At 40.7% G+C, this 144,179-nt stretch overlaps 3 protein-coding genes across 9 annotated transcripts; 1 reads left to right on the top strand and 2 right to left on the bottom strand.

Moving 5' to 3' along the window:
* Window positions 1–9,907: 9,907 nt before the first annotated feature.
* Window positions 9,908–72,644, bottom strand: pot1 (protection of telomeres 1 homolog). Of its 4 annotated transcripts, none has more exons than XM_010864424.5 (20): window positions 72,570–72,644; window positions 47,546–47,679; window positions 46,591–46,663; window positions 40,638–40,735; window positions 39,208–39,315; window positions 38,743–38,811; window positions 38,282–38,408; window positions 32,337–32,467; window positions 31,919–32,212; window positions 31,039–31,194; window positions 13,393–13,577; window positions 13,214–13,293; window positions 13,081–13,107; window positions 12,771–12,927; window positions 12,011–12,213; window positions 11,610–11,745; window positions 11,390–11,472; window positions 10,820–10,914; window positions 10,587–10,692; window positions 9,908–10,179 (listed from the first exon to the last, which is right to left on the bottom strand). In XM_010864424.5, the coding sequence occupies exons 2-20, from the start codon at window positions 47,663–47,665 to the stop codon at window positions 10,022–10,024; spliced, it is 2,406 nt and encodes an 801-aa protein (XP_010862726.4). In that variant the 5' UTR covers window positions 47,666–47,679; window positions 72,570–72,644; the 3' UTR covers window positions 9,908–10,021. The 4 variants fall into 4 exon arrangements, with proteins under 4 accessions (XP_010862726.4, XP_010862727.4, XP_010862723.4 ...); XM_010864425.5 differs by having other exon boundaries at window positions 9,908–10,176; window positions 40,638–40,738; XM_010864421.5 differs by having other exon boundaries at window positions 40,638–40,738.
* A 41,442-nt stretch (window positions 72,645–114,086) lies between these two features.
* Window positions 114,087–118,032, bottom strand: LOC114840876. The gene is made up of 4 exons (XM_029125269.2): window positions 117,932–118,032; window positions 117,483–117,542; window positions 117,339–117,396; window positions 114,087–117,023 (listed from the first exon to the last, which is right to left on the bottom strand). The coding sequence occupies exons 1-4, from the start codon at window positions 118,012–118,014 to the stop codon at window positions 115,803–115,805; spliced, it is 1,422 nt and encodes a 473-aa protein (XP_028981102.2). The 5' UTR covers window positions 118,015–118,032; the 3' UTR covers window positions 114,087–115,802.
* Window positions 118,033–118,145: 113 nt separating this feature from the next.
* LOC109614693 (cancer-related regulator of actin dynamics homolog) lies at window positions 118,146–126,359 on the top strand. Of its 4 annotated transcripts, none has more exons than XM_034288483.1 (13): window positions 118,146–118,375; window positions 118,637–118,765; window positions 118,970–119,074; window positions 119,232–119,297; window positions 119,574–119,721; window positions 120,258–120,301; window positions 120,453–120,518; window positions 120,741–120,827; window positions 124,200–124,235; window positions 124,623–124,767; window positions 124,992–125,063; window positions 125,281–125,308; window positions 126,199–126,359. In XM_034288483.1, exons 1-13 carry the CDS (start codon window positions 118,166–118,168, stop codon window positions 126,347–126,349), a joined length of 1,287 nt encoding a protein of 428 aa, XP_034144374.1. In that variant the 5' UTR covers window positions 118,146–118,165; the 3' UTR covers window positions 126,350–126,359. The 4 variants fall into 4 exon arrangements, with proteins under 4 accessions (XP_034144374.1, XP_034144375.1, XP_034144376.1 ...); XM_034288484.1 differs by having other exon boundaries at window positions 120,456–120,518; XM_034288485.1 differs by lacking the exon at window positions 125,281–125,308.
* The last annotated feature ends 17,820 nt before the right edge of the window (window positions 126,360–144,179 follow it).

Below are 144,179 nucleotides of genomic sequence, written 5' to 3' on the forward strand. Positions count from 1 at the left end.
TTTAACGAGTTGCATTTGGTAAATGGCTATCACTAACTTTAGCAAGGTAGTGCATTTGTAGCTACTGCTATAGCTGTTTAGCTAACTTGCTCAACCAATTTCTCAAAAGCAATAAGCACTTCCTGTAAGACAATAAGCTAGTCATTGATTAATAATGATCAGTAGCAATCTATCAACAGGGCCAGCTTTTTTATTCTATTCCTGTCCAAAACATACAATGATTTGTCAACAGGGCTTATGTTCAGAGAAAGTGTCCCTGTTGTTATGCCCATCTGTTTTAACTAACATAACATTCTTATTAGCATCTTTTAACACACACGGCTGAAATGTGCCACTTCAAACATTTTAATCACTTACATGTCATTTTCTTATATTCAACACCCATTTGTATACAACTATAAAATATTGTGTATTTTTGTCTCAATATGTTGTCTGGTGAGAATTTATAAATTCACTAAACAAATAAAGGTGACTATTACTTTGTTGACAACCTCCTGCCAGTTCTGTGCAGGCTACATCACCAGCTATGCCTGTCTGTTATTTTTAAATAGTGCAAGGGTGTGAATATTTGACCACAACTGAATGTTTGTCTATGACTGTCTTTTACCTGGCTGATCACATGTACATGGCTAGGCCTGTACTGTACCTATTCTTGAGGCCTATGCTTAGCCTACATGACTTGTGCTAGGCATTCAAATTGAGCAAGTCTTTTTTACCTTTTTGTTATTATTGGTAACCGGTTTATAATGTTGGCTTTTTTATTTAACCTTAATGTAACCAGGTTAGCCACATTGAGGTTAATAATCTCTTTTTCAAGAGGGACCTGGCCAAAACTAGCAACAGAGAAGTTACAGTACATAAAATCACAACATAAATTACCATAGTTCCAATTAAGATCAAGATTCAAAACATTTACAGCAATCCATTTCAATATGTATCATGGATTGGACTTAAAATCAATCGTAGTCAATAAACAATTTAGTTTTTAAATCTTTTGTAGCTCATTCCAGGTGGAAGGTGCACAGCACTGGAACGCTTTTCCCCCTACTTCAGTATGTGTCCCAGGAACCGTCAACAAAACACAGTTATGAGAGTGCAAGCAATATTTCTCATTAGTCTGCTGGACAATGTAAAAGCATAAATGAACTGGGAGCTTTCCTAGAATGGCCTTGTAAATAAACATTTACCAATGGGATAATATGTGTGAAGTTGGTGATGGTCAGCCCACTCTTGCATATAGGGTGAAGTGATGGGTGAGAGATTTAGAGTTTGTAAAAAAAAAACTAAAACCCCTGTGGTATACAGTATCAAGCATATGTAATGAGGACATAGAGGCATGCATGTACAAGACAACAGGACCTATTTCTGAAATAAAAACCCAACTTTAAACAATTCTTCTTTTTTACCAAGTGTAAAATGTGTTAAAGGAGAGTAGAAGAAATGGAAGATCTATAAATGTTTTCTTTGTGCTTGAAAACAACATGTAAAAGACAGTAACTGCTCACAGAGAGGAACAGAGTTTTTTTTTTTTACATTTTGTTTATTGCCCAGCCAACAGTTGTAGTTAGATCAACAAAGATGCGGCCATAAGTTCTCTTAATATTAGGCTATTTTTAGTTTAGTTAGTCTTGACACTGACCTCTGAAGTGACCTTTACCCTCGACAGCAAATAGCACCTGTTTGCTTGGTACACCCACTGGAATGTTTGCATGACATGTTTTCAGTTTTATGGTTGTTCCTGAAAATAATAATACTTCAAAGCAAATGTACAGTTTTTTTACTTGGTAAGGCAGAAAAGGGCATTTCCTGGATTTGTGGTGTATTGCAGATGTACCAAAGCAAAATTCTGTATCCAGGTACTCCAAGTGATGACAAACTGCAAGTGATAATAAACAATCACTTGACATTGTAGGGAACATAATCATAATAACTCATATTACACATTACATATTATTACATTTACAATCACTTGATTGAAGTGAAAACATTTTTTTTCACATGCTATAATTATTGATTTAACAAATCCCGCCAAATTACTAAACAATATAGGGCCGGTTTCGCAGACATGGATGAAGAAAACTCCTTTGAGCTTGTCTTTTTAGTTCTAGACTAGGCTTAATCTGTGTCTGTGAAACCGGCTCATAGCCTCATCCAAAATATAAAAATAGTCAATACACACATTATTTGGAGCTGGTACAATAAATTAAATCAGAAACAATTGGCATTATAACACCTAAAACTTCAATATTATCAACATTTCTATGAAGGCCAAATACAGTGCTGATTGAACGTTTGTGAACCCTACAGAAAAGGTAAATAATTTTTTGGGTAAAATATTAAAATAAAGTCCTAACATCCTTATCTAAACCCCAATTTGTAGTAAAAACATTCCAAATAAAGGACACAAAAACCCAAATGATATGTTTTCATTGAAGAAAAACTTTTTTTTGTGAACCTCTTTATCCAATTGATTGGGGCATGTCTATTAGCAGCAATAACTTATATCTCCTGAAGCCACAAATCACTCTCCAAAATCTTTTTGGAGGGATTTTTGCCCATTCCTCCTAACAGAACTCAGGCAATTGAGTGACATTTGAGGGGTATCTGGCATGTATTGCCCACTTAATGTTCTTCTGCAGCATCTCGATTGGATTATGGTTAGGACTTTGATTTGGCCAATCCAAAACATTATTATTTATCCTGGGCCATTGTTTGGTAGATTTACTTTAATGCTTTGCGTCATTGTCTGGGTGGAAGACCTATTTTTGGCCTTGCTTTAGCTCCTGGACTGATGGCCTAAAATTCTGTCCAAGGTATCTTCTGGAATACTTCAGAAATCATGGTTCTCTTAATAGTGTGTAGTCAACCAGGTCCAGTGGAGGAAAGGCATCCCCAGATCTTGACATTCCCACCACCATGCATGACTGTTGCGATAAGATCGTTTTAGTGGTAGTGGCAGTGTTGGGTTTAGGCCAACCATGCTGCTTTGTAATCAAAAGAGTAAATTCTGTGGACACATCTGTACACTGAATGGACATCCATCCTTCAGGTTTGTTCAGGTGGTCTCTGGAAAAATTAAGATGGGTAGTATGGCTCTTTTTTGACAGCAAAGGCTTCAGTCTAGAAACACACCAATGTACACCTTTTCAATTCGGTGTTCTTCTTGTTCAAAGCATGCACAGTAACCTGAGACGCAGCAAAAGAGGTCTGCAAATCTCCAAATGTTATGGCTGAAGTTATTTTCCACTTTAATTTTTATTTAATCCACTATACTGTTTAAAGAGCAGGTGTTGTTGGTGTAGAGTGGTGTGTAGAGATGTGGTGTCTGTTTACATCCTGCATTGTCAAACCAATTAGTCAAAACGCTAAGGTTCTTGAAACTAGTTCCCTACATTACCTATCAACATCCAAACCAACAACGGGTATAACATGATCGCAACACTAGATTCAACACAATAAATTAGAAAGAAAAACAATCACTCCAATCCCTTCCATGGCTGGTTTGTTGATTACTGTAGATTTCTAGCTATAATGAAACCAATGACTCTGAAATGGTCCTGGTTGATGCAGTTTGTCCATCGCAATATAACCATAAACAGTTTTACTTTAAGCTTACAGTAATGTAGCTACTGAAGCTGGTAGTTTTAGTCTATCCTGAACAAATCCTAATGCCTACTTTGTTTGGTCCGTGGCGAGGATCGAACCCCGGTCCCCTACGTGGTAGTCCGTGTGTATAGATGTGAATGTGTAGATGTGCAATTAAGGCAACCACAGTACAAATGGCAGTACAATGTGCAATTAAGGTAAATAGAGGAGGGCAGAAAATGTAGAAATATTAAGTATAGTGTATGTTACAAGTGGGATAATACTTGTGCTGGTACAAAGGGCAATTATAAATGGCATTCTAGATGCAGTCGAGGCAAATTGAAGGAGTAATGTAGCATGTGCAACAGTGATGCAGAGATAGCCGCAATGCGGTCCCCAAGGTAGACATGCATTCATAACAACTGTAAAAACGCAAGCACGATGGCAATTCTAGGTGTGCAAAGAGGCCAATTGAATGTGCAAGGTGCATGTGCAACTGAAATGCAGGGATAGCAGCACTGAGGTTCCCGAGCTAGACACGTACCTGTAACAGCAGAAAATTCCATTATCAGATTTTGCAAGGCAGTGTCAGAGTAGTACAAAGAAAGTAGTGCAACAAGGATCCTGAGAGGCAGGGGGATATGGTTAATGATGGGTAACAGAGTTCACAGAGTTCTCTGAGTCACATAGTTCAGCAGAGTAACAGAAGATGGAAAGAAACTCTTGCACAGCCTGCTGGTTCAGGAACGAAGAGACCTGTACCACCTGCCTGATGGTAGAAGAGCAAACAATTTGTGGGATGGATGTGAAGGGTTCCTGATGATCCTGCACAAACTCTGCTTGCGCTGGAGGTCTACGATTGGCTGGAAGCTGGGCACCATTGATGTGCTGGGTGGTTTTCACCACCCGCTGCAGGGCCTTCCGATCGGCTACAGAGCAACCGCTAAACCCCACAGTTTGTAAGAAAGCTCTTGATAGTGCAACAGTAAAACTTCACAAGGATCTTGAAGGACAGGCAGGCGTTCTTCAGGCTCCTCAAAACATACAGGCACTGCTGTGCCTTTTTGACCAGGGCTGAGGTGTTGAGGATCCAGGAGAAGTCCTCGGAGACGTGCCATCAATTATGCAGCCTTTAGACTTCCTGAAATCCACAATGAGCTCCTTGGTTTTCTTTGTGTTGAGGGACAGGTTGTTGTCAGCGCATCATGCCACCAGGCGTTTGACCTCCTCCCTGTAGGTTGACTCATTATTTTCACTGATCAGACCTACCACGGTTGTGACATCTGCAAACTTGATGATGGTGTTGGAACTGTGCACAGAAAGCAATCGTGGGTGAATAGGGAGTACAAAAGAGGGCTCAGCACACAGCCTTGTGGTACACCAGTGTTCAGGATCAGGGTGAAGTTGTCAAACCTGACAGACTGGGGTCTGTTGGTTAGAAAGTTCAAAGTCCAGTTGCAGAGAGAGAGGCTGATCCCCAGGTCAAGGAGTTTGTTGACCAGCCTAGAGAGGATGACCATGTTGAATGCTGAGCTAAAGTCTATGAATAGCATTCTCACATTGGTATTGGTTTTGTCCATGTGGGTCAGGGCATAAAGCTGTGGAGATGGCGTCCTCTGTAGAACTGTTCGACCGGAAGGCAAACTGGTAGGGATCCAGTGTTGGGGGTAGGCAGGACATGTGGTGGGCGAGAGGGGAATGGCTTTGTAAGCCCCTGGAATGTTTGTGTACACATGGTCTAGTGTATATTCGCCTCTGGTGGGCAGGAGACATTTTGATGGAATTTGGGAAAAACTGATTTCAGATTGGAATGGTTGAAATCCCCAATAATAATTTATGATTCTCAGCTGTATTTCGTCCATTTTGTTGTTGTTTTTTGATGTGAAAAGCTTCTCCCGGGATGTCTTCGAAATCTCCAGTGGGAGTTGGAAAAACTCTTTCTGCGCATTGTGCTCCAATGTCCAGGAGTTCTTGTAGGCTGTATAGTATGTGGGCTAGGCTGTAGAGAATAAGCTAAGAACTATTAAGTAAATTACAGCTAATTTGAAAAAAGAAAAAAAACTGTGTAGATGCTGAGATTTGCGATGTACACACGCTGCCATCTGTGTAGCAGATCAAGTAGCTGACGACACCTGACAATTCTAGCTGCCACTCCGCTGAACCCCGTACCGTAGTTTTGTGACTAACCAGTGACCTAAATTGATATTTTTTTCCCTCTCCCTTTTTATTGTACTAGTAGTTAAATATGAACTTCCTTTACCTGGTAATTTAGGTCTTAATAACAAACTTCCCTAAAGTGGTGAACACAGCAGTATCCAGCTGTGTACTACTTCTTTGTAAACCTCTTAGTTTTACCTATTGCTTTGTAAAATCATACACAAACAAGCTGTCTGTAAAAAAAAGCTGTCTGGTCCTGTACTTGGGGATTGCTATTCAAAATGTAAACACTGATTTAAAATTAATTTGAATAAATCAATGTACTGTAATCAACTTTTTATTACTGCTGTGCTGATTTACAGTCACAATTGCTTCATACGAAAATCGATGGAATTTGCAGGGTGTTAGAGCACATATTAGAACACTTGTAGCATAATAATATATGTTATTCATACCAACTGCATGTCATACTGATTTATAATAGTATTTATGAAAATACATTTATGGCTATAAATGTAAAAAAACTATTGTAAACATCTTGTTGGCCTCATCCACACAAACTGCTAACATAGCACATGGCACATCAAATTACTCATAACTTCACTATCACAATGAGAAATATAAACACAAACATGGAGGATTGGTCCGACGTTTAATAAGCTGAAATAAAATCTCAGATATGTGAAATGTTTCTTTCTCTTGGAATACTTTGAGATTATTTTGTACATTAACTGCAATGCATTTCCAAAAATATATATACTTTGTCATTTCTTATTAAGGGCAATGCATGGAAAAATAATATGAAATGTTTCTCATTGACCTCAACATTTTTATTTCTCATTGACTGTGATTCATTGACAAAAATGTCAAACATGACTAATTTCTCATTTACTCTAGTGTATTGATACAAAAGCAATAAATTGTCTGTAAGGCATTTATAAAACATCATATTTTTTGTAGTTTTCCCCTTAATTATGTTCTTTTGTGTGCAAAAACACCACAGGATGGGCTGGAAATGGAGCTGCCGGTCATATTGGAGCTTGTGGTTCATAGACGAAAGCCTTGTATTGTCCTTTTTTTGTTAACCTAAAAAGTGTCTGTCTTACAGCAATTGCAGAAACAGCAGTTGGGTATTGACATTTTACAGCCACTACACTTGGACAGTTTTACTGTATCTAAGATGCCTTCCAGGGTCTGTCATGCAGATGTGATATCAAGAGTGCAAATAAAAATGTGTTTGAAATTTCAAAAGTGATTCTTCAGAGCCAGAACATGTGGGTAATACAGCCTTTAAAAGTGTCAATGGCTTTACTACTCTGACTGGTTAAAGAATTGATGTGGGCTAGGCTGTAGAGCGCCAATTGTTGATTACTTTATTATATATAACACCCTTAATACTGAAATCACTGCAATAGAAGGAATCTCAGTCTGAAAGATGTACAGTGCAGTTTGAGTCAACAGGAAAATGCACTGCTACCCTCATAGGATGAACAATACCTACCAAGACAGAAACAATTTAATTTCACAGGCCATTACATTCTCTCTATCCTTTTGTCAGATCTGGGGTTCCAGTCTCTGCTTAGCATAACTAATGTTTCACTGTCACCAAATCTTCTCTGATAAAAACTAAATTCAGTTTTTATTTCTCACTGGAGAGTGGTGCTCCTTCTGACAAGCCGCCATGTCCTGTCAAGTTTAAGCAGGGCACCGCAATCTTATAGCACAAGACTAACTCATCCACATTTTCTCGTCACAATCTCATTCAGAACCATTTATCAATGAATATGAGTTATTAGGGGAATACATTTTATACAGAAAGCGTATTCTTGAACTATTACATAAAAAGGAGGTTGTGAAAAATATATCAGATTCAGTACTATATGCTATGCTATGCAAATTCAAATGATTATGATATTCGAGACTAATACACACACATTCAGACAGAGCAACCACTAGGCCACCAGCCCATGTTCTCTTTCTACAGTAGCCCCTACAAGCCACGGAGTAAGTGCACGCATTTCATCATTTTACACATTTTTAAGTTTTGGATGTGAGAAAGGTAATCCTGTGGGTGTGGGTTCTGACCTGCTTTGCTCACAGAGATGTTGATTCACTGAAGTTACAGAACAGGCGCTGATGTGCGGAGATTTTCCCAAAATGAACATTGTGTACTCATGGAACAGATGATGCATACAGGCCAAAACCAGGGCTCAGGAAAGCCGACACATGAAATGTCCTTTTGCCAAATGCATTAACCAACCTCACATCAGACTCTTAAAGGCACTACAGAGTCAATTTTATTTTATTTTTTAAAACAGAGTGAGTCACATTTAAAAAACAGAATGCTAATCATTTTGATCAGTGTGTCCTTGACTTAACAGCCAGTGGTCTATATGTTAGGCACAGTACCTGCCTGATTGATTTACCTTCTATGAAGGACAAAAGTATAGCAATGCATCCGGTAATTAGAACATTTGTTCTAATTTAGACAGGAGCTCCAGTGAGCTTAGTCTAGCTATCATTTGGTTTTGAGCCAAACCCTTTAGTAATGCATTGCCATTTGTACATGTAACATTTTCTAGACTTGTATTTAACATGGCCAGATTTCTCAGTCTCTTCTTTAAATCTCTTCTCTTATGGTTAAATTAAACTGAATGAGGCATTTTAATATATACATATTTAGAAATACATGGATAATGAATTGATTCGGCTGAGGAACATGAACATTGATATTCTATAATGTATTTATTATGGATCCACCACTGATTAGTCACTCAGTTACAGACTTGTTATGACTCAAGAAATGTAGAATCCGGGTACCCAAGCACAGGTTTTTGTACCCGACAAAGACTTAAATTGAGACACTTCTATTGTCAGGAATAAATCAGTTGTGAGACAATTTCAATATTTTGTTTATGCTGAACAAACACGGTGAGCAGTAAGTGCTTTTGAAGTTGGTTCGGTTTTGGTTACATTATTAAAAGAGCCCTGGTTTTCAACTGACAATCAAGTTTCAAATTCAATCATCTAATAATGGTTAGTAGTAAATTTGTATTGACCAGAATGTGAAATTAGGTCTTCCAAGTTGTCATTCATAATCTTGGTAAGAACCCTGTAATTAGTTTGGCGAGCTAACAGCCAGGTAAATTGCATTGTTGAAGTCTAAGATTGAACTTTCCTTATAGTTAATTATGCATCCTCACTTTAAAATCCAATGGCTGGATTAACCTCATAGCCTCAACACTAACAATATCATGCTAATAATCAAACTTAATTAAGTACCAAACAAACATCTCAGTGACAACCCACTAGATGGTGCTCTAGAGCTACCTTAATATATAAAAGATAGTGAAGGGATAACTTAATACCCAGGGAGCGGTAACAATTTAAGCCACATTGCTTTGGGCCATAAACCATCATTACCAAATGAATCACATACAAACAAACTCTATTAAGAGTGATATGAAAGTGCTTTTAGAACCCAGTTCGGCTGTGAAGGAACTAGATTTTGACCCATTTTAGATTAATTCCAAATAGTCAATGAATGAATGTAACCAATTAATTTAATATACAAAGAGTGTAGTACAATTACAGTACAAGTATCAAAGATAGAAAGTCCTCCGGAGATAGAACATGCACGCAGGAGTAAGGAAAATGCAAGAACTCTTTCTCAAACTCCACTCTGGTTTATATCCCCTGTGGGGGTTGGTTTACTGACCAAAGGATAACAAAACGAATCCTGAAGAATAGTCCCCTTATCAATTAGGGACACATTCCAATCTGTTCTGGGGCCATCGCATATGACAGAGTGGTGTTATCTCAAGAAACAAGCCAGCTAGGCAATAACAAGCAAACCTTTTCTCCCTGCATTCACACCTTAAAGAAACATCTGTTTACCGCTAACTTTCCAATGACTGCCTACTAGGATAGAAACTAAGTACATAGGAAATAATGAACAATCATTGAATATGTAAATAAACACAGAATTTAAATTTTTCGGTTCCATCAGGTACCAGTGAAAGTTGAAAACATGGAAGAACTTTCAGTAGGCATTTTCACCAAAGAAATAGTGATTTTCTTCACCATTATCCATTGTAATGATATTCATCAACAGTGAAAATGATGTCATGGCTATTATGATTACATTAAAAAAAGACAACTCAAATAATTTACATGTCTGATTTATTTCTAATAAGACAATGAGTTTGTTCGTTTTTTGATTTTGTAGGGAAACATATTAAATATTGTTCCTGTAAATTGAACATAGTTACTATGAGAGCTACGTGTCACTAGGGGTAGTGTGTGTGTGAGGAAGTATGTGTGTGTGTGGGTTAGGGCCTCTTGCATCTGTGTGGCAAATCTGGTAGCAAGTCCTTCTCTGGCCGTCCTCCTCCACTGAGTAAGAAGAGAGACACAGATCCAGCCAGGGCCTATCTGCTGGATACACATGAAGGACACCGACAGACATGAAACCAAATGTCACATAGGCATGCGCACACACACACAAGGACACACACACAAGGACCATGTCAATGCTAATTGCTTTCCTCAGTCACTTGCATTAGTGCTGAATTCCGGCTGTGAGGGGTCATCTGACTGGAAGCTCATCCAGTCTCATTGCTCACTAATGGGAAACCTCCAAGGTGTTCGTCAATCCTTCATTAGTGGCCAATGCTGATGTGGGTTTAAATACTCTGCCCTACATATATTGATAGAATGTTTTCCTCACACAGGCCTATTTATGTGATGTTAATACATCAATGCGCTTTACAACACTGCCCGCTACCATGAGGGTAATAGGGCTGTTTATTAGAACAGGCCAATTAGTCGTTTGATTGCCTCACCCATGCTACTCCCTGGTGGACAGAGTCTGTCCATGGTGTCCTGGACCCTGTCTTGAGCCTCCTGGTCGGCTGCTGCGTCCACAGCTGACACGTGAAAAAATGACTCCTGCCATGGGGTTAATGGAGAGTTACCAGTTTGACAACTGGATCGCTGACCCATGAAGACCTATAGGTTCTGAGTTAAAGACTCTTCATTAATGTGAATGTGCTCTCTGATTAGTCTTTCAACATACTGAATCTCTCCAGAGCAGGGCCTCCAAGGAGCCAGTCCCATCCTGCAGCTCCAGCTTCATCAGGAGGCCATACTGTAGCAGCTGCACCCCCATTGCTGAGAAAGAGGGCAGAGCCATAACCTTAAAACCAAATGATTAAAGAGAGACCTGGAACATTACAACCTGAGCAGAGCCAAGAGTGGACTTGTGGAGGAACTTTACAACCTGAAGTGCTGCTGAATCGTGGGAAAGCCACGACATAAAACTAAGCAGTGCTGGTGTAAAGAGACAGCAGACCAAACATTAAGAGTGAGTGCAGCAGGGAAAGCGACATAACATCAACAACAGAGGGATCAGGAAAGGGTTGGGAGTGTAATAACCCCTGAAAACAGAAACTGACTGATGTAATGAAATGAAACCCTGTGTTTATGAAGTCCAAGGTTGTGTTCAGTACAGACGAAATGTGTCAGAGGAGCAACACAAACTGGTCTAAACCAATCTTCCTACCACTGCAAATGGTTTTGGTACAGTTTTGCTACTGAACAAGACCCAGGTGAAAGCTTAACGGGTTGATGGGGTGGAATGTCATACCTTCTGCCACACTTTTCTCATCAAACATCTCCACTTCTTCACCCAATGACTCTCTTAATTTTACATTCGAGCACTGTTTGCACCTGAAAAGACATAATGGCATAAAAATCCACAACACATTCAATACATTTAAATACATAGACTGAAAACGGGACCTGTGTCAGAAATGGCTAACACAGTGATTATGTGGTCACGCCCAGAGCAAGTCTAAGATACAGACCCATAGTATCTTCTGGAACCCCGGAACAGGAAGGGAGCGGAGAGATCCAGTAAAGTCATGGATCCTTGTGGTGACATCACTGGGACAACGTTACTGTAAGCTGATGCAATCCGACAAGTCTCCTCCAAGGTAGCCCCTATTGGAGAGAAGACAAAAACACGAATAACACGTTTTTTTTTTTTAACAAGGTATAAAGCTGAAGAACAAAAATATACAGCGTTGTAATACGACAGCATAGGTTTAAGTGAAAACATGTCAACTGCACTGCCGAATGAGAGAGACATGTCATTGAGTTTCAACAGGAATGGATTGCCTTATACAGCTGCTGTGGCCATGAATGGCAAAAAGACACGGGTAGCACCCAGCATGTCGCCATAGTAACAGGGCAGTTTTGTTCTCACCCTTTAGGAATATAAGCTCCTTAGCCTTGCCACTCCCCACTAGTTGGCTGGACATGTGAAGAGTCAGGGTCCGGCTGGGCAGTTCAGAAGGAGGCTCTCTAGGGAGATGCAGCTCAAGTTTCCAGTACCCATCACATGGCCCATCGTCCTTCTGGGCCTCCAAGAACATGCCCCCCACTGTTCCATCATCAGGGACGTCCCGTCTGAAAGGTACAGGACAGTTTCTCAATACACTCTTGATGAATCTATGCATGGGACGTTAGTAGTCTTTCAAGCCAGACGGCTACCTCCATCATCTCTGAATGGCTACAGGACAGACATCTGTAGAACTTTGTAGGGAAATGTGCACGTGGGAGGTATCGGAAATTAAACAACCAGAAGAAACGGATGTCACTGCATTTACGCTAGCGCTCCAATTTGCACGAGCACACTACCCCCCCCCCCCCCCGAAAGTTCAGCCCTGCCTACCCAAAATCGGGATTTGTTGAATGTCAGGAATGTCCATTTCTGAATGTCAGAAAACAGCTAGCATTGTTACAACACCTGGTGTTGTTACCCAAGGTCTGGCAACATAAGACTAGGTGTTTAGTTGAATCATGAGTATTTGTGGTGGACTAGAGAATCGTGCAACCCTGGGATGACAGTATATGTAAAGAGAACACATTTTCATCTTCCTGGAGAACTTCTTGTAGTCAATAGAATCATGTTAATGTACTGTTGAGTGTTTTTGTTTGGTTGAAAGGGTAAAGAAGTAACTCACATGGATTTACACTTGTGACAGTACAGTTTCAAGGACTGGTAAAGTTTCTGAGGCAGGTAAGACATAAGCTGAGCCTTAACATGGTAAACCTGAGGGGGCCCTCTGGTCTTCACTTCAGCCAATGTAACCGGGTCCATTGTGTGGTCACAGGTCCGCTCTGCACAAACACATTGTTAGACAGGACTAGAAAATCGCATAACATGCACCTCTCTGACAGAACACCAGTATGTTTAGTAACAGTAGTTAAAATATGTGCTAATACATTCCCCCCAGATGTCGCAAATACCCGACAGTACTTCTTATTTCCTACCAGTAGCCATCTCAACTGGAACAGTCTCTAAAACAAGAACAGACACTTATGTGGTGCTGTATCTTTCCTCCAGATGACAGCTTAAAAAACCATTGTGACTGGAATATTCACACAAACATGAAATGGCACCTACCAATAGACTCTGGCGGCGTATTCCAGACATCCAACAGAGAGGAGTCATTCACGTCAGAATCCGAAATTTTTTCCAAGATCCTGAAACAATTTGAATATTAGCACCTCAAGAGATCATTTCCGATCTTTTAGGCCTTGTCGGGTGACAGGTAAAAATGGTAGGCCACCGCCCCCTCTTACCTTTTGAGGTCCTGTATATCTGGGCTGTCGTCAGGCAGGACGCACAAACCTCTTCCATATGAAGTGCCCCCATGCAGGTGGAAACCCAGGTGTCCCGTTTGATCTGACTGTTCAGAGTCGTTGCCAGGCAACCGACTGGCCCCAGGAACTGCATGTAGGTTGTATATTCGAAGGTATGTCCCAGGCTAATTGGAAAAGAGTCAAAGACATTAACTTACATTAAGTTGCCCCTTGAAGCTATGTAACTACAGCAATAGAAATAGCAACAAAGTAATGACATGAGTAATACTACAATTACATGGTCATAGGTTATGCACGATATTAAGAGGTAAATAAAAAAATTTAAAATAATATTTCCAATGTGTAACTACTGGAAAGAAACTACATAAATGTCCAGTAACTTACCATGTTAACCTTTACTAAAACGTGACCTTGTTGTCCCACTAACAATAAAAAGTAATACTACAGTTCAATACGTTTACTTCGGTTTTATTACCTGCTTTCAAGGTTATTCAGAACATAGGGAAAAAACAGTAGTAAGTTAGATGATGTGTATTGTTACAATTATTGTCTCAGGTCCTGAGGTGAGTTGATGTGTTGCAAGACCTTTTGATAAGATAAAGGTCTTCCTTTTGGAGTGATTGTAAAAAAAAAACTAAATAAATTGCAGTTGCCTTATTCCGATGGCAATCAGCACCACACATCTGCGAAAGGGACTACTGCTCCCAAGGTGGTCACTGAATGATTTCTCTGTTGCTGAATAACAAGTAGCATGACACATTACAATAACTTCACACTTTCAGCCAGAAGAGGGCGATATGGTAGCAAATCTGAACCTTTCCTTGGGATGCTGATACAAACCAGTTTAAGCTGGTACAACGTATCGCTCTCAGTGTTTTAACAGATGAGCTATACTGTCATGACCAGCTTCAGGGTGACAGGAACCTGACTTTCCGCTCCACCGGTAAGAGCACAAAAGTGGGCAGTATGGTTGACTAGGCACGCAGTTTAACTCCACCGATTATAAGGGCTGGAATTCAGCTTCCAGCCACAGCGTGAGCTAGCATCTTGTACTGCACACAAAAAAGGCATTCCAAAAAATATTTATGGCATCGTAAGAGACTTTGGGAAGTAGCAGAGCTACTCTACAGCCCAAAGACCTACCCTTACTGGATGTGGAGATTGAGGCAAGCAAAGTTTGCCTTATCTCTTCCATAAATCCTTCTTTCTTGTGCAACACTTAGCAGACAAAGGGAGGATGTCCGTCCTGAGGATTCCAGCAGTCAGGGCTGACTGGAGCGCAGGGTGTTGATAATGGGCCCGGGGGGGGGCTCAGCAGCAGCAGGACCACAAAGAGAGTGAGGAATAAAACATCCATCTGTACCAAGACCGTCTTAAAGCACTGGTGCACAACCACAAGCCCTTAAATGGCACCAAGATAGCTACACATTGAAGGCATATCACATAAACCACTGTCACAATATTCTAGGACTCCTAAAAGGAAAAGTGATCCGCAACTCCTCTTGAAAGAGGGGGGTGTAAAAGAAATGTGCCAGACGATGACAGTTAATTTGGAGGTACACAACAGCTCTGTGAGTCGGCCCCGGTTTTATTTGTTTAAATGCCAAACATAGAAACAGGTGTTAGAGACACAGAGTAAATGATTAATGCTCAGAGACTGGTAATGGAACAAAGGGAGATATGGGCTCTGGTTGAAAGCTAGCCAATCCAATCCCAAGGCTGTTCCTACCTCGCTACGGCTATTAAACCTACCATCCCCTGCCCAGTGGCCAGGTGTGCTTATAATGAGACCACTAACACCGAGCCAAGAGATGGAGGTTCTTTTTCGGCTGGTGTCAGCCTTGTTTCCTGATATAGATCAAGGTGTGTTAATGCGTCAGGGTGAGGTTTCCTATCTGCTTAACAGTCACCCACAAAACCAAAAAAATCTCATGTGACCAAACATCCTAAGCCCACCCACTGCCGCATGAGAGAGAGCGAGAGAGAAGCAAATTTTACAGCACCATTTTCATAATAGAAGGAAACAAGCTCAAAAGAGATGGGTATTGAATTACTCAGATGGCAGCATCCAGATCTCGGCTGGGGAGTAGGGAAATTCCAAGGAGGAGAAAAAAGTAGCCCAATAAGGGTGGCTCATTGAGATTAAGCACCTAGATTAAAGTACAATGCTTGGGCTCTTCGCAATTTGTAACTTTAATGAAAGGTAAACACAGAACAATTGCTCTCTAAACTACAAGATGATGTCAACATTTTAAAAAGAGTAAAGCAGTGAATCAACACCTATAACAGCAGCTATAGTAATGAGGGTGGTGTCAAACCAAGCACACATGACAAGATACCTTGTCTGAGACCTGTTGACTTGTGTGGACCCTAAGAATGAATGCCTAGGCTTCAGCTCAGTAGCCTAACACCTTCTGTGGCATGCCCGACACTTGGGTTTGAATATATGAACAAACATGTTAGGCACCGGTTGCTTGGAGAGAGCATGGTCATGGGAGCACAAGTGTGTTCAGGCAGCACAGGTGCTCTGTCTCTCTCATATTTCTCCCTCACCTCATGAATAATTGATCGTAAGACGTGTGGCTAGCCAAAAGGTCCCTACCATCCGCAGAAGGAGATGTCTCTGATAAATATGCACGGATGCACACACGTCCATGAATGCTGAAGCGGTGGGATATTTACAAAGAGGTGACGGTGTACAGCCACCGTAGAGCTGACAACAGAGGCATTCGCCATTGACTCGGAGACCCCGACTGGTTAAAGACCATCCAAACACCTATGAATGTTTTCTAAAAAACATTACAAATGGCAAACTCAAAATGAAACATAAAACGAATGACGGACTGGAATAATTCGGTTGGCATTGTCAGGCAAGGCCGCATGTCTGCGTTTGAAAACAGTGTCAAATATGTGACTCAGCTAGAGGAAATGTGACCCATGGGTCAAGAAAGGAGTGACTACTAGGACAGTTGGATCAGACCTATAGACGGTCAGCCAGTATCCAGTTCTACTCTTCCAGCTGCATATTTAACGAGAAGGTAAATGACTCTCAAAACAAACCACTGAGGGAAATCTAGAGTCACTGACACTGTGACCTCTCCTCGTCCAGATAACAGTAGTGATTTCCTGAGAAGCTCGAGGAGAAAAACAAACACCCAAAAGAAATCAAAGAATGGACATGGTTAGATTTTAGTTTTTTTTACTGAAAAAATTTATTTGTCTGCCCCTTAAAAAAAAAGATACAGAAACTGTGCACAGAGCATTACAAATGTAGTAGTTGAAAGTTAAATGTTAATATCATGGATGGTCAGTCAATGCATCCACAGCTAGGTCAATACATTTCTGAGTGGGTACATGACCCAAGCCCAATCCTTAAGCTTTTTACAGAAACAGGGGCAGTGGGGGCTTACTGTTTCAACAGCTGACTGTCACTTGAAACCACACTCTAAAAATGATCTGGTGGTAAAAATGGCTTCATCCCGCGGAGGAAAAGCATGCCTGATCATGGTGTTGTTTGCAGGCGAAGATGGAGAGCAGAGCAATGACGGAGAAGCAGGACCATTTTCCCTTCTCAAAGCCCTGCCACTTTTTAAACCATGAGGACGAACGGTGACTGACAGTCCTGTACTTTTAGAGGGAGAGTTTTGCCCACAGAGATCATCTGATTTTCCTCATACACAGTGTTCAATAAACAGGGAGCCAGAGCATACAGCCACATACAGTTGGTGCAGGGCAATAACTGAAAAAACACTCTGGGTTCATCACTACAGCGCGAGTGCAAGCCAACATGGAAGGTCACTTAAGGAACTCAAGACAACGCATCACTAAAAGCAATCGAAAGTAACAAAAGACCTACATCAGTGAAGCTCCTCTGTTTCATTTAAAATCTTAAATAATGAGGAGTTTTGACCCTGTGGAAAAATCAGGCAGAAATGAAAAACAAAAGGCATGGGATTTCCATCAAGGGGCAGGTGGTACTGTTGGACGGGGTAAAAAAAAAGCCAATGCTGCGGCAGTACACGTGCACCTGAGGCAGCGGTTTACACCACAGGATCACCCTAAGACAGCATGGATGAGTGTCGGTTTTTGACTCTGTGGCCGATGTTATTGGACCCTTAAAGACAGATTAATGAGGCACGGGACCTACTGTAATCATCCGTGCATTTCAGACACAGCACAAAATGCATACATGCATAGCTCAATGAACCATACAGTTAACAAGTAAGCGACACATGAAATCAGATAATCCACATGCGTACGATCTACAATGCATAAGTTCTGACTGACCGGTGTTATTTTTACTATAATGAACCTGCATGAAGTGGGAGGTGTCAGTGCAAGTGTGTGTAAACACTGCGAGTGAAAGTTACAGTTCCCATACTGTCTCACTGTGTGGTGACGTGTGTTAGTGTTTGGAAAATAGAACACATTCAGGAGGCACTGTGCTGTATTAGTAGTGGCAGGTGTGTGTACGTTTGTCAGAGACAACATGCTGTGTGGGTGACCAGAGGAAAACAAGATAAAGATGTATTGATTGGGAACTCTCATTCTCCTCCTCACCCAATTTCCCCTCTCTTTCTCATTTTCTGGTATCCTAATAACCCCCCTTTCTTCACTAACTAGCCCGGCTCACAGCATAGCCGGCTCTGCCAATGTCACACTGATGATTCGCCAGAGGAGATTGATGAATGGGGAAATATTTCTTTTCACACTCATCTGCTGTGAAAAGGCTTTATATAAGAGAGTGAATGGATGATAAGCATTAAACGATTCCTGTCAAAAATATAATTTTGTTTAAGAGGCCATGATTTTATAGAGTATTCCAACTAACCATTCTGAGCAAAATTATGATTTTGTAAAGAAAAACATCTTAAAGGCAAAAATGCTTTGGAGAAAGAACTGTTGATGATGTCATTCAGTTTAGAATTTTAAGTTATAATGTTAAAATATCAACATAAAACAGTGGAACCACTAAAATATTCACAAAGGAACTAATAGCTTAAACTATCGAAATATCTGCTTTTTCTTAAATTAAATAGTTATTTAAAAAAAAGATTTCAAAACAATATTGCAGACATGGACTACAGCTCAAATAATTCATGAGGACTACAGAATAAATATTAACTGGATGTATGCAATTATTATAATTTCATATGTTTTAACCCTAGGGTTGCAAGACTGAATTATGAATTAAATTGTAGTATTGACATAATGCCAATATCCAGATCAAAACATTTCATGATTTTCAGCTCCAAACAAAAAGGTGAATGGGACACCTGTCGTACGAGCTGAAGGGCGAGTGAAATCTGAAAAAGAAATGTAGTCATGTCATGTTTGGTTTCAATTCACTGTCCCTTCATGTTATTCCCATTGTGCTACAAGTCAATCATGAGTACTCGCAGTTGTCCATGATTGATAGAGCCATTGGATGTCTTTCGGTGCAGCTCCTATCAGCAGATATATTGATAAATGCACAAGGTGTCAACATTTTTCCTCTTTCTATAAGAAAACAATTCTAAAGTAAATTAGTTCCCTCCACAAGTTTGTTTAAACACCATCTGGGTAGACTGGATATTACAAGCAGCCTAACTTTATAATATGCAACACAATGGCTATCATGATTTGAAGGAATCATTTGTGGAAGTGACCTTACATAATGACATTGAACCATTCCTATTGAGATCGTCCTGCCTGGTGATACTAGGTGACATACAGATTGAGAATACATTCACGAATCGCATCGCAGTGTAATTGAACCAAAGCCACATACAACTAAGCTAATTCTATTGATATGTTGCTAAACCAACTGGCTGAGGGAATGTACTTGCTGATTATTCGGGCCAGGTTAAGAAGCTAATTACTGATATATGCTGCTGGCATTCTACTGTCAAATATAAAGCCTACTCCTTTTAGATATGGATAACTAACTACTATTGTCCAAATGGCAATACATTTTATCCTAGCTTATTGAAAACCATGCTTGTGGAAATTAAGTACCGAGATCTGTACCTAGTAACCTACCATAAAATGTATAGCCTACTCTATAATGCAGAAGTATAGCCTATTTTAGATTTGGCTAGTTAAAAACCAGTTGATTGGAGTATCGCTTATTGAAAACCGTGTCTGTGGAAATTACCTACTGAGATCCCTCACTAGCAAATCCACTGTAAAATGCCTACTATTTTTAGACATGGAAACTTTGCTGTTATTCTGGGAACAAATGGTTGAGTCCTTCATTTAATGACCAGGTTTTGTGGAGAGTTGAGAAAACATGAACTGTTATTTCTATTGGTAAATGGGTATTAATGACATTGTTTTTGTCAAGTAACCGCAGAGGTATAGCCCACTTGTCATACACAAAACACCTGTGCTCACAGTACAGTTTACTATATTTCCCTAGTGGTGAAAGACCATGAATTTGCCTCTCAAAAGGAAATTATCAATGGAAACAGAAAATTCACTGGTAAACGTGTGCTAAGGTTATTGTTTCTTGGTGTGTAATACAGGTGTGCTCAAAAGTTGGCATACCCTTGGAGAATTGGTAATGTATGTACCATTTGTAAAAAAACAAACAAAAAAAAAACATGAATGAGCAGGCAAAACACGTCTTTTTTTTACTTATGGAAAAAGAGTTGACCTACATTCACCGGCAGGTCATAAAATAAAACATGGCAACAAAGAAAAAAAATTAACTGACCCCTGTTCAAAAGTCTGCAACCCTTATTTCTTAATACCGTGTATTGCCCCCTTGAGCATCAAATGACAGTGTCTTTTGTCATAGTTGTCTATGAGTCCCCGGATTCTTGCAGGTGGTTTAGCTGCCCATTCGTCTTGGCAAAACGCCTCCAGGTCATTCAAAGTCTTTGTTGGTCTTGCATGTACTGCACATTTGAGATCTCCCCAGAGTGGCTCGATTATATTAAGGTCAGGAGACTGTGATGGCCACTCCAGAACCTTCACCTGTTTCTGCTGTAACCACAGGAGGTTCAACTTGGCCTTGTTCTTAGGGTTCATTGTCATGCTGGAAAGTCCAAGAGCGTCCATTGCGCAGCTTTCGTGCAGAAGAATGCAAATTGTCTGCCAGCATTTTCTGATAACATGCTGCTTTAATTTTGCAATACATTTTCCCAAGATTCCCCGTGCCTTTAGAGCTCCCACACCCAAAAACCATCAGTGGGCCACCACCATGCTTCATAGTGGGGATGGAATTCTGTACACTGTAGGCCTTGTTGAAGCCTCTCCAATCACAGCACTTATGGTTGTGAACATAAAGCTCTATTTTGGTTCCATCACTCCAAATTAGTGTGCCAGAAGCTGTGCGGCATGTCAAGGTGTTGTCGGGCATATTGTAACCGGGTTTTTTTGTGGCATTGGAGCAGTAAAGGCTTCTTTACGGCAACTCGACGATGCAGATAATTTTTCGCTTTATTATGCTCCTTGAAACAACCACACTGTGTTTTTACAGAGCAGCCTATATTTCTCCTGAGGTTACCTGTGGGATTTTCTTTGTATCCCGAACAATTCTTCTGGCCGTTTTGGCTGAAATCTTTCTTGGTCTACTTGACCTTGGCTTGAATTTTCCACTTCTTAATAAGTGATTGAACAGTACCGACTGGCATTTGCAAGGCTTTGGATATCCTTTTATATCCTTTTCCATCTTTATAAGGTTCCATTACCTTGCTATGCAGGTCTTTCAACAGTTATTTTCTTTTCCCCATGGCTCAGTATCTAGCCTGCTTAGTGCATCCACATGAGAGCTAACAAACTAATTCGCTGTTTATACACAGACACTAATTGCAATTTAAAAAGCAATTAGTGTCTGGGGTAAATTCACCTTTAATTGCCATTTTCACGTGTGTGTCACCTTGTGTGTCTGTAACAAGACCAAACATTCAAGGGTATTTATAATATTCAACATTTGATCAGGGCCATTTGGGTGATTTCTGTCATCATTATGATTTAAAAAGGAGCCAAACAACTATGTGATAATACAGCTCCGGACCACTGCACCTTTTTCTTTCCTTTCCAAAAAAGTCGAAAAGGAAGGTTTTGAGTGAGGAACAGAAGGGTTAAATTTAAGAGACCACTGCAAATAGAATGCATCTCTTCTCACTCAAAACCTCCATGGCCCCCCCAGACCTGGATCTGGGCATCAGTGAGCTCCTGGACAGACCGTGGTGCTACTTGGCAGCATCGGATGCACCAATACAAGTCCCAGAGTTTCTCAATTGGATCCAGGTGGGGAATGTAATGGCCAGTCAGTGGCATTAATGCCTTCGTCATCCAGAAACTGCCTACACACTCTTATACTGTAATGACTATGTGATCCATTAGATTTTTTGAGCAGAGTATACAATCTGCAATATTTCTGACACATTTGTGTTTTTGTATTTTGTCATAAAAATGTCTATACATATAAACAATGCTACAGCTGACATTCATAATATCAACTATAACGATAAAGTTATTCTTCTGTTGTAGTTCCTTGCGACCACGAAAGTAACAATGAATACTGGGAACGAAACACCTGCATACCGCCAATAAACACATTTCCCAGACCTCCCAAGTACGCTAATAGAACTTCCAATAAGGTTGGTACTTACTTTTCGTTTTGCCTTGTTAGGTTCAGAATTGCACTTAAAAATTGACAGTTGACTTCTGTGCTTGTTATATGCTCAAGAAGGAACAAAAGTATGAATTATGAAACACAGCCCTTCTGTTTTTACAGTTCACAAAACATAATCAAAAAATTTGGCCAAGCAAAATTAATGGAGTTCTATGGGAATAGCTAGCATGCTAGCCGGTAAAGGGGTTTAATTACTCAACACTTTCATTTTAAGACATGTGCCAGCACTCATAGATTGTGTGTGTGTGTGGCATCAGGTTAAAATTGAGATGGAGAGGTTATATCTCCCATGTCAAACAAGCAATGTTTTTTGATGACGGGCAGTACACATGGATGGGCGTCCACAAACTAACAAACGCATAACCTTTCATCTAATTAACATATTAAAAATGCACACATGTACAATAAGCACACACATTTAGATGAATGCGTAAGATGATGCATTGTTCTTATTATAATTGCTGTAACATGTGAACAAATAGATCTTCATAAAAAAAAAAACTGTTCATATTGAAGGAGAGAAGGTGAGACAAATGCTGATAGAGAATAAAAAATAACACAAGAAAGCTGTATAAGAAATTTGAATGAGAAAAGACGGTAAAATGATAAAAAACACAAAATGACAGCTGATGTGGAAAAAGACCTCAATAGTGAGAGTGAAGTCCCAAAACAAAAAGCAGTAAAAAGGGCAAATAAATGGTGACGAGCAAAGGAAGATTAGTATGAAGGAATGCACTGATAGTGTACCTGACGTTAGGGAGGAAATCAACCAAAAGGATGACGAGTAAGAGAATGATAAAAAATAAAGATGACCGCCAGAGTGACTGGGAGAAAGACCAGTGAAGAAAAACAGACAGATACTGATGAGAATAAGGGATATGAAACCAATGAAGAAGAGAGGCAAGAAAAGGGAACCGGCGAAGAGCAGGATGACATTCAGACTGAGGAGGAAAAACCTGACAATGCAACAGCCCCAATGTGATGTTCAGGTAAGACAATTTGGGACACCAAACTCACAATGTGGAGATAGCACTGGAGACCATAACGGGACAAAACACCAAATGTGAGTCAACAGCATGAGCATGATCTTATTTTAATATCAGGTATGAATAAAAGAAAGTATACCCAAACACACTTCTACATAATCTGGCTAGTATCAGTTATGATCCTTGACTTTATTCTGAAAAGGCTGTTGCTGTGCCACAAGAAGCGTGGAAAATAAAGATTCTGTGCCCTGAGACTAAGGTGGCACACTGGTTGGATATTCCCATTTAAAATAAATAAATACAATTCACTGTATTTTGTTTCACAACGAAACACACTTTGATACAACACTAATGTGTCACTAACCAGCTTCCTGTTTAAGAACAGTTGCCCAACTATAAACATTTCCACATTGTATTGATTTACAAAATGAAAGTTTTTGCCACCACTAAACACAAAAAAATTAAAAATTAAAAGTGAAAGATTTAATCTGCTAATTGTTTTGAATTATTTACAAATATAAAACTGCTGAAAATAGTGGATTTCTATGAAACACGGTCTCTGAGAGGTCACAGTTGGTTAGAACAATTTCTTACCAAAACTACATCATGAGGGAATATTTATCTGGAATAAGGTTCTTCAAAAGCACCAATCAGGGATATGATATAAAAACCATCTCCCCTTTGACAATCACTAAGGTGGCAAATAAATGAATTAGTTTGTTAGCTCTCATGTGGATGCACTAAGCAGGCTAGATACTGAGCCATGGGGAGCAGAAAATAACTGTTGAAAGACCTGCATAACAAGGTAATGGAACCTTATAAAGATGGAAAAGGTTATAAAAGGATATCCAAAGCCTTGCAAATGCCAGTCACTGTTGAAATAAACAACATTATGGAGACACTTAGACCTACAAGATGTTTCAGTGGTCTGGTGAGACTTTTAGCCCTCAACACCATCCTGAATGTGAATTATGGTGGCGGCAGCATCATGCTATGGGTATGATTCACTGGGTCCGGGTCTGGAAAGCTTGCAAAGAACATATAAATCACGGAAGAAAACTTGCTGAAGACCACAAGAGGCCTGGGACAGGATAATGACCCCAAACATACAGCCAAAGTCGCACCTGAGTGGCTTGTAAATAAAAATGCATCAGTGTGGCCCAGCCAATGCCCAGATCTCAATCCAGTTGTCAAGAAGAAAGAGTTGAACATTTTTGTTCATAAAGGGTACCCATCCAACTATTGTATAGAAGGGACAAAAATCACTATCTGGTAGAAACTCATCCAAATAGACACATGGATGAAACTGCTGCCAAAAGTGCCGGCACCACATTTTGATATATACTTGAAATCAATCATTTCTGTTTTGTAAATAATTTAGAACAATTTGTATATTTTACTTTTCACTTAGATCAAACTCAAACACAATGATTATGTTGTAACATAATACAATGTGGTAGAGTATAGACCAATGGGAGCCAATGTATGCAACACAACACTTCAATAACCCTGAAGCTTCTTGAAACCCTGTGGTCTGATGAAGAAAGGACTTAACTAATTGGCCACAATCACCAAAGCTACGACTGGAGAAAAAATGTATTGTAAAAGTGGGGGTGGATCTATTAGGCTTTGGAGTTCCGTGGCAACCAGTGTCAAAGGAAGTATTGTGTAGGGTAAAGGTAAAAATTGATTTCACTAAGGCCGGACAAAACTGATTCCCTGTTTGACAGATTTTTTTCCCCCAGAAAGGGAGGCGAATAAAACAAGAAACCAGGCAAGCCTAGTTCAGCCGGCCTGCAATAGAAAGTGTTGCCATTTTGACATTCGATACCAGGTCGCCCACGTGAAAGGCTGTGTCATTAACCACTACAACACGGAGCTGTACATTTGCTGGGTGTCAGTATAGCCTCTTGTCCATACTGACACCCGGCATCTGTATATCCTGAACAAATCCTCTTTTGCTACGTTTCTACTAAGTTTAACTCCACCACAAATAGCGTTTATGTAGGCTGTTTGCCACTGGCCGTTTAAACAGCGTATTAGCCAGAAATAAGCTTTACTGTTATCTACTATCTTACTGGAATAGTCATAAGACTTAAGCAATTGCTAGCGAGTCTGCCAAAGCCATTTCATTTCATGGCATAAGAACGTATTTAATTTTTTTCATGGAAAAACAACATACTTTTTTCTTTCATTTGTGAATGACATTTATACTATCAATAAAGGCGACGATAACTAACTTTTTCATCAAGTGAAAAGACAAAAGAATCATGGAATCTACAGGAAATAATTAATAAATGTTGTTGCTCTCAATAGATTCAAACTTAGATCTTCCACATGAGGCACTGTCTTTAAACACTACGCCACGGCATTACATGTTTCAGCAGTCGCTAGACTCTATTGAGGATTGTGTTAAACTGACTAACGTTTCTTATTAAGTTTACCTCTACCATAGCGTCTATGAACGGTATTGCTTTTGCCACTGGCCGTTTTAACAGCTTATTAGCCAGTAATAGGCTTACTAGTATCGACTAACTTCCTAGGAATAATCATAAAAATTGAGCAATTGCTAGCGAGACTGAAGATAAACTTTTCCATGCCAGAAACAGTCGCAATATAACTGTATACAGTTTGAGTTAAGGCTTACTATAACGTAACTACTGTATGTTAAGCCGGAAATTTGTTTGTCTATCCTGACCCAAAACACATGCACAGACACGTACGAAAATCCACCAGAAACAGTCGCAATATAACCGTAAACAGTTTTATTTGAGGCTTACTATAATGTAGATGCACTAACGGTTTATACGGAATAATTCATAATCCGTACATTGCTTCGCCTGCGAGGAGATACGAACTCGGGACCTTTAGTTCACAAGTCTACCACTACGCTATTTAGCTAGGGGTTGTCAGTCAGTCAGTCACTCAGTAAGAGACATTCGCTCTTCTTAATATAAAAAGTTTTAATATTTTGAAATTTTCAAAACCTGAATACTGGAGGATTAAAGGAGAACTTTACTACATTGTCCTGGAAACATGTAGGCAAAATGTATTATTCAAGAGTTATATTACTCCATGCAAAAAGCTACACTAGAGAATCCTTCTTGATTCTTTTTTTGTAAAGAATACAAATGAAATTTTAATGTTGTTATAATCATGAGAAAGGAAACAATAGGAACTATAACTTGTGACAGTATCTTATTATGAAAATACTGTCTCTAATACCAAGAACAGCTTCACAAGACATCATAACGACTGGGTGTCAACAAACAATGCCGATTGAACATGTACAGTAGAATTGTCTGGAAAAAAGAAATGATGGCATATGTTTTGTGGTCAGTGGCAATAGCATAATCACTTGCTAATTTCAAATGTTCAATAGCAGTCTGTTTAGTCCTTAATCAGTTTTTGTTCTGGTCTTAATGGTGTTAACGGCTTTCCTTCTTGCTTACACACTGGGCACATGGACCAGATGTGTTGGAATTGCTGTTTGAGCATCACCATCACTTCCCCTTCAAGGACATCTGGACATCCACAATGGACACACTGGGAATTACACTGTGATTGCTGAGTAATACAGTCTCCACAGGTTAGCCCCTGGAAAGCCACTATCTGCTTGTGGTATGGGCGGTCTCTGCTCTGAACCACATGTAAACATTTTGTCATCCCGAATTAGTTAAACCACATTCTGTCCTTCTCTAGACAGCTTGCTTTTGGCATACAAGCATCTTGGTTTATTACATTCAAAACATTTCATGTTCGCTCTCACCTTTGCAATGACCATGACAGCACACCTCTTTACATTTTCCACGTCTGGTGTCAGAGAAGGCCTATCTTTATCAGTGGCGTCCAAGTTGTAAAGATCATAGCATTTCTGGTACACGTCTGTTGGCTGTCAATGTTGGACATTTCTTTTCCCAGTGTTTAGATGACAGAAGCTTGCCAGGTCCACATGAATGCCATCTGAGGATACCTTCCAATTAAATGTCAAGGTGCCCAGGTAGCTACCCCAGGCATAGTGAACGTTTTAAAGTTGCCTATCCATTCCCTTCTCTGGAATCAATCTTCAGCAGCCCAATAGAAAGGGGGGTAGTATTGAGGCATTTTCTTCAAAGCTTAACAGAGTTCTGTACTGGGGGCTGACCGGCCGCCATAATTCACTAACAGTGTGCATAGGGGAGTGGGCTTGACACAGGATGATTGTTTAACTACCTTTCTACAAGTGACATGCATAAGTAGCTATGGACTCTTAGATGCACCACATCCTGTCTGAGACCTAATGTCAACTAGAAAAAGGGAACAAAGATACAAGGAGTTTTAGTTTAGAGGTTTAAAAGCTTTGACTTACAGGCAGTTACAATATAGAGGTTCTAAAGATTGCACTTACTTTTAGAAATATGTAGAACACTTCCTGAATAAATGGTGCCATTTTAAAATATCAAACACAGCATGTTTGATATAAATCTACAATGAGTCCTAGTTTGCCATAAACTTAATTGATAGAGAAAATGTCGACTAATTAAAATACTTGTGAAGAGATTCCAGTGTGCCCAGGGCAGGGATATTGAGATAGAGAGCTGTCTGCATTGATGCTGAATGTAAACTTGACTTAGTTTTGGTGCAGTGTCATATTTCCTAGTATTTGTTATATTATCCAAGGCCTAATTACAGGAATCTTTCTGGTAAGCCTCTCTCTGAACAATAGATGTTCATCCATATACCAGAGTGCTTTTAATATTAAAATAGGGAAATGAATAGCCAGCCTATTTGGATGTGAAAATTAGGATAAATATTTCAGTCTGATTATCATATTATCATTTTTAAATGCATTAACATTAATGAACATTATTAACATAGGATGGATAATTGAAAGCTATTTCCTATCATATTCAAACATTGATGACAAAAAGTAACGTATGAATGTATAATCAGTTCATTAACCTACTTAAGTGTAAAGCTTTAATAGGCTTTAACAAAATAATAAAATAAGAATATAAATGACTATCATAGACTACACTTTCAAAGAAAAATACGCTATTGTTAATAAAGGCCTATCATTCAAATTAGGTCTATCAAATAAATGTAGCCCTGGAGAAATGGCAATTCAATTCTGTAACTGAACGTGATGTATAGGGTAATAGCGTAGACAACTTAATTATAATTTTTTTGAATTTAAGAATGATGATGGAATCAAATTAAATGTTAATGTCTAATAATTAGTTTATTACTGGAATGCAGCCTATAGCCATTAAACACATATTGACTCAAGATTAAGGCTCTCAGACGAGGCCTTATACAAAGAGGGTAAGTCAAGATAGGCCCATCTCCCATGGCCCATCTTCTTCCGCTTATCCGGGGCCGGGTCGCGGGGGCAGCAGTCTAAGCAGGGATGCCCAGACTTCCCTCTCCCCAGACACTTCCTCCAGCTCTTCCGGGGGGACACCGAGGCGTTCCCAGGCCAGCCGGGAGACATAGTCCCTCCAGCGTGTCCTAGGTCTTCCCCGGGGTCTCCTCCCGGTGGGACGGGACCGGAACACCTTCCCAGGAAGGCGTTCCGGAGGCATCCGAAAAAGATGCCCAAGCCACCTCAGCTGACCCCTCTCGATGTGGAGGAGCAGCGGCTCTACTCTGAGCTCCTCCCGGGTGACCGAGCTTCTCACCCTATCTCTAAGGGATCGCCCGGCCACCCTGCGGAGAAAGCTCATTTCGGCCGCCTGTATCCGGGATCTTGTCCTTTCGGTCATGACCCAAAGCTCATGACCATAGGTGAGAGTAGGAACGTAGATTGACTGGTAAATCGAGAGCTTCGCCTTGTGGCTCAGCTCTTTCTTCACCACGACAGACCGATACATCGACTGCATTACTGCAGAAGCTGCACCGATCCGTCTGTCAATCTCCCGTTCCATCCTTCCCTCACTCGTGAACAAGACCCCTAGATACTTAAACTCCTCCACTTGAGGCAGGCACTCTCCACCAACCTGAAGTGGGCAAGCCACCCTTTTCCGACTGAGGACCATGGCCTCGGATTTGGAGGTACTGATTTTCATCCCCACCGCTTCACACTCGGCTGCAAACCGTCCCAGCGCATGCTGAAGGTCCTGGTTAGAAGGGGCCAACACGACAACATCATCTGCAAAGAGCAGAGACGAAATTGTGTGGTCCCCAAACCTGACACCCTCCGGCCCCTGGCTGCGCCTAGAAATTCTGTCCATAAAAATTACGAACAGAACCGGTGACAAAGGGCAGCCCTGCCGGAGTCCAACATGCACTGGGAACAAGTCTGACTTACTGCCGGCAATGCGGACCAAGCTCCTGCTTCGGTTGTACAGGGACCTGACAGCCCTTAGCAAAGGACCCAGGACCCCATATTCCCCAAGCACCCTCCACAGGATGCCGCGAGGGACACAGTCGAATGCCTTCTCCAAATCCACAAAACACATGTGGATTGGTTGGGCAAACTCCCATGAACCCTCCATCACCCTGTAGAGGGTATAGAGCTGGTCCAGTGTTCCACGGCCCGGACGAAAACCACACTGTTCCTCCTGAATCCGAGGTTCTACTATCGGCCGTATTCTCCTCTCCAGAACCCTGAACCCTAAGTCAAGATAGGTCTGCTAAATTAATGCAGCACTGGAAACGGTACATCACCACAGACATACAGTATATCCTATCATCATCCAAATAAACAAATTGAATATAACAAGCGCAATTACAAGCATCAATCCATACAGAGCAAGCTTGACTAAATTCGAGGCCTGTAAATTCGCTCACCGTATCGTCATGCGATTGTCTAATCCTTCCACAAAAAGACCCCACCCCGGAGACAGTCTATCCCAACAATATGGAGCTGCGCTTCTCCGCTGCTACTGAAGCAAATATGTTGACAAAAGTCACCTTGTCCTCATTAGATTTAAGCAGTTATCAAAACGCGAAGCCGAGGTAAGGCAAAACAGACCAAAGACCTTTCTGAAGCAATTCTAAAATTCCCTTATGTAATAAATGACTGGAGGAATGCAACAAGAACAGATTTTGCCATGTTTCATCAGGATTATGACACGTAGAAAATTTCAGTCTACACCATGAGTAGGTAGATTAGACATGTAGATTAGATTAGGAAATCTTATTTGATCATGTGCACTGACAAAAATCTAGTCAAGTACTTCCTCTTGAACACTGATGACCTTGGAAAAAGTTGCGGGGAAGTGAGGAACAATTTGCCTAATTGAAAGCACAAAATAAGAGTAGCTTGTGATGTTTCATTTTTAAAAGAAGCTCTCGTGTCTACAAAGGTTGGAATACCACAATAAGTCATTAAAATGCTACTAAAGTGCTACTTAATCAAGGGGGCTCTGAATGTAGCTACACATAACACCAAGTTACTTATTGCACTTATGACTGCTGGTGAATTTAACCTCAATGTGTCCTGCAAACAAGAGGACCTTGGTGACTAAGAATATTTTTGATTTGGGTAACAAATGATACAATTACGCAACCATATGCCAGCAGGGCCTCTCCACTGATTAGGATCATCACTTAGGCAAAGGATCAAAGCTTTGCAGCTTCCATCAAGCAGAAAGACTGAGTTATACACTCCAAAGAAGGATGGAGAAAGAGAAGGCTAGAGAGAGTAAGAAATGAGAAAGCGATACGGCTTGAAGCGTTTTAAATATTCACCATTATTATTTTTGGCAGGGAAATGAAGGGGAAGAAAACATAACACATTCGCAGGAGGCACTGCAAAGAACCTACAAACCCAATATTTTGTCTGTTGAAGGTGAACACAGGTAGACTATTAGAATGAGAGACAGAGAGAGGTCAAACTGGATTGTTAATTTAGGGCATGACAAGGCAGAAATAGCTGGTCGCAAAACCTTCTGGGATTAACATAGTGACAGGGCACTGCCTAACTATTTTGCAATTAAGAAAAATAATTGGATTAAAGGTGAGCACAAGGTAACTGATGTGTTTTACCATCTGAAATTGCTAAGCAACAGTATATCTGTGACCTTTCACCTTCAACTGCCGGGCGATCTCTACGTGGTTGTCATAGACCAAGATGTTGACTGTGAGGTCTTCTATGTACTTGGACAATGGGGGACTTCCTTCAAGAGTGTTGGGCTCAACGAACACATCCAGCGTAGGATAAGCACACTTCGTACCATCCCAAACCTGGACAAAAAAAAGGAATAATGTGACAATTTTCAACACATGCACCAAAGAGGAAGAGAACAAGAATGGGGATTTTTTTTTAATGAACAACAAAACAAGTCAAACTTAAATTGTCAACCAAAATGCACACCTCCATGGGTAAAACTGGAAAGAACTGAAAGAGCTGAAAAGTGGGAACAAACAAGAGGGGGCAGTAGAAAATGGCCCCTAGACACAAGTAATCTTTACTGCAAATGTCATGTTGTCATCGCCACACAGTAGGGTCATGGTCCCTGTTGTTTATGACAATGCGTCATTACCCAGAATAAGGCGCTTATGTAAACATATGCCTTCAAGTATAAAATTGAGCATATTAGCATCCCAATAAGGACACATTCCCAGAGGGTTGACAGAGCTACTACCTCATAATGACTATGTTATTTGGCAGAAAGTGTCAACACTGACAAGAGCATTATTATCCTAAGCCTGTGTCTTTTTACGTTGTCATATATCTTTTGAACTCTATAAGGAGATGAAGGGGTTGCAAATCTCGATCACTAAAGAATGAAAAAAGCCCATCCTTGCCATCTTAGATGAAAACTGTTAAGATACGCTTTATCATATGCCTTTGCTACATGTTTGAAACATTTCAGTCCCTGTACACCAAGCCAGTAAACAAAATATTGAGTTTCCACAAATTCCCGGCTCAATACAACAAGGGTAAAAGGCCCATACTGACTCATACCTTCATTAGCATGCAACTGCTGTCCACAGGGGCTTTAGCCAGCAATTGGCAGGTCAGGTCAAAGTAAGCTTTGGGCTGTACAGATGAGAGGGGTACACTTGGCTCAGCAGGGACCAGCGACTCGTTGGCCGCCCACACACGAAGGGCCTCAACAGTATGCTGGTCTTCCTCACCAAAGCAGAAGGACTTGCTGCAGGTGCGAGGGACCACAGGACTGCCCACTGTTCCATCAAAGGTGACCACAGAGAAACCATGGCTGGTCAAAAGGCTGATGGCTCCATTAAAAAGTTGACTCTGAAAGAAAGAAAGATCTTACTCTTCCTGGACGATGTCAAAACATCCCATTTTACACCTACTGTAGCACAGTCATTCAGGGTTGTCCGTTCTAATCACTAGTCAATCAGCAGTTGCTGTTTACCTTGACTCTATGTAGGCGTATGATGTCTCCAATTTTGAAGATCTTGGGGTGTTCCTCAAGCTTGTCAGAAAATATGGTACAGCCCACTTTATTGTTTGATTGGTCTGTAATCTTCAGTGTGGAGCAGTAATCTATTTGGGATAAAAGCCAGGACAACTGTCAAATCATATTTCAGCTATGGTCAGCCCAACATGAGAAATGCCATAGTGCGCACATTACAAAACACATGCAATTGGATTTGGGACATCCCAAATACTTTGACCAAGACAATGTCAATTCTCATGTACATTTTCACAATAGAAGGCCACCTAACTGGTTCATGAATATCACCAAAAGTACAGATTTATTCTAGAGCCCAGAGAAGCAAACCTGATTCTGCTAGGCATCAAATCATTGTCTACTTGAATAAAAGGCTTTCATTAAGGTCTACAACAATGGGATTTTATTAGGGATGGACTAAAATGTTGAAAACCCTTATTGGAATGCTGGAAAGGTTTCTTAAATGCTGCATTGTGCAAAGCAGCACTCTTCATTCCCTAAGTAAGAAATCCATTTTAAATGCATATTTCCATTTCAAAGCGATTCCATGTGGATTTAGTTACAGGGGATCCAATGCAATGAAGGAACAATACGTTTTAGTTTAAAACAATTGGTGTGAATTGGTTAGATTAGGAGCATGAATTGATACGATTTGGTTTCATTCCAAAAGATTCATTGGGCTAACATTAATTGCATTAACAATTTCATCCTCATTCTAAACTGAAGAGTAAATGATGGAGTCGAATAGCTGGGCATCTATGAGATCACTCTGCTTGGGCTGTGTGTGTTTGTGTGTGCGCGTGTGCGCGCGCGTGCGGGAGGGGGCTTTTTGTGTAGACCAGTGTTTCCCAATCCCGGTCCTCGGGACCCAAAGGGGTGCATGTTTTTGTTTTGGCCCAAGCACTCACACATCTGATTCACATGAAAGGCTTGATGATAGGATGATTACGTCAATCAAGAGTGTAACTGGTAAGGCAACATTTAAAACAGGTGTGAGTGCTAGGGCAAAAACAAAAACGTGCACCCCTTTGGGTCCCGAGGACCAGGATTGGGAAACACAAATCTACTAAACTACCACCTCACATTCAGCACAACAATGTAGGCTATGCTTTTGGTCCCCCCAACATGGTCTGAAATCACAATCAAACGCTACCTGTAGACCAAGTGATTTATCAAGAAATTTTTGAATATTGACCTAAATAGTGAGCTATTGAACAAACTATTGCACAACATTAAAACAATATTTTTCCATTGTTTGGCATACGAACGGAAGTCAGTGGCTCTCCCAGCAACTACTCGTCACATCCTTAGATTTTTCCTTGACTGTTGGTGTTAGTTCTGAGGGTTGTTTCTGCTGGTCCCATTCATCTGTGCTGGTACTGCTGTACCTCTGCAGGTGGCGGCCCAAAGCTCAGGCCTGTTTGACTCATTAGTCGTATCAAAAAGTAACGATTTTCTTACATTAGAAGTAGATGGGATGTCGGCCGCAGTTGACATTAGATTAAATGGTCTGATGGGAGTGAATTTCTTAGAATGTGAATAAGCCCTTTAATGTCTTGCCTAGCCTACTGCAGAGCCCTGTGGTGGGTCAGTTGCCCTGGGAATCCCTGTGGGGGCACCAGATATAAATTACACAGTGGGTGGAATAAAAACCATATTTAAACCGGGGAGTCCACTCACGGTTCACTATCCACTACTATTTTGCGGGTCAGAAATGTTTTATATAAAGAAAGGGCATATAGACACTCATAACGCAGTACTTGCGCAGTTGGTCACGGATGGACAGACTTCAAAAAGTGGAAGCAGGTAGGAGTGTTGTATTTCTTATCTAATTGGAAGTGACACTTTTTTTAATGCATGAGCATAGTGTATATTGAAACATCAAATGGTTCAAAGGAGAAGGCCCCCAAATTGAATTATAGCAAGAAATTGGAGTTAAGAATTTGATAAATTCCTTATGTTTTGAGGCATGAGTACATTGATGTTGTTTTGGGGTAACGGTTTGGTTTTTGTAACTAAATCTATGCGTGTGGGTAGCTCTAACTAACTACTCGAAGAATATGAAGTCTGTGGCATATAAACACCTCATGAAAATAAAGGCAGAAAACCCCTGACCACAACAGCATCATTATTTTACATGGTAACAGCCCAAAATGGTGAACATTGCAAGTTGGAGAACACATAAACAGGTTATAAATTTGCAAGGGCATAAACACATTTATCTCTGGCCTCATTTTAGCGTCATAAGATTAGGACTCAAATATATTTGCTGGTATGTAATTTAGATCACATACACTTGCATTTAAAATTGATCTCTCATGCAGAGTTTGCCCTAAGGACACAATAAAGAACCAACTTTTCAATTCTGGTCAACTGAATAAATTGGAGAAAACGGCCCAGCACTGTGCAAATCCAACTCAAGCCCAATACCTATAGGCTCGGTAAGTGGGATGAGGATGGATTTTCCACCACTGTATGTCAGTTGTATGACAAGATTTATTGCTTGGTCAATGCTCTGGGTGCTAAGTCAGAGGTGAACCCCACAAGAACACTGTGACGACGCTTTACGTTTTTACACTAGTAAGAATTAACATGCATGTATAGGGCTAAACTGAAATGTTTCATACAGACAAATTAAAAAAGTTTCTGCATTACAGTGGTACCCAAAAAAGACAAATAAAAGACTTGAGTTCATGGGAAAAAATTATTACAACACGATTGTTGACCAACAAAAGACTGAATCCAAAAATAACTGCTGACTTCATGCGCAGTTTACATATTCTTTATTTTCCAATGCATTTGATGATCTCAAAATACTCCGGATACATCAGTATACAAAATTATGTGTGAAATATATTTTTAAAAATGGTTTAAGTGGCAACCAACAGATGTCTCCAAGAATGAAGTAGTGACTTCAACTAAACCTTATTGAGCTCTTCCAGCAGTGCCTTCAATGAGGTAGAGCAAGCACATTTTAAAACTTCAAGTTTAAAACAGCCCTTCATCCATGCCACAGCGTGTGTTTTTGTATTGGCAATCCAAAGACTGCTATTAGAAATAATCCATCTGGGTCAGGCGGGAAGACTAGCTATAGACATTACACCAGCGTATCAGCTAGGGGAAGAAAATCTTCCAAGCAATCTGGCTTTGCACATCAATCGTAGAGCCCCTCCACTTACGCGGGCTGGCAAAAAAGATCTGCCAAATAATTGGGTACATTCAGGTGCATATACTGCAATAGACACATACAAAACTGAAACTACACTGGACTGTGAGATGCCAGCCAGTTCTATGGGCTCAACATGAAACACATGTCACCATGGCAATCACCGCTAGCAGGCCTAGCACTTTTCTGATGTTTTATTAAACTTAACTAAATTAAGGTTAGTGTGGATTGAAATCACATTTACATTTCTTACAATAAATACTGTAAAAATAAAACCAACAGTGTTGGGATTTTCAGTGAATCAGCCCAATATTGTGGGACTGAGAGGGGGCGCTCGATACTATTGGAGAAGAACAAGGAGAAAATGAGAGTGGTGCTTTAACGACCAGTAGATGAAAAGGGCATGATAGAAGGTCACTGACTAGAGTATGTTAGCGGAACAGCAAGAGAGCGAGGTCACCCTCCCTCGGATAACCCCTTCACATGGCCTACTGTGCTTTTATACAGATCCTCAGCAAGGGGTATTTTTCTGTGTGACTGCCCCCTAGTCACACCACCTGAGTCTCGGCAGGAGCAGTCTAGTTAAAAGGCAATCGCAGGAGCAGCCTAGTTAAAAGGCAATCGCAGCACTTCCAAGTCGAAGGTTTCGAGTCAAAGGGCTGAGCAGCAATCCCAGGGCGCATATGTACCCCTGTGGTGCCAGAAGCTCAGAGAACGGTGCTCCGGCCCCATATTTTCAGCCATCACCTCACCAACTATGCCAAACCCCACACCTTATAATGAGATCACACAGCAGGGTTGGAGCTAATAAAAATTAAGTCGATCAATCAGGTAGTGTTTTGAATTTAAAAGTGCAAATAGTAAGAAAGGAGATGAAATAAAGTACATGATAAAAGTGCATTTCAATACTGAATCAGATAAAGAGCTTCGGAGAAGTGTACAATTCATATTACTGGATTGATCAAATGATTGAAAAACATGTGCAAGGAAATAGACAGAAAACCAGCCCTACTACGCCCCCTACCTTCCAAAGCAGAATCCAGCCTGTGGCGGCTCCATCTACTGATTGGGAATATAACAAACTGTTTTCCAAGCAAAAGGACTGTGCCAAAATCAAGAAAACTCCTATTGCAATATGTATAGTCATGTGGTCAAGTCCGTATGTAGCTCTGTAGAAATACTGAGGTCATAAGTTGCAATTCTTGAATTCTAAAAAGCTGTAGACTATTATTTTCAGTTCATTTTTTCCGTGTGTAAAATAAACTTAAAAGAGGATATGACCTCGCTGTCCACAATGGTAGATCCGAGCCTGGATGTAGCATGTGTTTAAAAGAAAACAGCCCAGTTGATTCTTTCCACGGATCTGTTGATGAAAAAGACTGGCAGCCAGGTCTAATAAGCCAACGTTAACATGTTGCCCCTGAGGTTCAAATGTTGGTAGAAAGTCCAGTTAACAGATTCCCCAACTTGGAAGTTCCAAATTCCACTCCAATCAGTCTCCTTTACCACGAATATCCATAGTGAATAAATGAAAAGGACATTTATTCAAAGACTGAATTCTAAATCTAAAGGCCCAGAGCAGTAAAAACAAATCCAAGTGTTTCACATACTTTTTTGGGACATAAAAAAACCTCTCAAGTCAAGTATGAGTATATGGTTGCGATTTATAAGAATCACACAAAAAAGGTATTTAGTTGAATCACTATACTACTTCAACCATGAGCAGCAAAGGCAACAATGAGCAAAATCTTGGAGAAATAGAACACTAATATACCACATTAATGGTTATTATAATACTTGTATTCCTTAGAAACATTAAACAGCGTTAAAACATTGTTTTGTTGAATATTCAATTTTATTATTGGCTGTTATTTTTCCAATATCTGCATCTAAACTGCATCTGAGTAAGAATTCTAAGTACGCCATCAACTGCCCTGAGATGCATTCAATGAACACTATTCATAGCGTTCATCTGCACAAAGAACATTTTCTCTCTTTTATGCTGACTACTTGTCATGGCAATGAGACTGAGGCAGTAACTCCATTTAAGTATCTTGGAATTTTAATTCATGAAGACATCTCTTAAATTTCATATTAAATCACATGCATGAATACTAAAGCTGAAGTTAGCATTTTGTTTTAGAAATAGATTGTTTTTCATTTGAAACTAAGAGGAGGAGAGTATCAGCTACTCTTACTGTATGCCTATATTGCACAATGGTGCAATCTAAATATGAATGCTTCTGCTCAGTGTCTGAGATCAATTCACACCCTTTACCATGGAGCATTGAGATTTATTTTAAACTGCAAAGCACTTACACACCACTGCACTTCATGTGCTGGAGTTGGCTGGCCTTCCCTCACCACTCATAGGCTCAGTCACTGGTATACTTTTATTTACAAAGCCATTCAGGTTTTGCTACCTTCTTATTTTTACATTGTTATTCTCCAAAAATCTGGTGGGTTCGCAAGACTATCCTGCTAACTTCCCAAATGGCCAAAATTAATTTAGAAACAGGGCTTTTAAGTACTTCGAACACCGCAAAAAAAGCATGGTATTGAAAAATAGATTCCTAATCAAAATAAGCCTTTCTTGGTTAAACAAAGGTAAAAAAACAATGATTATTTAAAGATTTTTTATTATGAGGTTGAATGGATTTTTGAATGTCTGTCCTCATGTGTATGATTATAATGGACTGTAATATCAAATTGCAATACTGAATATTGACATCTGACTGACCTGTCCCCTTAGTCCGAAAGGGTTGTTTGAAGAAGCAGACCACAGCATAGACGTTCACCACAACCCCAGGCTTTAGGTCGCTCAGTGAAACATACGAGTACCTAGCCACCTTCACTGCCTTAGTGTCCTGAAGACAAACAATATTGCATTACCACTTAAGGTACTGTGAGACAACTCAAGTAATGAGATAATGTCTATGCATAAATGATGTGAAAAGAACAATGCTGGGTGGTGAAAGATATGAAACATAACAACATTTTATAAAATAGATGAATTGCCCGGTATACACAGAGATAAAGTATGAGTGATATAACTGAAAGACAAAGGCCAGGCCAAAGGCCAGACGGCCTTCAGTGACACAAAGATCCCAGAAAACATGACACACACACAGGGTCACAAGTGGATGTTCTGACAGGAAAAAGTACAACAAGAACCTGAAACTAATGAGGTTTCAGACTTACCTCAGTGCGAAGCGGAGAGGACCTTTTGGATATGGATGCTCTGGGGCTAAGAGTAGATGACGGGTACACCTATGACCCAGAAAAAAGCTAGTTCAGAAAACATATTACATCAAACACTATCCAAAATTGTAAATCTTGTAGGAACCAGAGGCACAACAACTAATAATTTACTGTAAAACATTAATAAAGTTGACAATAAAAAAAATATTAATACAAACATTGTATTATTTATTAGTTAGGTCTATGGGATATTCAGCAAAATATTTATACAGTTTTAAAGATGGCCGAGGCTGCGGACACAGCATGGTAAATACATTTTGAAACAAGTCTGTCATTGTCTGGTTTGAATATAATCCTTGCACTTAATGCTAGAAATTATTTTTATTAAGTAGTAATCAACAGATTACTCCATTATCAAAACAGGTGTGGGCCCCAGTAGGAAGCCCTCCCCAGTAAAGTACTCACATACACTGAAGCGTCATCGCCAGCCATCTGCAGGTTATAGGCATGGAGCTTGTCTTTGTGGGCAGTGGGAGACTTGGCCAGTGTGAAGCCTGCCAGCAGCAGCACATCCTGGGATAACATGCAGGGACAGACAGAGGAATGTGGTGTGGTAAGAGAGCATGAGAAACCGTTGTTTCCCAGAGTGTAGGTTTAATATGCCAGATGTTGTGGTAAGAAATAGCAGCGTGAGTGTAATATGCTACACTTAAAATGGAGATCAATTTGAGCTATTTTGTTAGGGTAGCAGTCTGTGACTGCCCTGCAAATGGTTTAACAGTGTTCTCTGACACGACTCATCAGGCAGACAAAGGGAAGGGAGAGATACAAAGTAATCATGTTACAGTGGATTACACAAACCACTGTCTGACAGAGTGCTCTACAGCCACGATAGTAAATCCCCATTCCCTTCCTGCGTCTGCTGAGGCTGATGTTTTGTCTCCTATTCAGATTCAGGGGTGTCTGCCCGTTTGTATTCCACTAGAAACCAGAGCAACGAAACCGTCAGACTAAGGCTCGCAAACAACTAAAATGACTATTAAACACTTCAAACATTCCTGTGACTTCTTTGCAATTAAAGATGCTCTCCAGGGCAGTTGCATAATTGTATCCAACTTTTGTGATATTGGTATTCATGAGCCAAAGCTCATGAAAACCAATGTTGAAGACAATAGGCGTTCAACATCTTCAATCGTGAGTACATAATTTGTCAAAATATGTTTATAACTTTCAACAATAAATATATTCTGTATGATACGTTACAAATCGAATTAGTTAAATATTTTACCAATTCTGGTGTTTACGATCCAGGAATGTATCTTAAAGATTCCGATCCTAAGTCTGAATAACATCCCTAAAATCCAACTGTTGACTTAATCTACTTCAGTGTATTGGATAACTGCATAGGATCCCTCTCCCCAAAGCAATATCCATTCAGTCCTTAGGAGTGTTCAGGTTTTACTAACAATGACTGGGCTCTGATCTCCTTGCTACAGCAGCTAATGTTCCAAACATCTCTTTGAGGATTATCCCCCTCCTCAAAGCAAAGAAATGCCATCTTCTGACGTGCAGCTTCATGCTTATACGAAAGTGCAGCCCCTTTTGGCATGATGTGGTGGATATGTGACAACCAAGAGAGAGAGAAAAATAGTCTGGGATGAAAGCTGGTTTGTGGGCAGAAGGAAAGAGAGCCCATTGTTTCCAAGCAAAAAGAAATGGGCCATGGATCACATTTCTATGTATTCTGTTGACTAAGAACTCTAAACTAAAAACTATAGGCTTGTCTCTATTTCTCTAAAAATAATTCATTGGATAGCTTCATAGGGTTGGTAAAAGAAACGCAAGGCTAAGCATTTAGGTACAGTATGGACTAAAGGCAAGGATTGGAAACCTACCCCATGACTCACGGATTCAGAGTAATCCTTTGCCATTGCACCAAACAGGATGACATTGATGGACGAGGGTTCAGATGACAGGATTTGTTGGGAGTCTTCTTCTGATGAAGGGAGAAACAACTCTTAGGTTTAATGTAGTGAGCATGTGCAGCAAAATCCAATATGCAGATAGAATAAATATAAAGAAAATACCACATAGCTCACAAGCTATATAACAGATTCCCAATGGTTTAACAAGGCAACAGGAAACATGCTGCCCCTAACACGCTTGGGCCAATTCAGTTATGGCATGTGATAAAAAAAAAACATGATTTATTGATAGTTTCTGCCTGGGGCCAATCACTAATTTTATAAATGTGAGATATCGATGGCAAGACACATCAGTCAAGCATAATTCTGGTCAGAAATCAAGACAGTACTGAATGATAAATTGCATATAACCAACAAACAGACAGACTGATCCATTGAGGAAATGTTAACAGAAGAAAAGTGAAAAAATAAGATCAAGAAATAGTACTGATAATTCTGAGTTACGATTGACAATTGCTGTGGTAATACAATTATTACGCATGGCAAGGATCAAGGCATATTTCACATTTGCCGCAGAGAAAGAGTGCAGTATTTCAGTGGTTTTGAAGTATTAGCAAGGGAGATAACCCACTCAGAATAAGCAGTGCTGCTTTATGCACGCTAATCATAATGCAGAGAGATAAGTGTAGCATGGACGGCATAATGAAAAAGGAACAGTCTTCCAGCAGAGACAATAAAGCCAGTTCAGGGCTCCAAAAAGCAACCTAAATCGCACTTTGAAATCCTTTTACTTAGCTCTTCAAGTTTTTTTCAGTTGCAAACTGAAAATTTGACAGGACACCTAAAAAGATCCCACTTTTAATAAGGCAAAAATGTTGATTTGGTCCAGTGGTAGAGCTCGGGTCCAACGGTGCATTATTCTCATGATTCCTATGTGTTTGCTTCCAAATTAGCCCAGGGGACCCGCAGAGGGCGGGTCAACTGGTCAGCACCATCCCAGTTTGGCGGGCTGCTTGAGTGCCTGCGAGCTCAATCAAGAGAGAAGATTGGAGAGTGAATTCCTTCTGGAATGCAATACTTGCTGTCTAAACATCCTTTTTAAGCAAGCAGCATGATAAACAGAACAACACTGTATGTGCGACTGTCCCGAGTCCGCTGGGAGTTGCTGCGATGAAGCAGAAACATGAATTTGATATCAGGAAATATGTAAGTAATAAAAACAAAAATGTGGTCTTGCCCTTGACTGGAGAACTTCAGAAAAACAATACCCAGAATGCACCACAAGTGTTCATATGTTCCACAACTTTGCATTAAGATATTTAGGGCCCTTTTACACTACAAGAGAGACAGTAAAACAATGTCTCATTTTATATATTTTCTATAGCATTTCAATTGACACTAGCATGTACCAACAGCTAAACAAAGAAATGGTTGTGAACTAGCATAAAGGGAAATTTGCTCAGTTCACAGCACTTGAGCAGCCACTTATCAGTTTTCACTATCAATATTTATTTTCATAGGCCACCGTAGGTAGCATATTCTAATATTTTTAAGCAATTTGAACAAACAGCCAATTAAGAATGAAAGAGATGACTCATTTTAGGTGACACTTTGTACTTAATACATCCAATTTCCCCCATTTTGAACATTACAATTGTGGTTAAGCCCCATTTTAAGGCTATGGGTGAGAAGGTAAACTTGTTTACTAAATAGCTATATTTTGCTGTGTTATAGATTTAATTTAGAATTGATTAAATATATATATATTTTCAACATCAATACGCAATACCCCACAATGACAAAGTGAAAAACAGTTTTTAGAAATGTGTTGCTATAAAAAATGTATTGCTATTGCATTGAAAGTTCCCAGGACTGCATTGGGTTCCCTCATCGTAAAATGGAAAAAGTTGAAACAGAAGTAAGTAAGTAAAAGGGCAGGGAATTGGTCATGGAGGTGACTAAGAAACTACTGGCCACTAAGTGAGCATCAGAGTTTATCTGCATAGATGGGAGGACCTGCCAATGACAGCCATTTCTGTAGGACTCCAGCAATCAGGCCTTTATGGTAGAGAGGCTAGTTGGAAATCACTCCTGAGTAAAACACATATGACATGCTGCCTGAAGGCCTGAGATCATGCGGAAAACTATACTACGGTCTGATGAGACCAAAATGAAACTATTAGGCCTGAATGCATAATGTACATCTGGAGAAAACAAGGTAACCCTCAACAGCTGGCTAATACTCACCATATGCTGAAGCATGGTTGCGGGAGCATCATGTTATGGGAATGCTTTTCAGCTGGTCAGGATCAAGTTTAAGTAGTTTATTTATGAAATGCACTGAATAACAGGGTAATCCTGCACAATTAAATTCTGGTGACATGGCACATGATATCTACGTAGTAAGAATAGAGAGATATACGTAAGCAAGAAAAATATAGCAATAATATACATAATGTAAACTAGCAGCACTGTTAAAAAAAAAGTAGTAGAATGGGGAATATGAACAATATCGGTAGAAGACCTGAATATTATAGATATAGGAAGTATAGCAAGCATAGCAATACATAATGTAAGCTAGCAGCAATTTTAAAAACAGCAGGATGGGGAATAAGAACAAGGAAGGGGTATTGCATATGAATATTATAGGTACAATATGACTGAATATGCCTATGAATGGTACATAAAAAATAATGCACATTGAATGTACATGGGGAGACATCAGAGCAATTGGAAATCTCATGATTGATCAGTATGATTATAGATCAGTGTTGCTTGTTGAGGAGTCTTATGGCCTGAGGGAAAAAACTGTTTGTGAGTATGGAAGTGCGTGCCCCGATGCTCTGGTAGCATCAACCAGACGGCAGCAGTGTGAACAGACCATATAGTCTTGGTTATAGTCCCCCATGATGATCCGTGCATTCCTAAGGCATTGTATATGATAGATGCCTTGCATGGAGGGGAGATTGCAGCCGATGACGCACACTGGATGGACTTGCGATCCCCAGAGGAGCAGCTGTCGTACCAGGCAGTAATGGACCCAGAAAGGATGTGTTTGGGGGCATGACCACCCCCTCTGCCACTTCCTGAAGTCCACGGTCATCTCCTTAGTCTTTCAGACGTTGAGAGAGGGGTTGTTGTCCTGACACCTTGTAGCCAGGTTCTTTACCTTCTCTCTGTAAGCGGTCTCATCATTGATGGAGATGAGACCCAGGACGGTTGTGCCATCTACAAATTGAAAGATGTGTTGGAGCTGTGTTTGGCCATTCAGAGCGGAGTGGGGGTGTACAGGAGGGGACTGAGTATGCCGCCCTGGGGGGTACAAAGGTCCCAGTGACCTGAGCTTAGGAACAAAGCCTGGTTACAATATGCCCGACAACACCTTGACACACTCACAGCTTCTGGCACACTGTAATTTGGAGGGACGAGACCAAAATAGAGCTTTATGGTCACAACCATATGTGCTAGGTTTGGAGAGGGGTCAACAAGTCCTATAGTGAACAGAATACCATCCCCACTGTGGAACATGGTAGTGGGCTCACTGACGTTTCAGGGATGTGTGAGCTCTAAAGGCACAGGGAATCTTGTGAAAATTGATTGCAAGATGAATGCAGCATGTTATCAGAAAATACCAGCAGACAATTTGAAAAAGACAACAGAAAAAGGTGAAAGTTCTCGAGTGGACATCAAAGTCCTGACCTTAATATTATCGAGCCACTCTAGGGAGATCTCAAATGTGCGGTTCATGCAAGACGACCAAAGACCATGCATGACCTGGAGGCCTTTTGCCAAGACGAATGAGCAGCTATACAACCTGCAAGAATTCAGGGCCTCATAGACAAGTCAAACCAAAGACTGCATGCTGTCATTGAGGGGGGCATTGCACAATGTAAAGAAATAAGGCTATGCAGACTTTTGAACAGGGGTTAGTTCATTTTGTTGCCATGTTTTGTTTTATGATTGTGCCATTCTGTAATGACCTACAGTTGAATGTGAATCCCATAAGAAATAAAAGACGTGTTTTGTCTGCTCACTTTTTTTTGCAAATGGTACATATATTAACAATTCTCCAAGGGTATGCAAACTTTTTAGAACAAACAGTATGTGTTGCCTTTCCCCAGGTAGGAGAGCCCCAATAGACCTCTAGATCTATAGGGGCAGCATGCAGATTGAAAGGGGTCCAGGGTGTCAGGAAGGGGGGCGCAGAGGTGAGTTCTAACCAGCCTCTCGAAGAACTTCATGATGATGGAGGTCAGTGTTACAGGGCAGAAGTCCTTCAAGCAGGTGATCGAAGGTTTCATCGATACAGGGACGATGGCGGTCTGTTTGAACCAGAAAGGGACTGCAGACAGAGACAGGGAGAGGTTGAATATGGAGGCGAAAACCACTGCTAGCTGGTCAGCACACCCCCTGAGGACATGGCCTGGAATGCCATCTGGCCCTGGTGACTTCCAAGGATTCACTTTTTTAAAAGCTCTCCTCAAGTCAGCTGTGGCTAGGGATAGAGTGTAGCCATCCTCAGCAAGCCTTGCAGAAGGAATGGCGTTGGTTGCCTCAAACCGTGCATAGAAGGAGTTGAACTAGTCGGGGAGAGAGGCGGCAGGCTGGGAATCATTGCGGTTTCTCACTTTATAATCTGTGATGTGTCGCAGTCCGCACACACCACATGCGTCTGGGGTCAGAGCTGTGGTAGTTAGACTCAAACTTATCCATGTAGTCCCTTTTGGAATCTCTGATGGTCTTCCGAAGGTCATATCTGGACCTCCCAAAGCCTCCATGTCCCAGGAGCTATAGGCAGGGGACTGCGCTCTGAGCATAGCATGGACATTACTATTAACCCAGGGCTTTTGGTTGGGAAAGTCAGAGCACTTTACTTCGATACAACATCATGGATGCACTTGGAGATATATGCTGAGACAGAGTCTAGGTATTCATTAATGTCCCCATCGGCTGCATCACAGAACATCTGCCAATCTGTTGCCTCATCCCTCACTCCAGCATTAAACTGGCCGGACAACCGTTTTATCCTTTTTTAGGTGTTGTCTATAGGATGGGAGGAGCAAAATCAATGTATGTTCCACATTACCAAATGTTGGGCAGGGGTGGGGTTTGTATATTTGTGAATAACAATGGTCAAGACTCTGATCCCCCCCCCCCCCCAGGTAGGAAAGTTAATGTGCTGGTGGTATTTTGGCAAAACTTTCCTCATACATGCCCTGTTGAACAATAAAAATTGCCTCAGGGTGAGCGTCCTCTAGTCGATTAATTACTCTGTATAGGTCCTCTAGAGTGTGCGTTCTATCTGCCTGCATTGTAAGGTTTTTATTTATTATTTTTCCCCCTGAAAGATTCCAGTTTGTTTTTCAATTGAATTGTTCACGTTATAGGTCACATTAAAGGTGGAAGAAGTTCTCACATGATTTATCTTTGTCTCATTCTTTTACATCACAAGAACCTGGCATTTTCAAAGGGGTGTGTAGACTTTTTATATCCACTGTATATTCCTTGTATGGATGCACAAGGAAGAACACAAGAAACTGCACAAATATAAGTGTGAAAGCTGGCTGAGGAATACACAAGAAGAATCAAAGCTGTGATCGTTGCCAAAGCACTTTAAAATAGTACTGAAAAAAGGGTCAGAATACTTATCTACATGAGATACACTGTATACTTTTATATGAACGTCTCATTCATATTTTTATACATGAGACATACTGACTTTTTACATAGAATTTTTATATTTTCAATAAATTGGCAGAAAATGCAACAACTTATTTTTCTCTTAAATATTTTTAGGTATTGTCCGATGGTTGTTACCAAAACAATTCAATAATAAATGACGTCCAATGAAATGTGGAGAAAGTGAAGGGTTCTGAATAATTTACTCATATGCCATACCTCTCTTTTTACTCATATACCATACCTTGAACCACAGTCTTCAGGACATAGTAGTCTTCTCCTATGGATACCAAGGGCCCTTTATGAATAACTCTCCCCTGGCAAAACATTTTAAAATGCAATTTTAGATTGCTATCCATCAAGTACTGACTTCATAAAAATCTTAATTAAAAGCCAATAAGCACATAACTCCCTTAGATGGAAAATAGAGGATGGAGAGTTTGTTTTGTTAATTGCTCTGGCTGCTTTGCCCAAATACAATTGAAATCCTCTGCCAATAGTGTATTTGGAAAAAAAAACAGTGGAAGACTTAGGAGTAGTATTAACAGTTATAATGACTTTTCTCAGAAACAAGCAAAGTAACATAGTATTGTAATTGGTAATAAGTATTCTTATTTTGCATTATTTAGAAATCCACCTGTCCCCGATTCAAATGGTTTTTGGCTAGATATTACTAGTAGCCTGGTTGCTCAACACATTTTGAGAATTCGTAGAATCCTGTGTCTAACATTGATAAACTAAATGTTAAACAATCACATGATTTGTCTCCTCCCCCTCCCGTAACAAATAAGACCAACATGTTATTAGCCAATCCAGGGTGGTTTAGGTAGGAGGGATAATACTGTGAATGGAAGAACATTTCAATGGGGTATTTCTCAGGCACGCAGGACAATTCGGGGGTAAAATATAGTCTTTTTGACATACAAGTTTATAGTTATGCTAGCAGTACAGTGAAAGTCTTACATATGGCCACTTTCAGAATGGTTATATTGTTCAAAGTAGTAACACGTACTTTTGTAAAGTATTAAACCACTTAAGTAAACACAGCATGACAGAAAACAAGAGAGCTGGATACTTTTTTAAAGGAAAAAAGAAAAAACATAGCAGCCACTGTAGGTTAGGAGAGAGAGAACGACCCACAGACACATAATGGAAGGGAAAGATGAGTGATGCAAGGGTTCCGCCAGACCAAGACACACCTTCACAGTCTTGCCAGTACTGTCTAAAGTAGGGCTGAGGAGTGGAATGGGGATCCTCTGGAGTTGAGAGGGCACCTGGATGTTGGAACCGGCCCCGTCTTTGACTACATGGACAGGCATGACCTCAAGAATATCTGATGAAAAAACACATGCAAACATATGTAGTTTACAGTACAGACAAAGTAAAGAAATAATGCTGAGACATCCAAAAAACAAAATAAAAAGAGGCACTATAACCACTAAGGCTAAACTTCAAAAGATGAATAACACTCATAACTGTGGATCAGGAAGAAAAAGGCAAATTATATCACAAAAAAGGCCATGAAACACATGGGAATCAAAGGTAAGGGGTTATATGCATTCTCAGCAGGTGCTAGATTGTTCCCTGTCAGTGCCTGTTTGTTTAAAGAGGGATTTGCCTGGTGAGCTTGGAGTGCCGCAATATGTAGCCGTGGACGAGAGAATAAGAAGAGTCCGAAAAAAGGGTAAAGAACGACAGATGATATATGAGCATGTTAGAACACCTATGGGTAACTCCATCCGAAATCTATGGGTTGTCACCCCTCAAGACCATTGTGTGGGACGGATTGGTCTGCATGATGCGTTAAGCCGGTGCAATCTAATTTTATTAAATTATAAACCATTCTCAGTTTTAATTGGAAATACAAAATGATGTGTAAAACTAAAGCTCAAATCACATGACAGACAAATGTCAACGGCCACATTATTGCGCTCGTAACTTTGAAATGGTCAATTTACATTACATGTGCAACTACTGCAAAACATATATTTTTTTATTTAGCTAAACTGACACCTTGTTAGGAACGTGTTGGAATTTGTGGTTAAAAGTTTATTTATTTATCATGGGTAAACAGTGGTTTACATGGGCCTTCTAACAGTGTTCCGGTTCCTTTTTAGGGCATGCAGTATTAACACACACATTTGCATTTGTGCGATTTGTCTGTGAGTGTTAAGTGAGTGTTAAACTATTTTCGTATATAGGCACGCATACTAGAGTATTAAGCCTGATTTAGGCTTTATAGTGAAATACAACTCAGAATTATCATCTGACTTTAAAAGAAGTATCCTGCTCACTGCTCAATCAACAGTCTAACGTATGGCAGAGTGCTTTTGACAAACCCACCTTTCACAAATAAAATGTTCCTGTCAACACACCAACTCAACAATACTCTTGTCGCAAAATAGGGCTGCAGTAACACCCTTCTCCATTCAAGGCAACTATGCTCATTGTACTCAGAACTGTCAATTGGTGACTCTCAAAATCTTTTTCACTTAACTCAGCTCCATGAAAATTCAAAGTGAACAATATGGCCATGGCATTCCCCAATTTACATCTGACCCTCAGAACAGCAGCAATAACAGTGCGGTGGAGAAGGGGTGAAGAGGCACCATCTGTAAATACCACTCACAGCCCTGGAGCTTGGTGGCAGCCCGTGCCCAGTTAAATGTCAGATGCACTAGTCTAGGCCCCGCGGTGGAGACAGCTGCCTTCCTAGTTCCTCAGTCACCAACCGCCAGCCTTGCCCAGCTCAAAGCGCTCGTTAAGAGGGTAATTGAAGTGCAGCCAAACAAATTATTCATGAAGATGTTCACATGTCAGAAAAATGTGGGTGATTGAGGGTGGGCTACAACAGGTTTTGTAGATTACCACATCCCAGTGTTCTGTAGTGGTCTTGAGGACCAAATCAGGCTACACAACAGCACATTACATCTTGCTCTCCTGAACTGAACATTCCCAAGAAGGAATTCTATATTGCAAGTGGCTAAGTTCCCAGGTGTCCATAATTATTGACCAATGACAAGGGTCAAACACATAAATTGTTTTTCTTTTGTGCTCACAAGATTCAAAATTGTGCTCACGACATAACCGCCTCTGGCTGCTATTTTCCAGGAAACCCCCTAGTACATGTAGAGCAATGATCTCCTCCCACTTCATCCCTTCACTGAATCTCAGTTGACGAGTCATTTATCAAGGGGCTCAAGAATGGTTTTACTTTATTATCCACTACTAATTCTCTTTATTTGATAGATCATCCCAATCTCCAAGCCCTACTGTTAAAACCCCAATTGACTTGACATTAGCCTATGACAAAGGTTCATTTCCTGAATATAAAAATGCCAGCTGCCTCAGTTTTATGCACTTTCAGTTGTAGGAAAATGCAACCGTTGGCTGCAAATCCCATTTGAGATAAAACAGTACAGCAGGTATTTCCCACTGTTCTTTTATCAGCTGCAGAGCAGCAGGCCAAGGTGAGTGCAAGCGCATGCAAGAGTCTAGTTATGCACTGTCTGAGCAGAGGCCACTCTCTCACAGACCCAATTTAAAAGTCAGTGTCACTCCGCTCCAGAGTCAGACTCTCTGCCGACAAGTGGATAGGGGAATGACTAATGGCTCATCCCGACAGAACCTAGATCAGATACTTGCCCTTGGGTTGTCTTACATCTAACCCCACATGTCCTTGAGGAAATCCATCTGGGGGACAGACAGGCGGGAGCAATAAACATTTGGTCACCTCACTGCTGTGTTCACAACATCATAGGAAGGATTTCTTATACAATTGTCCTTAGAGAGTGTCTTAGGATACTGTAGTCTTAGAGTATACTGCAGATGATATTGATTTAAGTTACAAAGCTAGGCTCTACTGTTGCATGACAGGAGCTGCATGGGTGCAGCCTCGTGTCTCCACTAATCCTCTTTTGCCACTGGCCGTTTTAATAGTAAATTGGCCATTCGGGAATGACATTGATACAGCTAAACTGCGTACTTCGCGTCACCTGCAAGGAGATACGAACTCAGGGCCTATAGTTCACAAGTTTGCTTCTCTAACCACTACGCTATTTAACAAGGGGTAGTCAGTCACTCAGTCGGTCACTCAGTAAGACATTCGCTTTTCTTAGCCGGCTCCGCTTACGCGGTCCAGAAAAAAATCTATTTGCTCAAAATATTAGAATAAAAAAATAATAGAAATGATGACCTGAGAAGAGCCCTAATCAACAAATTAAATCAAATCACCTGCAAAGGTTTCCTAAGTATGTTAATCCATGCACTCAATTCTTGGTCGGGCTCCTTTTGCACAAATTACTACATCAATGTGGCGTGGCATGGAGGCAATCAGCCTGTGGTACTGCTGAAGTGTTATGGAAGCCCAGGTTGCTTTGAAGCCCAGGTGGTTGGGTCTGGTGCCTTATTTTCTTCTTGTCAATAACCCATAGATTCTCTATGGGGTTGAGGTCAGGTCAGTTGGCTGGGCAGTCAAGCACAGTAATACCATGGGCAGCAAACTCTCAATAAATCCTACAAGCCATAAACATGAATCTTATATTAAGGGACCTTTAACACTACAACAGAAGAAACACTGCGTTATAGTCGGGGCTTGACACTAGGAATGTGACAGTTGTAGCCCATTTCCTGGACACGTCTGTGTGGTGGCACTTGATGCACTGACTCCAACCTCAGTCCACTCCTTGTGAAGCTCCCAAGTTCTTTAATAAGCTTTGCTTGACAATCCTCTCAAGGCTGCGGTCATCCCTGTTGCTTGTACACCATTTCCTACCACACTTTTCCCTTGCATTCAACTTCCCATAAATATGCTTTGAAACAGCATTCTGCGAACGGCCAGCCCTTTCAGCAATGACCTTCTGTGGCTTATCCTACTCGTGGAGTATGTCAATGAGTGTCTTCTGGACAACTATCAAGTCAGCAATCTTCGCCATGATTTTGGTTGTGTGTATTGAAAGCTCAGGGGGTTAATTTGCAGATTAGAGCTCATCTCAGGTAGGCATTTCTGTAATGTAAATTTTTTGTTCTAATATTTTGAGATACTGTATTTTTTTGATTTCCATGAGCTGTATGCCATAATAATCAAGACAAACAAAAAAGGCTTGAAATGTTTCACTTTGTGTAATGAATCTAGAGTATATGAAGGAGTCACTTTTTCATTTGAATTACAGGGGGGCGGGGAATAACTTTTACACAATATTCAAATTTATGGAGATCCACCTTTTCTGAAGGACCACGGCTCTTTTTACTGTAAATCCACCTCTGCTATTTGTTGCCAAAAAACTGAATATTAGTCTCATCAGACCATGATACTTAGCAAACTCCAGGCACATACGTTTGTGGTTCGGAGACAGCAGAGGCTTTTTCTTGCAACCTTTTCAAATAGATCTTGTTGGCAAGGAGGTAGCATCTAATAAGAGTTTTGGTGATTGGTGACCCCAAGATATAACCAACTTCCACAATGCTCCTGTGATCCATGGAAATGTGTTACATCTTCTTTCAGGTAGATCCATTTGTTTCACATTTTGTCATTATTGCCCAAATATTGAGTGTGGTTATTTGCAGACATGTAGCTACGTTTTTATAGCCATTGCCTGATTTGGGATAGTCAACTACCTTTTGTGTCATTTCATTTGAATGTTCTGACATTTCCCATGTTGTAGGATGACTAAGGGGGTTTAGCTTGTTTGTCACCTCATATTTATACCCCAGTGAAACAGAAGTTCATGGATTACCAACTAAGTTCCCAAGATGGAGTTGCCAATTAAATCTTAAAGCAAACATCTTAAATCAGAGTATACACCAATTAGGTTATTAATCCTAAGATTTTTTTATTTTTATTACTTTTTATTTTCAAACAAAGGCAAAAAGTCAGCATGAGTGGACTTGACCGCTTTGTCTGGGGTCCACACCCTCACGTACACTGCAACTGCAAATTAGCTTAGGCTAAGTAGTTGTGACACAAACTAATTTCTCCTAATAATGTGAAAACATTGCTTAGTAACTGCTATTATAGTTTTAAAGACAGCATTGTGCTGTGACAATGTCAGTGAGACAAAAAACACTTTAATTCAGCAATTATTTTGTTCCTGTTTTGGGACAATCCTTTTATTATTGCCCATATGCAATACTAAAGGAATTGTGATAAAAACAGTAGATGTTATCCACCCACACATTTAGGCTATACAGGGAACACAATTGTTTACTATGGTAACTGTGGTGGGACAGACACCAACCAATACACAAAACAAAACGTATCATAAACGGAGATATGCCAAATCAAAGCAATCATTGGCGTTCCATTCTTCAACAATTGCAAACTGTAAATTCTCCTTTCCACTCCTTTTAATTCACAGGTGCCATTACATAAACAATGACAGAGCTGAAATTTCAAGTGGCTTGTGTCTCTTTGCATTCTGACTTAGACCAAAATCCCCAGCTTAGCGCATGTGGCATTTTGAAGGTTACATGACTCACACAGAAACACCCACCAAGCTGTGCTTGAGGACAACAACTCAAACAGAGGCCAAACTGGAAGACAATTTCACAATAAATAGGTGTGAAATGTGTATATATGTTGTAGATGTGTCTGTGTTTATATTTGTATACAGTATATGTATTTACATTTGAAAATTGTTATAAATTACAAAACAATATAAAACAATCCATTGCACAGGTATTCACCCCCTTTGCTAAAACACACCTGAATGGTGGTGCAACCAATTGTTACAGAAGATACATAATTAGTTGAATTGAGTCCACAGGTTTCAGGCAGGACCCACAGTTGGTTAGTGACTACGAAACATCCAAAGCAAATCCAGAATAGGTTTCTTCAAAAGCACTAACCAGGGCTAGGGTATAAGGAACATTTCCAAGTTACTGAATTTCTCCTAGAGCAAAGTAAAGTCCATTATTCAGAAATTGAGAGAATGTGAATAACTTTGAATCTCTCTAGAACCGACCTTACTTAAACTGAGTTTCCAGGCAAGAAGGCCTCAATTAAGGAAGGCCACCAAGAGGCCAACAGCAACACAAAAGGTGTTACAGCCAACCATGACTGAGCTAGGAATCACTGTGCATACTACAATGATCGCCAGAGAAAGAAAACCAGTGTTGAAAACAACACATCAAAACTCAGCTCGAGTTTGCCAGACCAATTGGATTAAGATTTGCTTTTTGTCCTAAAGACTAAACACTATGTCGGGAGCAAGCCTAACACCACACATCGTACTGAGAACACCATCTCGTGTAGCATGATGGTGACACATCATATTATGGCGATGCTTCTGTGGCAGGTCCTGGAATACTTGTGCAAAATGGATGCAGCAAAGTACAGGGAAATCCTTGAAGAAAACCTGCTGCAGTCTGCAAGAGACCTGGGATTTGGGAGAAGACTATTCTTCCAGCAGGAATATGAACCCAAACCTCGATCCACTGGAGAATGTAGAAAGAGTTGAAAATTGCTGTTCACCGAGAATTTGTGAAGACAACTAGGAAAACTTGATGTTTCCAGATGTGCAAAGCTGCTAGAGAATTCTTCAAATAAATGGTTAGCTGTAAATTCTGCTAAAGATGCATCTACCAAATATTGACCCGAAGGAGTTAATGCAATACATTTATTTTGTATTTTCAAATAATTTAGAAAACATTTTGATCACATTTTTCACTTTGACATTGTTCTTTTTTTGGTAATTAATAAAAAAAATAACTAAATGAAAGCGATTATCATTTAATGTGTAAATATAAAATAAGGGGGTAAAAACCTTTAAAAGCCACAGTAAATACAGTCTGGTCCGGAAACAACTGGACCCCAGGAGGCTTTTAAGGCAAAGAAGTGGAATATTCTGCAATGGCCAAATAAATCACCTGATCTCAACCCGATCCACCATGCATTGCAATTGCTGAAAACAAAACAAAGCAGAAAGACCCACGAATAATCAACAACTGAAGACAGCTGCAGTAAAAGCCTGGCAAAGCATCACAAAGGAGGAAACCCAACGTTTGGTGATGTTCATGCATTCCAGACATCAAGCAGTCATTGCTGGCAAAATATTTTCAAAAAAGAATAAAAAATAAAAAGGTTTTGTTATAATTGTGTTAATTTGTCCAATAAAATTTGAGCCCCTGAAAAAAGGGGATTGTGTATGAAAATGGTTGCAATTCCTAAAAATGTCATATAATACTTTTGAATTAAAGCTGAAAGTCTTTACTTCAATGGCATCTTAGTTGCTTCATTTCAAATCCATTTTGGTGGCATACAGAGCCACAATTATGAAAATGCTATCAGTGTCCATATATTTCCAGACCTAACTATGTATAAACAAGAACAGAAATTGGGAGGGTGCAGCTTCCCATAAAGATAAGAAACTTGGTATGGTTTAGTCTTAACCATTTGTGTATGTGGTAAAATTATGCAAAGACCAGAAGACCTGTCCAAGGACCTCTAAATAAACATTATTTAATGCCTATTAGTCTGGGAGGGGTTACAAACCCATCTGTTAGCAATTGGAAGAACAAAATTCCAATGTCTGACAGATCTACAAATTGAATACACCTTGCTAAAAACCCAAACTACTAGAACATCTGCTCTGGACAGATTTGGCAAAAACAAAATGTTGCCTTTGATCAGAAGCATTATGGAATAGGGTTGTTTTGCTGCCTCAGGGCCTGGCTAACTTGTTATCATTAATTCAACCATGAATTCCATTTTGTACCAGAGAAATATTGAAAAGAATATGAAACCATGAAATATGAAACAAACCTATTTGGTCTTGACTAAACCCCAGCTAGTGAGATGGACAATCCCAGGTGACATTTCTTGGGTTTAGCCGTGACGCCTGCTTACCGGTGTTCCAGTAACACCTTCCGGAGGCAGCCTAGCTGCTCTCCCAACTCCTTGTGTCAACGACAACGTCCCCAAATAGGTGACAGCGTAGTCGGGATGGGGTTGAGGCAAAATATCCATTAACAGTTTGAACAAGGCTGGGGCCACATGGAGGCCAAAGTGGAGTACAGGACCGTCTTGTTTTTTTCTGACAGGGCAGTGTGCAATTGCCAGTACCACTTAATTAGGTTGAGGCAGGTTGATGTACCTGGCCCTGCCCAGCAACTCCACTAGATTGTCCACCCAGGGCATGGGGAAGCCGTCGAAGTTAGAAACCGCATTAAGCCTATAAAAGTAATTAAAGAACCAAAGATAGCCTTAGGCACCACCAGCACAGGGTTGTACATGGGGCTTTTTGACTATTGCATAATGTCCATAGCCCTCACTTTTTGCTTCCTTCATGCCTCTGGAATGGGCTAAGGTCGCCACAACCCCAGGCTCGGTGCAGACGTGATGCTATATGACATGGGCTCTATGAGAGAACGCTTCAGAACGTTGTCCACCAACTCCCTCAGTTCTTGTCACTGATAAGAATCCAGATCATTCCCCAACATCAACTCCATCTTGGTGGTGGTGACGAGGTTAATGACGTGAACAGATGATTCTTCCCAGTATTTCAGAAGGTTTATATGACATACCTGATCCTCTGAACGTAGCCCTGGCTTCCACCACACTGTATAGCCCATCAGGTGTCAAAAGGTGAACATGCTGAGAACAGCACCAGCACTGGGATGGCCTCCACGCACTCCATGAGATCGACACACCCCTACTCTGCTTGGACTGAGTTCATGGGCTCCCATTCTTCCCATTCCGCCACAACCTTGATGGCATGCAAGTACACTTCCAGACTGTCATAGGGGGTGAGTTTTGGAGGCAGGGGGTTACCAGACTGCTGGGCATGGATAGAACGGAACCACGTTGTCAGGCTCTAAGAAAGTGGCCAGTCCTTGATTGGCCTGATCTATAGAGACGGCCAGCTGATTCGAGAGAGGCCGTCTGGGCTAGCAGGTTCCATATCACCTTGTTACACAGGCAATCAGGCCCTGAAGTAGACAACACAGGGAAGAAGAGTCTCGACATTGTGGACAAACACATGCAACTTGCCTATAAGCTTTGTTGATTAGCATTCTATGCTTCACTATCTATGCCTACATCCTCCACCAGTGTAGAGAGGGGGAGCACAGAACACAGACAAGGAGCTTGGTGTGTTGCGTTTATTAACAGAAATTCCTTAAAAACTTGCTTTGCCTGCGGACCCTCACGTCTAGGGAAAAAGAAATGTTTCAGTCTAATCTCCCTCTTACATAGCCACCAGATTAGACCTTGTCTGGGGAAGATGCGCATGGGTGGCGATAGTCTATCCATGCATGTGTTCTCCACCAGGTGTGGAATGTTCTGGCCATCTCCCTACGTGTGAAACAGAGATATAAAATGGCTGACTCAAAGCCCAAATTTCAATCCTATCGATATGCTGTGAGGGGACTTACAAGAAATCGCTCAATCATGACACAGTTGAAGCCGTACTGCAAAGAGGAGTGGGCAAAAATTGTATCAGACATACAGTGAAGGAAAAAAATATTTGATCCCCTGCTGATTTTGTATGTTTGCACACTCACAAAGAAATGATCGGTCAACAATTTTAATGGTAGGTTAATTTGAACAGTGAGAGACAGAATAACAACAAAAAACCCAGAAAAACACATCAAAAATGTTATAAATTGATATGCTTTTCAATTAGGGTAATAATTATTCGACACCTCTGCAAAATATGACTTAGTACTTGGTGGCAAAACCCTTGTTGGCCACAAGGTTTGCGCACATCTTAGGAGGGATTTTGTCCCACTCCTCTTTGCAGATCTTCTCCAAGCCACTAAGATTTCGAGGCTGACATTTGGCAACTCGAACCTTCAGCTCCCTCCACAGATATTCTATGGGATTAAGGTCTGGAGACTGGCTAGGCCACTCCAGGACCATAATGTGCTTCTTGCGCCACTCCTTTGTTGCCTTAGCCATGTGTTTTGGGTCATTGTCATGCTGGAATTCCCATCCACGACCCATTTTCAATGTCCTGGCTGAGGGAAGGAGGTTCTCACCCAAGATTTGACGGTACATGGCCCCATCCATCGTCCCTTTGATGGGGTGAAGTTGTCCTGTCCCCTTAGCAGAAAAACACCCCCAAAGCATAATGTTTCCACCTCCATGTTTCACAGTGGGGATGGTGTTCTTTGGGTCATAGGCAGCATTCCACCTCCTCCAAACACGGCAAGTTGAGTTGATGCCAAAGAGCTCGATTTTGGTCTCACCTGACCACAACACTTTCACCCAGTTCTCCTCTGAATCATTCAGATGTTCACTGGCAAACTTCAGATGGGCCTGTACATGTGCTTTCTTGAGCAGGGGGACCTTGCGGGTGCTGCAGGATTTCAGTCCTTCATGGCGTAGTGTTTTACCAATTGTTTTCTTGGTGACTATGGTCCCAGCTGCCTTGAAATCATTGACAAAAGCCTCCTGTGTAGTTCCGGGCTGATTCCTCACCGTTCAATGATCATTGCAACTCCACAAGGTGAGATCTTGCATGGAGCCCCAGACAAAGGGAGACCGACAGTTCTTTTGCGTTTCTTCCAATTTCGAATAATCACACCAACTGTTGTCATCTTCACACCAAGCTGCTTGGCCATGGTCTTGTAGACCATACCAGCCTTGTGTAGGTCTCCAATCTTGTCCCTGACATCCTTGGACAGCTCTTTGATCTTGGCCATGGTGGAGAGTTTGGAATCCGATTTATTGCTTCTGTGGACAGGGCTCTTTTATACAGGTAACAAACAGAGATTAGGAGCACTCCCCTTAAGAGTGTGCTCATAAACTCAGCTTGTTACCTGAATAAAAGACACCTGGGAGCCAGAAATCGAGGATCAAATACTAATTTCACTCATTAGAATGCAACATGTGTGTGTTTTTCTGGATTTTTTGGTTGTTATTCTGTCTCTAACTGTTCAAATGAACCTACCATAAAAATTATATACCGATAATTTCTTTGTCAGTGGGCAAACGTAAAAAATCAGCAGGGGATCAAATACTTTTTCCCCCTCACTGTACAACCATTGTTTTGGTTGCTTATGTTATTTAATCGGAAGGGTAGGCATTGGTGACACATTTCAGTGATCAGTATCAAAGCGTTTTATTTATTAAACCGAATTAACACTAAATATTTACAAATGTGAGCTGAATAGTCAGTTGATTTTCTATTTGTTTCAATTCTTTTAATCACGGTGCCTTCACAAATCAGCTTGATGTCAAAAATCTTGCCAGCAAGGGCTTAACACATATAGAAGTATGCAGTACCGAATCTCTTGCAGCGACAGAGGGCGTAAACATAGGATTGAGGGGAAGTGTATAAAAAACAAACAGTGACATACGTATTCAGCAATGCCTTGTGGGCAATGCTAACGAAGAATTGCTACATGTAAAACAACTATTGCAGATGAGCAGAGGACCCTCGTTAGCGCTACATTTCCATAATCTGGTTTTAGAAAGGCAAAGCCTATAAAGAGGGTTTCCCAAAATAGGTATTTAAGGGGCTTGTCCAAATGTACCAACAACATTTGCCAAGCAAAGCTTTGTGTTCCTGTATCTCCAGGGTGCATGGGAAATAATGGCTCTGACAGAGCAAAATGCTGCTGTTATCCTGTTTATGTAAGAGGTGTGCTGGGCCAGTATTTTTCCAGAATGTTGGCTTCTCCATCTTTAATTGTCTCTTTCTCCACCCAATACTTTCTCAGAGCCCATATTTTGTGAGTCATATGACCAGAGGCTAAAATGACAAATGTGCAATAGAGAACAATGTTCTACAACTACCAAAAGCACAGGTGATGAACCTACAGATAGCATTAGAACCAATGTTGCTAGTAGTACTGGCTAGCTAGTGGGAATGGCGAAAAGGAATAGGGATGCAACAGGTGGCCAACTGATTGTAGGCTATAACAGTTTCTTGGTTCTAGTCATTTTTAACTTAAAGAAGAATTTAATTTCAGGTGGTTCTTTTCTTCCTGGAAACATTATGGGTATAGTAGGATAATATGTTGTATATTATGGGTATATTAGTATAACAGGTCATATAACATGGGTGATAGTATAGCATGTAGCTTACTTATTAAGAACAGTAAGTAGCACTTGTATCACCAGGTTCCCACATTAGTTTCATTAAAACAGCAATGGGAGTGGGATCATCATAGGTATTTAGCGAAAAGAGACCTAGCTATTAAGCCTACTCCTATAGTACTGGAGTAGTTCAGTGAAGCCCTAGAACCCATCTCAAGCACCCAAGTGGCTGCAATCTGAGACTGAATGCTTTCCTTAACATCTAGTGTAATATAATGTTTAACACACATCCATATTTTACATTGGAATTTTATTGTCCCCAGCACAAGGTGCACCGGTGTAATTATCATGCTGTCCAGTCAGCTTCTTGATATGCCACACCTCACCTGTCAGGTGAAAGGATTAACTCATGAAAAATAAAGATAATGGAAGAACTGTAGTATATGCAGATGATGATGACTTCAAGAAAATGAATTAACATGTATACAAAGAACCAAGCGGTGAAATAGGGGAACTGCTTGTGAAATGTAGCCTAGTTAAAGGATTATTATATTTTTTTATGTGTGAATGAATATAATAACTCTGTAAAAGATGTTTTTGCCGGACCGCGTAAGTGGAGCCGGCCTAGAAGAGTGAATGTCTCTTGCTGACTGAGTGAGTTCCTAACTGACTGACTGCCCCTTGTTAAATTGCTTAGTGTTTAGAGACGCGGAATACGGAACAACAGATCCGGCCTTCGCCTCTCGTCACTGACAAAACATATTACGCCTCAGGGGCTTCATTACAGAGAAAAGTCCTAACTGCTTGTCCTCTCTTAAGTTACAAAGATAAGATTTTTCTTATCATGCTATTACAGAAGCAGTTCCTAAATTCATGGCTGTGTCCTATCCTATCTCAGATCTCTTAAATTAAGAAATCATAACAACTTTAGACTTGATTTTTCAATCCTCCCGTCCTGCCTGTATTTTTGTTTAGAACATACCCAAGACCAGTTCTACCCTTGAATAGAATCTAATTTAAAACAGCTGTCTCACTTTGCTTGTAACTGGCTATGAAATTCCGAAAAAAAGATGCATACAATTTTAGCCATGATGAAGCTGAGGCTTTAATAGTGTCTGTGGAGGAGAGAAAACCTCACCTTTATGGGAGGTTTTCTTCCTTATTGCCAGCCCACGATTTTAAGTGGCAAGAAGTGGAGGATGCAGTTCAGTTTGCGGAGTTGGGAGGACTGTGGATGCCGTAAAAGAAAGTGGACTACCATCGCCAGCAAAGCAAAGAAGAGGGGCAATTTATTAAAAAAGGAGAAAGGCATGTCAGGCGGAGGCCAGTTTGAGATGAAACCACAGACTGCCCACAAAGAAAGGATCCTTGCCGTGATGGGATCAAAGGTAAGCTAACATGGGCATTCTGATGAAACTGCCAATTAGCTGATGTTAACGGATGTCCGCTGTTGATACATTGCCTGAGGTCATCATAAATATGGTGCAATGCAAGCATGATGTGCAACCACCTCGAATAGTTGTTCCATCACCTGGTAAGTTAGTTTTCACATTAAGCTAATACTGAATATAATCTAGGACTACTCCCACAGTAATAAGAAAAGATTATCTGTATAGCCAAAAAGAAGAGGACTACGCAAGAGCCCCACCTGCGCAGTAAGACTGCCCAACAGGAGCTCATCGACTTGGAAAAAGATAAAGAGCAGCTGATGAAAGAACAACTGGCAATAGAAAAGTAAAGCTTGAAATTGGACATGATGAAATTTGAATTTATGAAGGAACACTGAAGAAGACAGGAAGCCAGAGGGTTTGACAATGTACATTTATTTGAAATGTAGGATAAATAATAATATAATAAAATAATATTCTGTTCTAGACATTGTATTTTATCGGTCAAATGTTCTAGTCTGTATTGCTAGGTATTTATTCTATCTAGTGAAATGTGTTAATATTAAGTAGTTTCTGGTGTTCCTGCCAGGCTGTGCACCATCATTGACTTCCTCCTCATCTTTAACCAGGATAGTGATGTTTTCTGGGTCTGGAACATTTGCTATCCTGCAAATATTGTGCAACACTGCAGTGGCTTTTATGAACTTTACCACCTTCTCTGGGGCATACTGCAGATAGCCACCACTCATATCATGGCATCTCAATCTACTTTCAGGGCATATTTTATCAGAAATTATTTGTGTAGTCTTGGGGGTACAGTATACTGTGTATACCCCTTTCTCTGGGCCATAAACTGATATATTAGCTTACTTACTACTGAAATGTATAGGACACTACACTACACAAGAGGCAGGATGTACACCTCTTCTAAAATGAAGACTAGAAAATAACATTTCAGTAATTTTTTTCAGTATTTGCCTCACCTTCCTTTCCAGATGCCTCACAGCCTTTCCTGCCTGCTACGACACTTCTTATGAGCCACATTATATTTCCTCTCTGCCTCTGTCTGCTCATTAACAATTGGTGTAACCAGATAAAGTTTCAGAGGGTATCCTGAAACCCCTACCCTCACTTAGTATAACACACAATGCATTAGTCTGGCTCTGCAAGTAACGACTCCTGAGTGCATGCAGCCTACGCTGTGTCCTAAGATTGCCATGACGCTATCTAGGTTAAGCAATAATATTTATATTAGGTCATTTCTGTAATGAGGCCTCAGGATTTGTTAAGGACAGACAAAAGCTTGCTCTCGTCTTTTCACTTGATGAAAAAGTCAGTTATACCCATATAGATAGATATCAACTGTATCAATGCCATTCAGGAATGGCTAATTAGCTGTTAAACAGCAAGTGGCAAAAGGGGATTTGTTCAGGTTAGACAAAAACTTTGCTGGCTACCACCTTCAGTAGCTACGTTACTGGAAGCCTAAAATGAAACTGTTAACTGTTATATTGCAACTATTTCTGGTGGATTTTCAAATTGTCTTAAGATTTGTTTAGGATATATAAACATTATGCAGGCTACACAATTCTCTCATCTTTTCACTTGATGAAAAAGTTGGTTACGTCACCTATATTGATACAGTAGTTATTGTATCAATGACATTCACGAATGGCTAATAAGCGGTTAAAACGGCGAGTGGCAAAAGCCATACACATCAAAGATGCTATTTGTGGTGGAGGAAAACTTAATAAGAAACCTTACTCAGTTCAACACAACGGTCAATGGTGTCTAAAGAAATATAAAAACTTGGTGCGATGTTAATGCGTAGTGGCATAGTGGTTAAAGATACAGCCTTTCACGGGGGTGACCCAGGTTCGAATCTCGGCCGGCAGAACTATTGTGGGCCGGCAGAACTAGGCTTGCCTGGTATCTTGTTTCATGCAATGTTAAAAGCTACTATAATTTGACCACATCAGTGCAGTGACCACATCAGTGCATTATGATAATAATAATAATCCATATAAATTACAGCAATTTGTTCAATTATAGGCACGTGTAAAATCATTGTTGAAATATGATAACTGGAAAACTGAAAGGGAGATGGCTGATCATGCTCCTTCGGAAGATTTGGCACAGCTGGATTTAGCTTTTTTTTCTGCATCAAGCAGGACAGTTTTGCATCAGACGGGACAGTTTTGCAGAAAGTATAGATTGACTCAGATGATAGTTTCCGAAAACAATATCTGCACTTTTTCAAATCAAATCTAAAAATGCAAACAAAGACAATATGGTTTCGTTTTGGACAATGGCTCACGGCTCTTCACTCTGACCTGACCCACCTGGACAAACCCAACACCTGTGAGAATGCTATTCTTAGACTTCAGCTCAGCATTCCACACGGTCATCCCCTTTAGACAGGTCAACAAATTACATGACCAAAGGATCAGCCCCTCTCTCTGCAACTGGACTTGGGACTTCCTAACCAACAGACCCCAGTCTGTCAGGTTAGAGAACCTCACCTCCATCACCCTGATTCTGAACACTGGTGTTCCACTAGGCTGTGTGCTGAGCCCTCTCCTGTACTCCCTCTTCAACCTACAACTATGATCCTGTACACAGTTCCACCACCATTGTCAAGTTCGCAGACAACACTACGGTGGTAGGCCTGAACAGTAACAATGACGAGTCAGCCTACAGGGAAGAGGTCAAGGGCCTGGTGGCATGGTGTGCTGACAACAACCTGGCCCTCAACGCAAAGAAAACAAAAGAGCTCATTGTGGATTACAGGAAGTCTAAAGGCTGCAGCCACACCCTAGTTCTCATTGATGGCACTGAGGTAGAGCGTGTGTCCAGCATCAAATTCCTGGGTGTCCACATCTCAGAGAAACTCTCCTGGACGCTCAATACCTCAGCTCTGGTCAAAAAGGTGCAGCAGTGCCTGTACTTTCTGAGGAGGCTGAAGAAAGCCCGCCTGTCCACCAAGATCCTTGTAAACTTCTACCGCCGCCTTTGCCTTCACTGCACATCTACAGGTGCTGGTCATATAATTAGAATATCTTCAAAAAGTTGATTTATGTCAGTAATTCCATTCAAAAAGTGAAACTTGTATAATGTTTACATTAATTTCACATAGACTGACATATTTCAAGCGTTTATTTCTTTTAATTGTGATGATTATAACTGACAACTAATGAAAACCCCAAATTCAGTAACTCAGAAAATTAGAATATTGTGAAAAAGTTCAATATTGACACCTGGTGCCACACTCTAATCAGCTAATTGACACAAAAAACCTGGAAAGGCCTTTAAATGGTCTCTCAGTCTAGTTCTGTAGGTTACACAATCATGGAGAAGACTGCTGACTTGACAGCTGTCCAAAAGACGACCATTGACACCTTGCACAAGGAGGGCAAGACACAAAAGGTCATTGCTAAAGAAGCTGGCTGTTCACAGAGCTCTGTGTCCAAGCACATTAATAGAGAGGCAAAGGGAAGGAAAAGATGTGGTAGAAAAAAGGTGTAAAAGCAATAGGGATTACCACACCCTGGAGAGGATTGTGAAACAAAACCCATTCAAAAATGTGGGGGAGATTCACCAAGAGTGGACTGCAGCTGGAGTCACGGCTTCAAGAACCACCACGCACAGACATATGCAAGACATCTGTCACATTCCTTGTGTAAAGCCACTCCTGAACAAGACACAGCGTCAGAAGCGTCTCGCCTGGGCTAAAGACAAAAAGGACTGGGACTGGACTACTGCTGAGTTATATTCTCTGATGAAAGTACATTTTGCATTTCCTTTGGAAATCAAGGTCCCAGAGTCTGGAGGAAGAGAGGAGAGGCACAGAATCCACAGTCAGTGATGGTTTGGGGTGCCATGTCATCTGCTGGTGTTGGTCCACTGTGTTTTCTGAGGTCCAAGGTCAACGCAGCCGTCTACCAGGAAGTTTTAAAGCACATCATGCTTCCTGTTGCTGACCAACTTTATGGAGATGCAGATTTCATTTTCCAACAGGACTGGGCACCTGCACACAGTTCCAAAGCTACCAGTACCTCATTTAAGGACCCTGGTATCCCTTTTCTTAATTGGCCAGCAAACCTCGCCTGACCTTAACCCTATAGAAAATCTATGGGGTATTGTGAAGAGGAAGATGCGATACGCCAGACCCAACAATGCAGAAGAGCTGAAAGCCACTATCAGAGCAACCTGGGCTCTCATAACACCTGAGCAGTGCCACAGACTGATCGACTCCAAGCCACGCTGCATTGCAGCAGTAATTCAGGCAAAAGGAGCCCCAACTAAGTATTGAGTGCTGTACATGCTCATACTTTTCATGTTCATACTTTTCAGTTGGCCAACATTTCTAAAAATTATTTTTTTGTATTGGTCTTAAGTAATATTCTAATTTTCTGAGATACTGAATTTGGGATTTTCATTAGTTGTCAGTTATAATCATCACAATTAAAAGAAATAAACATTTGAAATATATCAGTCTGTATATAATGAATGAATATAATATACAAGTTTCAATTTTTGAATGGAATTACGGAAATAAATCAACTTTTTGATGATATTCTAATTTTATGACCAGCACCTGTACACATTCTACTGGTAATATACATATACTTAATACATTTTCTGCCCTCCTCTATTTGCACTTCTGGTTAGATGCTAACTGCATTTCATTGTACAGTACCGTTCAATGGCAATAAAGTTGAATCTAATCTAATCACATTTACAAGACCTTGCTGATTAGTTTAGCATAGGACAATGCGCCAACCATTGATGCCTAGTTTTGAAGTTTGACGCCAACAGGTATCTGTTTGCATGATTGTGTTCCTACCAACAATCTAAGGAATAGAGAGCACATAGATCGCTGTCAAAGCACCATCCCAAGTTCAACTGTATGTGAATAGAGCAGACTTTCACTTGCAGTTGATGTGATTTAACTATAGGCCAACATCACTATACGGTGGCAAGTTCTCCAAAAGAAAAATCAATTAATTAACAGTTTGTAAATACTGTATACTTAGTTTTTAGAAATGCTAAAGAAAATGGTATTGTCCCAATTGTTGTTGGGAACAGACTTGAGTCAGAATTGTTTGGCGAACTTTAGATAAAACACTGCATTACATGATACTCAATACATTTATTATTCATGAACATTACACTGCATCCTCATTTGTTATTTATGTTTTAAGGGGAAAACATTTGAGGTGTTGAAAAAGTCTTAGTAGCTGCTGGTTGTGTTTCAAACTGGGGAAACCAACGTTTAAGGCCTTGCATTACACGCTAATGGCCATTACAATATAGGGAACTGTACTTGGGGCAACATTTTATTGCTGTAAACACACTGCAATGAAAGCAGTACGCTTTCTATTAAGGAGCACATAGAGAAAAATAACATAGGCAAACCAAGAACTAAAGACTTCCATAATCAGTCAAAGACATTCAATTAAGATGTTATTCAAAAAATAACAACAAAAACAACAAAAAGGCTCAACCCTCTTAAAAAAAATCTATGGCCCATAAAAACAAGTGCTGCTTCTTCATATCTTCCACAAATCATTGTTTAATGACATATTTATTTATTTATTTATTTATATGTATATGTCTGTCCATAGGAGTTGACTGCAGTTAGACTGCAGTTTTTCTGCATCCAAAATATCCCAGTTGGCTGTAGTTACTATGCGTTCCAAACTAGAACATCTTTAATAGTGGACCCAAAGGAAGACTTGGTAGCAGCTAGATAAAACTGTAATGAAAGAATGCTGCACACCTTCGCCCTGGGGGGAAATACCAAGGTCTTACATGTGATCCACAGCATGCATTTTCCACTTCAAAAAGGGAGGTGTACAGTACAATTCCATAGGCAAGAGAATGACTAGGCTAACCTCACAGTTGCTGAGGCTTATAAATATTCTCACTCTTCTACAGGGCACTTCAGCACAAAATTGCAGCCTCTGGAGCGTATCAGAGATGAAAATACATGTGGTGAATTAATTGCCTAGTGATGCAGGGAAAATTGAACAACAAAAAAACAAAAAAGTAGACAAAGAAAAAGACAGGAAAATATAAGACTCTAATTAATTCCAATACAGGGACTCTTTGCACAGCGAAAATTCATTACATCATTAACATTCCCAAAGACTTGAACGATAACTCTTAAAGATTCATGCTGCGATTCTACTGGCTGCCTTTCCAACGGTTAGATTCATTTTGGATTCTGAAGTAATGGCACTGGGCAATTTAGCCAAACAAATCAGTTAGGCAGGTCTCAATGACATTGAACAGATTAAAGTCAACCAGGACAAAATTGGTATGTCAATTTCAAATGCAATGCTATAGGTTCAAACAATATACATGACTTCCCTACTGTAGATGTTATGAGGTGACTTGCTCACTCATTCCGTACCATCCCTGGAATAAGCAATGAATATCCCATTTTGCGCAATATTCTTTCCTAAGTATCGGGTCAGTTTAATTTAAAAAAATTGTAATTCAGTCATTAAGCACAATCAATACACAATGGTGCATTTGATTGCATTAAAAACATTAAATTTTATTTGTGGTTATAGAAAGCCTATTAAGTGCCTAGTTTAACCCTTTACAGATGGTTAGAATTATTTTAGGCTGGCCAAAAATTTCCCATAATAAAAACAATATATTTAATATTTTATTAAGAAGGGCTAAAGCCGAAAAAATTTACTTTTGAATAAAATTGCAAAAGTGTAATTTCTTTCCTGCTTAGTGTTTCCTCTATTTTTTTCCAGCAGTGGGGTGGCGGGTGCGTGCCAACATCATCTACACAAAAGGCTGAATGTGTTAAAGGCGACAAAATATGTTTTATGTATTGCAAATGGTAATATTTCTTTTTTATTCCTCCATCAAACTGTAGGTTTGGATGTGAATTTAGGAATTACAGCTTTTTAACATGCTGCCCCTTCTTTTTCAAGGGACCAAAAGTAATTGGATAATTGACTCAAAAGCTGATTCATGGACAGGTGTGGGCTATTCCTTCGTTATTTCTTCATCGATTGATTCCAGGTGCGGCATTTGCATTTGGAAGCTATTGCTGTGACCCCACAACATGCGGCCAAAGGAGTTCTCAATCCAAGTGAAACAGGCCAACCTTAGGCTGCAAAGAAAATCCATCAGAGATAGCAGAAACATTAGGAGTTGACATTGACAATGAATGACTTCAGGCACAATGCAATGAGTTTGACATATCTGGTGGACATCAGGCGGAATGTCCACCAGATACGGCAAACTCGTTGCGTTGCGCCGGAAGTCATTCATTGTCAATTAAGCAATCCGAAAAGGTACGGTTCCAATACGATGTTGCATTGAGGTGCGTTTGGTGTAACGCATGCGTTCAATATTTTCAACTTGCGCATGGTTTTACTGTTGTGATGGTACGACGGAGGTTCAAGTTCCCAATGAAAGGAGTACATGGCAACAAGTGGCACATAGCATGACCATAGCCAACTAATGAAAAAATGTCATGTTTATTATTTAAAATGTTGTATTGTTTACAATGTAAAATCTAAATTGTTCAAGCTAAATTTGATAATCTGCTAAATAAAATAATTCAAGTGGCTACAGTAGCCTACTTAACCAACTCAAAAACGAATTAGGTAGATATCGGACTATTGTCGTTAGCTAGCATTGTATCAAACTACTGTACAATGCGAACCCTTTCTGCTCTAACTTAGCTACTGTAAATAACCAGCACCAGTTTTCCACAATTATAGTAGGCTCTCATTCAACTGCACAGATATAACTGTAGTAACAATCCTGCTTCAGGCAGCATTTTTGGAGTTGATGTCCCAGTAGCAATATGCACTTTAGTTTGGTCTATAGAGCAGTAATATAACTACTACGACATTTTTATTCTATAGGCCTATAAGATAAATGATCATATCAAAATGGAAACTTACTGTAAAGGTCTGACTAGTACCTTAGCACATTAAATAAAAATACCCAATTAAAATTTGAGTAGACAAATACAACAAGGTTTATATTTGTATCTATGCAGGTTAAGTTCGATTAAGATTTGCTTTCGTTGACACCTTTGTGAACCTCAGCTTGAGTGACCTTGAAGGAGACGGGAAGGGGTCGGGTTAACCGCATTTGACTCTGCCCACATTGAGCACGGCTGCGAACTGCACACTGAAGTCAGGGGATTCTCACAGGTACTACAAAGGCATAGGCAGAAACCCCGGGGAAGACAGGGGGGACATGACCCCCACATCCTGGGGAAAACTATGATGTGCCCCCCCCCCCCCCCCCCCCCCCCCCCCCCCCCCCCCCCCCCCCCCCTAAATATAAAATGTGAACATAACTATGTAATTCCAACAATAGTAATAAGACGCAATTAAATAACTTATTAACCAATTATAGACACTTAATAGTGTGATTAAGTTTTTTTTTTAATTAGACCCCCTGCCCTTTCCATCACAGTGGTTTGATCCACTGCTCCCCAAGCCCTCAGCAGTGGCACATTGTGCAAGTACAGTACATGTGTGGGAATCTGGCATTCTGTCGTTGGTGGTTGACTTTCAGTAAACAAAGGATATGTTAGACATTTCTTTACTTCTACTACTCAATACAATAAAAAAATTATATCTAACAGTCACCAGCCTTCCTTTCCTCTGCACTGTGGGGGGAGAGCAATGTAACCAGATGATGATGCACTTGTGCTAAGTCAACCCTGCTCTCCCTGAGTGAAAGAGTTGCATGCATAGTGAAAGTCCAAAAACTATTTCAAGCATGTTGGGAAAATGATGAGAAAATCAAGAGAGAAAATTGTGGAAGCAAGAGAAAATCAAATTGAAGCTATGGTTCCAGATGCAATGTGACTCGTAAATATTGTTAAAGCAAGAGAACCTGATACACTGTGTTTCTTTAAAATGTTCTTGAGTTTGCTAGCAAGCAACAGTAACATCAACCAGCTTTTTCAGCTGTTTGAATTTGAGTCAATGAGAGAAGCTTGCAGTGCAGTGTATGTAGTGTTCCTTAGCTGGCAAGGTGGCAGTGTTCGTGTTTACCGTCTGAAAGGTACCGTCTCAGTGCATGTAGCTAACGTGGGCTAATCCAGTAAATTAGTTTTATGTTGGCAGGGTTCACACACAACAGCTGAATTTGCAGAGCTACAGTAGCAAGCAAACCTAAGGTGCAAACTAAAACATTATTACAGCACTATTTTTGGTGTCCCCCTCAAAAATTGTGCTTCAGAACATTTTATGTAATTGCCCCCTCCAAACAGATGTTCGTCCCTGTACACAGGGCCAAATTGTGTTGTCTCAACTAACTCTGAATGAGGTTTTCAACTCAAAATGTCCCTCAACATCTCAATGGCCACTTTGATTTGCCCCTTTACAGCGTTGTTGATAACGAAGGCTTCAGACAACTGCTTAATGAGTGTAAGCCACACTATACAATCCACAGATGTGAAGCAAAAAGTCACAGAAGCAATCTCTTTTGCAAATAGAGTTGCCATTACATGTGATGCCGGGACATCGAGAGCAACCCAGTCATATGTAAAGGTTACATGCCACCATATTTCTCCAGAATGGTATATGGTCTCAGACCATTTGCTACTGGACAATGCCCAGTTGTGCCACGGCGCTCATGTCCAAACAACAAACTTGGCAGTTACAAGGGACATTAAAAACGCAGTATTCGGGATATGTGAGTGATTTCGGGATTCTGTGCATGGCCTCAGCACTAGAGCCACACTTTAAAGCGTTGCCCTTTTTGGAAAAAGAGAAAAGACCGGACACCTACACTACCGTGGCGACAGAGGCAGTGCAGAGTCCTCAGGTTAGGGAAAACTGACCTAATAAGAACCTATGTTTAGTTCACTTATGTTTTCACCTGTAAAAGAAAACTACCTTTTCACTTGACCTTGGTACAGCAGGTATAACGTAATTATATAACTATACAATTGTGACTCATCTTGTGTGTATTTATGAATGTTATGTGGGCTGGGTTATACAAGTACAATTCAATGTTCTGATTTCAGAAGAACCAGAACTACATACCAGAACAAGAAAAGGCTGAAACTGGTTCTTACCCATCCTAACCAAGCAAGAAAAGAAATGACTACCTGTGCTCTAGCAGATTTATTAGGAGGGACATTTTCTAATCCCAAAAGACAGGACTCACCTATGTCACTACATGATCAGGCAGTGGATGAAATCAAGAAATACAAAGAGGCAGACCCATTGGCTCTCTGTTGGTGGAGGGAGCACCATGCTGCTTTCCCCTTACTGTCTAACTTAGCTAGAAATGTGCTCTGCATCCCAGGTGTCGCCGCAGAGAGGGTGTTCTCCACTGCTGGAGACATAGTCACAGCTCAGAGAAGTGTTCTGAAACCTGAGCATATTGATCAACTGTTGTTTCTATATACATACACACATACACACACACACACACACACACACACACACACAGACACACACAGACACACACAGACACACACAGACACACACAGACACACACAGACACACAGACACACAGTCACACAGACACACAGACACACAGACACACAGTCACACAGTCACACAGTCACACAGTCACACAGACACACAGACACACAGACACAAGAACTGATATGTCGGGTGGACATTCTTACAGCAAATAGAAGCGCACTTAAAGAGAAACCAGAATATAATTGTTGCATCAAAAAACTAAAAGCATAAGAGACAACAGAAAAGGCCATTAAGTTTAAAAATGTGAGAATATTTATTTGCATTTATAACTCTGGGATTAGTAAACAGAATATTTGATTTTACTTTTAAGATCTTTGTGGGACTGAATTGGCCCACAGTGATCTTTTAACGTCAGGACCAGAAACAAATAACTTTGTTCTGAAACTCGTTAGACAATTCTTGTTCTGAGAAATAAAGACTATTCCATGTGAGAAATTGCCAAGAAATTTCATTTTGCTATATTTCCTAATCAAACTCATTTCATGTATGCTCTCATGGAAAACAAGGAAACTTCTAAGTGACCCCAAACTTTAGCAGTACTGTACATTGTTTGAGGTTTTCAGAGAATTGTGGGTATGCACCTAAACGAAAACTGAAAATATCTCATGGTCTCTTGTGAACAATCCAACTACACGCACATGAATTTAAGTGATTGAGTTTGACCAATGTTTTTGCTGACAGCATAACAAAACATTTACAATAATTAAACTGATGGAATACTTGTTTTGCTCCAAATTGTACCACATAATATGACCCATTTTGCAAATGTACTCAATTGCTCTTTAAACGCTGGTCATAGTAGCCACTGCAAAAAAAAGGGGGGGGCATCTCATATCTATATACCCAAGTCAAACCACGTGAGGATAATAGAAACGAGCACTGCAAAGACAGCTAAATTGTGAGCTGTCACTAGCTAATACGATTACACAGTAATTTCACATAGTAAAATGTACTGTACAATACTAGTTATACCTTACATTAATGTAGCTAACTAGATCAAATAATTTACTGTAACTAGCTAGATAACGAAATGCGTCTACAATGTTGAACAATCGAATTTGACATATTTACATTTGAAGTAATCGCTAGATTGCAAACCACATTCCGATCGTAAGAAGAGCATCTGACTGGTTCGTGATGTACTAAAGTCAGCTTTTTCAACAAGTCACCTTCTGTTAACTGTACCCAACGTCATGTAGTTGGTCAGCTTCCGTATTAGTAAATACAACGTCAGGGAAACAAACAAAAATAGTTAACTGAATTACAGTAAAATGACACCAACGTATGTTCGATTCGGATGTAAATTATGATGAAACAATGTCAACGTTAAAGTTAGCTTGTGCAGTAAACTTACTTTGAGTTTCCTGAGTTACATGCAGGCAGCACAGAACGATTCTCAGATTTCCCCCGCTTGTTTTGAAACAACCAACAGTACTTTTCTTCTTAAGATTTGTACCGGCGGATCGCAAACTTCAAGGTGTATATACTGCCACCTACTGAACTGGAGTGTGCGGCCGGTAACGGTCTCATACTTCCATCATAATGCATATACCTAATACCACTTTTCTAATAAAATGAAAAGTAAATCCCATCAAACCTTACTATTCCAAACCCTTCGCGTACGCTCTCTTACCCTAACAAACACATTTTCAACATCAACAATCTTTACAAATAACAAAACAAATACATTGGTAAATGTTCTCTGAAGGTTACAAAATTGTGGACATTGTGTAAATGTTCTCTGAAGGTTACAATGATGGGAATGTTCTTGGAACATTTTCTGATTTTCTAATGGTTCTCTAAATGTTCCAAAATAATAATAATGAGGTATTCTTAATTAAGTATTTTTATTCTCATCCCTACTCACAAACTGAGCATACTAGTCAACCATCTATTGTGCATGCATGCCATGCAGGGCATTCTTCTTTTATTTATTTTTAATTCTCTTCTCCGGTAATGGTGGTTGGCAAACAATCTTTTAAAACTGCATGCATCCACTTACTGTATGGCAGTGGTTTTCTCTTTGCCAGCCATCTCACAATTTTGTTGAACTAGCTCACCGGAACAAAGCAGCCAAGGGCTTGATAATTATTTGACAACTTGGATAAAAGAACAACATAGCAAATGGATTCCTTAAACATCCCCTTGCAGATCTTCTGATGTGAACCCTTGAAGTCCTGCCAGAGCCACTAGGATGTACCATAAAAAACCTTGAGCAAATGCTCAAAATATCCGGTTCTCTTGCTTTAACAATATTTATGAGTCACATTGCATCTGGAACCATAGCTTCAATTAAATTTTCTCTTGCTTCTACAATTGTCTCTCTTGATTTTCTCATCACTTGGATTGGCTCAAATTATCCCAACATTTGTTTTAACTTTCTAAAAACCTTAAACAAATTGTGCAAATATGAATGCCTTTGCAGAAAATAATATTGTCCACAGGTGGATCTAGATGTAGTAAATCAAGACAAAATCAAAAAGAAAATATAATTATTCTCCTTCCTTTTTTCTATCACTTTACCCTGTTTTTTACCCAATCTTTGTGATATTGAATTCTTGAGGCCCAGCCTCATTGCTAAACCTACCAAAAGACTTGGGACAGTCAGTGTTGAGATATATGTTTTCCAAATCACTCCCAATGCTGTTCTGTCTGCATGTGCAACCAGGAAGTCTAAACCATAACCCTTAAACTCTGGGGGGAATGTACTCTCCACTCTTACTCTTCATTCTTAATTATATTGAAATTAAATAACAATGTCTGTCTAAGATTTGTCTATGCTCATAAATTGCTTGAAATAGTTTTTGGACTTTCACTATGCATGCAACTCTTTCACTCAGGGAGAGCAGGGTTGACTTAGCACAAGTGCATCATCATCTGGTTACATTGCTCTCCCCCCACAAACACATTTTTATAGAACTATGTGAAATACTGATTATAAATGTGAAAAACAAATGTTCTGTTACAGCAAAAACACAGAATTGATTTCATTGTGGTACATGCTGTATACATTTTAAGTGATAAATGTCAGTCACAGGGTTTAAAGTTTAGCTTTTCTAACATGTCCTCCAAAGACAGCACATGGGCTTACTGCACAATCCAATAAGCTGTCTTTGCAGATGTTAGAAAATATCAACTTTAAAGTTCACTACATTTTACATAATAGATAACAATATAATACAAAATATGATAATAGTTGTGTATTCAGATTGGGAAAAGCTAGCATGTGCTAATCTTTTATTGTCCAGCGGAAAGGGGAGAAGTATTCCACAGAGCTGGGAGACAGGATGGAGGTTGGTCTAAATGCCTCTGGTGGAGGCAAAGGAAAGTGATGGCCCCTCTCTCATACCAAACAATGTTGTTGTTCAACAGACCAACTTTGGAATTTTAACCAGCCTAGGAGATAGCATCATAATCCTTCAAAGCTATGCTGCTTTTCTTCCAAACCAAGTTGCTGAACCCTACTGAACACAGAACTGAACAGGGGTATCGTCCATGTTTGAGCTGTAAATGACTTTATCTTCACAATTTCCTGAAGAACAGGGCTAGGTGCACAGGTGGAGCATGACTGCAACATTTCTGCAAGGGGTCTTTTCTTTTCAGCCTTGAAATCAAGCATATTACGGCACTCCACTAGGGGTGTGGTGGCATCTTGGGAGCTGTTTAACAGTGGTAGATTATTTGTCCTGGGGCCAGCTGGGTGTAACCCCACACATTTGTAAAGTTCAATTGCCTTGTCCTGGCACACAATGTGCTGTCAGCTAGGACAAGAGAAGATGAATATATAGCCTGCATATTCAGCCTTGTCTTAGTGCAAGTCAGTTTACCTTGAGTAGACTTCCATCAGCCATCTTTTTCAGTGTCCGATAGGTTGGCTTGGGCATTATTGAATGTCAATTGTAGCAAGTAAAGAAACAACTGGTACAAGTAGAACACATTATGTTTTGAACTCATGTTCCCTTTTCTCTCTTGAGTGGCATCCTATACAGTGGATATAAAAAGTCTACACCCCCCCCGTTAAAATGCCAGGTTTTTATAATGTAAACTAATGAGACAAAGATAAATCATGTCAGAACTTTTTTCACTTTTAATATGACCTATAATGTGTACAATTCAATTGAAAAACAAACTGACTTCTTCAAGGGGGAAAAATGAAAAATAAAAACCTTACAATAACCTGGTTGCATAAGTGTGCACACCCCTCTCATAACTGGGGATGTGGCTGTGTTCAGAATTAACCAATCACATTCAAACTCATGTTAAATACAAGTCATTACACACCTGCCATCATTAAAAGTGACTCTGATTAATCACAAATAAAGTTCAGCTGTTCTAATAGGATTTTCCTGACATTTTCTTAGTTGTATCTCAGAGCAAAAGCCATGGTCCGCAGAGAGCTTCCAAAGCATCAGAGGGATCTCATTGTTGAAAGATATCAGTCAGTCAAAAGAATTTCAAAAGCATTAGATATACCATGAAACACAATGAAGACAGTCATCATCAAGTGGAGAAAATATGGCACAACAGAGACATTACCAAGAACTGGACGTCCCTCAAATATTAATGAAAAACGAGAAGAAAACTGGTCAGGGAGGCTTCCAAGAGGCCTACAGCAACATTAAAGGAACTGCAGGAATTTCTGACAAGTACTGGTTGTGTGCTACATGTGACAACAATCTCCCGTATTCTTCATATGAATGGGATATGGGGTAGGGTGGCAAGACAGAAGCCTTTTCTTACAAAGAAAAACATCCAAGCCCTGCTGAAGTTTGCAAAAACAAACATCAATTCAACCAAAAGCACGTGGGAAAATGTGTTATGGTCTGATGAAACCAAGGTGGAACTTTTTGGCCATAATTCCAAAAGGTATGTTTGGCGCAAAAACAACACTGCACATCACCCAAAGAACACCATACCAACAGTGAAGCATGGTGGTGGCAGGATCATGCCTTGGGGCTGTTTTTCTTCAGCTGGAACCAGGGCCTTAGTCAGGTTGGGGGGAATTATGAACAGTTCCAAATACCAGGCAATTTTGGCACAGAACCTTCAGGTGTCCGTTAGAAAGCTGAAAATGAAAAGGAAGTTAACCTTTCAGCACGACAACGACCCAATGCACACATCCAAATCCACAAAAGCATGGCTTCACCAGAAGAAGATTTCGTTTTGGAATGGCCCAGCCAGAGCCCCGACCTGAATCCAATTGAACATCTGTGGGGTGATCTGAAGAGGGCTGTGCACAGGAGTCCTCGCAATCTGACAGATTTGGGGCGCTTTTGCAAAGAAGAGTGGGCAAATATTGCCATGTCAAGATGTGCCATGCTAATAGACTCCTACCCAAAAAGACTGAGTGCTGTAATAAAATCAAAGATGCTTCAATAAAATATTAGTTTAAGGGTTTGCACACTTATGCAATTAGGTTATTGTACGTTTAATTTTTTAATGTTTTTCAAAGATTTCAGTTAGTTTTTCAACTGAATTATTCACATTATACATTAAAGGTGAAAAAAGTTTTGACATGATTTATCGTTGTCTCATTCTTTTACATCACAAGAACCTGTCATTTTAACAGGGGTATGTAGACTTTTTATATCCACTGTATAGCCATCCAATTACCCCTCTTCTCTTGCAGGTATGATTGGGTGGGGCTAGCTTCCCTAGAGCGGCCCTGATCATTCTAGACCCACCAGGTATGCTTCTTACAAGTTCTGATTTGATCCAGAATGTTCAGGATCGCTCCCCTTGCGGTGCTGAATCCCAGGGAGCTAAAACAACTTGAACAATGACCTCTGGACAGTTGAATCAAAGGTGAAGTTGTTTGACCACAATGCCAGACACCATATTGCCTTTGAAAAGAAGAACCTCACATCAACTGTAAAGCATGGAGGCAGTGGCATTATGGTTTGGGGCTGCTTTGCTGTCTCAAGCCCTAGCCAACTAACCATCATTCTGTTAACCATAAATTCCATATTGTATCAGAGGATTCTTGAGGAGAATGTGATTCCACCTATAAAAAGCTAGACTAAACATGGATTTTGCAAAAGGACAATAATCCAAATCTCATGAACTAAAACAGAATGGATCAAAAAGAAGAAATTAAAGGTTATGGAGTGGAGTGCAGATCTCAATCCTATAAAAATACTGTTGGGGGACTTGAGGCAGGCCATGCATGCAAGAAAGCCTTTAAAAATTAAACAGTACTGTAAAGAAGAGTGGGCAAGACTTCCTCAGTCGATTTAAGAGACTGATAGACAGTTATAAAAACTGGTATATACAGTTATTTCAGCCAGTGGGGAAAACACCCGGTGTGGAAACTAGGGGTGTATTTCATTTTCCACACTATGAAAGTGCATGTCTGTTGAGGTTTGATGAATACATGATTGTATAATGAAATTATACTCTTTCAGTGTAATTTGTTAAATTGGGTTGCATTTATCATAGTGTTGAAATGTAGATTAATATCCATATTTACCAATATGCAAAAAAAACTTTCCAAAGTCTGTCTTTCCTCATTCATAAAATGGCTAATTCAGTTGTAATATTTTTTAGCATTTTTCCACAAAGGCTCTTTGTGGGTATAATACTGGATATTTCACAAAGCATTAACTTTACAAGAGAGGGTCACACAGATTTGTGTTTGGGCATGAAGGCTCTTACAAGATATCTAGTTCAACCCTAATGTACAGTATGTTACAAGGGAGAGACTCTTGTTCAAAGAGAAATAAAACGGAAAGAGTGGGCTTCCTGATCAAACATACAAATCAGATCTAGTGCACCATCAATATCATTCATCTCTCCAGCTATGTACGTCCTTTGCATTTACTACCAGTGCCCCCCCAGAGATAAGCCAATTATTAACAGATTCCACTCCAATATCTCTAATATTCTGCTTTGTAGACCACCAAAAAGCAAATAAGCCAGTACCATAACATTTTTTTTACCATACCATTTACAACAAACATAATAATTAACATAATGCTTAGGAATTTACAAGTGTACTGGGATAAGTGTAAACAACCTTTCTGCTCTGGAAAGTAACCTTAAGTAGAATGTAAGTCAAATGTTGGTAGAGAATGTCCCCAGAGAATATCACGTCAGTTTAATTGAAAATTATGAATTTAATTTTGTCGTTCGATGTTTGTGCAGTACACACATTTGTAGAATGGGCCTACATAACTGAAAAATCATTAGGTTTAGCTTATGGTAAATCTGTAGTTTTTAATGGTAGGCCTATATTCTTTTACAGCTGTAAAATACTTTGTGTCTTGTGGCAGTTTGCTAACTGTTATCTGCTGTACCGTGATTGGAAGAAACAGAGTCAGTCAGTGCGGTAGCCTATAGTAGACCAGTCATTGTGAAACTGACAGGCACAGCGAGAGCTCAGCCGCTGAGGCCATGCTGTGTAACCTGCCACCCAAAGGAATGTCTGGCCATTGGAAGTGACATGAGATTGACTCTGCGGTTGATACCTCCAATGAGGTCCTTTAGTGAGGAGGCATTTGTCCACATAAATGTGTCTTGCAGCATCAATGAAAACGGGGGAATAAACAGCCAATTGCAAATTAATTTTAAATCCCTGAATATTGAATACCAAAAAACAGGGGTAAACAATTGATTGCACTTCTATCTTATCCAACACATTAAATGTTAATTAGCACCAACCATTATGTGGTTTCAACCATATTATATTATGATTGTAAAGCTTCTGAGCTTTACAACCAGATTAGTGCCTGTTTAATTAAATAGAAAAATGTCAAACAATCACAAAGTCTGTGATTGAAACGGTAATTCTTTATTTATATGCTTTATTTCCCACACCCTCTGTATTAGTAGGATGCTCATTACTCAGCTCTAATGAGTTTTCCAATTGTCTTGGGGCCACGGTAATTTGCCGTGAATGAGACATCGCAAACAAACCTTAAGTGTATTTATTATGTTTCTGCCTTGTGTACTATATACTCTTATTGACCATGATACACCAGACCACACAACAGGCACAGTACATTGGTATGAGTACTGCTGGAATCAAAAAACAGGTGCAATTTCCAACTTCATCCAGTGGAGGATTGGGGATATATAAGCTGTTAATTTTTTTATCTTGGTGTTAGATGTTTTCTCATTCTTAAAGAGGTATATGGACCAAGAGAAACCATTCTTTATTCTATTTTCTTTTAACAGCTTTCACAAACTTAACTTAATTAACGTAATTCTACATAAACCAGGGCATAAATGTAATCCATATAATGGTCCTTTGGAGGAAGGATTGTTGGCATATTTGTATCTGAAATCATAAATGAGAAATGTCAAATTTAGTATGTCAACAATCTTAACTTCAAATGAACATCATATGGAATCAATTCTGTTTAAGATGTCCGAGTCATGTTTTAAACAGTCCTTGTTTCATATAGAATCACTCGATAATAGCTCCACACTAGAAAAAGCATGATATTTTGGGACATTATGGTCCAAAATAGTTTAAGACCTATCAAGCACACAAATATTGTTTCATAATTAATCAGCAGTGAACCATAATTTCACAGCATTCTCTGTGGACAGCTTGCATGTTACATTTGTAGAATGGTTGAGGGATGTGGCTTGATATTATTGCCCAGGTCAAGTCAGTAGTCAGAATTTTTGCAGCAGGAATGATAGCGTATATGTCATTCTCTTTGGACTTTTATAGAGCTATATGTGCAAAATTGTGACTGCATCTATTATAATAAGACGGGGTGTTACATAAACTGCACCAGATTATTATGAAATTCTAGGATACAGAGTGAGCCGGCAGAAGGGACATATAAGCAACAGTGCCAGGAAACCACTATCCATTAATAACCACAATAAGAAGAGGAGGGTGACAGAGTATGAGTTGCCTCCCAACAAAAATAAAACAAAGATGATTGTATATCCTACAGCCTATCCCGGTGCCTCCAGAGCATTGTGGTGTGTGTGGGGTGATGGGGGGGGGGTCTAATGATTTACTCCTTCTATCCAGCATTTGGACGTCTTCAATCATCGCTGTGAGAAACGACTCCTCACCAGCGGGAGAGTATAGCCTGGGACAGGGCTGTCCCTTGCAGTACCTGACAGATGTGGTGTTATTCCACAGAGTGCTGGGGCCACTTATGACAAAGATCGGAGCAAACAAAACTTGACTGTGCTGTCAAACTATGTGTTATTCTGACAGTGCCTGTATCACCCACCTGATACAAACTACAGCAGGATTCAACAACTCAAATCTGTCTTCTTAGTTACTGAACAACCTCAGGTAGGACCGACATAGGTTTTATTCTATTCCAAACTGTACACAACCAAGAAGATCCAAGCCTTTTCCTGGAGAGTAGGAACTTATTAGACAACAACAATTGTTGTGACAAGAATTTTATTTAAATAATATTTACATATGTGGGACGTAAGGCACAACACATACATACGCAGCACTTTGCTTCCTAACAACAAATAATAAATGGTTCTACAAAATGACAAATGAGAAATAAAAACTACAAAATGACAAAGCAAAAGCAGATTTTTTTCAAAAGCAGAACATAAGGAAATAAATATCACGTTGACATACAACCCTGTTTCCCAAAAAATTGGGACGCTGCGTAAATGCAAATAAAAACAGAATGCAATGATGTGCAAATCATTTATCCCTACATTTTATTGAAAATACTACAAAGACAACATATCAAATGTTGAAACGGAGAAATCTATGTATTTTTGGAAAAATGCATGCGCATTTTGAGTTTAATGCTAGAAAATGTTTCAAAAACATTGGGGCAGGGGCATTTTTACCACTGTGTTTCATCGCCTCTTTAAACAAGACTGTGTTTGGGAACTGAGGAGACCAGTTGCTGTAGTTTTGAAAGTTAAATGTATTCCCATTCTTGCTTGATATAGGATCACAGCTGCTCAACAGTTCAGGGTCTTCTTTGTCGTATTTTTCATTTCATAATGCCAAATGTTTTCAGTAGGGAACAGGTCTGGACTGCAGGCAGGCCAGTTAAGCACCCGGACTCTTTTACGACAGAGCCATGTTGTGATACGTGCAGAATGTGGTATGTAATTGTCTTGCTGAAAAAAACTATCTGGATGGCAGCATATGTTGCACCAAAATCTGTATATATAGTTCAGCATTAATTGTGCCTTCACAGATGTGCAAGTCACTCATGACACATCCACGAAAGAACCCCCATTCCGTCACAGATGCTGGCTTTGCAGACTGAAATCTTATGTTGGGAATTTGAACAATAACTTAAGATAGCCTACCGGATATTCAATCCTAAAAATTATATAAATTATTAAATGTTACCAGTGTTAAAATGTTGCTATCAAGCGGCTGAAAACAAGTCAAATTGTATCTGTCCAGTATTCCTTAATCCTAGAACATATGACAAAGGAAGTCAAGCCATTAAATTTCACTTAATGTTAACACATGATATTGGGAGAAGCCACTTTGTTCACGATAATGAAATCTAGGATAAACCTATGAACTATCATGCTGTGACTGTTGTTGATTATGTTGATTATAAAGGAAATAAGAATGTATTTGAAAAAAACCTAACTAAAGACAGTTCAAATGACATAATAACCTACTAATAACCCAATGTTTCACATTCATCCTGTCAGTTTGTCAGGCAAATTTTTTTTTTCTTAATTTGGCTCAGTTAGTTCTCAGAAAGAAAAAGAAAAGTTCATATTATTTATTAATACTAGCTTGAGCTAAAATAATAGTATGTACTTGGCCTGGCTGTGTTAAGATAGCCCAGTCAAGCCAAATGCAGCCTAAGTTGGGCTGAGCTGTCCCTTTTTAATTAATTCATTGCTATGTTAAAACATTCAGCTAAATTAAATTAATTGAATATACATTATGAAATATGAGAATAATAAGTGTTAACTACGCCAACATGTCTACAATTTCCCCATTAGCTATGTTATCATATTATTTTAACTACAGTAGCTAACCAAGCCATCAGTATCATGAACACACACATTCATGTTCAAATGAAATTAAGTGAATCAAGTCACAAACTTGCAGTACGTCCTAGTTATTACTCGTCATCACTGGTTGGGCAAGCAGGTTAGTAAAGCGAGCTATGAATAACTAGTTTAGCTACATTATTGTAGCTGTTAGGTCAGCTAGTAGCAGCTAATTTGGCTTCAATATCGCCCAGCTAGAAAGCAAATAATGTTGTTAATATAATAAATGGTATCTAATAAATGGAACGTTTGATGGTGGATCAGCTAATATTGTACTATAAGCAATTATAGAGAGATCAACATCAAGCACTTCATGTACAAACAGGCTTTGTATTCATTTATTGTAGTAGTTTTCAGTCAGAAAGCAGTCATGTTATCTGTGTATGTTTGATTTGCTGCCTTCAGATCTGTATGTGCGTGAACAGCAAGACAACCACCTGTGATACTGATTAAGAATTGCTGGGCGATCTGACTCACTTATCCATTCTACCCTGACCGCTTCAGGCCAACAAATAAATGAATTATTCTGCAAATTATAAAGCGTCCTTGAAGACCAAAAATTTTCACAATCATTATTGCGGGACCCCCAAAATCACGTAGCTGGTTGTTAAGGGTGAGAGTAATTCAATTAGTTATTTCAGCATTTGACAGTCTGTTGTTCATGATGTTACAGACTCGATATTCAGTCTTACAAACTTGATCTCATCTAACTCAATCTCAAAGAAACTTCCAGTCGTCCCCTTTATAGATATTGCAACCCAGAATACACATAACAGTATTGTAAGCCCATTGGCTGCTTACTATCGAGCTTTGTCTGAACATGACTTCCTGTATATGGATAAAAGGATGTTCTGTTGTAAACTAAACATAACAAGCATACATTCCCACTTCAACACTATACACTTATGGAGGGTCTCAGACCCCGCCCCCCAGCCCCCCCTCTTTTCGAACCCTGGGGCTGATGACGAGTTGGATCGTCCTTCTCCTCAAATTGCCTCAGAAACTGAAGATCTTGTACAATGGGGTGGACAACTCCCTTTACAAAAACTGTATCAAATCAAAATAGAAAGAAGAGTGCACAACTGAGCAAAAGGACACATATATTTGAGTGTCTAATTTGAGAAAGAGATGCCTCACAGGTCCTCAACTGGACCTGTGAGGCATAGAGATACGACTATTTATCCCAACAACAGACACATTTAAAAACACTCATGATTAGCATTACCTTGACTAACACAATGAACAGAAAGGACTGGAACTGTCCCACTTAACCAATGAGAAATAACTGAATGGATTGTATGTTGCCGTCTTTTGTTGTCAGTCGTGCAAAACAAACAAACATTCTATAATGTTCTTGTAAAGTTTGATCCATAATCTGTACCGTACAATAAAGCATATCAGACTGTTCATTCCTTTATGAGGAACAAGGGAAAAACGCTAGATACGTGTCCACAATATCATGCATTTAGTTACATTCCAGTTCACTCAGAGGTTCACACCTATTCAGGTGAGCACAGGAGGGTGGGGCTGATGACCCACACCTGGTGTTCCAGATCTTTAGAGAAGCAAATGTTATGCAGGACACCTGATTAACATTACCAAGTGTCTGTTGGAGCCTTGGTGTGGTCAGACATTCTTCTTCATTGAATACACTGCCGCTCTTCCTCAAAAGACATTTCTCATGACACTACAGCATTACAATAACAAAATCCAATCAAGATGACAGAGCGTTGAAAGAGTAACATTGGTTTGTTCAGAGTAAAATTTATTGGGGGCAACAACTTAAAAAAAATACTTACCCTTACATCAGGAATTGGCAACTTGATTTGGCTTCAGGAAAAGCAATGTATTAGCAAACTGGCCTGTGCTAACATTTTTATTATTGAATAATAAATAATTAAAAGCGCTTACATAACAAGAAACCAGGCAAGCCTAGTTCAGCAGGAGTGCAATAAAATGTCTTGCTACCTTGAGATTCAAACCCGGGTTGCTCATGTGAAAGGCTGTGTCGTTAACCACTACACCACAGAGCTGTACATTTGCTGGCTGGCAATATAGGCTTGGGTCATGGAAAGTCTATATCTCTTTATTTGTCAACTGAACATAGGATCTTGTTGTTTGGGTCCGCGTTGTGTGTGCTGTCAGGATCTGGGTGTTGATTGTTGTTCTGTAGGTTGGTCCTATGGGCTGATGGTGGTTTTGGTAATTCTGGTGTGGGAGGTGTTGGCGGTGATCCTCGTACTGGGTGCCTTTGTCGGATCTGGTACTGGACCTGCAGAGGGGAGGAGGGACAAGCTGAGGAGCGAGCCGACACACAGGGGAGTCCCGGCCCGAGGGTAATTGATGAAACTCGCCTGTGAGCGGCCCGCTGGTGGTGGTTCTCGATGCCGGGGTCAGGACTGGTGCTGGACCTCTTCCGTGTTGCTGGTGTTGGTACTGGTGGGGATTGTGATGGTACAGGATGCTGGGGTAGTTGTTGTGGGGCGTTGTTCCTCCTAGGATGGTGTGCTGGTGAATCTGAATGCTGGAGGCTTGAGGATGGGCATGATGTTCTGGTTGGTGTGTGGATTGGGGTTGGTCTGATGTGGGGTGAGGGGTTTCAGAGGTTGATGTCCTTCCATCTCACTACCCCCTACGCCTTGCCGTTTCCGGGTCTCTGTGAAAGTCTGTGATGGCGTGGTCCCTGAGGAGAATGGTGATCTTCCTCCTCGGGGTTGTTGAGTCCACTGTGTTTTTCTTGAAGACCATGATGTTCCTCATCTCCCACAGGGCCTGCTTGATGACGCCGATGCTTGATGACGCCATTGTGAAAATTAACGGTGACTACTTTGGATTCGGGGTTGGATAGTGGAAATGCTCAGAATTTGTTAAACGGGGGTGAGTTTCTGAAGCCATTGAAGGTTGACCAAAATGTTTCTAATAGCTGCAGGTTTTATAAACTGACCTTGAATGCTTCCACAGGTCCTGGGGGTTTAGCCAGGCAGTTTAAATCAGACGGCGCAAAGCCCATACCTTTCTGGAGAACTGACCTGCTGAATTCCAGGCGGGTCATTGTGTTTTCTCTTTTTTTTTTTGTGCTGGTGCTGGTCCTGATGTTGATGTTGGGCTGTTGCTGGTGTTGTTGATCCTTGTCCCTTGGTGGCTCCATCCTCGGCAGCCTCTTGGGTTGGGATTAGCATCAGCCTCATCGCATTGTAGCGTTGCATGCCTCCTGGGTTCATAATTGGGGTGTGAGGTCTCAGGTGCCCTGTATGAGGGGAGGAAGGACAACCTAAGGGCGAGCAGATCCACCTGGAAGCCCTCGACCTGAGGGTCGGCAAGGTACTCCCCTGTGGCCTGCTCGCTCCTAGTGTTTCTTTAGGTCCTTCCTCTGTGCCTCTGGTGGTGATGGTGCCTGGTCCTGGTCCGTCTGCTGCTGCCCTCTAGGTCAGTCGACCTTCGGTTCCCCCTCCGGGCCGGTGTCTGGTCAAAACTGGTAACAGAACAAAAAAAACTGGGGCCAGTGGGGGAAATGGAATTTTTTATTTTTTGGGTGTTCCATGGACTGAAGAGTCAGGTTGGGCCACGGTCATGCCACTGTTACTCTTCCCCTCTCCTCAGTCCTTCTCTGTTGGTCGGCCTGGTCCGTGAACCGGGGGTTTGGGACAAGCCGCGGTCAAGCCACTGTTAATCGTCCTTCCCACGGTTCTTCTCTTCCCGGCCTGGTCCGCCGGACTGGGAGAACAAACAAGAGCCGCACTCAAGCCACTGTTACTCCTGCTGTCTCCCACTCCATAAAGAAGAAGAGGGGACAGTAAAGGTGGGTGAGCAGAGAATAAGAGGTAGAAAAGAGCGGGAAAAAAGCGATACGTTCTAGAGTCTCTCCACTGCCAACTAGTGGTGACTGAAGAGAAAACAGAGTTTTATATAACTATCAATAAAGGCAATGATAACTAACTTTTTCATCAAGATGAGGGAATCATGGAATCTACCAGAAATAGTTAATAAAGGTTGTTGCTCTTAATAGATTTGAACTTAGGTCTCCCACATGAGAGGCACTGTCTTCAACCACAACGCCACGGCAGTAAACATTTCAGCAGTCGCTAGACTCCATTGAGGATTGTGTTAAACTGACTAACGTTTCTCATTAAGTTTACCTCCACCACAAATAGCGTCTATGAACTGTATCGCTTTTGCCACTGGCCATTTTAACAGCTTATTAGCCAGTAATAGGCTTACTAGTATCTACTAACTTCCTAGAAATAAACATAAGAATTGAGCAATTGCTAGCGAGACTCAAGATGAACTATTCCATGCCAGAAACAGTTGCAATATAACCGTAGACAGTTTCAGCCAGCGACAGTTTCATCAATATGCAATAATTTACCATGCGTACTTTGCTTCGCCTGCAAGGAGATACAAACTCAGCACCTATAGTTCACAAGTCTCTTTCTCTAACCACAACACTATTTAACAAGGGTCCGTCAGTCGGTCCGTCAGTCAGTCAGTCAGTCAGTCAGTCAGAGACATTCGCTCTTCTTAGCCGGCTCTGCTTATGCGGTCCGGCATAAACTGCATGGTTTCTAAAAATAATCTATTTTCTAAAAGCAAATAGCTAAAAAAAAGAAATTGCTGTATTTTTCTTCTACTTTATTGTCCTTAACATATATAAGGTCATAGCTAAGCCTTATATTTTCATAAAGGTTAAACAAAATATAAACATATGCTTCAGAGTTGCGTCTTTTACAAACTTAAAACAGACATGTTAAAGTTGGAGTACATGGTAACATTATTGGAGGATTTGGCTGTTGACAAGTTTATGGTTGGGAATTCCATATTTCATGGAATTCTTAAAATCAAAATGGATTTAATCTGGAGTAAAAAATAAAAAGTACAACTAAATGCAGTTTGGGTCTAAAAGTGCAAATAGAGGAGTGCAGAAAAATTTACAAGCACAAGAATATGTATATAAAAGTGGAAAGAATAAGTGTGCAATTCCTGCAAATGCATTACATATGACAATTCTAGATGTGCAGTGGGAATTCACACATTTACAGAACATTTACAGGTATTAATTATAGTGTATGTACAAGTGAGAGTAAATAGTGTCAATTCTCAATGGTTTTCTGAATTTGCAGTGGAGGCAAATTGAAGGAGTAAGGTAGCATGTGCTACTGAAATGCAGGGATAGCAGCAGTATGAGGTTGCCAAGGTAGATGATGTGTAATAATTGAAAATGAAAGTACAGTAGCAGTTCTGAATGTGCAATGTGCAGTGAGGGCAAGTTTAAGGTGCAAGTTGGCATGTGCAAATCAAATACAGGAATAGCAGCAATGACATGTGAACTGAAAAATCTTATCAGTTCAATAGTGCAGAGGATGGGCATAGTTAGTGATGGGAAGTCGCAGAGTTCAGCAGGGTTACAGCAGATGGAAAGAAACTGTTCCTGAGCCTGCTGGTGCGAGAATGGAGAGACCTGTACCGCCTGCCTGATGGGAGGAGGGCAAACAGATTGTGGCATGTATGTGGAGGATCCCCGGTGATGCCTCGCACTCCATGCAGACACAGCTTGCGCTGGAGGTCTTCAATGTCTGGGAACTGGGTACCTGTGATGTGCTGGGCGGTTTTCACCACTCGCTGTAGGACCTTCCGGTAGGCTACGGAGCAACCACCAAACCACACTGTGGCGCAGTTGGTCAGAATGCTCTCGATTGTGCTGCGGTACAAGTTCACAAGGATCTTGGAAGACAGGCGGTCCTTCTTTAGCCTCCTCAAGAAATACAGGCACTGCCGCACATTTTTTACTAGGGCTGAGGTGTTGAGGGACCAGGAGAGGTCCTCGGAGATGTGGAATTTGAAACTGGGCACACACTCCACCTCAATGCCATCAATGAGAACTGGGGCGTGACTGCAGCCTTTAGATTTCCTGTAATCCACAATGAGCTCCTTGGTTTTCTTTGCACTGAGGGCCAGGTTGTTATCAGCGCACCATGCTGCCAGGCACTTGACCTCCTCCCTCTAGGCTGACTGGTCATTGTCACTGATCAGGCCTACCAGCGTGGCGTCAGCTGCGAACTTGACAATGATGTTGGAGCTGTGTACAGGAACGCAGTCATGGGTAGGGTTTGGTATCGAGAACCGTTTCCAAGCTGGAACCGATTCCAAATTTCAATGAACCGTGGATTCGATAAGAAAAGTACATTTTGAATCCAAACTTCGGTTTCTCACTTCAGCATATTTCAGCCTAAACGCTCCGTCCCTAGTAAACTACATCAACCATTTTACTGTCAATAAAAGTTGCACTTGTTACGTGGACCTAACGTGTTTTGTTATTCAGTAGGTCAAAAAAGCATGAGAAACGGCACTTGTGTTTAGATCCTGGACCATGGCTGAATCTAACCGCAGCAAATGGTCGAAAGTGTAGCTTAGCTTCACAAAAAAAACAAAGACACCACAAAATGCAACACATGCAGCAAGGACATTTCATGCAAGGGAGGCAGCACGTCAAATACGATTGTTAGATTCTGTCCATTTCTGATCCATGAACAAAATTAATGCAACCGGAAGTCAGGGGAGAGCCATCTTTATTCAACATGAGGTTACGATATTAACCTTCCTTCTTTCATTTTTCTCTCTTCAATGATGACAATGTAAACACAGACTTTTATACCAGGACACACAGGAGGTGGTCAGTGTTCATAGCCAACCATTACACAGACTATTATAAGAAATAGTTTATCCTACAAAATCCCCTTGAATGGTGTATTCCAACCTATGACCCAAGGGTCTCTTCAGAGAGTCCTATGACAGTCACATACACAGTTTCTAACAGGTGGTATGGACAGGGTGTTTGGGACCCATAAGTAATGAGGCATCACATTTCCTACCTAGTGTCCTCCATACAGAGATAGTTAATTCTCTCATACACTGTGTCAAGCTTAATTCAATTACTTTTCATGCCCAATATCTCTCACGATGAAGCATGTATTTAAACATGGCGTGAACCTAAAAGAATACTTTGTGTTTGATGTGTTGTGGTGTACCAGCCGTAATAGTGCCCCAGATACAGCTAACATTAGCAGCGTCTCGTGCTCAGGTAAAAAAACTTAGTGGACTGATATTTGCCTTTTATACTTAAGGTAGACGAATTATGTCTACTACAAATATATATTTTTTCAAAGATACCAGTTCGAACAGTATCCATCCACCTCCGCTTAATTCCCAGAGAACCTGCTCTAGTACAGAAATTGCTTTTACTTTAGCCATGAAGGGGAAAATGAGCAAGGAGGATGAATGTCACTGGGCTGTATTGTTCTTCATTATTTTCTTTTTACTTTGCATTGCAAACATCAACTTTTTTTGACATTGATGCTGCTTTCATAATAACTGTTTTGTTATATTTTTCTATTATTTATTTAAATAGTTTTGGTTTGTAATTGTTTTTGATGATCATTCCTTATAAGTAATTAAACATTTTTATTAAGGGAAAAATAAGCCTTCCTTTCACAGTTGACAGTTGATTATACAGAGTTGACGGTACTTATTAAGGCCTAAACGTGCAAAGAATAAATCCTGGCCGGGATGCTAAATCAGGAGCCGGAGTCAGAGGTAAAGAATGCCAGAATTTATTAACCCTAACAAGACAGCTGTGTGGCCACTGTCTACGCCCAACAATACCTGTTAACACACAGGCTCTTGACAAACTCTCCTAGATCTGTAGCTAGCTAAGACAAGTACACCTGTCACGGTTCTCTATCACACACAGGAGTGGAGCCACAAGAGAGTGAGAGCTTCCCAAAACCCCACCTTTTATAAGCTATGGCCTGAGACCCCTGGACCCGCCCCTGCTGTCCCCAAGCCCCGCAGAGATGCCCTCCTCACTGCGGGACGTCCCACCAGGTAAACCAGCCCCACATAACTGTCAGGCTCCGCCCCCTAATGAAGCGTAACTGACCAACTTAGAACTTTAAATGAACACAGGGTCGCTACAATATGTTATTTTGGGTTCTTTCTTTCCAAAGAATATTGGAATCGGAACCAAGTTTCGATAAGAACTGGATTCGATAAGCGGAATTGGAATCTCCAATCTTTCACACCAGGTCCCAATTTGTATCGTTTGTATGTGTTTAAATGTTTCCCCTCTGCTCCCCACATTGTGGATCACTGTTGCTGTTGCGTTTGTTCATTTAATCGGTGAGTGTTGTTTAATGTACTGTTTGAATGTTAGCTGTTAAGACGCGTTGTCGCGCACTTTGATTTCATTCAGTCATTAGTATCGTTGTCTGTTCGTGTTCGGTTTGTTGTCATTAAACCCCACGAACGAGAGAAATGCCTGCGCCTGGTTCCTCCTTCAACACTACACCACAACTAGACCATTACATTGAGCTTGCCTTCCACAGCAAAAGTATGTTGTGTTCAATACGTTGCTTTTAGTGGCAAATAACTTTCACTGCAACTAATTTTGGTTACACTTCCAGAAACACAACACAAATAAACATAAACCAAGAACAGGGAATTTGTAGCGTTATGCTGGATGTCTGCCCTTTCATAACTTCATCCTCTGCATGAACACACTACCCCATCCTTCCTTCAGATTTTTACAATTCCACTCACCCTCTGATGACAAGAAGTGCACCTGTTAGGCAGCCATCTGTGCAGAATAAAACAGTGAGTAGCTTTTGTGACATTGATAAGAAGCGGCAAGGTGGAGGGAAGTCTCCTGACCCCCTCCTGACCCCACAGTTTACCTCCAGTTCACCCTCCCTTTGGGGAGAAACAGGAGATATTAATGCTACAGCATTTGATATATTAATAATAAGTCACCTCTTGTCTCCTGTCAGGTACTCTAGATCTTCAAGGGGAATCAAACGGTGCTGTTGCCCTTGGGGATTTTTTGTTTGTAATGTAAACATTCAAGTAGCTGTGTATGTGAATGCTACTTGCAAACTATTATATTCCAGCTTGTGCAGATAGTAACCAGATGTGTCACCGAGATGGATAGAGAAAGCATCCTCATATCGGCCTCATTATGGTGTTTATTGAGACAAAATTTGAACTTGTACATGTTCTATTACACAAGTATAATGAATTGCCTCAACCTGGGACTGGTTTTAATAAGGTTATCCACCTGGATTAATGCTATTGAATTAGAAAAACATTATAGAAATAGAACGAATAGAAGAGGCCCTCATATTAAGGTCACAATAAGTGCAAAATCATATCATTAATTTATCAAGTTTGGATTTTATCTCTAAAATTATAATTTTTACCCTTTCACATATTTTTATCTCTAAAAATGTTTACCGTTTCACATTTGATTTTTTGTTTAAATTATAACAGCATTGTCCTAGAATGTAGCCAATATAAAATCTCACTCACGTGGTGAGTAATGTTTATAAGTCTGACACATACAGAAATGACCAAAATCTAAAAAAATAGATCTGTGAATAATTTTAATAATTTTAAATGAATTAAAGTCCTTTGATAAGCAAGTAATGGTTGTAAAATGTTGCTAGGATGTTTTGTGCAGTATTTAGGATGTTTCACTATGTCCAAACTGCTTGCATAGTGATCTAAACAAGCAACTCTGTCACAGCTTCTTTATATAAAATGAAAACGATGGGTCTAAACATTGTAGCACATCCAGAGATACATAAACTATATCAGTGCTAGGCACCTGCTGTTTATTTGTTAGTAACTGCCAACTAATAATCCTTTCATGAAACCAGCTGTCTGTTGCAATTATGCCATAGTTAATAGTACAGTAAAATAATGTTGGTAGATTGCTCTGGCTGTTAGATGCTGCTGTAAGCAGCTAATCGAAAGCAATATGGACATCAGTTGACCTACAGACTACTTTCTTATAACAATTAGAGAGGGGAGGATAGCTTTCCAAGTAAAGAACATGCATGCAAAGACTGCCAGGAGGAGTGAGATTCACCGGTGACTGTTGACACAAAAACAGTGTTTCAAAGATAGCCTCGCTGGCTTTGTCTGACTTAAACATATTCCACTGAATTGTTTTATTGATTATTCATAGCAAAATATTTAATAAACAAAATGGCTGATTTACATAATGACACTGGCTTATTAATAATTAAGAACTTAATTCTATCATAAAGGCAAAATGTAGGTAGATACATTCTGAAAATGATTGAGGAGTGGCATGAGTGAATTGGATAATACATTCCATCCATCCATCCATCATCTTCCGCTTTATCCGGGGCCAGGTCGCGGGGGCAGCAGTCTAAGCAGGGATGCCCAGACTTCCCTCTCCCCAGACACTTCCTCCAGCTCTTCCGGGGGGACACCGAGGCATTCCCAGGCCAGCCGGGAGACATTGTCCCTCCAGCGTGTCCTAGGTCTTCCCCGGGGTCTCCTCCCGGTGGGACGGGACCGGAACACCTTCCCAGGAAGGCTTTCCGGAGGCATCCGAAACAGATGCCCAAGCCACCTCAGCTGACCCCTCTCGATGTGGAGGAGCAGTGGCTCTACTCTGAGCTCCTCCCGGGTGACCAAGCTTATCACCCTATCTCTAAGGGATCGCCCAGCCACCCTGCGGAGAAAGCTCATTTTGGCCGCTTGTATCCGGGATCTTGTCCTTTCGGTCATGACCCAAAGCTCATGACCATAGGTGAGAGTAGGAACGTAGATTGACCGGTAAATCGAGAGCTTCGCCTTGCGGCTCAGCTCTTTCTTCACCACGACAGACCGATACATCGACTGCATTACTGCAGAAGCTGCACCGATCCGTCTGTCAATCTCCCGTTCCATCCTTCCCTCACTCGTGAACAAGACCCCTAGATACTTAAACTCCTCCACTTGAGGCAGGCACTCTCCACCAACCTGAAGTGGGCAAGCCACCCTTTTCCGACTGAGGACCATGGCCTCGGATTTGGAGGTACTGATTTTCATCCCCACCGCTTCACACTCAGCTGCAAACTGTCCCAGTGCATGCTGAAGGTCCTGGTTAGAAGGGGCCAACACGACAACATCATCTGCAAAGAGCAGAGACGAAATTGTGTGGTCCCCAAACCTGACACCCTCCGGCCCCTGGCTGCGCCTAGAAATTCTGTCCATAAAAATTACGAACAGAACCGGCGACAAAGGGCAGCCCTGCCAGAGTCCAACATGCACTGGGAACAAGTCTGACTTACTGCCGGCAATGCGGACCAAGCTCCTGCTTCGGTTGTACAGGGACCTGACAGCCCTTAGCAAAGGACCCAGGACCCCATATTCTCGAAGCACCCTCCACAAGATGCCGCGAGGGACACAGTCGAATGCCTTCTCCAAATCCACAAAACACATGTGGATTGGTTGGGCAAACTCCCATGAACCCTCCAACACCCCGTAGAGGGGTACATTCCATTGTACAAAAACCCTGGAAAAACCCCACTGTTCTTCGCAAACATCACTCCTTATGAACATCAATTAACATCTGCAGGTTGATTCTCTACAATATTCATAGATTACGACCTCAGCTCACACAGGGAGTTGTGCAGGTACTAATCCTTGACATCTCTTATCGGGACTACTGTAATTTGTTGTTTAGCTTACTTGTGCTCTCAAACCCATGTTTTCACCCAAAACGTCACATCCTGTCTGGTGTTAAACTGTTCCCAAGTCCTCCAGTGTTACCCTGGTATTCCACAGACTTCCGTGGCATTCAGTTGACACTGTAAGCAAACTGCAGTGGGTAAAGTGAGGATGGGACAGGACTAGCAACTCAAACAGTTTCATGTTGATAAGATGAGTTCTACATGTCTTCATGTTTGAAATGTTTTAATGATATTTAATGTCTATGAAAACAGGAGGGCGCAGGCCTCCACAGTGCTTAAAGGAACACTGTGTAGAATCCAGCCTCTAAACAATAACACAACTTGTCTCGTCGTCTTCTTCCCTCACTGAACAAAATGTATATAGTATTTACTAGACCAGGGTGGTTTAGGGTGAGCAGGATAGTACTGTGAGTGTGTAAACTGAGTAGAAGGAGAATTACAAGTCAATGCAAACTGATAGACGGACCGATGAGAAAATGTAAGTGGGGTATATGTCACCTTGATTAATTTAGCAGAAAAATATCATTTAAAACATTAACTGAAAACATTAACTACAGATATCTGCTGGTCATTTATGCTAGTTTTTATGCTAGTAGTACATACAAAATCTTACACATTGCCACTTTGAGTGTGACTGGAAGCATCCTGTCTGTCCCTTGTTTGACATGAGAACAACTGTATATCTACCGTATAGCACTGTCTGCAGAGGTTTCAGTTCTGCATCTCAGACTGCTGACTTTACTTCCTCTTAGGGCTGATGTGGCATTCTTTTTCTTCTCGACTTCACCATCTTTGTGTACTCTGGAGAAAAACACTATCAGCAGGGGAATTTGTGTGGATGTTGTTAGTCCCAGTCCGCCAGCATATCCAAAGCTTATAATCATGTGTGCCCGGCGTTGAGAAGTTGCCTCATACAATGGAATACTGAGTTTAGCATACACACTCTGATATGCAATTTAAACAATAATTCATCAATTGGTGCTGACATTTCACAGCCAATTCTTTAGAAATACCAGGAAAAAGAATGGGAAAACTCGCCAAGATTTGGATTGCTGTAACAGTACACTTTATTCAGAGAAACCTCAAATTGAGTTTACTTACACATAGAATTCTCCTTTAGCAGAGATAAATTGGTAGAGAGGTAAGAATGTCTCCACCATTTTATTTTCTGTTAACCAAGCTTACAGGACTAGGAGCATGGTCAGAAAGAAAGGCTGTTATGAATTAAAGGCAAAACCTCAAACCCTCAATAGCTGCCAAAAAATACTACATGAATATCAAAGTATTATTCTCATACATACAGTAGATATAGGAAGTAAATTAGAGATTATTTGTATTTCAATGGTGTGAAATACAGTCAAGTGTTTTAAGATCTACAATTAAAAAAACAATGTGTAAGTACATAATAAACTTTACTAATCATATAATTTTAAGGAAAGTGGATCAAGTTGTTCTCTGTTTTATAGCGCAGCATTGTACTTTCTTTTGAAAACAGTAAATTGTTATTGCTTTCAATTATGAGTTTATTTTTTCCAACCAGTGAAAACAATTATATGCATAAAACACAAAAATGAGTAAATTATGTCAAACAAAAATAAAGCATTTTGTCTGAGCTGATCCCAACTGCAAACATTTTCTGCACATGTACAAAATGTCTTTGCACGATCTCTAAATCAGCAATCACTCATTCATGCATGAAATAGGTCACCTATGAGTTTCTATTTGCATGAATGGACCAAGCAAGGGGGAAGGAAGAGAGGTTCAGATGGGTGGAAATTCCCAAAATGTTGAATGTTTCTTCAAGTGCAGCCGCAAAAACCTTGACCAATTGAAACTGGGTGTCATGGGCACCGCCACAAGAAAGGAAGACCCAGAGTAAACACTTCTGCAAAGTTAATTAAAGTTACCAGCCTTAGAAATTTGCCACTAACTGCACATCAGATTTCAGCCCAAATGCTTCACAAAATTAAAGTTAAATAAAAGACATCTCAACATCAACTGCTCAGAGAAATTTACTGCGCAAATTTTTTTGTAATTTCCGAATTACAACAGAGAAAACACTACAGAAGAAGATATTTGCTTGGGACAGGAAACACAAGAAATGGACATTAGGCTAGTGGAAATCTATCCTTTGGTTTAGGACTTTTGGTTCCAACTGTGTTGTTATTAGATGCATGGTGTGTGAACGGATGATCTTGTTGTATTCCCACCGTGATGCATGGAGGAGGAAGTGTGATGGTGTTGGGGTGCTTTACTGGTTACAATGTGGTGACAATACCTGTTATTTATTTAGAATTCAAGGCACACTCAACCGATATAGCTACCACAGAATTTTGGATCAATAGGCAATCCCATCTGGTTTGCAATTAGTGGGACCTTTTGTCCGTTGTTTATTCAATGGACAATGACCCAATACACACCTCCAGGCTGTGTAAGGGCTATTTGACCAATAAGGGAAATGAGATGGTTTTGGATGACTTGTGCTCAGCATGTGTGGGAACTGCTTCAAGACTGTTTGAAAATGATTCCAGGTGGCTACCTCTTGAAACTCGTTGAGAGAATGCCAAGAGTGTGTCAAGCTGTCATCAATTGTCAGTGTGTCATGCTGGTACAATTATCTCTGGAGCTCAAAATCATATACAACCCTGTCTCCATAAATGTTGTGACACTGCGTAAAATGCACATAAAAACAGAATGCAGTGATGTGCAAATCATTTACATATGCTACTGAAAACAGTACAAAGACAACATATCAAACGTTGAAACTGACAAATGTAATTTTCTTGGAAAAATGTGATGCCTGCAACATGTTTTTAAAAAACTTGGGACAGGGGCATGTTCACCACTGTGTTGCCTCTTCTCTTACCTTTTAACAATACTATGTAAATGTTTGGGAACTGAGACCAATTACTAGTTTTGAAAGTGAAATGTATTCACATTCTAGCTTGAAATAGAATTTCAGCTGCAGAACAGTCCGGGGACTTTTTCCTTTCATAATGTGCCAAATGTTTTCAATAGGGGACAGGTCTGGACTGCAGGCAGGCCAGTTTAGCATCTGGACTCTTTCACTACGGAGCCATGCTGTTGAAATATGTGCTGAATGTGGTTTGGCATTGTTTAACTTCAATAAGCAATTCTGAAAAATACATTGTCTGGATGGCAGAATATACACCGATCAGCCATAACATTATGACCACCTGCCTAATATTGTGCAGGTCGCCCTTTTGCCACCAAAACAGCCCTGACCCATCGAGGCAATGGACTACACTAGAACTCTGAAGGTGTGCTCTGGTATCTGGCACCACGATGTTAGCAGCAGATCCTTTATATCCTGTAAGTTGCGAGGTGGGGCCTCCATGGATCGGACCTGTTTGTCCAGCCCATCCCACAGATGCTTGATTGGATTGAGATCTGGGGAATTTGGAGGTCAAGGAAACACCTTGAACTGGTTGTTGTGTTCCTCAAACCATTCCTGAACCATTTTTGCTTTGTGGCAGGGCTAAAAGAGGCCAATGCCATCAGGGAATACCATTGCCATGAAAGGGTGCACATGATCTGCAACAATGCTCAGGTAGGTGGTACGTGTAAAGGAACATCCACATGAATGGCAGGACCCACGTTTTTCCAGCAGAACATTTCCCAAAGCATCACACTGCCTCCACCGGCTTGCCTTTTTCCATAGTGCATCCTGGTGCCATGTATTCTCCAGGTAAGCGACGCACACGCAGCCGGCCATTCACATGATGTAAAAGAAAATGTGATTCATCAGGCCAGGCCACTTTCTTTCATTGCTCCGTCGTCCAGTTGTGATGCTCACATGCCCATTGTAGGTGCTTTTGGCAGTGAACAGGGGTCAGCATGGGCACTCTGACTGGTCCGCGGCTACGTAGCCCCATACGCAACAAACTGGGATGCAACAAACACCTTTCTGTCAGTACCAACTTTTTCAGTGATTTGAGCTACAGTAGCTCATCTGTTGGATCGGACCCACGGGCCAGCCTTCGCTCCCCACATGCATCAATGAGCCTTGGCCGCCCATGACCCTGTCGCCGGTTCACCGCTTTTCCTTCTTTGGACCACTTTTGATAGAGATGCTCTGACCCAGTCGTTTAGCCATCACAATTTGGCCCTTGTCAACGTCACTCAGATCCTTACACTTGCCCATTTGCAATTTTACATTGAGAAATATTATTCTTAAATTGGTTGTGAGATGTTCTCCAGTCTTTTGTTGCCGTTGCACCAGCTAACGTTTTGCTAGCATCAAATTGAAAGTGGGCAAATATTTTTCAAGAAGGGATAAAAATTCTCATTTGATATGTTGTCTTTGTTAGAAATCAGCCATTTCGTATAGTGGTTGTAATAATTATCACATACCCGTTTGTCAAGGGAGAGAGTAATTCAATTATTTATTGCAGCATTAGATAGTCTTGTTCATGAGGTTAAGGACCTGGTCTTCCTTACACAACCTCAATCTCATCTCACTCAATCTCTTCTCACTGTAATGTTGGTTACAAGCTGATATATACATTGAAGGGTGTGTCTACCTAGCAAAAATCAGGTTTCCAAGACAGTTACCCCCATGCCAAATGGTCAATGTAAACATTCCTGTGGTTATCAGAGCGCAACCTACAGAGAGATAATCTAAACAGAGAGGTCTCTGTTGTTCTCATTATCTAGGCACATTCACTTCCAATGAAACATACATTCATATTGCAATTGTTAATGCTCAGATTACACATCTTTCTCCTATTTTCTATTGAATATAGGGTTTAAACGATTTGCACATCACATCACTGCATTCTGTTTTTCTTTACATTTTACACAGCGTCCCGACTTTTTAGGAGACAGGATTGTATTTAATTTAACATTAATTTCTGGAGGTTATCACGAGTCTGGAAAACCGCTAATGTCCTCCCACCGTATAAGTTTGAGGACACTAGTGTTCCTTGATAACTATCGCTTTACCTCAAAATGATCATCCTTTGCTAAAATATTGGCGGCATTGGTAAATAAACAGTTGCGTTCCTTTTAATCCGAAAATTGTATGTTGAACACATTTCTATCTGATTTTAAACCTGGGCACAGTACTATCACAGCAACTACACAGGCTGTAAATTAGATTGTTCAAGCCCTAGATCAGAAATTAAGCTGTTGCTCTGTTTGTCCACCTGTCAAAGGCATTCAGTGCAGTAAATCACTCAGTCTTATTGAAAAAGCAGTCTTCATTAGGCCTGGTCAAGGACACTTTCCTCTGGTTTCAAAATGTCTTTAGAAAGTCAAAACATAGGATGTTGAAGCTGATGGAATGAAATCTGCATTTCTTGTAGTACACAATGGAGTTCCTCAATTTTGGCTTCTAGATTTCCAGTCCTATGTTGTTTACTCTATATATTAATTAAATCTGTATCTCTTTACCAGTGCACAGGAGCGGCAACTGGAATCATCAGCTTTCTTCTTGATCTGCAACACAACCTGGACTTTGGACTGGAACAGCTACAAGAATTTAGACTTCAGGTGAAACCCAGCTGCCCTCCTCCCATCGCCCTGGGTGGCTGCCAAGTGAACTCTGTAGTGTCCTTTCACTTTCTGGGCACCACCATCGCCCAGGACCTCAAGTGGGAGCTGAAAAAGTTAAATCTGCCAAAGACTATGATTGTGCACTTCTACACTGCCATCATAGAGTCCATCCTGACCTCCTCCATCATCATCTGGTATGCTACAGCCGCTGCCAAGAGCATGGGCAAGATGCAGCGCATCATCCGCTCTGCAATCTCTACAAGACTTACGCACGTCCAGGACGCGGAGGTAAGTGGCAGAAATTGGGGCTGATCCCTTTCACCCTGTCACACCCTCCACATCCACCTCCTTTTAGTCCGTTCAAAAGTTTGGGGTCACTTAAAAAAAACAAATCTCATGTAATCATACATGAAATTAGTTTGAATAGGAAATATAGCAAAGTGATTAAGAAATACAGTAATTGACAATAACTATTTTAAATGTAAATAATAATTGTGTCCTTCAAACTATGCTTTCATCAATTAATCATCCATTTGCAGCAATTACAGCCTTGCAAACATTTGGCATGCTAGTTGCCAAATTGTTGAGTTAATCTGAAGAGATCAGCACCTCTCACAAGTTGGATTGGCCTGATGGACAGTTCTTACATACCATATGGTCAAGCTGCTTCCACAACAGCTCAATAGGTTTGAGATCCGATGTCTGTCCTAGCTACTCCATTATGGACAGAGTAGCAGCTGACTACTTCTTTCCTAAATAGTTCTTGCATAGGCTGGAGCTGTTCTTTGGGTCGTTGTACTGTTCTACGAGGAAATTGACTACTTCAAGATCCTTTTAACCCTGTACAAATCTCAGATTTTACCACCACCAAAGTACCCCCAGACCATCACATTGCCTCCACCATTCTTGACAGGTGGTGTCAAGCACTCCTCCGGCATTTGTTCATTTGGTCTGTGGCTCACGAAAGTTCTTCTTTGTGATCCGAACACCTCAAACATAGATTTTTCTGCCTGTAACACTTTTTTCCAATCTTCCTGTGATGTCTGCTCCGCTTGGCACCGCAGCTCCTCTTCCTATCTAGTGCACCATCTTGCCGGTGTTCTAACCACCTGCCGGAGAGTGATGGGAGCAGCGCACCCCAAAGATGCACCATGTTTTCACTTAGTCATTAGTTGGGTATATATTGTGTTTGTTTGTCACCGCACATCATGGATTATCGTTTCTGTCACTTTGAACATGAGGTGCATACTCTTGGTTACACTAAAGATCAAGTGAACTAATGAAGATCTGAACAGTCTTTGCTTGAGTTTAGTTTTTCTTTCATTTATACACATTGCTTGGCACTCACACTGTTACACTTCCTCAGTCCAGTGTCCTTGTTCTTTTACCCACCTTGATTGCGCCTATCCATACATTCTCACCCTTTCCACCTGTGATTATCTGAAAAGGATTAGCTGTTCTCAGCCAATGTGATGGTGACACATTTCATGCTGTAGTACGAAGGATTATTTTCTGGGAACAGAACGTACAAAGAATTGTATGTTCTGTTGCTGCAACTGCTGAGGCGGTACTGTCCTGTGCTTATCATGTTGCAGTGACTGAACTGAACAGTCTCATGGAATACTCCGAACAGGAGGTATGGACGGGATGTGTGAGTAGGGTGTGTGGGGTCCCTCAGTAATGGGCATCATGTCCTATCTATTATCCTTTGTTCAGAGTTAGTCAGCACTTGTGCATTGTGTTGATCTCCTCATTCCCATATTCTTTCATGTATAACACCCCATCTTCAACCCTCAGCATTTCCCAATCTCTCAAAAGTAGAGATATGCTTGGATGTCCCGTTTTCCTGACTCTAGACACATCACACTTTTCTAGAGCTGACCACACCTCACTAATGCAGGGATCTTCTTGTTGAGAATCAGATAACTCAGACGGACTCAATCGTGGCAGCTGATGAGCACTCAGCATTGTCAAGTTGCAGTTGGCTTGAGGAATAGCGTACATGGAAGCACCCAACTGATCAACCAGTCAATCTTGAAGTAATCAATGAGTTGGTCTAGTCACAGTAGACATCTGACATGTGGCTCTAACTCCCGATGTGGAAATGTTTCTCCAATCTGCTTCCATTTCAGGTTTCTCCTGTGGATAAAGACGATGGGATAAAGAGTCTGCGTCAGCTTTTAAATTGAAGTCATAGGTAGACAATGCAGCAAGCCAGCGGTGCCCGGTAGGGTCCAGTTTTGCCGAAGTCAAGACTTTCATCAGTGGATTGTTCTCTCTCCGCGCCTCAAACTTCACTCTATACAGATAATCATGGAGTTTGTCAACAACAGCCCACTTCAGTGCTAAAGATTTAAAATGTATGAGCTGGATACAGTAATTACACTCAGATCGCTGACAAAAACCACTGGACACAGGTGTTAATCATGGTTTTCTTGGTACAGGTCTCCACCTATTCCCTCACTGCTTGCATCTACATGTAATACATATGGTTTTTCATGGTTGGCAAAGGCCAGCACAGGGCTTTGAGTAAGGCTTTTCTTCAGTGTCACAAATGCCATTTCACATTTCTCATCCCATCTTGATCCAAAAGGTTCTGAGGGCTTGAAATAGACTTTGCCTTTTTCTTCCTTGGGCTTCCCTCTTTTTGAGTGACAATAACCATGTCGGAGTTGGTTCAATGGGTAGCTCACCTTTGCATAGTTTTTCACAAATCATCTGTAATACCCACAGAATCCGAGGAATGAACGGCGAACAGATATCGTTTCTGGTCTTTGCATGACGTTACTCCTTCGATCTTTGATGGGTCTGTAGCTACTCCATCTTGGGACACTATTTGCTCAACATAACTGACTGACGTTCGGCAGTACTGGCACTTGTCCAGAGACAACTTTAGTCCTTCAGCTTTCAACTGATCCAACACTTTAAGAAGCCTTTCTTCATGTTCTTCCAGGGTTTTTCCAAAACTATCAGATCGTCTAGGTACACTAGAACTTAGAGTAAATTCATATCCCCAACGGTCTATTCCATAACCCGTTGAAAAGTGGCCGGTGCTCCAGCATTCTTTCAAACTGATTACAGCAGGACATATAAAATCAGTTTTCTCCTTATCAGCTTCACTCATTGAAATTTGATAATATCCACACCTGAGATCTAAAACAGTAAACCATGTGCTTCCATTGAGACAGGTCAAGGCGTCCTCAATCCGTGGGATTGGTCAGGAACTGTACGTTTGTTGAGTGTTGTGTAGTCCACACACATCCGTAGGGTTCCATTCTTTTTACGGACAATCACAATTGGCGATGCGTAGGGGCTTCTGGACGGAGAGATGATATCTGCTGTCTTCAGATGTTCCAGGTGTCTTCGAACAACTTCTACATCAGTGGGAGCCAGCCGTCGAGATCTCTCCTTAAATGGTGTGTCATGAGTGACTCTGATGGTATGGCAAGTACTTTTAGAACAACCAACGTCAAATTCATGAGTTGAGAAAACTTATTTCTGTTCCATCATCTTTTCAGTTAACATTTCCTTCCACTCTTCTGACACAGGTGAATCACCAAAGTTGAATGAAGATGGAGTAAACGTTCTAGGTAAGTTACACTTAGTCCTCTCACTTAGTCCTCTCACAGGAGAAGGAGCTATATCCACAGGAAACAAGTGAGCAATGGGCATTCCCCGTTTTAAGGGGATCTCTTGTGACGATACATTCCTAACTGTAACTGTTATTCTTCTTGTGAACACCGTTGTAGATGACCAGCTTTGTGGTTGCTGCTGTTACTAATTTATCGTTAACTATATAATAAATGTTTCTCTGATGTGAAATGAGCACTGTTGAGACAAGCATTGATGATTTCATCAGTCCAGCCTGTCTGTTTAATGGCTTGCAACCATAAATGTCTGCATTTAGCTGCAAAGGGTGGCTTCGACAACAGTATTCTATAAAAATGGTCATCTTTTTTGCATCTCATTCTGACATTCAACAGCACAACAATAAAATGTTTCCGTTAGTCCGATGATCTTGACTGTTTCCCTACACTTGTTCATAAAGTTTTCTGCCACCACCATACTTCAGTGACGTAACTGTGACGTCCACTCCAAATGGGTCAATTAGCTGTTGGTAAACCTATGCAAATCTGTCTCCAAGGAGGATTTATCCAGCAACCGAGTTTGTTTACTAAACTGTAGCTCAAGTTAGGAGTGGGATTTATTGCTACCTAATGCCATCGAGAAACTGTGTCTGTGCATAAATACTAAGGCGGAATTGGCTCCAGCATGTGCAACAGATGGCAGTGACTTTCAAGCTCTTATCAAGCGGGCAGTTTTGAAAACCTTCCACGTCCCCAAAGAAACTGGAAGATGCAGAGGCTGGGAAAAGTCGGGTTCTGCATGAATAGTAATAGGTACTGAAATTATTACTATGGAGCATTGGCTTGATTTTTGGACTGTTTGGAATGGCCAGTTCAGGGATTTTCCCTGACTGATAACATTTCTGAATGACGACATGTCTTTTAGACAATTAGCTAGATTCCATTTCATTAAAACAATAGGGGACTGCACATTCTGGAAACATTTTGATAAATACTGTAAATGTAGCTTGTTGCCGGCTAGTAAACTCCATTTAGGTCAGCACCGTAGTTCAGCTGTTTTGAAACAGCACCGTGCTGTCACCCCTCTGAGCCTGGGTCCTCTCCAGGTTTTGTCCAAAATTTCGGTCTTCATAGGGAGTTTTTCCTAGCCACTGAATTTCAACACTACTGTTGTTTGCTACTTGGGGTTTAAGGCCGGGTGTTTTTGTAAAAGCACTTTGTGACAACTGCTGTTGTAAAAAGGGCTTTATAAATACATTTGATTGATTGATTGATTGTTATCTTGAGTGCGGTAGTTTACGGATTTTGTAAGGTGTTTATGAAAAGAATAGTTTGGTTTCACGTAGAACATAACCATTGATAAAATGCTCGTTTTGGCAAAAAACAATCAGGAGAACATCTGGAGACCTATATCAATACACCGTGTCCTTCCCATTTTGGAAAACTGAGTATATCATATAGTTGCCCTTTTCACATTCATTATAGCCGGGAGAGGCTTCCTTATAAAATATCGTAAATTTAAAAAAAGTATTTATTCAAAAAAATTATGTCTCCACATTTCAGGATTAGGACTAGACAATCTGAAAAAAGGCCCTAGGATAAAAAATAGCGAACCTTTCCTTAAAATATGACTATATTATAGCAGACACACATGACAACTGGGATGACAAGACAGCTGCTGCCACCCCCGTGATTATGCCAGTGTTCATTATACATTTTCTTTGACCATTATTTAATGAAGTCAATTGAGATCATATTATTTTCAATAAAGACCTGGCAAAAGGCATTCAAATGCAGTATGTTTAATGTATTAATAAATTCAAATAAACATAAACACAATTTTTGGGAATAGACTGTGAACCTCCAATTGCATTTAATACGTGAGATACATATGGTATACAGTGGGGAGAACAAGTATTTGATACACCGCCGATTTTGCAGGTTTTCCTACTTACAAAGCACGTAGAGGTCTGTAATATTTATCATAGGTACACTTCAACTGTGAGAGACGGAATCTAAAAAAAAAAATCCAGAAAATCACATTGTATGATTTTTAAAAAATTAATTTGCATTTTATTGCATGACATAAGTATTTGATCACCTACCAACCAGTAAGAATTCCGGCTCTCACAGACCTGTTGGGCTACAAGACAATAAGCAAGCAGCTTGGTGAGAAGGCAACAACTGTTGGCGCAATTATTAGAAAATGGAAGAAGTTCAAGATGAAGCTCAATATCCCTCGGTCTGGGGCTCCATCGTGGGGCATCAATGATCATGAGGAAGGTGAGGGATCAGCCCAGAACTACATGGCAGGTCAATGACCTGAAGATAGCTGGGACCACAGTCTTAAAGAAAACCATTAGTAACACATTACGCCGTCATGGATTAAAATCCTGCAGCGCACGCAAGGTCCCCCTGCTCAAGCCAGCGCATGTCCAGGCTCTTCTGAAATTTGCCAATGACCATCTGGATGATCCAGAGGAGGAATGGGGGAAGGTCATGTGGTCTGATGAGACAAAAATAGAGCTTTTTAGTCTAAACTCCACTCGCCGTGTTTGGAAGATGAAGAAGGATGAGTACAACCCCAAGAACACCATCCTAACCGTGAATCATTGAGGTAGAAACATCATTCTTTGGGGTGGCTTTTCTGGAAAGGGGACAGGACGACTGCACCGTATTGAGAGGAGGATGGATGTATCGCGAGATCTTGGCCAACAACCTCCTTCCCTCAGTAAGAGCATTGAAGATGGGTCGTGGCTGGGTCTTCCAGCATGACAATGACCCGAAACACACAGCCAGGGCAACTAAGGAGTGGCTCCGTAAGAAGCATCTCAAGGTCCTGGAGTGGCCTAGCCAGTCTCCAGACCTGAACCCAATAGAAAATCTTTGGAGGGAGCTGAAAGTCCATATTGTCCAGCGACAGCCCTGAAACCTGAAGGATCTGGAGAAGGTCTGTATGGAGGACAGGGCCAAAATCCCTGCTGCAGTGTGTACAAACCTGGTCAAGAACTACAGGAAACGTAGTTTCAAACAATTGCAAACAAAGTATCAAACACTTATGTCATGTAATAAAATGCTAATTAATTACTTAAAAATCATACAATGTAATTTTTAGGATTTTTTTTTAAGATTCCGTCACTCACAGTTTAAGAGTACCTATGATAAAAAGTATAGACTTCTACATGCTTTGTAAGTGGGAAAACCTGCAAAATCGGCAGTGTACCAATACTTGTTCTCCCCATTGTACATGTATAGGCCTACTAAGTTTGGTGTATTCACTAGTTGCCTTTATCAGATATAAGTCTGTTTAGTATATTTTTTAAGGAGTGAGGTGTGCTGCTTAAACCATGAAACATTTCTGCGTTATTACTCATTAACTGCTCTTTATGGGCCCTGCCACAATATCTCAGTTGTGTTTATGTCTGAACATTGACTAAACCATTCCAAAATGTTAGTTGTTTTGTGCTTGCTTTTGTATTCTGAATTATTGTTTCAAGACATGATACAAATGTACTTCAGCTTCTCAGGGATGGATTACCTGACATTCTCCCTCAGAATTCTCGAATAGAGCAAAATTCATAATTTATTCAATGATGGCAAGGTGTCTGAGACCTAAAGCAGCAAATCATCCTCATAACTTCACACTAACATCACCATTCCTTAACATTGTTAAAACATTTTGAATGCAGAGATGGGTTTTTTTAATAGCCGAAGAATATATGTACTTTCAGTCCATAAACATTATTCAGAGAGTCTTGACCAGTTTTGACAGGTGCTTCCAAGTGCGTTTTGTCTGACTTATTTAAGCATGTGTCCTGACCTCCACATTATTGACCCCAGTAACCCTTGGTAAATGACAGATAGTATGTAAAATATGTTGTCAGCTTGAGGGTTAAGAGCATTTTTAACTGCCCAGACTGGTTAAATCTATTTCCCATGTGTGTCTCTGCTTGAGGCTGGAGTAAATGTTCTGCAAATGGTCTGACTAAGGCATATGTCCTCATTGTGCCCCAGTGCGAGTATGCTCTGGGTGGTGCTGCAATTGGTGAATTATGGGTTGACAGAATTCTCTATGCAGGTTTATAATGTACAACTCCTTAAATGTTAAAAACAATACAGAGATGAGAAGTATCTTGAAAGGAATGTGTGTGGTTATTGTAGCTAACCTCAAGTCATTCAAAGATAGCTGGACTTGCAGATATATTATTCTGTATTTTAATATTAATACTTTTTATTTACAGAAGGGAATTTCCAAAATTACTCTGTTTGCATCCAACAACCAACTTACCTTACTTGTCTCCCATTACTGCATACATATTCACCTCAGCAGACAGGACTTGTTTGTACATTTCCATCACTGCCGTTATTGCCATTATAGCCAGTCTACATCAGCAAAGATTTGTTTAACCTTTCATTAAAATCCGCTATCTGACAGGACTTCTCTGCTTCGCCTGGTAGCCCTTTGATGATATGCATTTTTTCAATCTGAATAGAAAAAGAAAAACAAGCACTCATCTAAAGTTTAGACATATTCACCTGAAACATTTTACATATGATTTTGGATTTTGGCAGTTATGTGTAGTGGAAAAATAGAAAACCTGTTCAAATCAAGGGAGAGATACATTCAGTTATTTACTGAAATTATGCAGCACATTCATCAGTGAATGTTCCATTATATCAATCTCATCATTAGATGGTTGTTCTCACCAATATAAACACGATAGGCATATCTACCTAGAACAATAAAATCATCCTGTAACCCAGAGACGATTGCACTACGACAACCCCCATGCCCAATGATCAGTAACACATTCCTGATGTTGACGGAGCAACATCAGGAATGTGTTCCTTAACTCATCTAGATGAGCTCAATTCTAATGATACATACATTCATACAATAACAATACAACCAGAATACTACACATTTAAACAATATTTATTTTAGTTTTAAAATAAATAAAATAAAGCCCTTTTTACAACAGCAGTTGTCACAAAGTGCTTTTACAAAAACACCCGGCCTTAAACCCCAAGGAGCAAACAACAGTAGTGTTGACTTTCAGTGGCTAGGAAAAACTCCCTAAGAAGGCAGAAATTTAGGACGAAACCTAGAGAGGACCCACGCTCAGAGAGGTGACCAGTCCTCTTCTGGCTGTGCCGGGTGAAATATTAAGAGTCCAATTGGAATATGTAATAAATACATGTGGGCTAAATCCAGAGTCTATTTAAATTTAGACTAGGTCAGAAGCATGACCAGATGTACAAGGACAGGGACAACACAGGGGAGGGAGGAGGTGTCAGCACAGTGGCAGTTGAAATCGTCAGGTATCGTCTTTATCTGCAACACAACCCGAGGATTTTGGACAGGGAAGCAACGGGCCCCCCAAACCAGGCACTCTGCAGGTGTGGACCAGGACCTCATGTCCTCTTAAAGTTTAAAACGAGAGAAGACTGAAAAAATTCAGAAAATGCTTTCCTCATATCAACAACGATGTACATTCACCTAAAGGATTATTAGGAACACCTGTTAAATTTCTCATTAATGCAATTATCTAATCTACCAATCACATGGCAGTTGCTTCAATGCATTTAGGGGTGTGGTCCTGGTCAAGACAATCTCCTGAACTCCAAACTGAATGTCAGAATGGGAAAGAAAGGTGATTTAAGCAATTTTGAGCGTGGCATGGTTGTTGGTGCCAGACGGGCCGGTCTGAGTATTTCACAATCTGCTCAGTTACTGGGATTTTCACGCACAACCATTTCTAGGGTTTACAAAAAATGGTGTGAAAAGGGAAAAACATCCAGTATGCGGCAGTCCTGTGGGCCAAAATGCCTTGTTGATGCTAGAGGTCAGAGGAGAATGGGCCGACTGATTCAAGCTGATAGAAGAGCAACTTTGACTCAAATAACCAATCGTTACAACCGAGGTATGCAGCAAAGCATTTGTGAAGCTACAACACGCACAACTTTGAGGCGGATGGGCTACAACAGCAGAAGACCCCACTGGGTACCACTCATCTCCACTACAAATAGGAAAAAGAGGCTACAATTTGTACGAGCTCACCAAAATTGGACAGTTGAAGACTGGAAGAATGTTGCCTGGTCTGATGAGTCTCGATTTCTGTTGAAACATTCAGATGGTAGAGTCAGAATTTGGCGTAAACAGAATGAGAACATGGATCCATCATGCCTTGTTAGCACTGTGCAGGCTGCTGGTGGTGGTGTAATGGTGTGGGGGATGTTTTCTTGGCACACATTAGGCCCCTTAGTGCCAATTGGGCATCGTTTAAATGCCACGGCCTACCTGAGCATTGTTTCTGACCATGTCCATCCCTTTATGACCACCATGTACCCATCCTCTGATGGCTACTTCCAGCAGGATAATGCACCATGTCACAAAGCTCGAATCATTTCAAATTGGTTTCTTGAACATGACAATGAGTTCACTGTACTGAAATGGCCCCCAAAGTCACCAGATCTTAACCCAATAGAGCATGTTTGGGATGTGGTGGAACGGGAGCTTCGTGCCCTGGATGTGCATCCCACAAATCTCCATTAAATGCAAGATGCTATCCTATCAATATGGGCCAACATTTCTTAAGAATGCTTTCAACACCTTATTGAATCAATGCCACGTAGAATTAAGGCAGTTCTGAAGGCGAAAGAGGGTCAAACACAGTATTAGTATGGTGTTCCTAATAATCCTTTAGGTGAGTGTATAGTGGAGAAGGAGAACTGACCCTACTCCCCCAGCACAATAGTATAGCAGCGTAAGATCTTGGGACTGAGACGGGGGGGCGACACTGTGGCCCTACCCTGGGGAGGGGTGTAATACAGTGGGGAGAACAAGTATTTGATACACTGCTGATTTTGCAGGGTTTCCCACTTACAAAGCATGTAGAAGTCTGTACTTTTTATCATAGGTACTCTTAAACTGTGATTGACGGAATCTAAAACATAAATCCAGAAAATTACATTGTATGATTTTTAAGTAATTAATTAGCATTTTATTACATTACATAAGTGTTTGATACATCAGAAAAGCAGAACTTAATATTTGGTACAGAAACCTTTGTTTGCAATTACAGAGATCATACGTTTTCCTGTAGTTCTTGACCAGGTTTGCACTTACTGCAGCAGGGATTTTGGCCCACTCCTCCATACAGACCTTCTCCAGATCCTTCAGGTTTCGGGGCTGTCGCTGGGCAATATGGACTTTCAGCTCCTTCCAAAGATTTTCTATTGGGGTCAGGTGTGGAGACTGGCTAGGCCACTCCAGGACCTTGAGATGCTTCTTACGGAGCCACTCCTGGCTGTGTGTTTCGGGTCATTGTCATGCTGGAAGACCCAGCCACGACCTATCGTCAATGCTCTTACCGAGGGAAGGAGGTTGTTGGCCAAGATGGCAATCCAACACTACTGTTGTTTGCTCCTTGGGGTTTAAGGCCGGGTGTCTCTGTAAAACACTTTGTGACAACCACTGTTGTAAACAGGACTTCATAAATAATTTTGATTGATTGATTGATTGATTGATTGATCCATCCTCCCTTCAATATGGTGCAGTTGTCCTGTCCCCTTTGCAGAAAAGCATCCCTAAAGAATGATGTTTCCACCTCCATGCTTCACGGTTGGGATGGTGTTCTTTGGGTTGTACTTATCCTAAAAGCGCTATTTCGGTCTCATCAAACCACATGACCTTCTCCCATTCCTACTCTGGATCATCCAGATGGTCATTGGCAAACTTCAGAGGGGACTGGACATGCGCTGGCTTGAGCAGGGGGACCTTGCGTGCGCTGCAGGATTTTAATCCATGACGGCGTAGTGTGTTACTACTGGTTTTCTTTGAGACTGTGGTCCCAGCTCTCTTCAGGTCATTGACCATGTCCTGCCGTATAGTTCTGAGCTGATCCCTCACTTTCCTCATGATCATTGATGCCCCACGAGGTGAGATCATGCATGGAGCCCCAGACCGAGGGAGATATAGCGTCATCTTGAACTTCTTCCATTTTCTAATAATTGCGCCAACAGTTGTTGCCTTCTCACCAAGCTGCTTGCCTATTGTCCTGTAGCCCATCCCAGCCTTGTGCAGGTCTACAATTTTATCCCTGATGTCCTTACACAGCTCTCTGGTCTTGGCCATTGTGGAGAGGTTGGAGTCTGTTTGATTGAGTGTGTGGACAGGTGTCTTTTATACAGGTAACAAGTTCAAACAGGTCCAGTTAATACAGGTAATGGGTGGAGAACAGGAGGGCTTTTTAAAGAAAAACTAACAGGTCTGTGAGAGACGGAATTCTTACAGGTTGGTAGGTGATCAAATACATATGTCATGCAATAAAATGCAAAATAATTATTTAAAAATCATGCAATGTGATTTTCTGGATTTTTGTTTTAGATTCCGTCTCTCACAGTTGAAGTGTACCAATGATAAAAATTACAGACCTCTACATGTTTGGAAGTAGGAAAACCTGCAATATCGGCAGTGTATCAAATACTTGTTCTCCCCACTGTATATGACCAATACATCAAGGTTAAAAGCTGTTCTTGGATACATTATGTAGCCTAAAAAATAGGCAACCTGCACCTTTGTTGTGAGCAGGGAACCAGGATTCCGTCCCTGTCATTCTGTGGCCATCCTTCCATGGTTGTAGTCCTATCGAAGGCCATCAGGTATGCCTAAGTGTCATAATTCTTGGACAGACTGGTAGAAGGCGCTGATGTTAGCTGGACTATTAGGCCTACGGTAAAATGGGACTCTTCCAGACTTTACCATATTGCGGCTCAACTCAATAACTAGCGCTAACAAACAGAAGGCAATACTTAAAGGTGCCTCATGCAACTTAACGCCACCTATCGGCAGTGAGTTGTATTTCAGTTCAATAACCGATATATTGCTATAGGCCCTTTTGTAGCCGTGACAATGCTGGTGTTGGTTAAAATGTATGTTAACTGAATTTGCGGCTTGATGCATGAGATCATTTGCATTGGGAGGACAATACAATGAGCAAAATGTTTTCGTTAGTAAGCAAAACCATTCAATGTATACAGGTGCATTTTTTTATTCCACCCTACTGAAATTGAGTGTAGATACAAGACAGTTGTTATTAACAACCGGTTCATCAAATTTGCTCTACCCTGCTCATCCAACAGACCAGTATACAGTATGTGGCAGCTGTAATATAGAGTGCAGTTGTAATGGAGACTTATCTTGAGGAGTGTTAATTGAGAGACATGCATGATAGGCAAAACATTTCAGAGAATTAAATTAAAAGTTGGAGTAATTCATATTGGTTTATGATGCAGAGATGGTTGTTCATTGATTGGTCTTGACTTTTTTTTTTGTTAATAACATCAGCCACATCCTTATCGATTTAACCACAGAACTTATGCCCCTGAAGATTTTTATGAGTTTTGGAACAGCACAAGGTCAATCACAGGGAAAAGCTATTTGGCATGAACAAGGACGAACACACAACCCCACAAGATGTTCTTTGGCATGACTGTTGGTGAGGCCATTGTTTGGGGAGAAGTCATCTTCGCAAGTTTGTACATTTAGTTTGTGCTTTCAAGCAGTATTTGACCAGCTGGTACAATGAAAGTTTGAACACATTTTACAAACTCTCAGTTCTGTAACCAAACATTTGTATATATTCAACTCGAACATCAAGCAATACTGGACTTCCTGGATGTCATATAACAAGCTTTAAAAGATAATCGAGCATCATGGACTGAATATTATGCCTCTTACTCTGACTTAACAGAATGTTGAAATATGATATACAGTTGTGCTCGTAAGTTTGCAAACCCTGACAGAAATTGTGAATTTCTGGCATTGATTTTGAAAATATGACTGATCATGCAAAATCATTTTTTATTTAAGGATAGTGATCATATGAAGATCATATGAAGATCGGGATTAAAAGAAAAACCCACAGGTAATCTCAGGAGCAATACAGGCTGTTCTGGAAAAAGACGGTGTGGTTATTTCAAGGAGCACAACACAATAATACTTGAACAAAAATGAGCTGCATGGTCGGGCTGCCAAAAGGAGCCTTTACTGCGCCAATGCCACAAAAAAGCCTGGTTACAATATGCCCGACAACACCTTGACACGCCTCATAGCCTCTGGCACACTGTTATTTGGAGTGACGAGACCAAAATAGAGCTTTATGGTCACAACCATAAGCGCTATGTTTGGAGAGGGGTCCACAAGGCCTATAGTGAACCGAGTATCATCCCCACTGTGAAGCATGGTGGTGGCTCACTGATGTTTTGGGGGTGTGTGAGCTCTAAAGGCACGGTGAATCTTGTGAAAATTGAAGGCAAGATGAATGCACCATGTTATCAGAAAATACTGGCAGACAATTTGCATTCTTCAGCACGAAAGTTGCTCATGGGACGCTCTTGGACTTTCCAGCATGACAATGACCCTAAGCACAAGGCCAATTTGGCCCTCCAGTGGTTACAGCAGAAAAAGGTGAAGATTCTGGAGTGACCATCACAGTCTTCTTATCATGGAGCCACTCTGGGGAGATCTCAAACATGCGGTTCATGCAAGATGACCAAAGACTTGGCATGACCTGGAGGCATTTTACCAAGGCGAATGGGCAGCTATACCACCTGCAAGAATTTGGGGCTTCATAGACAACTTTTACAAAAGACTGCATGCTATCATTGATGCTAAAGGGGGCAATACACAGTATTAAGAACTAAGGCTATGCAGATTTTTGAACAGGGGTCAGTTCATTTTTTATCTTTGTTGCCATGTTTTGTTTTATGATTGTGCCATTCTGTTATGACCTATAGTTGAATGTGAATCCCATAAGTAATAAAATACATGTTTTGCCTGCTCAGTCATGTTTTTTTTTCTTCAAATGGTACATATATTACCAATTCTTCAAGGGTATGCAAACTTTTGAGCCCAACTGTATGTATAGATCTCTCCCTTTGATCTGCGATAGTAGCCAACACTCAGCATAGTCACACTCTTTTTTCTCTGTCCATATTTTCTTTCCTACCTCTTGTTCTTGCTCCCAAGGAGATCACTTGCTTTTGAAACGAACAAGGCAATAATTAGTCCTAATCAGGAAACTATCATAATCCTCCAGTACATCCACTATCTTTGGTACAGCTTCGGCACAACCCACATGGAAAGAACCTATATGAGGATATATGCGCATATATGTAACCTATATGCAGTCTATATGCACATATATGCTGCATATATGCTGCATATATGCACATATATGATAATATATATGCTGCATATATGCGTGTATATGCCACATATAGGCAAAATTGAGGTGCATATATGTGCATATACAGGCCATATAGGTCTCCTGTATTGCTTCTTTATATCCACATATAAGCCCTATATGTACATACAAGATACGTCTCCTAGCTCATGGCAAGATCTGGTCATTTTGTAGCTCATATCTCACTTTGGAAACTGTCATACATGATGCCTAGCTCATATTTTCTATTATCAAGGCAATAACTAAGAAATAACTAAAAAAAATTATGCTAGAACTTATGTATGTGCGAACACGTGAAATGGGTATCACATCTAATTGGCATGTTATGGAATTTAACTATGGCACTTAAGTGAGAGGAGATGTCTACACGTTTTCCTGAAACATTTACAAGGTCAATAGTGGAAAAGAAGGAAATGTATAACAAAATGGTTTGTGTTTTTTTTATTTTTGTCAATCAAGCCTTTTTTCCAATTTCAAGTCACTTCCAGATTCACATTACAGCTCATACACATCCACACATTCACCGTTACATCCACCAAATGCAATGTTTTCTGTATTGTCTTAATGCATTTTCCAGAATATGGCTGAAAGGTCATTACAGTCTGAATGTAGCAAAAAAACTAACAAAAGAAAAGTACATAGAATATACATTCAGGTAATCATCATCATCCCACATCTATCTGAGCATTTCACTGTGGTTAATGAATTTGAAGACAATGTCAACATTTCTGTTCACAGTTTTAACAAACAGACACTTTTCTTTTATCTGAGATGCTTGTATAGCAACTAAAGGCCCCAGACATTTCCTTACAGGGACGTAATAACAAGGATTCTTAAATTGACCGCAGATGTCCTGTTTCACTTTTTGGTAGTACTTCCCCACTGCATAACATGTCTCCCCCTGCCCCAGATCACAGACAATGAATGTCTTCACAGAGAAAATACTTTCCTCTCGATCAGAAAGAATGACAGTGTACGAGTTTCTCCGAAAAGTACGCGAGTAGTTTTGTGAATGAACTATTTCAAGATTAACCACTACTCTGCAAAAATACTTCACAGTGACTCTATTTTCAAGGTTGCTGATGCTGTTCAAGGCCAGAAAATCATCATTTCTGATCATACAAATTTTAGGCCTACCCAGAGATGTAACACCATGACAGCGACTTACTTCCTGCACCATTTTTTTCTCAACTGAAAAAGACTCTAAGAGAGCTAAGTAATCATCAGAAGCTGCCACCATGGTTTTTTGGGAAAATGATGGAAATGCAACCTGTAGCCAAACTGTTTTCATTATCTGCAGAGAAACTCCCTGGCTGCTCTTTATCATATCTAAAATGATCCCATTGTATGACTCAAACACAAATGCAGACTGTGCCCAGAGGGGACCCCAGTTCCTCACAGTATTGGGCAGATGAAGGCACAAATGTACATTGAAAGTGACATTATTGATCCCATAAAGGGTCTCCATTTCCTGAACAAACTCTGTTAGCAACCCCTCAGATTCTGATATGTGCAGTGGTGATATATTCTCACCGAGTAGAAGAGAAACCCCCTTTACCAACTTAAACCAGTGCTTCAGATATTTTTCAGGTAAGACCCCTTTCAATGTTGGTATGCTGTAATAAAACAACCACATGTTCCACTCGTGTGCCTTCCAGAACTTTTTCTCTTTCACTGAGCGAGGGACACGGGAAACATTACAGGGGGGTTTAATAGAAGTTCAAATGTCATCAATCTGTTCTGTTGAGTGTCCGATATACCATGGCGATTGGTTGTTTTCAGAATGAAACCACAGCGTGGTGATGCTTCTTGCTACACCCAGCAGCACACTGTGCATATAATCTGGAACACAGCCATCAATGATATTAAAATCAGGTAGACAAGACAAAATACTAGGCCCTTTCACTCCCTTAGTGGGGTTTCCAGCAAGAGCCTCTTCCACCAGATCATCAGTCTGGGAGGGATTCCTCAACTCTGCTTTTTCATAGGGATAAGCCCTTACACGCCCCCTGCGTTTTAGCACACTTGTTCCTTTCTGCATACAAAAAGAACACCCAAACTCACCATTAAACTGTTTAAAGTTCGGAATCAGTGGCCGAGCAACTGAATCTGCCACCATGGTAGTAAGCAGTACTTTACTTGTGACAATTTCCCCACTTTCACTTTCCCATATAAGACCATTAGAGTACAACTCTATGCATTCATCGACAAATGGTTTCATGTAAGTGTTCATATTTGGTTTGTTTTGACCAAACCACAGGCCACAAAGCATAACATGTTTTGCACGTAGCTGTATTGGCAGTTCATTAATAGTACACAAAATTGGCCACAAACTTTTTGTGTTTGATTTGTGCACTGGCACTCCATCACAGTTGAAAGTCAGTGATATGCTGTCTGGTGATGCAAGGGGTGATCGTTTTTTGTATAAATGTCCATCATATATATCTTTGATGGAGGCATCCTTCTTCTCAAAGCGGTGTTTCAGGTGTTTCCCTAATTGGTGGTCCTCAAGCAGTTTTTTAATTTGGTATTTTAGTGGCAAGTACAAAAAACACTGGTCTTTTTGTGCATGCGCTTTTGATGTGTCCTGGTCACAGACTGGGCACTTGACATTAAAGGGACCTTCCTGCATGCTTACCTTGCAACTCTTGCACACATAATGTACTTCTAATATGTCTTTCACTGAATCAAATGCTTTGTAGAAAAGGTACTTTGAGCCACTAACCAATTCCCCACCAGGACCAGCAATAAAGTTGATAAGATGCATGATGTCCTCCAAGGCTCTATTTGTTAATCCATGTTTGAGTTTTAATGCCAGCAGCAGGAGTTCCACCTGTTCTTTTGTTGGTTTCTGGTCTAAAGTTGGACTTGTGGGGTCTTCTAGATGTTCCTCTACTGGCTCCCCAGGTGAAGAGCTAGGGCCAGGTATGGGTTGGTTCATCTGTGAATTTAAAACATTGGATTAGCAATCCCAAATTTGCACAGACTCATACAAATGTACCATTTCATGTGGTTGGTAACCACTTGCATTTGAAGGCTCAAGTGTCTTTGTTTATTTTTTTTAACAGTCTTCTCCAAATTAATTTTATGCCCCCTTTTGTCCACATGTATATTTTTCTGACACTTTAAGCAACATCAGGAAGAATTGGGTTGTGGAATTATCTATGATGATTTACATTAACTAGTGTGCATGCACATGCACGAACAAAACAAAAAACACCTAACTTTAATATTTTTGCCATTTTTAGCCACTTACTGTGTCATCAGAAGCAGTAGACACCGGGTCATCTTGATTGTCCTCTTGGGTGAGATACCTAAAATAAAAATAAAAATCATTCAGCAAGAAATATGTAGGTTTTTTTATTTGGTATTTAATTTGGTGTGCGTGTTTTCTACTTACTGAGTTGTAGAAGAAGAGGCCACAGCTTCTTCATCATCACCCATATCTTCAGAAATGTCCCTAACAAAAATGTTGTGGTAATGTTAAAACACTTCATGCATCACTCAATATAATAGGATTGATATGACTGATTGATTAAGTCCAAGCAGGTAAATTCCATTCATGAGGTGAAACCTTTAAGACTGTAGATTCAAAACACACAAAGTGAAATATTTTCCTGGCTAGAGTTCCAACTTGAACAGTTTTCTTTATTTATTTACTTTGGACATGGAAAGGTACAGTGGACATGGAAAGATACATTTTACCTTTATACAAACATACTTAACATACATTAAGGGGAATTATGCCACATGCGTTTACATGATATAGGAAATTATCTGTAGCTGGTAGCTTTGTTAGCTGGCTAATTTAGCTAGCTAGCTTCTAGTACGTTTTGTTACAAGACTTACTTTCGTTTACGTCTTCTCTTTGTTCTTTCTGGAACGGGTGCTTCGTCGTCAACGAGGTACCTTTTGTAACGTACTGGATCCATATCTATTGCTTTTCTTTAATTGCGTCTAAATTGCATTTCTCCACTCTGCTGCCACCGATCAGCCGCTACAGCGTCGCGTAGTTGATGACGTCATCCGCATGCGGCCCAGCACACTATCTTTCGCGCCGAAAGATAACGGCTGGGCGTAAAAATGGCGATATCAGCGTTGGAGATCCGCTATGTCCTACTTGAATGGACTGAGGGTGAGGATAGAGGGGCCCATAGTATTTTGGCTCTCGACTGTGTCCGGAATTTTTCAGTAAAAACATTTCTTGAAAGGACTGAAAAAAACGAGAAGCTGGTGGAATGGCGAAAAGGCCGCCAACCCTGGCCGGTGCACCGAGCAAGAATTATTGACGTGGCAAGTATGTTACATGCTAACTTTATCTGACGTTATGTAGTTACATACCACATTTAATGTTTTTTCTCGCTCTTAAAGAAGTCTAAAATGGATCTTGCTAGGTCCCTGGTTAGCAATAGCTTCGCTTTCTGGCTCATGTTAGCTACATAATTTGCTAATGTAAGCGAAGTCCAATTGGGACTAATGTTAGATTTGGTAACGTTAAGCATGATTAGACAAACGTTTGCAGTTCATGATAACATTTTAATTTTATTGCACCAGAATTTGAAAAAACTCTCCAAATTAAACTGCGTGGGATCGAGATGGAGAAAGAAGTCACACAGCAAACAAAACATCCCAAACTCAAAGTACCGTGATCAGGGGCAGACTGAGAAGGCTTCAAAGAAAAGGGTAACTGACTGCACCAATTGGTGCTTTACTTAAATGATCTCCCCCTCTCTCTCTTGTTTCTTAATGTGTAGGCATGTGTGTAGGTTTGTAATTGTGTCATCTATGATGATTTCATGTGCTTTGTTGACAAGATGTATGTGCAAGGTGGTGTAACGTAAGTTAATAAGAGTTGGGCTAAAAGTCAGTCTGTTTCTCTCTGTCAAGGTTGACAATAAAAAGAGATGTCCTTCTAAATACAACCACGAGGAGGAGGAGGAGAAGGAGGAGGAGGAGGATGAGGCGCGTCATGACAGGCCTTCAAAGAACAAGGTACACTACCAGTCTGCATCCAGTGTGTGTTGTTACATTGCAATACAGTAAAGATAAGTAAGACTTTTATAATAAAGTGCATTACCAGTAGCTGTAACAAGGTATGACACCGGCACAGTAGGCAACTTTGTCCTCTCACTTTCTCTCTCCCTCCCAGCGGGCCAGCGAAGAGGAGGAGCGTATTGGGGATGAAGAGGACATAGTACCACCCTCTAAGAAAAAGGTAGCCTAAATGATGACATCCATTGTGTGGTGTATTACATACATACATTACATGACATACAAGATGAGGAAGTTTCATGTTTTAAGTAAGGAATAACCACCAGGAGGCCAGACAACCAGTTACATATAGCCAAGTGGAGGGACTTCTGCCCTAGACTTCTTGCCACCTTCCTCTTACACCTCTCGTGACATCCTCCCAGCCAATCAGAATCAACCATTTACAAAATAAGTTATATAACAATTAGCTGTTGTTCTTCTCTCTGTCTCTTTCTCGTAGACAGCTGCTGAATTTAGAAAACACCTGGATGAACAGATGTGGGAGAGAAGGAAACTTGACCAAATGCAAAGAAATTTGCAGGAGTTGAGAAATGAAGTCCATTCTCTTAAAAATGAAAATGCACGTCTGAAAGACATTATCATCAATCGTAAGTATTCCTAATTTTTATATTTATTAGCAAGGTTTTTTCTGGAGATGGATATTGCGGTGGCAGAGAAGTGTAAACTTAGAAATGTTATGGGCTGAAACACGTGTTTGGCAAAATATGTTGTTAGCTGGTGAGGTAGTGTGTGTGCTCATATAGCCGTTGATAAGATTCAAATTAGATTTATATTTATTTGTCTCTTTCTGGAGGAATTTGTAGAGGGTTAACAAAAGTCATGGCCTAGAGAACATACAGTTCATGAGAATAAATGATGCTTTTCTGCCTTCAACGGCTCAAGAAGGCAATCGGCTCCAGAAAAAAACCCTGGGGAATTAGAATTTGGGAGAAATTGGAGAAAGAAAATTGCGTTCACAACCAGGTTTCCTATGCAGAGCCTTATCAATGGGCTTTGGAGGGTTTTAGCTTGAGTTCACACCTGCAGGAAATGTCTTTCGAAGAGTAAGGGCACTGAGTTGCTGGGTGCTATTTTGATCTAGTGATTGTAATTATAGTTTTTTATTTATATAACCTCTTTCTAGAAATCCCTCAAATGAAAAGTGACATCGCCATTATTGCTCAAAAGGTAAGTTCCTCTGATTTTCATTGCTTTTTAAAATTGTTTCTCAAGCAGAACTGGAGAGACTTGTGATGTTGGGCTGATTGATAGTGTTAATTTTTTATGTATTTACACTTTAATTTATTTAAGAGAATAACTATATTTTTCTTCTATGAAGAAGACTGGAAGGACTCCTGTGGAGGATCTAGATTCCTCCTTCTCGACTTTTGGAGAAATGCAACCGGTGAGTAACCCCCTTGCATTTTTATTTATTTATTTATTTTACTTGTTACTCAAACAGAGCTATATGGATTTTTATTATGTTTGGCTGATTACTTTTGCATGTAACTTTAATTTATTGGCATGTTTAATGTTTTTCAAGCCCCCCCTGTAAATAAGAATCTATAGTGGCTTGCTTGGATGAATAGAAATTGTTGAGTTTGACTATGTTTCTTTCTTCTCTAAGACTCCAGAGAGGAGACAGAGCCCAGAGGACACCGAGCCCTTTAAAGAGAGTCCCATGGTGACTGAGCGCTTTCGAGAGACACCACAGGTGTGTGTAACCCTTTTATACCTCAGATTTTACTTAAGGCTCCAACTGAGCTATAGGGATTTTTATGTTGGGATAGTTAGAACCCCTTAATGAAGAATAAAATTTTGAGTACCGTGACGTCGCCCGGTATGGCGCAGCCGGGGCCCCACCCCGGAGCCAGGCCCGGGGTTGGGGCTCGAATGCGAGCGCCTGGTGGCCGGGCCTTCCCCCATGGGGCCCGGCCGGGCTCAGCCCGAACGGGTGACGTGGGGCCGCCCTCCCGTGGGCTCACCACCCACAGGAGGGACCATAAGGGGCCGGTGCAAAGAGGATCGGGCGGCAGTCGAAGGCAGGGGCCTAGACAACCCGATCTCTGGACACAGAAACTGGCTCTAGGGACGTGGAATGTCACCTCGCTGGCGGGGAAGGAGCCTGAGTTAGTGCGTGAGGTTGAGAGGTTCCGATTAGAGGTAGTCGGGATCACCTCTACGCACGGCTTGGGCTCTGGAACCACACTCCTTGAGAGAGGATGGACTCTTCACCACTCTGGAGTTGCCCATGGTGAGAGGCGGCGGGCTGGTGTGGGTTTGCTCATAGCTCCCCAGCTCTGCCGCCATGTGTTGGAGTTTACCCCGGTGAACGAGAGGGTCGTTTCCCTGCGCCTACGGGTCGGGGATAGGTCTCTCACTGTTGTTTGTGCCTACGGGCCGAACCGCAGTGCAGAGTACCCGACCTTCTTGGAGTCTCTGGGAGGGGTGCTGGAAAGTGCTCCGACTGGGGACTCTATTGTTCTACTGGGGGACTTCAACGCCCACGTGGGCAACGACAGTGACACCTGGAGGGGCGTGATTGGGAGGAACGGCCCCCCTGATCTGAACCCGAGTGGTGTTCAGTTATTGGACTTCTGTGCTAGTCACAGTTTGTCCATAACGAACACCATGTTCAAGCATAAGGGTGTCCATCAGTGCACGTGGCACCAGGACACCCTAGGCCGCAGGTCGATGATCGACTTTGTTGTCGTCTCATCTGACCTGCGGCCGTATGTCTTGGACACTCGGGTGAAGAGAGGGGCGGAGCTGTCAACTGATCACCACCTGGTGGTGAGTTGGATCCGATGGTGGGGGAGGAAGCTGGACAGACTCGGCAGGCCCAAGCGTACTGTAAGGGTCTGCTGGGAACGTCTGGCCGAGTCTCCTGTCAGAGAGATCTTTAACTCCCACCTCCGGCAGAGCTTCGACTGGATCCCGAGGGAGGTTGGAGATATTGAGTCCGAGTGGACCATGTTCTCCACCGCCATTGTCGAAGCGGCCGCTCGGAGCTGTGGCCGTAAGGTCTCCGGTGCCTGTCGAGGCGGCAATCCCCGAACCCGGTGGTGGACACCGGAAGTAAGGGATGCCGTCAAGCTGAAGAAGGAGTCCTATCAGGCCTGGTTGGCTTGTGGGACTCCTGAGGCAGCTGACGGGTACCGACAGGCCAAGCGGGCTGCAGCCCGGGTGGTTGTGGAGGCAAAAACTCGGGCCTGGGAGGAGTTCGGTGAGGCCATGGAGAAGGACTATCGGCTGGCCTCGAAGAGATTCTGGCAAACCATCCGGCGCCTCAGGAGAGGGAAACAGTGCCCTACCAACGCTGTTTACAGTAGAGGTGGGCAGCTGTTGACCTCAACTGAGGATGTCGTCGGGCGGTGGAAGGAGTACTTCGAGGATCTCCTCAATCCCGCTGACATGTCTTCCATTGAGGAAGCAGAGGATGAGGGCTCAGTGGTGGACTCGTCCATCACCCGGGCTGAAGTCACAGAGGTGGTCAAGAAACTCCTCGGTGGCAAGGCACCGGGGGTGGATGAGATCCGCCCTGAGTACCTCAAGTCTCTGGATGTTGTGGGGCTGTCTTGGTTGACACGCCTGTGCAACATCGCGTGGCGGTCGGGGACAGTGCCTCTGGGATGGCAGACCGGGGTGGTGGTCCCTCTTTTTAAGAAGGGGGACCGGAGGGTGTGTTCCAACTATAGGGGGATCACACTTCTCAGCCTCCCCGGGAAAGTCTATGCCAGGGTTCTGGAGAGGAGAATACGGCCGATAGTAGAACCTCGGATTCAGGAGGAACAGTGTGGTTTTCGTCCGGGCCGTGGAACACTGGACCAGCTCTATACCCTCTACGGGGTGTTGGAGGGTTCATGGGAGTTTGCCCAACCAATCCACATGTGTTTTGTGGATTTGGAGAAGGCATTCGACTGTGTCCCTCGCGGCATCTTGTGGAGGGTGCTTGGGGAATATGGGGTCCTGGGTCCTTTGCTAAGGGCTGTCAGGTCCCTATACAACCGAAGCAGGAGCTTGGTCCGCATTGCCGGCAGTAAGTCAGACTTGTTCCCAGTGCATGTTGGACTCCGGCAGGGCTGCCCTTTGTCACCGGTTCTGTTTGTAATTTTTATGGACAGAATTTCTAGGCGCAGCCAGGGGCCGGAGGGTGTCAGGTTTGGGGACCACACGATTTCGTCTCTGCTCTTTGCAGATGATGTTGTCGTGTTGGCCCCTTCTAACCAGGACCTTCAGTATGCACTGGGACGGTTTGCAGCCGAGTGTGAAGCGGTGGGGATGAAAATCAGTACCTCCAAATCCGAGGCCATGGTCCTCAGTCGGAAAAGGGTGGCTTGCCCACTTCAGGTTGGTGGAGAGTGCCTGCCTCAAGTGGAGGAGTTTAAGTATCTAGGGGTCTTGTTCACGAGTGAGGGAAGGATGGAACGGGAGATTGACAGACGGATCGGTGCAGCTTCTGCAGTAATGCAGTCGATGTATCGGTCTGTCGTGGTGAAGAAAGAGCTGAGCCGCAAGGCGAAGCTCTCGATTTACCAGTCAATCTACGTTCCTACTCTCACCTATGGTCATGAGCTTTGGGTCATGACCGAAAGGACAAGATCCCGGATACAGGCGGCCGAAATGAGTTTTCTCCGCAGGGTGGCTGGGCGATCCCTTAGAGATAGGGTGAGAAGCTCGGTCACCCGGGAGGAGCTCAGAGTAGAGCCGTTGCTCCTCCACATCGAGAGGGGTCAGCTGAGGTGGCTTGGGCATCTTTTTCGGATGCCTCCGGAACGCCTTCCTGGGAAGGTGTTCCGGTCCCGTCCCACCGGGAGGAGACCCCGGGGAAGACCTAGGACACGCTGGAGGGACTATGTCTCCCGGCTGGCCTGGGAACGCCTCGGTGTCCCCCCGGAAGAGCTAGAGGAAGTGTCTGGGGAGAGGGAAGTCTGGGCATCCCTGCTTAGACTGCTGCCCCCGCGACCCGGCCCCGGATAAGCGGTAGAAGATGGATGGATGGATAGTTAGTGGTAATATGTAATTTACTTGCCCCATATTTATAAAATTGTTGAAGAGTTTAACAATGTTTTTCTTCTCTAACAAGACTGCAGCAACAGCTGAGACCTCAGCGAAAACACAGGTGAATAACATATTATGTAGTAAGGATGGGTATAAACTGTGTGCTTTGTAGGAGCCAATTAGTGTTATAAGTGACAATCATCCTCTCCTCCTGCCCCCCTTCACTCCTCTCCACCCACTGTCTTTTCTCCTTCCCTACTCTCCATCCAACCTCCTCCTTTCCCCCCACCCTGTCCTCCTCCTTCTCTCCTTTAATAACGTTTTGGGCAGTGATTAATTTGTTTCATTTCTTTATCATTCATCTGCATTTATACATATCATTAATCTGCATTTATACATAAAAACCTATTAACTATTGGGAAGCTAAGCATAAGAATCAATATGAAACATGAAAAAGTTTCTAAAAATTGCCAATAAATGTATATTGTGATGTGAAATTATTTTTCAGATGGAAGTTATAAAGGGCTCTGGGGTGTTTTGCCAGGCAGAAGCGTGGAAAGCAGCCCGCCTTGCCCCCTCTGCTACTGCCATGGTGCGGAATCTCCTGCTGGGCACCTTTGATTTGGAGACTTTGCTGAAAAGCAACCTGAATGGTACAAAACAACATGTTCCTAATCTCTTCTGTCCTTGAAAAAAAAAAACAGTCATATTCTGTGGAATAAATTATGTGTGTGCGGGCATACCATCGCTTTTTTACTTGGCATTTTTGTATTTCCTTGCACCTCAAGAAAACATGATGTGTATATAAAAAAAACTCTTGCTTTCTCCACCTTCATTTTACACCCCTTTCATAATAATTTTGAAATATTACTTTAAGGTGGGAAGCCAACCAGAGGGGATGGGGACCAGCTGGTCGCACTTGACCAAATTAAAAAGGCAGCCATTATTGGTGAGTAAATGCATAATGCATTGAGAAGGGAAAACCAAACTTTTAAGACTTTATAAGTTCACCACTTTAACCATAGCCTACTTGTAACAAAATTTGTTAGGCATCAATGGAGACTGCATAAAGTAGAGCACCAATTATTGTTACTGTATCTGCTTGGCACCTTTAATACTAATTCATCGCTTTCTGACTTCTTGATCCTACCTTTCCTCTTCTAAAGCCACATTGCTGGGGTATTGCGCTGTAAGGTGTGTAGTCCTCTATTTTGTAGAACATATAGTGTTGCAAATAACCTCATGGCATATTGTTGTCGTCTGAAGTGTTCTTAAATAATCATATTCACCCCTCCTTCACCTTAATCCCCTCTGTCCTGTGTTTGTGCCTTATTTTGTCTATACCGGTTATTGATTTGCTTGATTTTATTGCTTGATCTTATTGCACTTCGAGTAAACCTAGCATGGCAGCTCGCGGGTGGAATGTGTGTGTGAATGGGTCAATGGGAGGACATTGTAATGTATTTTGGGGGTGCAGGAAAATGCTATAAAAGTGCAGCCCATTGACAACTAGATATGTTTACATGTGCAAAGTTTCTTACATCAGATAAAAAATTTGAGGGATTAGAATATCTGAATCTGTTTACATGGAAACAAATAATCTAATCATGACGTGCATAAACATGCACCAAGCCTTATTCAGAATAATAGCATTTTGACATCCGCAGAGCGGTCTTAATTTCCCTAAAACAACTGCAGAAGTTGTACTTCACCTGTGTTTTAAGCTAAACAAAAAACTCGGGAGTGGCAACATTTTTCCTATCCATGAATTTTCTCTCCTTTGGATGCACATGATTGACTGTGTGACTGTTAACAATGCAGTTCCCATGACGGACGTGTGCATATGAAAGAACAATGCCCCCCCCCCAAAAAGGGGGGGTGATGTTTCCAATCAGAATTTCTTTCAGATTTAGCAGAATCCAATCAGAATCTTCCAATTGACGTGTTTACATGACACATTTTTTATTATGGTCAGCCCTTTATCCAAAATATGTCTCCAGTCGCAGCTGTACTGTAAGCACTTTGGGTTCCTGATGAAGCACTATATTATTATTATACTGTCTAATTATTTTTGTCTTCTCTAGATGCTACATTGAAGAAGTGGCCGGCAGCCAGCCGAGGGCAGATAGGCACATCTATCAATTCAAAGCTCACGGAGCTGAGAAGATCAACAAGATAAATAGTTTTTTTTTTCTATTCAGTTTTTTGTCTTGTTTTTGTTCTTGTTCTATTTGATTGTTCTTAAGTAAATAAATAAATGTACATTTCTACATTTTGGGCTTTTATTTATTTTGCATAGTAGCTATGGATTTTAATAATTTTACTAATATATAGGTAAACATATAGGTGCATATATACATGCATATATGCACCCATATATACTTGCATATATGTACCTATATAGGTACATGTATGCACGTATATATGTACCCATATATGTACACATATGTGCATATATGGGTACATATATACGTGCATATATGTACCTATATAGGTACATATAAGCCCGTATATATGTACACATATGTGCATATATGTGTACATATATGCACACATATATACGTGCATATATGTACCTATATAGGTACATATATGTACCCATATATGTACATATATGTGTATATATGTACATATAATATAGGAAAACGGCCAATTTTATATATGTCACATATATTAAAAACATATATCAAAACCTATATTTAAACATATATGTTTATATAGGTTATTTCCATGTGGGAAGATACTGTTTATATCCCCAGTAATCATCACATATCTGATGTGCACTTTATCTTGACTTGTATCACTGTCATCCTTAACTCTAAGGGGGAGAGGGAAAACGTCAATTAACTTTCCCAGCTTGTCGCAGTTCCGTATTGTGAAGCGTAATCAGATCCTACAAACCACTTGAAGGCTGCTTGTTTCTGTTACTACCCCTTTTGAAGGGGTTTCTCTAATTACTTCCACCTGTACACAATCAAGTCAAAGATAGAGAGGCATACAGAATGTAGCTCCTCTTTTTGGTTGGACTGCATGATTGGTACATGAGCTGAACGAGTAATACATGCAGTTTAAGTGTTAGCAATATTTTTGAAAGTTTGGCACAGAAAATGGCTCTTCGTCACCAATGTGACATTTACATTTGATCTTACCACTAGTAGGACTCCTAAACAGCACTAAAAGTTCCAAGCTAAGTGTTTCCTCTTAAAACGTATTCACACAGCAGCTAAGACCAACTTTTACCAAGAATTCAGGAGAAGTCTTAAGCTAAGAGAAAGGGCAGGGTTGACCCCGTTGCTGTGGATGATGTTGTGTTCCACGAACATGCTTAACTATGCCCACAGTGATTGGCTGATAGAGAATGGTCTCTGTCAGTGAATACATAATAGCAATACTGTAGAATGATGTGCCGTTGCCATATTGAAATAAAGATATTTAAATAAAAATGTAGGCCAAGTGTCACTGATTAAACATGAAACCAATAATGATATACTGAATATGTTCACCTAATTTTCAGCCTCTTACATGTCTGGCAGCTCGTTCATTTCAAAGAAATGCACGTTCATCTTTTGATGGTGAAATAATTTGTGCAATTATGTGTCCCTTCTGTAGCACCAACTATGCCAGCTGTGGTTCAGCTATGGCCATAATGTTGGAGCTTTGTTTCTTTGTAGTTGGCGTATGAAGAAACTGAATGTTTGTTGAACAATTTGGGGTCTGGGAAGGGCATTTATTGTTTGATGCTATATTCTACTGTCAGGTGACTGAGATATAGTTTGTCTGTGCTGCGTATCTGCATTTTCCCTGTGGCCAAGTAGCGTAGAGTAGTCACAACCTTAATGTCCGATGTTATTGGGTTGTTTTGGTTTGTTGGCGAAGTGACTGCATCATTGACTAGCTCTGCTATGATCATAATACCATCGTAATTAAGGTAATAGCTTTTTAAAAGCTCAGTGTTATTAAATGCTTCTAAAACGTCAACATTATTACAAGGCGAATTTCTGGCAGCAGCTAAATAGTCTTAGTGACTTAGGAGTCCTCTTGACTACTCCTAACATTTCCCAGATTTAGGAGTTGGTTTTGCCACTAAAACACTTCGTGAAATACTCTTTGGCCAAACATTTAGGAGTCCTAAAGTTAGGACTGACACACTCATTTTTTTTAAGAGCTACTCATAAATCAACAAGTTAGGAGCAATTTCTAACCTTAAGATATTTTGTGAATACGGCCACTGATGTATTGTATACAAATCCTATTCATTAGCCTACTATGAAATTAAACCTTTCATTGCAATTATCAGAGCAGCCTGAGGTTTTTTGAAACGCTGTTGGAAAATAACTGACATGGCCGTTCCAAACAGGGGAAACCGTGCTAATGCTAGGTAGAAGTAATAATTTCAGTACCTTCATATACTAATGCCGTAGGACATGGCTTACAACAGTATTATCCAAATAGCTATTACATGCCTACTTACAGAATTGAGAGTTCCTATATCAGTATACCGTTATGGAAAACCGAATGTATCATATATTGTATCGTATATTGGTTGCCCTGTTCACTTCCATAGCCCGGAGTGAGGCTTCTTTTAAAATAATCTAACAAACTCAAAACTGTAATCATTCCACCCCCCCCAAATGTCTCTACAGTCCAGAATTATGCTTCAGTGTTTCCTGATCCAAATGAAAGACTTGATGACAGGTTGATTACATCAATCAAGTGTGTAAGTGGTAGGGTAACAGGTGTGTGAGTGCTAGGGCAAAAACAAAAACGTGCACCCCTTTGGATCCCGAAGACCAGGATTGGGAAACACTGCTAGATAATCAGAAAAAAGGCCCCAGGTTCAGAAATAGCGAACCTTTCCTTTAAAGTGTGTTTGGTACACATCTGGAGGATAATGAACAATAAAGAAAAAGTAGTAGTTTCAGTAGTTTAGATGGAAGAGGGTCCAGTTGACAGCTGGAAGCCTTAGACATGATTAGTATTTTAAGGATACAGGCAGGGGTTAAACTAAGCTCTTGCCAGCAGGAACTGAGCTCTTGCACATATGGTCGAAATGAGGACCTAGGAGGAGCTGAGCTCCTGTACATCCACTGGCCAGCAGTTAAACATGGAAAGTAGAAGGTTGGGCTTATCAAATCACAATTTAACCCCTGGATACAAAACCTCTAAAGTGTTTCCTGGAAGGTCTTTGCAATTATAGGAAAGCCGACTTTTCCTAAAAAATATATACATAGGGAGGAGATGTGTTTCTTTAGTCAAAAAAGTTATTGAATTCATCACTGTCGAAGTGAAGGCCAAGTTGTAGCTTTTTAAACCTTTGCATCTGCATCAAAAATACATTTTGGATTGGTTTTATTTTCCTCAATCGGGTTGGAAAAGTCATATGGTCGTGCAGCAGTGACTGCTTTTCCATATTCCATGGTACTGTCTTTCCAGGATAGATGAAATACGTCAACAATTTGTTGGAGTACCATTTCCATTCCAATATTCTGGAAGCTTGCTTTAGGGCCCTGATATTTTCTGTATATCTAGTAGCTTGTTTCTAATTGCACATTTGTTTCATTATCAGTGCAGAAAACATTTAGATCCACAATATCTATTTTATGAAACAGAATACATTTCTGATTATGATTGTGACAATATATGAATACTCTTCAGGAGGTAGGCATAGATGTGTCAGCCACTACCATTCGCAGAAAAAAAAAAGTATTTTGGAGCAGATCAGGAGTCATTTCAATGTGAATATATTTACTTCTCAAAAGTATTTACCCCCTTGGACATTACAACATTTTATAGTGTTACACCATGAATTCAAAATGTATTTAATTAAACATATTTTTGGCCATTGATCAACACAAATAAAGTGCATATTGTCAAAGTGAATAACAGAATCATTAAAAGGTTCTAAATTAAACACAAATAGAAAAAAATTGATTGCATTCAGTATTTAGTCAATATTTAGTAGAGGCAACTCTAGAAGCTATTATAGCCATGAATCTGTTTGTCTACCATCTACCAGCTTTTCACATCTGCACCCAGCAATTTTAGTCCAAAAATATCTATTGTGAAGCACTTGTGCTATTGTTGCAGTATGCAGTGTCTCCTAGCACAGCCATTAGACTGTAATTGTAATGAACACCGAGACTGGGGTTGTGTGGTTCCAATTGCAGAAACGCAACTGTCGATTTAATGATGTACAGGGGAGCAGGCAGGAGCAAAAACAGCAGAGACGGGAAACCAGGAGATCAGTCCACGTAGGCAAAGGTACAGGCAGGGATCGGCAGAGAGGAAAAACCAGAAGCAGGCAGGCAGGTCACGATACCGGGTGATCAGTCCGCGAAGGCAACAGTACAGGCAGGGGCAGACGGTAGGAGAATCCAGGGACAGGCAGGCAGGTCGGAATACCGGGTGATCAGTCCACGAAAGCGACAGTACAGGCGGGGTTAGGCGGTAGGAGAATCCAAGGGGTAGGCAGGTCAGGACACAGGTTTCTGGATAACGAGAGAGGACAGGAACGGGAAGGGAGACAACAACAGGCTGTGAGTCAAACGGCAACGGCGCTGGGCGCTGGGCGCTGGGCGCTGGGCGCTGGGCGCTGGGCGCTGGGCGCTGGGCGCTGGGCGCTGGGCGCTGGGCGCTGGGCGCTGGGCGCTGGGCGCTGGGCGCTGGGCGCTGGGCGCTGGGGTATACGAACAATACCTCACGCTGGAGTGGAGGCAGAGCACAGGCTAAATAGAGAGATAAACAGGGCACAGGTGTTCAATATTCCGGTGATTGGGATCTGGATTGCTGGGTGCGTTCATGCATGTTGGGAAGTGAGAGCGTAACGGTGGCAGGTGAGGAGCGTGACAGGGAGGAGCTAGATCCGGAACGACGCGAGGACCTCACAGTAATAGGCCTCTTGTTGGCCTGATTAGTGCTCTTCTCCTATTATACTCAGTGCCATAATGTGCTCTGGGGGATTTTCAGTATGTTGTAAATTATCTTACATCCTACTCCAGTGAAACATCTTAATTGCACATAGATTCTATTCGAATTATATTCAACACAGGACTCTATTCAACTAATTGCATGACTACAGATGGTTGTCATAGCAGTCGTAATACCTTCGCAACATTTTTTTTTTGTTTCATATTTGTAATTAATTTAGAACCATTTTCAGGTTTTATTTTTTACTTTGACATTATGGATTTCTTTGAGTTGTTAATCTGTGTTTAAAAGACCTAACTATATCAATTTTGATTTAATGTTGTAACACAATAATAATAATCTGCTATGACTACAAGGTCTGATTTAATTGATATTTACAAAACACTTCACAGTGATTTGAAAATGAACAGTTTTACTTAATTTAGAAAATCTGGATATAAAGGTACTGTATTTGAGCTACTGTCAAATAGCAGAAATATTCAATAAAGCCTCAGCAATTAATCATGAAGTGATGATTACTGAAATAACTGAACTTCAGGCTTTTGTTTAGCAGAACACCCACTCCACCTTATAAATTGGTATGGCTGTTTACCCCTCCCCCCCCCCCCCACACACACTCTTTCCTCTTGCCATTATCCTGGTAGATGCAAATATCTGCCTAATCTGTCCACAATGCCCTTTTTGAGAACTCTACTTTCTCCTTTAGGTATTTTTAGGACATCCTGTTTTTGAGGCTAACTAGTATTTTTGCACCTTCCAGTCCAGCCTCTGTAGTTTGGCTGGTGAAGTTGTCTGCGAATGGTAGTGGCTGACACATCTATGCCTACCTCCTGGAGAGTGTTTATGATCTGTCAGACTGTTCCTTGTTGTTTTTTGCTTATTATGGTGAGCATTCTTTGGACATCCACTGTAGAGGTCTTCTTTGATCTGGCAGTTAATTTGCTAATGCTGAACTAACCATTTCTCTTCCTTCCTTTCTTTAAATACACAAAAACGTTTAATTTGGCACGCCTAATGTTTTACCTATGTCTCTGATTGATTTATTCAGATTTATCTGCATCATGATGGCCAGCTTGCATTTACACTTCTTGGGTCCTTGTGTTGTCTGACACCAGCAGCCAACACCAGCAGCCAACACCAGCAGCCAAACCTTAAAATCAAGACTAGATCTCGAAAGCTCTCTTGTGCATGCCCTAATGATGCACACAAACACAGCTGCCTAATAAGAGACAGCTATAAAGACAACTTTCCAAGAACTTTTGTTACCTTTAATTACCTTTTTCAACCCCATCACCATCGAGTAATTTATAAAGGGCTGGAGTACAGAGTAAAAAAAAAAAAACCTGTGTCACTGTCCAAATCCAAATGGACTGCAATGTATTCTAACCAATTCTTTCTCCTCCTTATGTAATGTTGTGAGATGCATTCTTATGCATGATCTTGTGGTCATTTGGATTTGTCATTTCCTGGCATGGCAGGCCTGAAGCCAAATCCGTCAATACAGAGGAGAAGGGATCTCTGCCCCAGAAGCTGCTTTAGGAGGACACAAATGACCAGGTTTGTTGGTCGCTGGGAGTACCCGCAGCTTTTAGGAGGCGACAGCTTTCCAGCTCCGGCACGGGACTTTCTCAGTGGCGGATTCGGGAGTACAAAGCAGACCATTGGCCCCAACATTTGTATGGAGAAGAGGTCCTTCCTGCGTTGGTTTTTGGTGCCGACTATTCTGGTTAGCTACAAAGCCCTGTAGAATGTGAGAGCTTTCTGGTTCTGGGGTTTAAGTTATATAAGTAAAGCTCTTCGTTCTCCCTGCATCTGTGTCCTGTTTCCTTTTTCAAATGTTACAGCATTGGCATCAGTTATATTGGATACTGTGATGAGAATTTCTTATCTATGCTGTTATCTTAAACTTGACAGAATACAGGATCATAAAAAACATTCTATTTTAAGTTTGTTTTGGAGGTTACAGAGGTTGACCTATAAACAGTAAGTTGGTCATTGAGACTTCAAGGGCATCTAGGTGGTACAAAAAATTGGTTATTATTTTGCCCTCTCCCTCCTCACCCCTTACTGGCTCCCATAGTGAAGCAAACCCCAGGACTTCCATACAGTCTCACCCAATTAGACTCTCTGCAGTCATTAGAGAACAAAGGTTACCAAAGTGTTCATTTTTGTTATAATTACTTCACAAACAAGACAGGCCCCTACCCATGAGAGAAATGCTTTATCCTACAATTACATAATCCTTTAGTCACACTCTATTTGCTTTCCAGCTGGACTGGTCTGAATCTCATGATTATAACACAATAGGCCAAAATGGAACCAGTACAGCACACAGAATCCTTTGCTCCCAAACAATAATGTGGACATACTGTATACAGTACCTCAATGTTTTTTCTACCTCAAAAGCAGAAGAAAGAGGATGTCAACCCTGTCAATCTCAGATTGTGCCTGAACAATTCTGTAGGCAGAGAAGTTAGAGTAACACTAGTAAAATATATAAATATAAGTAAAACATAATTTTGTTGAAGGGCAGTTTAATTAAGTCAATATCTAAGTTTAAGTTTGCTGATTGTGCAAACATTGGGATTTTCAATTGATTGAGTTTGTATAAAATAGGTTTACATAAAAACCTCTGATTTGGAACATAATTATTCCTAATGTGAAATACATTTGTGCTCAAAAGTTTGCATACCCTTGGAGAATAGGTAATATACAGGTGCTGGTCATATAATATCAACAAAAAGTTGATTTATTTCAGTAATTCCATTCAAAAAGTGAAACTTGTATATTATATTCATTCATTGCACACAGACTGATATATTTCAAATGTTTATTTTTTTTAATTGTTTGGGGTTTTCATTAGTTGTCAGTTATAATCATCAAAATAAAAATAAATAAACACTTAAAATATATCAGTCTGTGTGAAATGAATTTCACTTTTTGAATGGAATTACTGAAATTAATCAACTTTTTGATGATATTCAAATTATAAGATCAGCACTTGTATGTACCATTTGTAAGGAAAACATGAATGAGCAGGCAAAACACATTTGTTTTATTTCTTATGGGATTCACATTCAACTGTAGATTATAACAGAATGGCACAATCAGAAAACCAAACATGACAACAAAGAAAAAAATGAAATTACCCCTGTTCAAATGTCTGCATACCCTTAGTTCTTAATACTGTGTATTGCCCCCTTTAGCATCAATGACAGTGTGCAGTCTTTTGTAATAGTTGTTTATGAGGCCCTGAATTCTTGCAGGTGGTATAGCTGCCAATTTGACTTGGCAAAATGCCTCCGGGTCATGCAAAGTCTTTGGTCGTCTTGCATAAACAGCACGTTTGAGATCTCCCCAGAGTGGCTCGATGATATTAAGGTCAGGAAACTGTGATGGCCACTGGAGAACCTTCACCTTTTTCTGCTGTAACCAATGGAGGGTCAACTTGGCCTTGTGTTTACAGTTGTTATCGTGCTGAAGAATGAAAATTTTCTGCCAGTATTTTCTGATAACTTGCTGCATTCATCTTGCCATCAATTTTCACAAGATTCCCTGTGCCATTAGAGCTCACACATCCCCAAAACATCAGTGAGCCACCACCAAGCTTCACAGTGGGGATGGTATTTTGTTTACTATAGGCCTTGTTGACCCCTCTACAATCATAGTGCTTATGGTTGTGACCATAAAACTAGATTTCCAATTTACAGTGTGCCAGAGGCTGTGAGGCGTGTCAAGGTGTTTGCAGGCATATTATAACCAGGCTTTTTGTGGCATCAGCACAGGAAAGGCTTCTTTCTGGAAACTTGACCATGGAGCTCATTTTTGTTCAAGTTTCGTCATATTGTGCTCTTTGAAACAATCACACCATATTTATCCAAGGCAGCGTGCATGTCTCCTGAGGTTACCTGTGGGTTTTAATTTTGCATCCCCAACAATTTTTCTGGAAGTTTTGGATGAAATCTTTCTTAGTCTACCTGACCTTGGCTTGGTATCAAGAGATCCCCGAATTTTCCACTTCTTAATATGTGATTGAACAGTACTAACTGGCATTTTCAAGGCTTTGGATATCTTTTTATATAATTTTCCTTCTTTATAAAGGTACATAAAGTTCCATTACCATGTTATGCAGGTCTTTTGACAGTTCTTTTCTGCTCCACATGGCTCAGTACCTAGCCTGCTCTGTGCATCCATGTGAAAGCTAAAAAATGCATTGACTATTTATACACAGACACTAATTGAAATTTAAAAAGCCACAGGTTTGGGAAATTCACCTTTAATCGCCATTTTAACCCTTGTGTGTCTGTAACAAAGCCAAACATTCTGTTATCATTATAATTTAAAAAGTAGCAAAACAACTGTGTGATAATAAATGGCTTCATGTGATCACTATCCTTTAAATGTGTATGATCATGCATATTTTCAAAATCTATGCCAAAACTACCCAATTTCTGCCAGGGTATGCAAACTTATGAGCACAACTGTACAATTATCAAAAGCGACCCTTATAACCTCCAGTCCCCACATTATTGGAGAATTAGTGCTTCATTATATGTGGACTATAACATATGTTGGAATTGGTTATGCACTCAATCAATTTGTGGCAATCAATTAGCTTAATTCCTTAGAAACCATATTCAAAAAAGTTGGTATGAAATAGAATTTTATCTGTTGTTAATTACAGAAACATTTCCAGAACATTCTGTAGATGGTGGGTGACATGGCTAGCTGAAGTGACATGGAATGCCTCTTTATCCTGTCACTGAGAGGCGGCATAACACTGACGAGAGGTGGGCAATATGAAGGTGGGCTGTGGAGAGGAAGGAAGTCAAAGGCGGATGAGCTCCCTTAGATGCTATTATTCTGCTAATGTATTTCCTTCATCGTTAACACAAAAAGATTTGTTCAGGGAGACAGATCTTTGTGTTGCTACTGGTTCAATGGCTAAAAACAAATAGAAAGAAAAACCTGTGAGAAGCTAAATGTAACTGTCTGTAAATAAAACAAGCCAGTTGTGACCGCCACAACAAATGTACCCATCTCTCAGTGAGAAAATCGTTTGCAATAAACAGCAGATATTCAGTTCAAGCAAGGTTGAGTTACCTTGCCTCCAAGCAATTGTGTACACGGCATATAAGTCTGACACAATGATCATTCATAGATGGCATTAGCAGAAGTGACCTTATTGAGCAAAGTATTTGTCCTGAAAGCAAAATACAGTACTGCAAGGCAAAGCTCCAACTACAGCAGTGTGGATAAAGTACAATGGCTTGCTGCATATTTGTAGTTTTTAAGGCTTGGCACAATCTTCAACTCTACCTTATCCATTTGGGAGTATTTGCATAGCAATGAAATATTACACAACTTTGGAAGAAGTTGTTTTTGCATAACAATGAAATATTACACAACTTTGGAAGAAGGGAAAAAGGAAAAAACAAACACAAAAAACACTAATTATTGGTGAGTCATTACTTCCAATTATCTCCAGACACAACCACTGTGCATGTGAACCTAAGACAGGTACAGAAAGGATGTTGTTGAGAAGAGATCAGAGTCACAAAGTACTTTATAATCACATACCAAAGGGCTGGTAAGTGCAGCAGTAAAGAGCTTTAGGATGGGGTTTCAGGGGTTAAATGCATGCATATTATTTCAAACTACTAAAATAATTTCCAGCTGCTGATTTTCTCAGTAATGCCCAAGACAGCCCAATCACTGACATTTAAGTGGCACTTGAATGTCAATAGTAATAAATGGTAAATTCATGATAAAGGATTCACAGGTACAGGGGTATGACAGTATATAGTCATGAGATAATTCTGCACATGGAATACAATTAACAAAACAATAATATATTGTATCAATAGAACATTTCTGTATTATACAGATCTGCCATTTTCCAGGTTACTTCTTATGAGATGTCAAAACTGCTTGATTAAAACTCTCCAGCTCACACCAACAAAGTAATTAAGATCCTACAAAAAAATAAACTATGACATTTCTTTATTGTACTTTTTTTTTTGCCCTTTTTCATTTTACTGTTTTAGAGAATTCTAGAATGTCTAGCAATTTGTCGGGAGTTCACTACAGTTAAATTTTTTGTCAGTTATTGTTCACTCTGATATAATAGTAGTTTCATATGGTATGCTGGTGTCACATTACCCAGCATCAATCTCTCTCTTGCAGTAGCATTTGCATCCCAGCAGTCTCCTTTGCGACTAGAGAACTAATGGATAGGAGGGATCTTACAGAAGGTTGGTGCTAAATGTAGACAGTACTATGATTTGAAACACACATTGCTGAATTGTTAAAAAAGCTCAAGGTTAGAATTGGTTTCTTTCATAAAAACACAAATTGTGTCTGTCATCTCAGCATTGAAATAAAATTGTGCAACCTACTTTAATATCAGTGCTAAACTATGGTGATGTTCTGTATATCCATGCATCAGCATCAGTATTGAAACCAATGGATCCAGTCTATAACGCAGTTTTGCATTCAATTAAAAGGGTGAACTTTTGCACAAACATTTGGTTTTCATACAGTTGGTTGGCTGGGACTTCCTAACTTTAACGGCTGGACAATGATAAATGTAAGGCTGTCCTGCAGAAAATTCCAAACATTTTTGCTTTATTAGAACAACAACAGTTACCATGTGCTCACAAGACTGACTAATCTCAGATACCCCACAGGCTTATATAAAAAAACATGTTTTTGATCACTATGCCCCCCACTTATGCAATTTATTGCTGAGTAACTTTAACCTCAATATTCTGTGGTCTATAAGAGAATTCAAATGTTTGTGTTGTATTGACATTTTTATTGAAACTTTTAATTTCTGCTGTGTGTTTTTATGCATTTTTCTTGCTGTAATATAGTGTTCAACTACAATAAAAAAAATTAAAAAACCTAGGTCACAGTTTGGTTTCTTCTTATGAATGACAAAAATGATTAGGGTTTCCAGTCGGGCTCGAGCGTTCATTGGCCTTGAAATGCATCTTTGTATGGGGAGTTCAGGGGGGGCATGAGATTAAAGTCTGCAACCACAGAATGTGTTATACCAAAATGACTGATTTATAGAGAAGAGTCGGTTTTGATCAGTTATTTGGTGGCAACAATGTACAGTGGGTATAGTAAGTCACAACCCCCTTTCAAAATGTCTGCCTTTTGTTGCCTTACAGCCTGGAATGAAAACACATTAAATCAGACATTTTACACACAGTAATCCACAATATACCCAATAAGTGAGAACAAATAAATATCGTCAAGCCTCCATGGAAGTCTGAAAATTAATTAAAATGGTAAAATACCCAATTTGGATAACAGAACATATCCCAGAGTTATTCCTTGGTGAAACCACAGTTCAAAGCCTCTTTGAATTTGTCTCTAATTGTACACACTGTTGTGAACATTTTTGAACTAAGGTACATTTGAGAAATGTTTGTTTTTCTATTGCCTGGTATGTAACTATTCTTCGATTGTGACACACGTCTGTATAATATCAGAGGATTATTAGTTACTCTGACCATGTTTATCTGCTTAAACCAAGAAGGGTATCAGTCCTTTGTTCCTTAGGAATGTGGCCTTTGGGGGGAAGTAGGGGGAGTTGGCCTCTTTAGGTGAACAGAACAATAAACATTATGGCAGGAAGGATATGGTGGGGGGACAGCCCGCCCTTTGGGTAAAATCTATGTTACACAAGACAGATGGGCAGCATCTTACCACACCCCTTTTTCCACTATAAGTACTGAAGATTGTCATGTATTAATTTAGAAACTCCTCAGATGATTATTCTGTAAGCGTTTGACACGTCTCACTTTTAATAAACTGTTAATTGTGCCAAGAGAATTTTGTCTCTGTACTTACTCCTTTAGGAGTGTTGATCGATGGAATTACCATCACAACACCTAGACTATGTGGTGACTTTCTACACACACTGCATGTTTTTACTCTTAGTGTTATTAATATAAAACCTTTACATTTTTATGTTTTTGAAGGATGGTCCTTCTCTTCCTATGTAGAGCAGCCATTCGTTCAAATGCTGCATTGCAAAGAAATACAGCATCTTGCTGTGATGACCTAATTTGTTATTTTTAGTTTTATCCATTTGTAGCCTACACCACATAATGTCACAGTGAATTACATACACAAATTCACAGAAAATAAATTACAACATTCACTGGAGAATTATGTACAAAATGCACAATATATCTAAAAATGCCTTGGTTATGTTTTCCAAAATGGATATCTTTGTGGTGCATATGGGTGCTATAGATGGCATTGTAATCTTGTTGAAAAAAACTCACATCAAATCTTGTTCAGAAGGCATGTGGGAGACAATGAGATGAAGTGGAAGAAGATTATATGGTCTGATGAGATCAAAATCCAACATTTTGACATTTAGCGGTATGTTTGGCGCAAGCCAACGCTGCAGATCTTTCTGAGAACACCTTCCCTAAGCATGGTGGTGGCAGCATCATGACAAGCAGGTGAATTCTTATGCAATCAGTGATTTTGTTTTATATTTGTAAATAATTAACAGATTTTATCAACTCAAAATAAATAGTTTTTTGTGTTGATCAATGGAGAACTCCTAATTAAATACATTTTTATTTCATGTTGTATAGCTTGGAAAAGTCAAAGGGGGGTGAATACTTTTGAGGCACTATGAGTATTTGTGCAATTTACAATAGTCAAATTACCATAGACAAAAGTAATTGTCTGCAGTTTTCAGATGCTAGATCCCTTAATTTATTGCAGTTTTACATTGCACAAGATAACTTAATTCCCCTCATTGCAAATTTTACTTTAAAGCTGCACTAGGTAGGATTTCTTCAGTAAAAAACTTTTTTGTCCCCTATAAACATGTTGTGTTAGCTAATGAGGCCCTTTGAGAGTTGTTTAGCAGCACAGACAGTTCAATGCCAGTGGAATGTCAATTTGTATTTTTTGAAGCATGCCGCAACATTCCAGCCAATTCTGTTCCAGCAATCCTGTTCCAGCCAATCGCCTTCTGTGAGGCGAGCCTTTCTCCTTGGGTTATTTTGTGAACGCGCATTTTACCTGGATAATACACTTTTGCCTGGATAATATGCTGCATAATATACACATTTTACCTGGATAATATACACTCACCTAAAGGATTATTAGGAACACCTGTTCAATTTCTCATTAATGCAATTATCTAATCAACCAATCACATGGCAGTTGCTTCAATGCATTTACAGGTGTGGTCCTGGTCAAGACAATCTCCTGAACTCCAAACTGAATGTCAGAATGGGAAAGAAAGGTGATTTAAGCAATTTTGAGCGTGGCATGGTTGTTGGTGCCAGACGGGCCGGTCTGAGTATTTCACAATCTGCTCAGTTACTGGGATTTTCACGCACAACCATTTCTAGGGTTTACAAAGAATGGTGTGAAAAGGGAAAACATCCAGTATGCGGCAGTCCTGTGGGCGAAAATGCCTTGTTGATGCTAGAGGTCAGAGGAGAATGGGCCGACTGATTCAAGCTGATAGAAGAGCAACTTTGACTGAAATAACCACTCATTACAACCGAGGTATGCAGCAAAGCATTTGTGAAGCCACAACACGCACAACCTTGAGGCGGATGGGCTACAACAGCAGAAGACCCCACCGGGTACCACTCATCACCACTACAAATAGGAAAAATGAGGCTACAATTTGCACAAGCTCACCAAAATTGGACAGTTGAAGACTGGAAGAATGTTGCCTTGTCTGATGTGTCTCGGTTTCTGTTGAGACATTCAGATGGTAGAGTCAGAATTTGGTGTAAACAGAATGAGAACATGGATCCATCATGCCTTGTTACCACTGTGCAGGCTGGTGGTGGTGTAATGGTGTGGGGGATGTTATCATGGCACACTTTAGGCCCCTTAGTGCCAATTGGGTATTGTTTAAATGCCACGGCCTACCTGAGCATTGTTTCTGACCATGTCCATCCCTTTATGACCACCATGTACCCATCCTCTGATGGCTACTTCCAGCAGGACAATGCACCATGTCACAAAGCTCAAATCATTTCAAATTGGTTTCTTGAACATGACAATGAGTTCACTGTACTGAAATGGCCCCCACAGTCACCAGATCTCAACCCAATAGAGCATCTTTGGGATGTGGTGGAATGGGAGCTTCGTGCCCTGGATGTGCATCCCACAAATCTCCATCAACTGCAAGATGCTATCCTAACAATATGGGCCAACATTTCTAAAGAATGCTTTTAGCACCTTGCTGAATCAATGCCACGTAGAATTAAGGCAGTTCTGAAGGCGAAAGGCTGTCAAACAGTATTAGTATGGTGTTCCTAATAATCCTTTAGGTGAGTGTATATAGCATAAGTACATCATAGAGAACAAAGTTTGCTTACTGTACAAAACTATAATGACAGCTAGAGACCAGGATGAGAAACTGCCAATTCCACCCATCTCTACTACAGCATACACTACGAAAATGGCAAAGAAGTGAAAGAAGACTTAGTCTAGCGCTCTGTAGCTAGCAACCAAGAACTCTAAGCTAACATTAGCAAGGCCAAGAATAACTCTAAGTAAGTGCTTTTTTTGGAAGAGGTCATTCTATTTTTCATATTATTATTCAGAACTGTATTCTCTATCAGGCACTAGTGCGGAACCGCTTTCTGACTGGTAAGTTGTTGCAAAATGCTTAGCATCATCTATGCAGTTTTCAAAACATTTTATATTGTTAATTAATGGAATCTCCAGTAAGTTTTTGTATTCTCATTATTATTTGATATCGGTCTGTACAACTGACATATATATATATAGCTAGCTCCCAGTTGTCAATTTCAGTCTAAGATAACATTGACTACGCTACACTGTGTACTGTAACTACACTCAATACAATTTGCAAAAAATAAATGACAGTGACAACTTTCTCAAAAGAATCACATAACTTCTTACTCGTGCTGTTTGCCATTGTAAATTGCTGGGTCTATGATTGTTATATTTTGGTTTCACTGTCAAAATATGTCCCTGGATCGGCGATGGCTCTTCTGTTTTCTGTCTTCATGTTCATGTGAATAAGGAAGAGAAACCACTGTCAATCAAACACAACCTGGAGGAAAGTGTGGGAGTTCAGACAAGAACTGGGGGCACTGTTTTTCATATTTTAATTCATTTTATAATGTTACCTAGTGCAGCTTTAAGTCACTGGCTTTTAAGAGTTAAATTTCTCAGCCATAGAGACCTAACAAAGATGTCCCCATTTACACTAGAGCAGTGTCTTTTATAGCTTGTTAACGCTGCAGAGCTATGTTATACTAAACATTTATAATACAGGTTTGGGGGGCATCAGGCCTCTGGTACCTCTGCCGCGGAGGCACCCACCCAACCATCCGCTGCTAAAATCTCAATATTACTACCTGATTTCCCAAATAAATGATAGAGGCAGATAATATTAATATTTAATAGCCTATTCCCAAAAAAATACACAAGTTTCATGTAACATGAGGAACAGACACTTTTCATTAGGCTACAACATTACCTACCTGCAGTTACAAAACTTCGTTGCTGGCTGCTGTTCGACCTGGATCAACTGTATTCCCCACTTCACTTGAAGCTGCAACGTTGTTTATGTCTTTGTAATGTCCGATCTATCCATCTCATTCTTCTTCTGCTCAACAACTTTTCTGAAGACATTTCTCAAGGGCACATATCCGTATATTATATTTTTATTATGTGTTGCTTTTCTTTCATCTGAGTGGCAGACATATCTACGTTCCATTTTTATGTTTTGTTACTTAAATTAGCTATTCCACAGTTCAAATCCTTAGTGAATGAGCTGACAAAATCTGAAACACCTAGGGTTGCCAGATTCACTGACAATATACTGCTCAATCACCCACGGACTCTACATAAAAACAGCAATTTCTTCTATACAACCATATCTGGAAACCTCCGGATCTGGCAACACCGGTTACACCCCGAAGGTCACATACTGATTGATCATACAAATGCATAATGGAATAACAAAACAAATATAGATATTTATCAATTCAATGTCAACTAAATAGTTTCTTGCAAATTTATCTTAATATGATTTTATTCTGCTTGCTATAATTTTTTCAACTGTAAGATAAACTTCTTGTGGGGCCCAGTGATTGGTTGCCATGGTTGCTGTGCACCAATTGCACCCATTTAAGCTCTGCCTCTGGGTAGAAGGATGACATTTTGCCCAACTTTTGTTTGGCATGAGCATGAGCTGTTCTGGTTGACATTTGCTAGCTTATTTGTTTGAAGTCAGCTCTTGTCTAGCTCTACCAAGTCTCACATGGTCATACCTTCAAATCTCATCATGCCACCATGGAATTCTGGAAACTATGTAGGCCCTATTTTAAACACTGTTTGAATGGTGAGATGTTAAAAGAAATTAAAATCTCTGGTGGATATGACACTAAAAAAGATTTCCCTCAATGAAGGTGTGGTAAGTGTTGTGTTTGCAAATTCTTTCTATGTTATTGTCACAGCATTTAAGTAAAAGCCTGCAACAGGAACTAGCGTATGGTACACTGGTTTAGAAAACCTGGAAACCTAGAAAATCTGTTTTATCTACACAGTATTAAGGGTGGTACAGTTTCATTTTAATCTGACATCTATGTTTTAAAACAACAATCCGGTAAAACTCTCATCCTGGGTTTCTGTAATGGCTGGAGGGATACATAATATGTTTCATATCTCAAATCAAGTTCATGTGCACATATTCATTGACGCTGGTGACATATTAACTTAGATTTGATGGTACAGAGATTTTTATTTCACCATTAATATGACTCAAAGGATATCATAGTTACATTGACTTTAATATAAAAGTCACTTACCAAATATTCCTACCTGCAATGCGAAGAATGTTGAATTTTCCTACTACTGCCACCTCTGTCTGGGTTCTGTTGGGGAATTGGGTGTCTCTAAGTCCCAGTCATTGGGATTCAGAGAGTGCTGTATGCTCTATGACTTATCATCATTCTTAACCCTTAGCGGAAGTGAATTCACACACTGATATATAGAAAATGTGATTTATAGAAAATTAGAAACCCTGTTCATTCCATTAAACCTGGAGGGAGTTTTTGCCCCAATCAGATCTAACTAATTTTAACTAATTTGTCAACTG

Source organism: Esox lucius, chromosome 19, assembly GCF_011004845.1.
Source record: "Esox lucius isolate fEsoLuc1 chromosome 19, fEsoLuc1.pri, whole genome shotgun sequence".
NCBI lineage: Eukaryota > Metazoa > Chordata > Actinopteri > Esociformes > Esocidae > Esox > Esox lucius.

What these genes read in the sequence shown, in the direction of transcription:
- LOC109614693 (XM_034288483.1), top strand. Translation starts at nt 118,166, where the DNA reads ATGGCGATATCAGCGTTGGAGATCCGCTATGTCCTACTTGAATGGACT. An exon ending in CTTTTGGAGAAATGCAACCG is followed by an intron (nt 120,519 to 120,740) that starts GTGAGTAACCCC and finishes TTCTTCTCTAAG; the next exon opens with ACTCCAGAGAGGAGACAGAG. An exon ending in TAAAAAGGCAGCCATTATTG is followed by an intron (nt 125,064 to 125,280) that starts GTGAGTAAATGC and finishes CCTCTTCTAAAG; the next exon opens with CCACATTGCTGGGGTATTGC.
- LOC114840876 (XM_029125269.2), bottom strand. Translation starts at nt 118,014, where the DNA reads ATGGATCCAGTACGTTACAAAAGGTACCTCGTTGACGACGAAGCACCC. An exon ending in GCCTCTTCTTCTACAACTCA is followed by an intron (nt 117,397 to 117,482) that starts GTAAGTAGAAAA and finishes TTTTTATTTTAG; the next exon opens with GTATCTCACCCAAGAGGACA. An exon ending in CTACTGCTTCTGATGACACA is followed by an intron (nt 117,024 to 117,338) that starts GTAAGTGGCTAA and finishes TTAAATTCACAG; the next exon opens with ATGAACCAACCCATACCTGG.
- pot1 (XM_010864421.5), bottom strand. Translation starts at nt 47,665, where the DNA reads ATGCCTGTCCATGTAGTCAAAGACGGGGCCGGTTCCAACATCCAGGTG. An exon ending in CCTCTCCGCTTCGCACTGAG is followed by an intron (nt 38,409 to 38,742) that starts GTAAGTCTGAAA and finishes GTTTGTCTTCAG; the next exon opens with GACACTAAGGCAGTGAAGGT. An exon ending in TACGCCGCCAGAGTCTATTG is followed by an intron (nt 13,108 to 13,213) that starts GTAGGTGCCATT and finishes TTCTTGTTTTAG; the next exon opens with AGACTGTTCCAGTTGAGATG.